This window comes from Lagenorhynchus albirostris, chromosome 3 (genome assembly GCF_949774975.1).
Source record: "Lagenorhynchus albirostris chromosome 3, mLagAlb1.1, whole genome shotgun sequence".
Classification (NCBI taxonomy): Eukaryota; Metazoa; Chordata; class Mammalia; order Artiodactyla; family Delphinidae; genus Lagenorhynchus; species Lagenorhynchus albirostris.
In genome coordinates this window covers 42,133,437-42,277,615 of record NC_083097.1, presented here as the reverse complement: position 1 = coordinate 42,277,615, position 144,179 = coordinate 42,133,437, and the positions used below count along the sequence as shown (strand labels likewise).

Sequence of the window (144,179 nt, the reverse complement as noted above, 5' to 3'; positions counted from 1 at the left end):
TTTTAAAGTACCCTACGTACATTTTCTCACTTGATAACACAAGTACTCGGGACATTTACATTCTTTCTGCCTCAGTAAAATTTTGAGCAGCTTGTTTTTGGCACTCGAAACTCTCCTGGTGTCTGTCACTCTGTCTCATCCCTGTTTAACCCTATTTGATTCTTACTTTTACCTAATTTCTGCTAAGATGTCAATAAATAACACTGAATAATGTGACCCAGCCAAGAAAGTTTCCATGTTAAAAGAGAAATCTTAAAAACCAAAGAAAGCTTGTGGAATCCAAAGGAAAGGCAACTCTACAATAGTATCTTTTTCTTTTGCCATTTCACAGCATTACTGAGGCAGCCTGATCTGCCCACTCCTCAGTAGGGTTCTGATTTTTATTATGATTTAGCATGTATATTGTGCCTATTCTATAGGTAGCTTAAAAGTCCTAAAAAACTAAGAATTTTCTCATAAAAAGCAATTTACACTTCTTTTCTTTAGATTTGTTAGGCCTCATGCTAATAAACCAAGATCTAAAATCTGTTTTAATTCTGAGAATTTTATTACAAATTGAAGTATTTTATTATTTTTCTTGTTACAAAATCAGTGACTGCAAGCGAAAAGAGTAACGTAAAGCACTCATATTTCTCCACTTTGATGGAGACTTCAGACATTTTTGTTACATATATACATACAAATATACACTTAAAAGAACAGGAATCATCCCATTGTACACCTGTTTTTTCTCCTACCTAACAGTAGTGATGATTCTTTTTTGTTTTTAATTTTATTTTTTAATTTTTAAAACATCTTTATTGGAGTATAATTGCTCTACAATGGTGTGTTAGTTTCTGCTTTATAACAAAGTGAATCAGCCATACATGTACATATATCCTCATATGTCCTCCCTCTTGCATCTCCCTCCCACCCTCTCTATCCCACCCTCCCTATCCCACCCCTCTAGGTGGTCACAAAGCACCGAGCTGATCTCCCTGTGCTATGCAGCTGCTTCCCACTAGCTATCTATTTTACATTTGGTAGTGTATATATGTCCATGCCACTCTCTCACTTCGTCCCAGCTTACCCTTCCCCCTCCCCGTGTCTTCAAGTCCATTCTCTACGTCTGCGTCTTTATTCCTGTCCTGTCCCTAAGTTCTTCAGGACCTTTTTTTTTTTTTTAAGATTCCATATATGTGTGTTAGCATATGGTATGTGTTTTTCTCTTTCTGACTTACTTCACTCTGTATGACAGTCTCTAGGTCCATCCACCTCACTACAAATAACTCAATTTCATTTCTTTTTATGGCTAAGTAATATTCCATTGTATAATATGTGCCACATCTTCTTTATCCATTCATCTGTCGATGGACACTTAGGTTGCTTCCATGTCCTGGCTATTGTAAATAGAGCTGCAATGAACATTGTGGTTGTAGTGATGATTCTTTTATGATTTTTATATCTGAAATACTTTAATGACTTCACTTCATTATACAGATGTGGAGTAATTTATTTAACCAACACCCTGTGGCTGGATATTTAACAAATCTGCATGGGATCATGCACATTTCTACAATTATCTCAAAAGCGAACAAAATACTAGGATATTGAGGAAAGTAAGGCATTTCTTCCAAAATTCAGCCTTTCAGGCCTTTATAATGGTGGTACAGTTTTGAGTTCTATAATCGAAGATAAATATTGAAACCTGAGGATTCAGAAGAAGTCAGTAAACAAAGCATTGAGAAATAGGAATTGAAATTATTTAACCTTAAGAAGAGGAAACTTACAGATGACTATATATTTATTTATATAAAAATATATCCCATACCACCTTGTATTTTCCTATGCCACTCTCACAGTCTGTCAATATTAGAATTATTATTGTCCATGTCTCCTCTCTACTTTTAGTCTGAGAGCTTTCAGAGGGCAGAAATGATCTCATTTCTCTGTTTAACCTGTAGTGTGTGCTGTCTATTGAACACGATTTGAACATAATGATGACATCTCATTAGTAAGCACTAGTCCTGCTTACAGTCACTATGTTAATCTTCATAAGCTTCTGAAGGAATTGCCAGCCATGTGACTGTAAATATTGCTAGTATGCTACTGTGTGTTTCTTGTTCCCATGAAGAATAATTTAAGCTTTTCCTTGCTGCCTTACTCTAGTAAATCAGGTCCTTGTGTATAATATTACTGAAATGTAAACACAATTGTGTTGAAATTATGACCCACTTGCTAATTTGAACTGTATGAAATGTTAACTAAATGCTTCTGTATTTACACAGGTATATTTACTTATTGGATAAGCATAGTTGGAAGTGTTTCATTTAAGTGTGATGATCTGACCCTCTTGTGCTGCAGCTGAGGGGCAAGTTTTCCATCATAGTGATACAATTCAAGTTTTCTGGGTATTTTAAAAACGAAATACCTAGGAGATACAGCTGTGAAATCTGAAGAAAAATTAAGAACGGCACACAGCCAATTCATGTCGTCAAACTATGCTCTCCAACTTTGAGGGTGGTTGTAAATTTTACCAGCTTCTTGAGCAGTAAGGTAACTGTAAACGTTTAGGTTGTTTGAATCACAACTTCCTACATTTGATGACAAAATAATTTAGATGGCTTGAACCTTGCTAAAGTAGGTCTGATTCTGGTGTGAGTTGGTTGGTGTTTATTAACAGGAAATAGAAAACATCCTTGATGAGATCTTTGTTTTTGTTTGGTAGCAGGTAACAAAATAAAGGCTCGTATTTAGTCAAGTCTACAGTTAATAAAGGCAAACATCACACCTTGACTCCTTACATGTTGTCCCAGAGAAAAAACAAAAACAAAAAAACCCCAGAGAAACAAGTTTATAAATGCTTCGATTCACTAGCAAAACCAAGTAATTTGGAGTTGTGGGAGTTAAATATTCTTTTAAAATAGCTCCTTTCTTTAGTCCACTGCTGAAGTTTGTAGCACAGTGGCTGAACATAGCATTCAATAAATTCTAGCTATTAGTTTTTTTCAAGAAAACAATGTCTTAATCTAAAAACTTACTCAAAAGTTAATGGGTGCAGCTACAATAGACAATAAATTTGAGGAATCAAAGTGAAAGGAAAATGGCAATTAAGAAATGCAAGGCAGAGACTTCCCTGGTGGCGCAGTGGTTGAGAATCCGCCTGCCAATTCAGGGGACACAGGTTCGAGCCCGGGTCTGGGAAGATCCCACATTCTGTGGAGCAATTAAGCCCGTGCATCACAACTATTGAGCTTGTGCTGTAGAGCCTGCGCGCCACAACTACTTAAGGCCACGCGCCTAGAACCCGTGCTCCGCAACAAAATGAAGCCCACGCAGCACAACGAAGAGTAGCCCCCCTTGCCGCAACTAGAGAAAGCCCGCGCGCAGTAACTAAGACCTAACACAGCTAAAAATAAATACCTACATTAAAAAAAAAAAGAAATCAAAGGCACGAGGATGCATATTACGTTGCCTTTTTTTTTTAACCTAATAAGATAGTCCTGTATTTCCTGAAGAATTTAGTGAATTAATGACTTTTTCTTGTTCACAGTGCCACCTTCAGGAAAGACAAGTTTCGTTTTAATTTAGTGCAAATACATCCTTATTGGATTGAGCTACGTCAAAAACCTGAAGATTAGGCATAATAAAGACAAAGTTTGTTTTAGTTTAATTGATTATCATGAGAATGTTTACTCTGATTTTTTCTGCCTGGCTGTGTTCAATGCAGAAGATCAATCTGTAAGTTTTAAAATTTTGATGTGGGGCATTAAAAAATTGATTAGAAAGGGAATGCATATGGTTTCTAATTTATTTTCTTTCAGGACATCATACTTACATCATAATATATAAAGTATGCAATTTTAATGTTATATACAGGAGACTTAACAGTCTCCCTTGATAGTTTGTTCCTTTAATCAGTCTCATAAGGGAATTTTCCATTATATTGAATGAAACATGAAATTAAGCTATTACCTTTAGTATTTAAAATAGTACCCAATGGATGAATAATTGGTTGAGGAAGCTGGAAATAGTTCACATTAAACAACCTGGGGGGGCTTCCCTGGTGGCGCAGTGGTTGAGAGTCCGCCTGCCAATGCAGGGGACATGGGTTCCTGCACTGGTCTGGGAAGATCCCACATGCCGCGGAGTGGCTGGGCCCGTGAGCCATGGCCGTTGAGCCTGCGCGTCCGGAACCTGTGCTCCGCAACGGGAGAGGCCACAACAGTGAGAGGCCCACATACTGCAAAAAAAAAAAAATAATAATAAACAACCTGGGGGAAAGGGGGAAGAGCTGCAAGACCTCTCCAAGGCTGCATTGTGCAATATGATAGCCACTGGCCACATATGGTTACTGAGCACTTGAAATGCAGATAGTATGAATTGAGCTGTGCTACAAGAGTAGAATACGCACAGGATTTTGAAGGATTAATACAAAAAAAATCTTACAATATTTTATTAATATTTTTATATGGATTACATGTAGAATTTATGTTTTCTTTATATTAGGTAAATAAAATAAATTATTGATTTCACCTATTTATTTTTACTTTTCTTAATGAGAATACTAGAAAGGTTAAAATTATATAGGTGGCTTGTGTTGTATTTTTTTGGGGTAGCACTTCTCTAGAGCCTACATATTATAGTGGCAGTAGCACTCATAACAATGATAGATTTACTGAGCACATACCATGTGCCTGGCCCTGTACTAGGTGCTGATAAGAAACTTTCAAGTAAAGTTCCATGATCACTCATGTTTTCACCTGGAATTGAGAGATTAAATAATTGCTCAAGGTATCACAGCTAGTAAGTAGAAGGGGGGTATTGGAACCAAGTGTGACTCCACAGCCCACTTTCTTAATATCTACATTATAGTACCTCATGGAATAACCTTTACTTGGAATCACAGAAATCAGAGCTATGTAGAAAAGGTAGGGCTTTAATTCAAACTTTCAGTTTTATAGCTGAGAAAAATGAGGCCAAGATCTCCTGGACAAGAGAAGTTAAATGACTTGTCCAAGATCTCCTGTAGCTGAGTCTCATATAGTTTACCACTTCATTTGGGTTGGGATGAATTATGATAAATCCTGAGCAGGAGAAGAAGAGGATTCTATGACATCAAATAATTGGGGGTTGGGATATGGTCTGAAAAGTCAAGAAAGGAAATAATGTTTGAACTGAGCTCTGGAATAAGGGCAGAAGTTCACTAGGTCGAGGAGGATGGGCAGGAGGATATCACAGCAGAATCTCTACAGTTTTCTAGTAAGAGCTTGCTTAAAGGAAGGTGCTCACACGCTTAGCTGAAGACATCTCAGGGTGGTGGGTTCCTGTCCTAGTCTCATACATAGACTTGGGCCATAGGATTTCAAATCCCAGACCTTTCATTATCTCCTCCTTTGGAAATCTTTATCCGTTTTCTCTCATCTTCTGTGTCCCAGGTTTCACTTGTCAGGTTGCAGATGACCCATAAGCTGCTCTGTTCATTTCTTGATATTAGCAGATCAAGACCTCTTAAAACTTAGGTGTGCTTTTTCTAAGAGGGCAACTGAAAGGGATCATTTACAGATTAAGATTCCAAACTATCTGTATGTTTTCAATGGAAATACATCCAACTAGGGAAAGACCATTAAATTCACTGTAATTTTTTTAGTCTTTTTTTCCCATTTACTTTACTCTTGTGACTTTTACCATCTTTTTTTTCCAATTAAAAAAAAGAATTTATGGCATCTTGGACTAAGGTGATGGCTGTGAAGATCTGAGCAAAATTTAGGAGGTAAAATTGACTGGACCTTATGATGGATTGAACAGGGAGAAGGAATGAGATGTCAAGGATGACCCCTAAAATGCTGGTTTATATCACTGGATGGATTATGGCACATTTACTAAGTTGGTGCATATTGGAGGAGGCCAAGATCTGGGGGGAAGGTCATTAGTTCAGACCAGCTAGAAGTTTGAGGTGCCTGTGAAACATATTGATCTGGATTAGGTATGGGTCACTGACACTGTGGACAAGGTTGAGATTACCCATGGATGGTAAGTACAGTGTTAGTGGTGGGCTGGAGCTGGTCTGTACTGCTCCATGAGCCAATTTGCTCTGCATGATGTCATGTTGGTAACTTGAAATGGGCAATGGTGGAAGTATGTACACCACAGAAATTGGCAAAAACTTCAAGTTTTAGGTCTCTCCCTGCCTCCCAGCTGATTATCAGCATGCCACTGATAAAATGTAAACATTTCAAAAGTCTAGTAAGAAGAATGAACCAGTAGTAACTACTGAGAAGGAAGAAAACCAAGAATGTGTAGTGTTGCTGAAAATGGAAAAAATTTCGAGTAGGAGGGAATGATGAGTAATCTCAAATATTGCTCACTTTTATCAAGTAAGATGAAAAGTGAGACCTATGGGCTGTAGCAATGGGGAAGTGATAGTGAGTAGGTTGAGGAGTGAGCTGGAGTTAGGAACCGAGAGTGGGGTATAGACAAATCTTTTGAGAAGCTTAGCTGTGGGGAGGATAGTCTAGAATAATAGCTGGAGATTTATACACATTTCAGTGCTTATTGGATGAATCCAAGGGAAAGATTGCAAACAAGGTAGGACAGGGAGGGCTGGGGAGATACTACTACAGTATGGATCCCGAGATGAGATGATGGTAAAATTCCTAGAGAAATTAACCTTAGGAGAAGGGCTATTTTCTCTACTGCATAGGAGAGAATGAGGAAAATGGTGTCACAGGTTGGGTTTCCCAGGAGGCAGACTTGGATTTATTTTTCTCAGATTTACCTTCTAGTTTATGAATTTTTTCTGACATGATTTTTAGATACTTTAATATACTTGTGAGATTTCTCTGGTTAACGACAATCGATAACCATTGCAAAGTATGATACTCAAAAGTGATATCTGCAGATATGGTCTGCCTCATACAAAGGAAGGAGTAACATTTCTCTCCTGAGGACATTACATTTCTATTTTTTAAAAAAATTTTTATTGGAGTATAGTTGACTTACAATGTTGTGTTAGTTTCAATGTGTACAGCAAAGTGAATCAGTTATACATATACGTATATCCATCTTTTTTTAGATTCTTTTCCCATATAGGCCATTACAGAGTATTGAGTAGAGTTCCCTGTGCTATACAGTAGATTCTTATGAGTTATCTTTTTTATATATAGTAGTGTGTATATGTCAGTCCCAATCTCCCAAATTTTCCCTTCCCCCTTTACCCCTGGTAACCATAAGTTTGTTTTCTACATACGTGACTCTACTTCTGTTTTATAAATAAGTTCACTTGTACCCTTTTTTTAAAAAAGATCCCATGTATAAGGGATATCATATGAAATTTGCCTTTCTCTGACTTACTTAACTCAGTATGACAATCTCTAGGTCCATCCATGTTGCTGCAAATGGCATTATTTCATTCTTATTTATGGCTGAGTAATATTCCATTGTATATATGTACCACATCTTCTTTATCCATTCATCTGTCGATGGACATTTAGGTTGCTCCCATGTCCTGGCTATTGTAAACAGTGCTGCAGTGAACATTGGGGTGCATGTATCTTTTCCAATTATGTTTTTCTCTGGATAAATGCCCAGGAGTGGGATTGCTGGGTCATACAGTAGCTCTATTTTTAGTTTTTTAAGGAACCTCCATACTGTTCTCCATAGTGGTTGTACCTGTTTACATTTCCACCAACAGAGTAGGATGGTTCCCTTTTCTCCACATGCTCTCCAGTATGTATTGTTTGTAGATTTTTTGATGATGGCCATTCTGACCGGTTTGAGGTGTTACCTCATTGTGGTTTTGATTTGCATTTCTCTGATAATTAGTGATGTTGAGCATCTTTTCATGTACTTTTTGGCCATCTGTATGTCTTCTTTGGAGAAATGTCTATTTAGATCTTCTGCCCATTATTTGATTGGACTGTTTGGGTTTTTTTGACATAGAGCTGCATGAGCTGTTTATATATTTTGGAGACTAATCCCTTGTCAGTAGCTTCGTTTGCTAATATTTTCTCCATTTCAACTCATTCTGTTGGTTGTCTTTTCATTTTGTTTATGGTTTTCTTTGCTGTGCAGAAGCTTTTAAGTTTAATTAGGTCCCATTTGTTTTTGTTTTGATTTTCATTACTCTAGGAGGTGTATCAAAAAAGATATTGCTGTGATTTATGTCAAAGAGTGTTCTGCCTATGTTTTCCTCTAAGTTTTATGGTGTCTGGCCTTACATTTAGTCTTTCATCTATTTTGAGTTTCTTTCTGTGTATGGTGTTAGAGAGTGTTCTAATTTCATTCTTTTACGTGTAGCTATCCAGTTTTCCCAGTACCACTTATTGAAAAGACTGTCTTTTCTCCATTGTATATCTTGCCTCCTTTGTCGTAGATTAGTTGACCATGGGTGTGTGAGTTTATTTCTGGACTTTTATCATATTCCATTGATCTATATTTCTGTTTTTGTGCTGACATTACATTTCTATAAATAGAACCTGCATTTTTTTTGGTAGCCACATTGACATCATCCTGCTGACTCATACCAAGTTGTAGTCACTTGGAAGAGTATGGTTTTTGTTTTTGTTTTTTTAGTTTGTGAGTTTTTTTTTTTCCACAACCCCCTTCGTCACCTCTCGCCTACTCCTCCCTCTTCGAAGTTCCGTTTGTGAGCTTTTTTTTTAAGAATAAGTGTAGATTTTATATTTAGCTTGATGAAATATTATTTTGGCACATTGTTGCAGCCTGGAGAGGTAATTTTAGATTTTGATACTACTGAATTAATTCTTCCAGACATGTTGACTCTTTCAACACTTTTTTTTTTTTTTTTTTTGCGGTACGTGGGCCTCTCACTGTTGTGGCCTCTCCCGTTGCGGAGCACAGGCTCCAGACGTGCAGGCTCAGCGGCCATGGCTCACGGGCCCAGCCGCTCCGCGGCATGTGGGATCTTCCCAGACCGGGGCACGAACCCGCGTTCCCTGCATTGGCAGGCGGACTCTCAACCACTGCGCCACCAGGGAAGCCTGACTCTTTCAACTCTTATGAGTATTTTAGATGATTGAACAGTACCTTAAAAGCAAACTATACAACTATACAACCAAAAAATACAACCAAAAATACAAACTATACAACTATACAACCAAAAATTATACAACTATACAACCAAAAAGCCTGACTCTTTCAACTCTTATGAGTATTTTAGATGATTGAACAGTACCTTAAAAGCAAACTATACAACTATACAACCAAAAAATACAAATGATAAGCCATGGGCTAGTGAAGTCTTAAATAGGCAGACCCTCTGTTTATAATATCCTGCCTTTAATTTTTCAAAGGTAAAATTTGGGATGTTAATAATCCCAAGTACCTCACATGATTTCAGATAAGAAGAGGGCTTTTTAGAGTACTTATGTTATTTAGTGCTTTAATAATTCCTACATGGGAACAAAGACATTATGTTGTGCTTCATATAGGCTTAAGTATTTGAATGAACATTTTTAAAAACCAAGTACCATGTGTGGATTTAAGTAAAAAAAAAACTGAGGTGACTTCCCTGGTGGTCTAGTGGTTAAGCCTCTGCACTCCATCCCTTGTCCGGCAACTAAGGTTCCCACATGCCAAAAAAAAGAAAAAAGACCTGAGATTTTTCTCATGTGCAGAATAAATATTTTAAAGGTAAACTTACATTAAAAAAATAATTTCCATTAAAAAATGCAACTGAAAAAATTAAGAAAAATGGCTAATATCCTCATGAAGCAAATCCTCTTATTTAATCAATAAAGCTATTGGTATTTCTGGTTCTCAGTACCAAGAATTGTTCAGACTAAAGGTCAAGTTATAGTGAAAGAAACTAGAAGTGAAACAAGGTGAGAATAAATTAGTGAAGCTCTCACATGTCACTGGAGTTGGATGAGTCTGGATTTCAGAGAATAATGTCTTCCATTACTGAACAAAGACTATGCTTCCCACTTTTAAAGACTCCATATCACCATACTCCATAAATTATTAAAATGATTAAAAGACCAAGCTTTAGTCTTTGGAAATGGTTTGCAAGTATATTTGCTTAATTTGCTAAGTAGAACAATACAGAATTTAAAACAAAAACAAATAAAGTAGAAATGATTTTGTTGAATATGACCTATTTCATTCTTACTAAAATGTTTGTAATGAATAAAACTAAAAATTTAAATCAAAATATAGAGTATAAAGGCCAGTTTGGTCCTTTGAACACATTATTTCAATTAGGATAATAAGAGGATATGATGGCTTACATGGAATTACACTGAAAACTTCAACCATGGAACAAGTTTCATCTATTTAGAATGCAAATTTTTAATGCATTTTATTGGGCTTTTAAAATTCTTATCTGCTACAGTTGAGTTAACTGACTTTTAATGAAGGTATCCAAAAAATTACAGAATTAAAAAAAATAAATTCTGCAGAGATTGAAATAATAATTTTGATCTTGTTAATATTTTACTAACCCTGGGGGTTAACTAAATTTCTCTGACATCTAAATTTCTAGCCAACTGCAGATATCTTGAAATCAAACTATGAAAATGATCCAAAAGAGAAAGCATAAAAAATTCCATGGCTATATGAGACTCAGTTTTCTGCTCTTTTAGTCTCTCATGAAACTTCTCACTTAAGGACATGGGTCTTTGATTTGATTTTATCCTGTTTACAGCCTAATAAATTAGCCTATTACGATTGAATGGGTGCTGGCAAAAGACACAAGACTCCTGTGTCAGAGACAAAGGACTTTTAAACAGAATTAAAAAAAAATTTTTATTGAAGTATAATTGACATGTAATATTATATTAGTTTCAGGTCTAAAACATATTGATTCGAAATTTATATATGTTGGGAAATGATCACCACAGTAAATCTAGTGAACATCTGTGACCATACATAGCTATAATTTTTTTTTCAGATGAGAACAAAGGACTTCATTACTCACACCACAGCAGGAAGCATAAGCATGGGGCTTCCCTGGTGGTGCAGTGGTTAAGAGTGGTGCAGTGGTTGAGAGTCCACCTACTGATGAAGGAGACACGGGTTCGTGCCCCGGTCCGGGAAGATCCCACATGCCGCGGAGCGGCTGGGCCTGTAAGCTGTGGCCGCTGAGCCTGCGTGTCCGGAGCCTGTGCTCTGCAACGGGAGAGGCCACAACAGTGAGAGGCCTGAGTACCACAAAAAAAAAAAAAAAAAAAAGAATCCTCCTGTCAATGCAGGGGAAATGGGTTCGAGCCCTGGTCTGGGAAGATCCCACATGTTGCGGAGCAACTGAGCCGTGCACCACAACTACTAAGCCTGTGCTCTAGAGCCCATGAGCCACAACTACTGAACATGTGAGCCATAACTACTGAAGCCTGCGTGCCTAGAGTCCGAGCTCGCAACAAGAGAAGCCACCGCAATGAGAAGTCCGTGCACCACAATGAAGAGTAGCCTCCACTTGCTGCAGCTAGAGAAAGCCTGAGTGCAACAATGAAGACCCAACGCAGCAAAAAAAAAAAAAAAAAAAGGCATAAGCATCATGTTTTTTTAATTTTTATTTTTTAAACATCTTTATTGTAGTATAATTGCTCTACAATAGTGTGTTAGTTTCTGCTTTATAACAAAGTGAATCAGCCATACATATACATATATTCCCATATCTCCTCCCTCTTGTGTCTCCCTCCCACCCTCCCTATCCCACCCATCAAGGTGGTCACAAAGCATGGAGCTGATCTCCCTGTGTTCTGCGGTTACTTCCTACTAGCTATCTATTTTACATTTGGTAGTGTATATATGTCCATGCCACTCTCTCACTTTGTCCCAGCTTGCCCTTCCCACTCCCCGTGTCCTCAAGTACATTCTCTACGTCTGCGTCTTTATTCCTGACCTATCCCTAGGTTCTTCAGAACCATTATTTCTTTTTTTTTAGAATCCATATATGTGTGTTAACATATGGTATGTTTTTTTCTCTTTCTGAGTTACTTCACTCTGTATGACAGACTCTAGGTCCATCCACCTCACTACAAATAACTCAATTTCATTTCTTTTTATAGCTAAGTAATATTCCATTGTATATATGTGCCACATCTTCTTTATCCATTCATCTGTCGATGGACACTTAGGTTGCTTCCATGTCATGGCTACTGTAAATAGAGCTGCAATGAACATTGTGGTACATGACTCTTTTTGAAATATGGTTTTCTCAGGGTATATGCCCAGTAGCGGGATTGCAGGGTCGTATGGTAGTTCTATTTTTAGTTTTTTAAGGAACCTTCATACTGTTCTCCATAGTGTCTGTATCAATTTACATTCCCACCAACAGTGCAGGAGGGTTCCCTTTTCTCCACACTCTCTCCAGCATTCACTGTATGTAGATTTTTTGATGATGGCCATTCTGACTGGTGTGAGGTGATACCTCATAGTTTTGATTTACATTTCTCTAATGATTAGTGATGTTGAGCATCCTTTCATGTGTTTGTTGGCAATCTGTATATCTTCTTTGGAGAAATGTCTATTTAGGTCTTCTGCCCATTTTTGGACTGGGTTGTTTGTTTTTTTGATATTGAGCTGCATGAGCTGCTTGTAAATTTTGGCGATTAATCCTTTATCACTTGCTTCACTAGCAAACACTTTCTCCCATTCTAAGGGTTGTATTTTAGTCTTGTTTATGGTTTCCATTGCTGGGCAAAAGCTTTTAAGTTTCATTAGGTCCCATTTGTTTATTTTTGTTTTTATTTCTGTGTCTCTAGGAGATGTGTTAAAAAGGATCTTGCTGTGATTTATGTCATAGAGTGTTCTGCCTATGTTTTCCTCTAAGAGTTTTATAGTGTCTGGCCTTACATTTAGGTCTTTAATCCATTTTGAGTTTATTTTTGTGTATGGTGTTTGGAGTGTTCTAACTTCATTCTTTTACATGTAGCTGTCCAGTTTTCCCAGCACCACTTATTGAAGGGGCTGTCTGTTCTCCATTGTATATTCTTGCCTCCTTTATCAAAAATAAGGTGACCGGGTTTCCCTGGTGGCGCAGTGGTTGAGAGTCTGCCTGCTGATGCAGGGGACACAGGTTCGTGTCCCGGTCCGGCAAGATCCCACATGCCACTGAGCGGCTTGGCCCGTGAGCCAAGGCCGCTGAGCCTGCGGGTCCGGAGCCTGTGCTCCACAATGGGAGAGGCCCGCATACCGCAAAAAAAAAAAAAAAAGGTTACCATATGTGCATAAGTTTATCTCTGGGCTTTCTATCCTGTTCCATTGATCTATATTTCTGTTTCTGTGCCAGTACCATACTGTCTTGATTACTGTAGCTTTGTAGTATAGTCTGAAGTCAGGGAGCATGATTCGTCCAGCTCTGTTTTTCTTTCTCAAGATTGCTATGGGTATTTGGGGTCTTTTCTGTTTCCATACAAATTGTGAAATTTTTTGTTCTAGTTCTGTGAAAAATGACATAGATAGTTTGATAGGGATTGCACTGAATCTGTAGATTGCTTTGGATAGTATAGTCATTTTCAAAATGTTGATTCTTCCAATCCAAGAACATGGTATATCTCTCCATCTGTTTGTATCATCTTTAATTTCTTTCATCAGTGTCTTATAGTTTTCTGCATACAGGTATTTTGTCTCCTTAGGTAGGTTTATTCCTAGGTATTTTATTCTTTTTGTTGCAGTGGTAAATGGGAGTGTTTCCTTAATTTCTCTTTCAGATTTTTTGTTGTTGGTGTATTGGAATGCAAGAGATTTCTGTGCATTAATTTTGTTTCCTGCTACTTTACCAAATTCATTGATTAACTCTAGTAGTTTTCTGGTAGCATCTTTAGGATTCTCTATGTATAGTATCATGGCATCTGCAAACAGTGAGTTTTACTTCTTTTCCAGTTTGGATTCCTTTTATTTCTTTTTCTTCTCTGATTGCTGAGGCTGAAACTTCCAAAACTATGTTGAATTATAGTGTTGAGAGTGGACAACTTTGTCTTGTGCCTGATCTTAGAGGAAATGTTTTCAGTTTTTCACCATTGAGAATGATGTTGGCTGTGGGTTTGTCATATATGGCCTTTATTATGTTGAGGTAAGTTCCCTCTATGCCTACTTTCTGGAGGGTTTTTTAGCATAAATGGGTGTTGAATTTTGTCGAAAGCTTTTTCTGCATCTATGGAGATGATCACATGGTTTTTCTCCTTCAGTTTGTTAATACGGTTTATCACATTGAATGATATGCGTATATTAAAGAATGCTTGCATTCCTGGGATAAACCCCACGTGATCATGGTGTATGATCCTTTTAATATGCTGTTGGATTCTGTTTGCTAGTATTTTTTTGAGGATTTTTGCATCTATTTTCATCAGTGATATTGACCTGTAGTTTTCTTTCTTTGTGACATCTTTGTCTGGTTTTGGTATCAAGGTGATGGTGACCACATAGAATGAATTGGGGAGTGTTCCTCCCTCTGCTATATTTTGGAAGAGTTTGAGAAGGATAGGTGTTAGCTCTTCTCTAAATGTTTGCTAGAATTCGCCTGTGAAGCCATCTGGTGCTGGGCTTTTGTTTGTTGGAAGATTTTAAATCACAGTTTCAGGTTCAGTGCTTGTGATTAGTCTTTTGATATTTTCCATTTCTTCCTGGTTCAGTCTCGGACTGTTGTGCTTTTCTAAGAATTTGTCCATTTCTTCCGGGTTGTCCATTTTATTGGCATAGAGTTGCTTGTAGTAATCTCTCATGATCCTTTGTACTTATGCAGTGTCTGTTGTTACTTCTCCTTTTTCATTTCTAATTCTATTGATTTGAGTCTTCTCCCTTTTTTTCTTGATAAGTCTGGTTAATGGTTTATCAATTTTGTTTATCTTCTCAAAGAACCAGCTTTTAGTTTTATTGATCTTTGCTATTGTTTCCTTCATTTCTTTTTCATTTATTTCTGATCTGATCTTTATGATTCCTTTCCTTCTGCTAACTTTGGGGTTTTTGTTCTTTCTCTAATTGCTTTAGGTGTAAGGTTAGCTTGTTTGTTTGAGATGTTTCTTGTTTCTTGAGATAGGATTGTATTGACTCAAAGTCCACACCACCTCAATTTTGGGATGATTCGTTGTCTATTCAGGTATTCCAGAGATGCAGGGTACATCAAGTTGATTGTGGAGTTTTAATCCACTGCTCCTGAGGCTGCTGTGAAAAATTTCCCTTTCTCTTCTTTGTTCGCACAGCTCCCGGGGTTCAGCTTTGGATGTGGCCCCGCCTCTGCATGTAGGTCGCCTGAGGGCGTCTGTTCCCGCTCTGACAGGACGGGGTTAAAGGAGCAGCTGATTCGGGGTTTCTGGCTCACTCTGGCCGGGGGGAGGGAGGGGTTCGGATGCGGGGCGAGCCTGTGGCAGCAGAGGCCAGCGTGACGTTGCAACAGCCTGAGACACGCCGTGCGTTCTCCCCGGGAAGCTGTCCCTCGATCACGGGACCCTGGCAGTGGCGGGCTGCACAGGCTCCCGGGTGGGGCGGTGTGGACAGTGACCTGTGCTAGCACACAGGCTTCTTGGTGGCAGCAAGCTTCTTGGTGGCGGCAAGCTTAGCGTCTCATGCTCGTCTCTGGGGTTCGCGCTGATAGCCGAGGCTCGCGCCGGTCTCTGGACCTCCTTTAAGCGGCGCTCTTAATCCCCTCTCCTCTCGCACCAGGAAACAAAGAGGCAAGAAAAAGTCTCTTGTCTCTTCGGCAGCTCCAGACTTTCTCCCAGACTCCCTCCCGGCTAGCCGTGGCGCACTAAGCCCCTGCAGGCTGTGTTCACGCCGCCAACCCCCGTCCTCTCCCTGCGCTCTGACCGAAGCGGCTCGCAGCCCCGCCCTCCCTGGCGGGGGAGCAGACAAGCCTCTTGGGCTGGTGAGTGCCGGTCGGCCCTGATCCTCTGTGAGGGAATCTCTCCGCTTTGCCCTCCGCACCCCTGTTGCTGTGCTCTCCTCCGTGGCTCCGAAGCTTCCCCCCTCCGCCACCCGCAGTCTCCGCCCACGAAGGGGCTTCTAGTGTGTGGAAACCTTTTCTCCTTCACAGCTCCCTCCCACTGGTGCAGGTCCTGTCCCTCTCCTTTTGTCTCTGTTTTTTCTTTTGCCCTACCCAGGTACATGGGGAGTTTCTTGCCTTTTGGGAGGTCTGAGGTCTTTTGCCAGCGTTAAGTAGGTGTTCTGTAGCAGTTGTTCCACGTGTAGATGTATTTCTGATGTATTTGTGGGGAGGAAGGTGATCTCCACGTCTTACTCCTCCGCCATCTTGAAGGTCTCCTCAGCATCATGTTTACGTCAATTCACCTTGCCCTCAGATCCCACAGGGATGATGTAAAGGGTCCAAATAGATGCCTTCCCCCACAGTGGGTTGCATTAGAGAAGAATGCATAGGTTGGGAAATCTACTGATTTTACAGTAAGCAGAAGAAAGCTTGCTTTTTGTCTCAGATGGAGAGGTTACCCCATCCCTCAAGATTGCTTGTTGCAAATCAATTCTGAGAAATGGTTTAGATAAAGAGTATTCCAGACCCTGCATCCCATCCTTAGCATATTCAACAAGACATGCAGGAATGTGAGAGACCCATGGGAAATAGTAATAATATCTACTTCACATGTTGCTGTAAAGGTCAAATGAAAAAGAAATTGAGGAAAGGTTTGTAAAAGGTAAGAGGCAATCTCCAAAAACTGGAAACAACCCAAATCAACCCAGATGTTCTTCATCTGGTGAATGAATAGGCAAACTGTGCTAAATCCACACAATGGACTCAGCAACACGAAAGAATGACCCACTGATGCAAATAACATCGTGGGTGTATCGCAAATGCATGATGCTAAGTGAAAGAAGCAGACTCAAAAGGCTACAGACCATATGATTCCATTTATGTGACATTCTGCAATAGACAAAACTATAGGAAAAGAAAATAGACCCATGGTGGCCAGAAGCTGAAGATGGGGTGAGGAAATGACTATAAAAGGGGCACTGAGGAATTGTTGGAAGTGATGGGGCTGTTCTACATCTTGATTGTGAGGGTGGTTACAGGACTGTATGAATTTGTCAGCACTCATAGGATTGTCCACTAAAAAAGAGTGAAGGTATTTGAGTTAAGATAGAAGAAAACTGCAAATGAATTGCTATAAGTACACCTGTATGAACTTTGCCATTTACACTTACTTGCTTCAGCCCATAGTCCAGATTTGTGCTGTAAAGCCTCAAGACACACAGGCTATTTGTAGGACTCTACGCAGTTACAGAGCCATTCCCCCAGTGAGTGCATCGGTGGGATGATGTTCCCTCCTTGGTTTCAGAGAATATTCTCCGAGTATTCCTCTCCTTTTACCACCACAACACCCAAATACCTAATTATAGCAAGTCTAATTCAATATACCATGATATAGTTAGTTCCCACCTATATAGCTAGTAGAGGAGAATAGTTTTAAGAATTTAGAAATACAGAAACAATCCTAAAATCTACTTTAAGCAATAGCGTCAGCCATATCATCCTACCATTATTTGTTCTACTTCTCAGATGAAGAAGCTGAGACTCTGGAGGGGAGCGTTAGGTGACTTGGCCGAGTTCACACAGCAATAAATGAAAAAGCTAGGATTCTAAACCCAGGCAGTCTGGCTCCAAAGTCTGGTGTTTTCATAACTCTGTGCTACAAAGGAACAGAAGGACAAGAAGGCACATATTATGCGGCTTCCCTGGTGGCACAGTGGTTGAGAGTTTGCCTGCCGATGTAGGGTACACGGGTTCATGCCCCAGTCCGGGAAGATCCCACATGCCGCGGAGCGGCTGGGCCCGTGAGCCATGGCCGCTGAGCCTGCGCGTCCGGAGCCTGTGCTCCGCAACGGGAGAGGCCACAACAGTGAGAGGCCCGCGTACCGCAAAAACAAAAACAAACAAACAAACAAAAAGGCACATATTTTGTCTCACTCCGAGTTTAAAAAAATAAAATTCAATAAAAATAAAATTGGGGGTAGGAGAAATGAGTGAAGGGAGCCAAAAGGTGAAAATAAAAAAGAATAATGCCCAAAATAAAACATGTGACAATAAAACAATAAAAAAAATTGTAAAGACCTAAATGTAAGACTGGATACTATAAAACTCCTAGAGGAATACATAGGCAGAACACTCTTTGACATAAATCGCAGCAATATTTTTTGGATCCACCTCCTAGAGTAATGGAAAGAAAACCAGAAATAAACAAATGGGACCTAAATAAACTTAAAAGCTTTTGCACAGCAAAGGAAACCATAAACAAAAGGAAAAGACAACCTACGGAATGGGAGAAAATATTTGCAAACAATGCTACCAACAAGGGATTAATTTCCAAAACATACAAATAGCTCATGTAGCTTAATATCGAAAAAACAAACAACCCAATCATAAAATGGGCAGGAGACGTAAATAAACATTTCTCCAAAGAAGCCAACAAGCACATGAAAAGATGCTCAACATCTCTAATTATTAGAGAAATGCAAATCAAAACTACAATGAGATATCACCTCATATCAGTCAGAATGGCCATTATTAAAAAGTCTACAAATAATAAATGCTGGAGAGCATGTGGAGAAAAAGGAGCCCTCCTGCAATGTTGGTGGGAATGTAAATTGGTGCAGCCACTATGGGGAACAGTATGGAAGTTCCTGAAAAACCTTAAAACTAGAGTTATCGTATGATTCTGCAACTCCACTCCTGAGTATTTATCTGGAGAAAACTCTAATTCAAAAAGATACATGTGCCCCAATGTTCATAGGAGCACTATTTATAATAGCCAAGACATGGAAGCAACCTGAGTGTGCATTGATAGATGAATGGATAAAGGAGATGTGGTACATATACACAATGGAATATTACTCAGCCATAAAAATGAATGAAATAATGCCATTTGCAGCACCATGGATGGACCTAGAGATTATCATATTAAGTCAAGTAAGTCAGACAGAGAAAGACAAATATATGATATCCCTTATATGTGGAGTCTAAAAATGATATAAATGAACTTATTTACAAAACAGAAATAGATTCACAGACATAGAAAACAAACTTATTGTTACCAGAAGGAATAGTGGGGTAGGGGAGATAAATTAGGAGTTTGGGACTAACATATACACACTACTTTATATAAAATAGATAAACAACAAGGACCCGCTCTGTAGCACAGGGAACTATATTCAATGTCTTGTAATAACCTATAATGGAAAAGAATCTGGAAAAGAATATATATATGTATAGCTGAATCATTTTGCTATACACCTGATGCTAACACAACCTTGTAAATTAAAGATACATCAATTTAAAATGCTTAGAAAAAATAAATAAATAAAAATAAAATTGATTAGGAGCAGAAACCCTAACATTTGTCTTGAAGACACTCCCACATGGGTCTCTCATGTTCCTGAATGTCTTGCTGAATATGCTAAGGATGGGTTGCAAGGTCTGGATGACTCTATCTAAACCATTTCTCAGAATTGATTTGCAACAGGCAATCTTGAGGGATGGGGTAACCTCTCCATCTGGGGCAAAGAGCAGGCTTTCTTCTGCTTACTGCAAAAGCAGTGGATTCCCCAATCTAATGCAGTCCTCTCTAATACAACCGACTGTGGGGGAAGGCACCTATTTGGGTCCTTCATGCAATCCCTGTGGGATTTGGGGGCAAGGTGAACTGACGCAAACATGGTGCTCATGTTGCTTGCTGTGTTGTGAGTAATAAAATCCTTTGTCTCTGACCCAGGAGTCTTGTGTCTTCTGTCAGCATACATGAAACAGTAATAGGCTAACTTATTAGGTTGTAAATAGGATAAAATCAAATCCCAGACCCCAAAGTTTGTATCTAATTTAGATACAAACTTTAATGTGTTAATGGTTCCTAGAAAACTTGGAAAAATGAAGGTATAAGAGCAAGCAATCATAAAATAGGAAAGAAGGGACAAGTATGAATTTTTTAATTAGCGAACTTTTTGCATGGATTTATCTAAACGGCCTCTCCAACTCTTTACCTTCTGGCTTTGTAAAAAGAAGCCCTGGCTTTAGGGCTAATTGTTCCTTAATGGCACTCTGCTTCTCATGCTAAACTTGAGGAAACTAACTTCTGTGTTGGTGGGAACTGTTCCAGTGGGCATTTGTGTTGCATGGTCAGATATGGTGAAAAGATGACTAGCTGTGACTTAAGGCAGAGAACTACTAAGTTGATAGTACCAACTTCAATTGGTAATTTGTGAACTGTATGATACAGAGGTGGAAAGAATGTTAGAGCTCCTCATTTTATAAGTAATCTGACTTTTGGGAGAGGAGTAACTTGGCCAAAACCACAGTGCAAGTTAATGGCAGAGCAAGAGTATCTGGCTTGGAGTAGAAGTCGGCTGTTCATTTCACCACTCCAGTTCTATTCTACTTCTCCAGAACTATTCCCAATTCATAGCAATTATGGGATACTGATTTACATTAACCAAGCTCAAATCCGGTGGATAAACCACAATTCAATTCATTTCCAGTTGTAGGTGTGTAACTGTCTAGAGTAGGGGCACTTCCCTGTCAGGGGTAAGTCTTCCCAGACTTAAACTTAAGTCTTAAATCAGAAGGTTGCTTGGTGAGCACAGAATTGGAACACATTTAAATGTGTATTCTCTCCGCCTGCCAATGCAGGGGACAGGGGTTCGATCCCTGGTCCAGGAAGATCCTACATGCCACGGAGCAACTAAGCCCATGTGCCACAACTACTGGGCCTGTGCTCTAGAGCCCACGCGCCACAACTACTGAGCCCACGTGCCACAACTACTGAAGCCCGTGCGCCCTGGAGCCCATGCTCCATAACAAGAGAAGCCACTGCAATGAGAAGCACGTGCACTACAACGAAGAGTAGGCCTCTCCCGCTGCACCTAGAGAAAGTCCGCGTGCAGCAGCGAACACCCAGTGCAGCCAAAAAAAGTAATAAACAAATAAATAAATGTGTATTCTAGTGACATAATCATCAAACTAGAGAAGCCATATGGATTGCTCTTGATTTAGTATATTTCTATTTAGACAATGAGATTGGAAGTTTAGAATTTATTCACTCAAATTTATTGACCACCTACTATGTGTCAAGCATCTACTATGTGTAGGATCTGGGCCCAAGGATAGTGTTCTCTGGACAAGTGCTTTATAGAGACATATTTATTATCCAAATAATTTTTAAATTTAGACATCTAAGTACCATTACTTTATCTCAAAGGAAAAATTTATTATTTTAGGGGCTTTCTATGAGTTATCTTAATTTCATCATTAATATGTACAGTAGAAAATAATTATCACATTTTGCAGATGAGGAACCTGAGACTTAAAGGGGCAAAATATCATTTTCAATACCTGTCACACAATTAGCAAGTGGCAGGCCTAGGAAGACCCAGGTCTACCTTGCCCAAGCAGCTTTGCTTTCCACTACACATTTTAACTCACAAATTTCTTAAAATTGATTTTATTACATTCTAAGCATAGCCATATTAAGGTTTTCTTTTGTGACTCTATAATCCTAGTTCCATGATTTAGGAAAGGTACTAAGCTCATCTACAAATCAATTCAACAAACATTTATTGTATTATACAATGATGTACAAAGCTTACTATATACAAGACAGTTAGCCATTCTCTGAAGAGGACACAAATATGAAAAAGACAAGATCTTTGTATTCTTGGAGTTACAACATAGTGGAGCACACACACACATACACACACACACACACAAGCTGGAACTAAGTAGACAAACAGTACAAAAGATATGCTATGGGAACTTAGGGAAGAGAAAAGAATTCCAACTAGGAAGATCTGAGAAGGGTTTTTGGAAATGGGAACTGAAATTTCATGGATAAGATTGCCAGGAGAAGATAGGGAAAAAGAACCCAAAGGTGAGGCAGCCTTAGCAAAGGCCAGAAGGCAGGAGAGTGCTGGGCATTCCCTACATTGTGGGGCACCGGAGATGCTGGTGGGATTGTGAGAGAGGATGCAAGAAAGGTAGAGAGATGTTAAAATAATAGAGGACTTGTATGTGAGCTAGGAAGTTTAGAACTTATTTCTATGTGTAAGAAAGACCCTTTCACAGATTTAGGGCACGGGAGAAATATGATCAGCGCAAGATCGTGCTTATTGCCTTCTATAGTTTTGTCACTGGATCTCCACTACTTTGCCTAGTGCATGGCACTTGCTGGGTGCGAATAAACATGCTAAATGAACGGACTAGAGGAGAATAGACTGGAGGTTGAATTATCAGTTAGGTTCTTGTAATCATTGAAGAAGAGGACAGATGTAATCCATACTACAGAGGTGAAAATGACTGTCTTTGATAGTTGGATTTGGGCACATGGGAAAGAGAGAGTTAAGGCTGGCTTTGACTTTGCTGTACAAGGAAGATAAGTGATACTGGGAACAAGGTGCATGCAGAGGAATAGGTGGTTTGGGGAGAATGGGAATAGGGAAAGATTCCCAATTCTGTTTTGGATTATGTTGTATTTGAAGTGCTGGTAGGATATCTAGTAAAAGGATTATCAGGTCTAGAGCATTTATGAGCCCTCTTTTGAGGAGGGTACCATGTTCATAAGCCCGACTTCATCAGTTGTTTTATACAGATATGTACTCATTTCAGTTTGATAGTTTCCTTACATTCCTTAAAATCATAGGGAGGTAACTTAGTACCCTATGCAAGAGCTATACCACAGAGAAAAAGAGAAGGGGAAAATGCTTGAAGTGGTTGGAGGTGAAGTGATATGATTTTCGTACTTTCAGCTGGGCAGACTTTATTCTCCATCTTCATTAATTGGGGTATGGATGGAGAAGACATTTTATTTTATTTATTTTTTTGAACAAAGTGAGGGCACATTTATTGAGAGACAAAATGAGATCTGCACAAAAGAAAAGTCATCCCATGTTCTCGGATGGGAAGAAATTATGTTACAATATGTAATTATCTCTAAATTAATATATACGTTTAGTACAATTAACCTAATCTCGAATGCTTTCTAAATCTACTTATTGAAAACTTTAGAAGTACTTCATAAGGTAAGAAGGTAATTAGAAAGTGTCAGGACAACAACCTAAAATTGAAAGTTTTATTTTCTAGTTATTATTGAGTTACTTACAAAGTTACCCAGACATTCTCATATCTTGAACTTCTGCTCAGTTCTTGAACTTTCTGGTGACTTTGGTGAGAGTTTTACTGCAATACATCATAAGTTATTTGGCTCACCATATATTATTTTGTATTGGAGAAAGACATTTTAAAGGATAGACTACTTAGAAATCATTCAGTAACGGGACAATATGCGTATACACAAACTACTTATAATTGATAAATAATAAGTCATGTAACCAGAGGTGACGTAGTTTATTGACTGCTCTTCTGACTGAGGCTTTTTTACGTTGCTAAAACCTTCTCAGATTACTTTTTTATTGTCCTACTGAGTCTGAATTATAAGGGATTCACTGATTCCTTCCCCAGCGCTATTTTGAGCTATACATTCTGGGGAGCAGTCCCGCTCAGAGAGTTTATTAGTCCGGGACACGATGGTCTCCTTCCCTTCCTTTCCCCTCACTCCGCAGTGAGGGAAGTCCCCCTTCATCCAGCGTCCCCACCTGTCCCACGCAGGCTGGAGCTGGATACATCCCCATCAGCTGGAGCTTTTCCCACCCACCACCCGGCGGGGCACGTGCCCCGGGGACCGTTGGAGCGAACCCCAACCGTCCCTTTTGTCCAGTAAGGAGCGCGCAGGGAGGGTCGGGCTGGCGCGCGGGAGCTGGGGGCGCGAGCCGGGCTGGCTGGCGCAGGGGAGGTGGGGCCCCCGGGGGAGGTCCGGCCGGGACGCGGGACCAGCCTCCAGTCCGGCGGGAGGAGCAGCGGCCCGAGGGACGCGACAACCGACCGTTGGAGTTGGGGATGAGGGGCTCTCCGGTTTGCATTTCTGGAAAGCAACTGAAATCAGTGAAGTAGAAAAAGCAAGTTGCAAAACCGATAAGTATAGTAAGATCCCATTTATGGAGAAAGATTCACAGCGCCAAATTATCTATGTGTACGTATGTAAATGCACTGGAAGGGAGGGAGCTTACTTTGTACGTTGTACATTTCTGAGCTACTTAACATTATTATTATTTAGCATGAAAATGTGATCATGTAACTGAAAAATAATCTGCATTTGGGAAGCTTGGCTATCTTTTTGCTTCCCGTAGGTAGGGACCTGCTCAGACTCAGAGCACCAGCAAGAGATGAGTCAGGAAAAGCTTCTTCCCACTCGCCCTTCTCTCTGCCTCACTACTCTACCTGTTTCCCCCTCACCTTATTATTCGAAGTCTTTCCAAGTGGCCTTTGCCCTTTGCCGAGGAGTCCTCACAGCCTTTCTCATTATTATAAATCTACCTTCCAAACCCACTCTCAAAGAGGAAACATTTTGAAAACAGGTAATTACTCACAGGCACCTGAACATTTGAACTAGCCATTATTCCTAAAACATATTTGATACAAATTAAGATAAAATGTTTATAGAATATATCTTTTTTCTCCTAAACAGGTGTACCATAGTTTTTCTATTTGTATGACCACATGATGTTAATTTTTTTATTTTAAGTTTTCATTTTGAACTAACTTGACTTAGAAAAAGTTACAAAAATGGTACAAAGAATCCCATTGTATCCTTCACCCAACTTCCCTAAATATTAATACTTAACCATAATAAATGATTATATACAGGAAATTAGCATTACTATTACTCTATTAACTAATCTACAGATATTATTCACATTTCTACAATTATTCAACAAATGTCCTTTTTTTTTTTTTCTGGTCTAGATTTCAATCCAGGATCTCATAATGCATTCAGTTGTCATGTCTACTTAGTTTCTTCTGATCTGTGACAGTTTCTCAGTCTTTCTTCATGACTGACCCTTTCGAAGAGTACTACTGGCCAATTATTTTGTGGATGTCTTCAATTTGGGTTTGTTTAGTATTTTCATTATTCAAGTTACAATTTTTTTTTGGCAAAAATATTACAGAGGTAATATTGTACCCTTCCCAGTACATTATGTCAAGAGGCCCATGATGTCCGTGTGTCATTAATGGTGACCTTAATCGATTACTTTGTTAAGGTGGTGTCTGCCAGGTTTGTCCAATGAAAAGCTGTAATTTTTCTTTTTGTATTTAATCATAGGAGGCAAACATCCTCATCACATGCACACCAATTTTAGCATTCATGGTTCCTGACTGAGACAGTATGTGGTGTTTGCCAAATGGTGATTTTTCTGTTGACATTATTCTGATGTTAAATTTCAGTCTGAATATTTAAATGCACAGTAACTTTTAAAAGGAAGATTTTGACTAATATTTTTCTACTTTACACTAGGGGGGAAAAGGCATTTGGAGGCTGTGTGATATGCCATGGAATTAGTGGCTAAAATAGAATTGTTGAATGTATTACTTATAGATAACTGAATTCTAAATGAATAATTCACTATTCTTAGTACTTGTAAGGAACATGGGATCTGAAATCCCAATTTACATGAATTTACAAGCTCATTAATTGAATTGGTTTTTATTACTCCCATGTTTGTACCTATTCTTATAAATGGGTGAACATAAAATGGTATTTTAAATAGAACTAAGATTAGAAGTTTTTAATTTTATTTCAATGTATTGCTATTTTTAGTTGGTATTGAAAACTAATCCTTTAAATCAACAATACTTCTGACTCTCATCCAACGATATTTCACTTTACTTAGCCTCAATGTTTGCTGAAAGGATTTACTGGAAGTTGGAATGAGTATCCTTTGAATGCACTGCAAGGAAAGTGGAATTCTTGTGGGTGAAACTTAGAGGTCTTTTAATCTGAAGGTTATTTGACTAGCAAGCATTTTGATAAATCTCATTTGAAGATTAAGTTACCCTGTGCAGCATTTCCTCTAACCCTTTATCATGTAAATGGAGAACTGGCCTAAGATTGGATCTTAGCCTTGAGGCCATTTTTATTTCACTATGAAGGAAAGCAGGAGAAATGAGTTTAGATTTTAAAACTCACTGACCATTTTGACTATCTGATATCTATTAACCCTCCCCCTCCCCAAATGCACAAACCCACATGTTGCATTGGAGGGAAAACAATCCAATGTCAATTGTGGGGGGGGGGTGGAGAGGAGGGAGGAGGTAATGAGGGGGGAAAAGCAGACTGCTAGACTGTCAGAGGTTTCCCAGACAGTTTCCCCCCATGCCATACGGCACAGCTCTCCTCTCCTGGCAGCTCAGGTGTGCACAGCCCAACTGGCTTATTTTCCTCCAAACCCCTCCCTCAACCCCGAATATCATCGTCTCCTTTATCACTTAGCCCCCAGTCTGCTCAGCTTTCTTGCTGGGTCTTCACTCCCTATCAGGTCCTCCCCGTCACCGGCCGTTTCACCAACTTTCACTAACCATTGTTAGGAGGGAAAGCTCAGAAGCTGAAGTGAGAGAACATGACCACTGCCAAATGGTTAGAGCAAAGAAGAATTTCTTGAATAAATATGTCAATGATTCCCCCCTTTCTCATTAGCATAGAAATCTTGCCACGTTTTCTTGTCCGTTTGAAGAGGGAGGAAGAGCTGATGACACGTTGAGGGAACACGCCTAGACTCAGTAGCTTAAGCAAAGGGTGATTAGCGTCAAAAGAGAGGAGGCCGGAGAGTTATGCACCCCTCCGATCCCTCAGAGGCAGAGGCAGGATGATGGGGTTGGAGAATGAGAAGTGGGGGCCGAGGAAAAGGGAGCAGGGTTCGTTATTACAGAACATTTTTGTTTCTAAAATGAAAAGAACGTGAATTCCCAGAACCCGCTTCTTCGCCCGCCAACGGCCTTGCCTCCTGCAGCTGTCCAGCCCTCCGCTCCTGGTCCGGCTCAGGCCCGCCACCGCTCGCGGCAAAGCTTGGCGCTCCTGTGCGCGCCTCCGCGGACAAAGAGCTGGAGGCTGCGGGGCGCGGCCGCCGGCCGGGAGGGGGAGGGGGGGGAGGGAGGGAGGGGGAGAGAGAGAGAGAGAGAGAGAGAGAGAGAGAGAGAGAAAACCCAGCCAGGCGGGCGCAGGGGGAAGCCCTCCCGGGCTCTGACGTCACCGAAGCGCCGGCCAATGAGAAGCCGGAGAGGGGGATTCCCGCTCTGGCTGCCGCCCCGCCGGCTTTTTAAACCGTACCCTGGGGAAAGCTCGCTGAGAGCGGTGGGAGGAGTGGGGAAAAATGGGAGGTTAGGGGTTAAATAGGATCGTCCTGGGGGACAAGACTCCAGAGGTTTGATGATTAAGAGTCAAGACTGGCTTAGACCTGGGGGGCAAAACCAAAAGCGGTCGAGGAGAGGCTACTCTCCAGCCAGGTAGGGCAAACTCCTCCAGAGATGGAGTGGAAACTTGAGCGCACCGCCCGGAGGAGGGTCCGGACCGAAGAAGAGATCCTATGGGTGAGTAACGCCCTTTTGTTTCCTCGCCCCAACTCCCTAAAGGGACTTCTTGTCGAAGGCACCGTTTATAATACCTGTTTAGGACCAAGAGGTAGTTCAAAACTCTAAATCCTGATTTTAATTTTGAGTTGTGTAATTTAGTTATATTCTGGCGGTGCCTGTTTTCTTTCAAAGAAAAGTGAATGTAGTTTGACTAAATAAGGATCTAGAAACATTCCACGCCTAATATTATGATTTTCCTAAACAGTTTATATTCATATATGTTGTCTGTATTTTCAAAGGAGGAGGTCATGCGGGTGCTCGCCAAAGACATGAAACAGAAGAGAGCTCAAGATTCTCCCAAGGTGAGTGTCCAGTGCTTACTCCAGTTCTCTGTCTTGAATATGACCTCGAACAAACTAATTCTTGCTAAAGATATTTGCTGGAAGTATGAATTGGTCTGAAAATACGAAAAATTTAAAAAATCTCATACTATCACTAACTACAGTCTATATATTAAAGAGTATATATTAAAACATTTTTGTAAGAAACTGAAGATCTCTGACTGACAAATAATGGTAATCATTTTAATCTGAATGTTACGTTCTAGTTTTTGCCTCTACAGCAAAAGATGAAGCTTGGGTGTGTCAGGTAGGCAGTGCATCTTTAGCTGGCTGTTATAATTTCATTTTAACAGTTGCTAGTTGCACTCCCCTCTGTTGCGTTCATAAGCTTGCCCCCCAAAGAAACGGAAATGGTGCTATCTTGTGGTCAAGAGGAGAAGTGGCATAATCTACGGCCCTTAGGTTAGTAATTTAACAGTTGATCCCATGTAGTACTTTTTCACCTTGAAAGTCCGAACCCAAAGGCCTTTAGCGTCTCTTGTATTCAGTGTAAATCATTATCAGGATTCACCTTGCTTCTCTCTAGGCTAAATAGGTCACATTCCTTTAGTCTTTACTTATAGATTTTAGTTTCAAAACCATCACCAGTTTTATAGATTTTTTTCTAGACCTTCCTTAAATTTTTCTGTATTTAATTGGTGACACAATAAATTGAACACATAACTTTCAGAATGCAATGACTAATAGCCTTTGTAGCCAGAGAAAACAAATGACATTTGACTCCTAAAATTCCCTAAATACTTTAATATTTATTTTTCCCAAACAAAGCTGAAGATTTGTCTTGCCTACCTTTTGTATCACCATGGCTCCTAGATATTTGACTACCTGATACACACAACTGGTCTTTTCATCAGTAAATAGAAGTAATGGGAAAAGCTACAGTTATGTATAACTTTGTTAATTCACTTGTATAGCAGTATCCGAGCCTTTAATTTGTAAAACCTAAGTGGAAGTATTTTGAAAGTTTTCTTTTTAAGTTTTTGAATAGATTAAAGAAAATATTGGTTTTATTACTTATAGTATTTTTGGAGGAACAGGTTTTGCCTGTAAGTTTTCTTTAATGTGACTATTAAGATGAAAGTTCTGCCACTGTTTCATGTTACAAATTTAGCCTCAGTGACTTTATGGGCCATGAAAAGCAGCGGTGACCTGAATCAGGTAGGCAGTGTATTGTTAGCTGGCTGCTTTGGGTCAATTCAGCAGCCACAACTACCCTGCCACTTGCTTCTGGATAAATTCTTCTTGTTAACGAAGTACACTGGTTACCTGTGTGTGATGGGTTGGCAGTGTATTGTTAGCTGGTTGAATATGTGAATGGCATCAGCTAACATGCAACTGCTATCTCATTGCATGTACAATGAACATCAGAGTATAATTAAATCTGTAAGTAATATGTGTGTATGTTTGTGTGTATGTGTACTTTTTGCCATGAACCGGGTCACTCTTTACCATAATGTTTATTACTACTTTTCAGTTATAATACAACAAACAGCTTTATAATGCTGAAGAAACTACTCCAATTAATTATTTTAAAAATTTCAGGTAATATTCTGGAGTCTCTAATACTTGTAGACAGTATTAAAGTATTTGTGAAATTATATATTTATTTTAAATATAAAATTTAGAATATAATGACAATTTGGAACGGAAAACCTAAAATGTTTCCTCAAATTTTCAACTTTCAACTAAGTCTTTAGAATTCTTTCTGGATCATTAGTTTCTTAATTTGACATTAGAGTAGGTTTCAGTTACCAAGGGTGTGTACAGCTAAAGGGAGAACTGAAGTAACTTTCCAGATGAGTCAGTCAACTAAAACATTTTCACTTGAATATCAAGAGAATTGGGGATTTTGGGGGTTAGGGGATGGGGCTAAATTGTTTGGAAGATTTGCCTTGAGTCCTCATTTTCTGTAAAATCACAGACTCATACAGTGTTTGGAAGAGAGCATGATATTTAGCTTGTGAAGGGGGAGAACTGACCGCACAATATAATTTAAAATATTTTCTCATTCCCTTGGAGGCCATTTTGACTCATGGAGCCGTGTCAGGTGTGTGCTGTGTCCCAGACACACTGTGGTTGTATAAACATTTGCAGCAACTTCATGGAACTGACTTTGGTGGTCTGGTCAATTATTTACACCCTAAATGAGAAATGTATCACATTCTCTACTGCATTGGACTATAAGTTATGGGTAAAGTTAAATTCTTACCTTATTTAAATGTAAACATTTCTAGAACCATGGGTTAAAGAGGTAACTATAATTTGATTCTTATGCATATTGCTACTTTCAAATCTCATCCTCTTTTTGTTGTTGCCTAGTATCATTCCATTTTCAGCATCTTTGTGTTTAAGTATTCCTTTAATGTAAATATTGTTTTCATCTTTTTTTAAGGTTAAATTTCAACATGTTATTTTCTATAGAAAATCACTGATCTGTTGATAAAAATAAAACCTACTAAATTTAGAAGGCTTGTCCTTTGTGTTTTACTTAAAAAATTTTTTTTAAAGAGCAAGACATAAAATGCCAACATTTATACTCAATAAAAAGAATACATAGTTCAGTTCCTATTATTGAGATGATGAGAAAGGAAAGAAAGAATCGAGTGTAGTAAAGATAAACAAGGAGGTCAATGGGTAAGGAGGTGATTGAAAGTTTAAATTCAAAAAGAAAACGTTTTCGTAAGAGTGAGAAGGAAAGAGAGGGATCCACACTTGGGATGTCAGAGGAAGAGAAGACGGAAGTGGGTTGGAAAAAAGAGGAGGAGGGAGGCAAAGCTGGTTGGAAGTATCTTCTCTGGGGGCAACCACTGCTGTTCACTGGTGCTGGGGATGTAATTGCTTCCCATCACACCCTCTGGAAAATGTCCGAGTTTCTCAGTGCTCTTTAATGGCTCTCCCCCACCAGCCTCTGCCCCCAAAAGAGAATGCTTCCCTTGGCAAGGTGTGGCCTTAACCGTTCAGAGGGAGGAGGGAACAAGAAGAGTGGGAAGAAGTGTGATGTATTAGTTTCTTGGTGTAACAGTTATTAGGATTTTATTATTCCCTGGGGAACATGAAGTCAAGCTGAGGGATAAATACAGAGCGTCCCCATGTTAGCTGCACCCAAACATGACATTTTTCTTTCAAAGGAACACGTTAGCAGGAATACACATTATTTTGTACAGGGATCACCCAAGACCTTCCCGCTCACATCGGGCAGTCTTGAAACAGTTAATATGTTTAAAGAAAATAAATGTAGAGAACTAGTTTTTGTTTTCCTTCTTAGACTTTGTCTCTCTCTCTCTCTCTCTCTCTCTCTTTTTTTCTTATTTTTTACTGGAGTGTTTTCCTACTTGAAATTACCTGCAGGCAATCCAGTTACGTCGTTCGATTATAGTGTGATTATATAGTTATAATGTTAGCAGCTTTTCATAATTCAGTATAACTGCATATACATCCACATTTATATATAACCTGTCAAAATAATATATTTGTAATAAAAATAAAGAGTATATGTGATATGTTTTTGCTTTAGGTTTTTCTCTGTGGAGATCCTTATTACCGTAAGTCTGATTTTAAAAATTTTGTTGTGCTGGAGCCAGCTTGTCCTGGTCTGTGAGAATTGATTGTTAAATTTTCAGAAATTTTACAAGCCAGTTATCAAACCATTAGTGGATTAAAATTGACCATGTGGGAGCATTCACACCATAGAAATTGCAAATGCTGCAAATTGGGACTCCTCCTCCAGAGATTTGGTTGTTAAACATTTACCAGTCATCACTGTATATATGCTATATATACTATAGTTATTAAGAATCATGTATATGTACATATATACATACTATAGGTATGCTATAATTAGTACACAATTTCAAAAATGAAGTACAATTTTTTGGGAATATTTCAGGCAAATTCATATTTATTCCACTCTCCAACACTCTGTATTTTTACATCTGCCATAAGATGATGATCAGAAGTTAGTAGGAAGTACTCCTCTCCACTTCCCAAATAAACAAAAACAAACTTCGTCAATGAATTATTAACCACAGATAAAAGCATTTGATTTTGTCCCTTTCCTTTGTCAGGATGCTGAATACTCTTTTATGGGATGCCTACTATTTTTGTTATACTTCTCAGTTCAGGCAGCTCGTAGCAGTTTATGTCCCAGACTTTTTTTTTTTTTTTTTTTTAGCGGTACGCGGGCCTCTCACTCTTGTGGCCTCTCCCGTTGCGGAGCACAGGCTCCGGACGCGCAGGCTCAGTGTCCGGACGCGCAGGCTCAGCGGCCATGGCTCCAGGAACCAGCTGCTCTGCGGCACGTGGGATCCTCCCGGACCGGGGCACGAACCCGTGTCCCCTGCATCGGCAGGCGGACTCTCAACCACTGAGCCACCAGGGAAGCCCTGTCCCAGACTTTTTGATGCTGAGATAGAGAAGGTATTGTGCTCAGTTCAAGAAAAATGCATTTTTTTCCTCTGTGTGTTTGCCTGACGGTATTCATATGAGACATTTGAGGTCTGGGTGGCGGCACATCAGCACATGGCTCTCCTCTCTTTCATCACACATAGCCTGGTTGTTACAGAACCCTGAATGGACACCTGTATGACACACTTTCAAATCCCTACCTGCCTTCCCTGCATACTCAGAGGGGCAAGAGGAGAGAATCAAGCCTAACCTAGCAGAGATTATAGGTTGAATAAGGCAACCAAGTTTGGAGATATATAAGTGAAAAACCCACTTTTTATGGCTTTGGAGAGAACTAGTGATTTGGGGCAGGATGGACACCTCAACTGCGTTCTCTGGGACAGTCCTGGTTGTCCCGCAGCTCATTACCGTCTGTCTGGCAGTGGGGTGTCTACGTAACCTCTGTGGTGCTGGCAGATACACTTCTGCTCACACCCTGATTGTGAGCACATAAACACCCCAGCCGTCCTGGAGCACTGATATGAATTCATGGAAGTCGTAAGCGGGGGTAAACAGCAAGAGTGTTCCAGAAGCAACACTTGGAGGGATTATCCTACATAAAATTTTGCTTAGAGGCCCAGAATTCAAATTGCTAACAGGCATTTTTGGGGCAAGCTTGCAAAAGACAGATAGACTAGTGAGGTGGCTTCCATTTCTTCAACAACAATCCAGGTTAGTATTGATTCCTGATCACCTGAAAGCCCTTGGGAACTTGGAAGGGGCTTTTTGTTCACTCTGACCCCACCCCTAATTTATAGGTGAGGAAACTGAAAAGTAGTCGAGCTTGGCCCAAGGACCTGCCGCTGGGGAGAGGTAGAAGCGGGCTTTGCTCACACAGTGACCACCATTCTTTTTTTTTTTTTTTATGTCTTTTTTATTGTGGTAAAAGTCACATAATATAGAACATACTATTTTAACCATATTGACTGCTATTCTTGAGGTGCCTCTGCACATCCTCTTGACCTGAGGGGAACCACACCTCCGCCCCCATCAGAGAGCTTACTAAATACATTCAGAGCTGGGGGTTGGACATCTATGTTGAAGTAGAAGGTATTCCGGGAAATATATTTGATTTTTTTAAGAACTTTAAACACTTTTGCAGAATTACTGAGGTGGCACTACTGATTTCACCATAAAAAAAAAATCTTCACTTTCACTCATCTGGTCAGAATTGGAGAGCCAATTCACAGTTATTTAGATTGGGTCTTCCTTCTTAGCCAAATTCTACATGACTGTTTTTTCACACTGGTTTTTGGCTCCAGTATTCCTGTTTAACTCCTTTATGAAATGAATATATATTTCATGGGGCAATAATTAACCTTCATCAACTTGGCACGTTGCTTTTTTTCCAATAATTAGAAGGCTGACAAAACTTAAAGATCAGGACTTTGGGAGAAAAGGTATGTTGTGACTCTATCAAAAGGCTCAGTGGTTGCTGATGTTTCTAAGACTCATGTAGTTGCAATCACTCCCTTTTCTTCGTTAAGAGTTTTGACTGTTTGCAGTTGATTCTTCTTACTACAGCCATGAGAATGATGCAGCATTGAATTCTTTCCAAATGGCTAATCTAGTCTGACTAGATTAGCAACCAAAATTAACCTGTAAGGAACCTGTAAGGAATTAACCTGTAAAGAATTAACCAAAACCTGTAAGGAATTAACCTGTAACGAATTTATCAAAATTAACTTGAAGGGGAATCAAGCTGAATGATCATATACTAATGGCTTTTTTCTTACACTTGGGATTTTCACTCAAAAATACAGACTGACTCAAGTGTTAATATTCTAATTATGGAATTTGAGTTGCTTCTAGAAAATAATAAATATTGAGAAAGATGAAGGCTTTTTCAAATGTTGTGATAATGTCATTTATGTGACTATTTGGCCAGGTGTAGTAAAACATACCATGAACCTGTACTTAAAAAAAAAAAACCAAAAAACCCAAAATCCTGTACCTGAAACAAATAAAAATACATAAGGATTAGAATCTATATTTCACATTTTCAATGTTTATTTTGTTTTTTATTACATAAAAATAATCATTTATAATTAGTTACTCTGGAAATGTCACATAGTGTCTTGAATTCAAGCAGTGGTCTAGTGTGTTGGCATTTCCATCAAGAACGATACTAGAAAATGTCAAGTCAGACAATAGGATATTGAAGCACATTGGTGACTGTATTCTGAATTATTTAGTGTGGTCAGATGAAGTATTTAATATATTTCATTTAGAGTCTTTGGCTACTCTTCATTTTTGCTTTAGGTAACATCTCTATCGTGGGGACATTCATTACCAGTCACTGCCAAGATAATATAAAAGGAAAGTCATCCTTCAGTGCCACATTTAATTGTCAGAGTATTTAAAATGGGATCAAACCCTCATGGAGACATTTCTGTATTCTGACTATTGCCTTAGAATGATTCAATGGCATTTTCATAGATCCTCTTTCTTTTTTATGATCATTTGTCTAATCAGAGCTGCTATCTCAGGCCTGATGATTTCAATGGGTTCCTCTGGCCTCCAAGATTTCACAACTTGACCTTCAGGGTTGACCAGATACTTCCAGAAATTCCATCTTGGTTCCTTGTTTGACGAATCTAAAATATCAGAATATATTTTCATGAGTAAATTCTTTTTCAAGATTTTCATTTTTGTTAGTATCTGCATAAATTACAACTTTAGAATCAAGTCCTAGTATTGTCATCATTTCAAAAACCAAACTAAACAAAAAGCAAAACACCCAAACAAAACAACTCAAAGTTTGTGTAAACAGATTTATAGCAATACTTGGTGACTTCACTGATGATTCTACTGACCTAGAATCAAGAAATGAAATAAATTAGTTTATTTTAGATTTGTTGATCTCCACCACAAAAAATTTACCCTGTCACTAGGTGAAAACTTTCAGTTTCTTAACATTTTTTTAAAGATAAAGTGATGTTCTAAATGTCTTTGGTAATAGGAATGTATGGATTACTTTTTGTAGTAAATATATATATGTTTTTAATATTGTTGCATATTATATAGTAAGGAATTCTAAATAATTGTAGATATCCTTTGATACATCTTAATTTAGGTAAGAAATGTAGAAGTTTTTTTCTATATCATACAGGATTGGTGTGCATTATTATTGACTAACATGAGAAAAAATATAATTATTATGTGCCTAGTAATGTATGCTCAGTGCTTTAAATGGATCCTCTCCTTTAATCTTTACAGCAACCCTGTAAACATTGGATATTATTATTATCCCCATTTTGCAGATGAGACAAATGGAGGCCTGGACTCACAGTCACATGCTAGTGAGTGGTAGAGCCTGGATTGATATTTAGACCTTCCTATTTGCAGAGCTCGTGCTGTTAAAATAGGGAACATGGCAAAGCAAACAGATTTTAGGAGGAAGATGACAAATTCATTTTTGTACACAAGGAGATTCAGGTTATGTGGGACACCCAATCAGAGGAGGCTTCGGAGCTTAAGAGCAAGGGCTCACCCAGGGAAAGGGGACAGAGTAAGGAGAGCCCATGTGGATGTGGCAGAATCCTGAGGATCAGTAGCGTTAAGGGTGGAGGAAAAGAGGAACCTGCAAGGGAGGAAGAGAAGGGGCCAGAGTAGAAGTCACAGGCAGCGAGACCCACCAGGCTCAGGAGAGTTATGGAGTGAGAGGCCAAACACAGTGATCTAAGAAGGAAGCAGAGACAGGGAAGTGGAGAAAACAAATGTTAACTATCCTTTCAAAAACGTTGCTGATGAGGTAGGTAGAAGGAACACACTGCCTAGAGTTTTTAAAATTGAGGGATACTTTGCTTTATGCTGGGGAAAGAACAAATGCGGGAGCACAGGTTAAAAATAATGAATGAAAAGTAGCCTAATATTTACTTATACGTGTTTTATTCTGTGTACTGTGCCAAGCATTTACACTGGTTATTTCATTTTTAATAGTGTTGCTGATTAGCTCAAACATCAGTGACTTGGTATGAACATCATATTATTAACTAAAGGCTTCTTAAAATCGCTTTGAAAAATAGCCATTTTTATGATGGAAAATGTGTTTTTAAAGATAATGCCCATCAGGGCAGGGCTCTCTCTAGTCAGTGTAACATCTTCGTGTGAATTAGAAAAAGATACCCTTCCAGGTGGGGACAGTCCCTCGACACATACCTTGCACTCGCCTGTGTTTCAGCCCCCGTTTGCCTCCTTACTCCTGTTTAGTGGACAACCTGTACACCTGTACAGAGCCATCTTGTTTGTGAGTGCATGATCAGGTACTGTCCATTGTGGCCAGTTTTCAAAGATCTAATTTTCATTTGGCCGTCAACTCATAATCTTTGTCTCTGGAGCTTCATCTAACTTTAGTGAAACCTTAAATCACTGTTATGTTTTGATCACACAGGGTAAGTGGAGTTTCAGAAGCTTTCTTAGTGACAAAGGGGAAGAACCTAGGAGCTATTGTGCCCAAGTATTTGCCTGCTGTAATTGAGAGATGATTACAGGGCACATGCTCTGGCTTTTTTTTTCCTGTGCACCCTGGAAATAAAAGGAATGAAGACCTCACACTAGTTGCTATTTGTGGCGTTAGGCATTATATTGACTTTCCCTAGAAACTGAATATAATGTTTTTGGATGATTCTGATTTCATACTTAAATGAAATATTATAGGACATCATTAGCTGGTTTGTTTGATTGGAAGCTTGATTGCCTGGATGAGGTCATGGTTTTAGCAAAACTCAAATTACCCACAGTGAAAATGACTGAGGCTGTCATCTATATAAGTTAGATGAGAGGACATGAGCTGAACGTCCTTTAGAATAGTGTCTGCCACAGTGTAAACTGTATGTGAATAAGTACTTTACTTTTATTATTAACACACTTAATCCTCCAGGCAATCTTAGGGGGTAGATACTATTGATAATGTCATTTTACAAACGAGGAAACGGGCACAGAGAAATTATGTGCCTAATGCCACCCAGCAAAAGTAAAGGAGCAGGGGTTTCAACACAGACTGGGGCCAAAGTTTGGCTTTTAGTCACTATACTGCACCACGTTTATGCTGGAAAATCTTTAAATAGGTTTCTGTAGCTAGCTTAATTACAGAGATAGCCTAACACTACCCTTCTTCAAAAAAAATCAAGATACATTGTTTTGAATTTTGCCAAAAACCACCTGGCAAACAGATATTATTCACCCTTGAGGATAATATCTTAGATAAGTAAGGCAACATAAAAATAACCACAAAGATAAGTTCAACTAACAACGCTCAGCAATATTGATGTGGGACGTATAACTTTAATATTGGGGAGGGATATTTGCCCACATGTTAGTTAAATGAGAATTGAAATATTTTGTGAAAATAGCCATGACCACACTTAAAGTAAATTCTTCAGGAAAATGATCATAAAAATAAAATACACTGGAGTAGATTTATTTTGCCATCCAAGAAGTTAAAACATTGATTTCAGGGAAGCATAACTTCTAGAAAGTCACAAAGGATGAGAATCTAGCTCTTTGATAGTTTTATAAAACTTTCCCACTAAAACATTTCAAATGAATGTATTGTCCTGGTATATTTGTTTTAAAAATGAAAAGCAATTAAAAACATTAAATTGGTGAGGCAAGGCAGATATTTACCAACAAGAAATCTAAATGCAGGTTCTGCTTCAGGTCCTAGAATCTTAATCTTGTGGAAGATGGGGAACGTTACTCCGAAGTTATTTCTTGCAAAAGATACTACTTCCTTGCTTGGGCGGGGCTCCGATTCTCCAAACTGATTGCATGGAAAAGCCAAGACGCTGAAGTGGAATGGTCCAAACTCTTTGTGCAGTTCCTGCAGTGCTAAGTAATTTCTGTCTGTGAGTTGGCAGTCACTAGCCACGTTTACAACTAGTGCAACCTCCCGGAAAAAGAAAAAAATCCAACCAGAAAGTGAAGCAAATAAAAGATTAAAAAAAATATTTGCAAGTAGTTAAAATCCTAAACCATTTTGGAGGAATACAACCTTTGATAGATGGTTATCTCATATTTTTAGATATACCCAATTCTGCTGAAAATCATAACATGGATGCATGAGTTAAAACTCTGAAAAATCACGACCATTGAAAAAGCCCTATGTACTCAACTATTAAGTTTTTTTTAAAAAAATAAAAGATAAAATATGATTATTGATAGAGTACTTTTTAATGTTGTTAGATTATGGAATTAATACTTTCATATTCACATTATATGGAATACTCCATATTCACATTACTAACTCTAAGAATTTCCTAAGCAACTTAAAGTATTGATCCATCACTTAAAGCAAACAGTTAACATAATCAGTTATCAATTAGAAGTATATAAACAGAGCTCTGATGGCTAAAGTGATATACTAATAACATTACATTGAAGACTAAATTATAATATGACCGTTTAACAGTGAAAAATGGACTATTAAGAGAATAAGCAGAGAACACGGACAAACAACAGAAATAAAAATCAGAAGATACAACTTACTTTGCCTTTAAACTTTTCCAGAGAAACCGTTCTTCCATTTGCATCTTTCACTTCAAATGTATAAAAGCTGTTGATTTTAGGTTTTAGGAATTTTAGTTGTAGAAGAAATAACATTACTGTACATAGAACCATAGACAGCAAAACTGCAAATACCTTTGCTTTGGGCCCTGAACATCTCAGAGGGTAGGCTGTGAGAGGCTCCATTTTGGATGATTCTAGAGGGAAGTCTCAGCAGGCTGGAATTCAAGGAGGAGCTGAAACTTGAAACCAGCCTAGTGTAACGGAAAGTCAGGAAGGACAGACTAGCTCCTCTCACTGCTGAGGAATAGAAAGACCTTTCTCAGATTGGGAATGGAGTGAAACTCCTGAATGAAGTAAAAAGCTCTAAAGAATATCAATGTATATATGATGTCAGTTGCAATTTTTGCTTGAAAAATCAGGACATTTTTTGGTAGCTCTTTAATATCGGCCCAACAAAGAAAATATTTCACCAGAAGATGGTGCCCTTGTAACTTGAAAGCTGTGAGGTGCTCCCAGCAATTGACTGGATGTAGGGAATTGGGTGTATAATACCCAGGAATAGTTCAGAGTGTCAATTAAATTGGTCTATTAGTATGACACATGATCTATAGGAATTTACTATTATATGTGTATATATAATGCATATGGCTTAAGCATGCTATATGAGTTCAAGGAATTTATAGTGGAAAGGGCAGTGAAATTTCTGAAAAGGCTACTCGCTATGACCTCATCTAGCTAAGGCAATGCCAGGTGAATATAGTAAAAATAAATAGATTAAAAACAATGATGGCTCTAAAAAAACCCTCCTCTACCATAAAGCAAGCTATAGTTCACTGATTTTTCAAATTTTTGATTATGATGCATAGTAAGAAATGCACTTTACAGTATAGCTCAGTACATAGACAGGTGTAACTGAGACATTTCATTAAATGATACTTCCCCTTTGAAGTGCGTTGCACCCTGGTCTACTGCATTTTTAAAACAGCCTGGTTCTGAACCATGAAAATGATTTCAAGGTTCACCAATGGGCTGCAAACTGTAGATAGAAAGATACTGAACTGTATAATAAAGCAGGACTTTAATAATTAAATAAGATATTTCTACACTAAAGGCAAAAACACTCCATCCCCCATCCTACTTGGGTGCATCACCTAGTTGCTTATTATCTTCATTTTTTTCTGTGGCTGTCACTTTCTACAGGAGGCCTAACTTTGTTGAAAACTTTAGGGGCAGATATGGAAAGGGAATTGAGGGCTGCATATCCTGAAATCCATGGTTCCTTTAGCCACCTTAGAAAATGCCCTGTTTAGAGCACAAAGCAAGTTTTTTTTTTTAACATCTTTATTAGAGTATAATTGCTTTACAATGACGCGTTAGTTTCTGCTTTATAACAAAGTGAATCAGCTATACATATACATATATCACCATATCTCCTCCCTCCTGCATCTCCCTGCCACCCCCCCATCCCACCCCTCTGGGTGGTCACAAAACACCAAGCTGATCTCCCTGTGCTATGAGGCTGCTTCCCACTAGCTAATGATTTTACATTTGGTAGTGTTTATATGTCCATGCCACTCTCTCACTTTTTCCCAGCTTACCCTTCCCCCTCCCCATGTCCTCAAGTCCATTCTCTAGTAGGTCTGCATCTTTATTCCTGACCTGCCCCTAGGTTCTTCAGAACCATTTTTTTTTTTTTAGATTCCATATATATGTGTTAGCATACGGTATTTGTTTTTCTCTTTCTGACTTACTTCACTCTGTATGACAGTCTCTAGGTCCATCCACCTCACTACAAATAACTCAATTTCGTTTCTTTTTATGGCTGAGTAATATTCCATTGTATATATGTGCCACATCTTCTTTATCCATTCATCTGTCGATGGACACTTAGGTTGCTTCCATGTCCTGGCTATTGTAAATAGAGCTGCAATGAACATTGTGGTACATGACTCTTTTTGAATTATGGTTTTCTCAGGGTATATGCTCAGTAGTGGGGTTGCTGGGTCATATGGTAGTTCTATTTTTAGTTTTTTAAGGAACCTTCATACTGTTCTCCACAGTGGCTGTATCAATTTACATTCCCACCAACAGTGCAAGAGGGTTCCCTTTTCTCCACACCCTCTCCAGCATTTATTGTTTGTAGATTTTTCGATGATGGCCATTCTGACTGGTGTGAGGTGATACCTCATTGTAGTTTTTTTTTTTTTTTTCGGTACGCGGGCCTCTGACTGTTGTGGCCTCTCCCGTTGCGGAGCACAGACTCTGGATGTGCAGGCTCAGCAGCCATGGCTCACGGGCCTAGCCACTCTGCGGCATGTGGGATCTTCCCGGACTGGGGCACGAACCTGTGTCCTCTGCATCGGCAGGTGGACTCTCAACCACTGTGCCACCAGGGAAGCCCCTCATTGTAGTTTTGATTTGCAGTTCTCTAATTATTAGTGATGTTGAGCATCTTTACATGTGTTTGTTGGCAATCTGTATATCTTTTCTGGAGAAATGTCTATTTAGGTCTTCTGCCCATTTTTGGATTGGGTTGTTTTTTTGATATTGAGCTGCAGGAGCTGCTTGTATATTCTGGAGATTAATCCTTTGTCAGTTGCTTCATTTGCAAATATTTTCTCCCATTCTGAGTGTTGTCTTTTCGTCTTGTTTATGGTTTCCTTTGCTGTGCAAAAGCTTTAAAGTTTCATTAGGTCCCATTTGCTTATTTTTGTTTCCATTTCTCTAGGAGGTGGGTCAGAAATGATCTTACTGTGATTTATGTCATGGAGTGCTCTGCCTATGTTTTCCTCTAAGAGTTTGATAGTGTCTGGCCTTACATTTAGGTCTTTAATCCATTTTGAGTTTATTTTTGTGTATGGTGTTAGGGCGTGTTCTAATTTCACTCTTTTATATGTAGCTGTCCAGTTTTCCCAGCACCACTTATTGAAGAGGCTGTCTGTTCTCCATTGTATATTCTTGCCTCCTTTATCAAATATAAGGTGACCATATGTGTGTGGGTTTATCTCTGGGCTTTCTATCCTGTTCCATTGATCTATATTTCTGTTTTTGTGCCAGTACCATACTGTCTTGATTACTGTAGCTTTGTAGTATAGTCTGAAGTCCAGGCACCTGATTCCTCCAGCTCCATTTTTCTTTCTCAAGATTGCTTTGGCTATTCAGGGTCTTTTGTGTTTCCATACAAATTGTGAAATTTTTTGTTCTAGGACACATAGCAGGTTTTGAATGAAGGTACTTTGTTCCACTAGGACCTGACTGTTGGTGTTGTGGTACGTTTCCAGAAAGTGCTAGAAAAGTGCACAGAATGATCTGAGAAGCTGTGAGAGTCCCTTCCCATCATCGTTAGGTAGTTGGAGCTTTAGAGGACATGCTAAGGAGGCTATCAGCCCTGCTCTGGTCCCTGCTCCTGGGGTATGTGTTTGGAGGTAGCTGAGCAAAGCCCACGGCTTAAGCACATAAGCCTGTCAGAGAACATAAACCACTTCACTCCCACTCTTGGGACCTGATAAGAATGGATACAAAAGAAAACTATTCTCTTGTAAATATAATTTCTAGTAAAAACTAGAAATACAAATACTAATACAAAATGTATTATATCACTTCTTAACTGTGATAACTTTACTTTGGTGCTCTCTAGCTGAGTTGTTGAAAGAGACAAAGTGCCTGTGTTTATATTACCTCCGAACACTGCTACGTAGCTTAAATTCTCTGCCCTTGCTCCTCCAAGTCAGGTCCTTGTCTGCAGCACTGCCATCGCCTGAGTGCTTGTTAGAAACACAGCCTTTCAGGCCCCATCCCAGCCTTTTTTGAATCAAAATCTGCATTTTTACAAGATCCCTTCATGACTCAAATGCACATTTAAGTCTGAGAAATTAGACCTCAATCTTTTTCTGGTTTGCAGAGTAACAAGCTTCTTTGGTTTCCCTTTATCTTCCACAGTAGATGTGTTTCGTGTCTCTGTGTCTACACTAGCTACTTTAACTCCGCAGGCTGTTTAAGCAAATAGCTTTAAAAGTTAATTCATAGAACCTGTTGTAATTTGAACCATGTAAACTCATTCCATTATAACTGTGCTTTGAGGGAGGAGACAGAGGGATAACTCTGGAAGGGATGTTGACTGATCATCTCCCAGGCAGGACTCCATAGGGTGATATTATTTTGATAAAATCATTATGCTAGCTTCTAGTCCATTGTTTTCTATGAATCTCCCATTGAGTGATCCAGAGCTGAAAGGACTTGAGAAGGCCAATATTATGCTGTATGAACTTATGAGAGATTGCTATATAAGCATGCCAGTTTTTACAACCAGAAATAAAACAATTGTGCAGACCTGATGTTTCCTGTTCGTTTGACCAGAAAATTCACTCTATATGAAAACTACTTGGAAAGCTTAAGTAAGTCTCTTGTCAAGGACGAAATCAGATCAGAGCCAGTTTGTTAATTTTATAATTCTTAAGGCTTAGGAGCATGAGATATAAATATAAACATATGTGTATATATATATCTATGATATCTAAATATCCATACAGGCCCATTAACCAAACATTTAAGACAGTAGTTTGGAGAACACCCACCCTAGACAGTGGTGACCACAGATAGATTTTGGACCTTGCTAGAGTCTTTCTCTGTATATATTTGATTTCATCATCTCTCAGCTTTCTGGGGATCATCATCATTGCTTACATGTTCTGTCTATACTAAGACCATCCTCAGATTATAAATAAATCCACATTGCAAATTACTCTGCTTAGGGGATCATATGTTAGAAAACCCACCAGTTCTCTTTCAGAAGCTCTAGGAAGGCTTCCTAAAGGACGGGAAGACATTGATGAGGTAGAAGGTCAAGGTTAAGGGAAGCTACTGGGTCAAAAATGGGATAAAGCAGTGGACTCAGTCAACCAACTAAGGCACTGCAGAAGATACAATAAAGTGTAAGTGATGTAAGCAGCCTCACACAAGTATGAAATCAAGCTTGGAGACAAAACACACATGAAACAAGGGAACAATTATAAGGCAGCAAATAACCAAGTGCTAAAGAAATGACATGTTGGTAAGAGCTTTGTACTACCCATGATTCTAAACAAATAACATGTTTGTAGAAAGCTATTTTTAATATTTAGTATATAAATATGCATATATTTATATTACAGGGGATCGAGTGTAGTATAAAGCTCTTTACAGACATTATGTAACAATTCTTTGAAATATGAAGAAGTTAATAACTCACCCAGGATCACAGAGCTAGTAAGTGGGACAACCAAGACTAGAGTTTAGGACTTTCAACTTTATAACCAAAATTATTTTAATGACATTAAACTATTTCTCTGTGATAGACAAAATATGTTTACTTAGAAGAAAATGTGATATGTGAGATTGCTGTAGTACTCTGGTGAAGGGGTTTTATTCATCACTAGATATTTAGATTTTTTTTAAAGATTTTTTTTAATGTGGTACATTGTTTTTTAAAAGTCTTTATTGAATTTGTTACAATACTGCTTCTGTTTTATGTTTTGATTTTTTTGTTTGAGAGGCATGTGGGATCTTAGCTCCCCCACCAGGGATGGAACCCGCACCCCCTGCACTGGAAGGTGAAGTCTTAACCACTGGACCGCCAAGGAAGTCCCGACATTTAGTTTTATAAGAAATCACTGTAAGGGTCTGAAGAGGGGAGGGAATGGAGAACAACAAACAAAACCTTGGCCATGTGTACTGAAGTTATGTGGAAGGGGTCAGAGCCTGCAGAGCAACAAGTCAAGCTGAGAGATGATAGTGTACTTAACGAAGGCAACCTTGATGAGGGAGATAGAAAGGAAGGGGTAGATGCTAAAGACACTCTGGAGCCCCCAGTGGCAGGTGTTGGCAATGCAGAATAAAGGATATCTGACCTTGATTGTTTTTGCTTGGGTTGTATTGCTCCCTAGGATGAGGGGGCATTGGAGGTTAAAAAATGAGACGGTAGATATTTTGTTCTTCACGATCAATTTTAAATAATATTTAGACCCTGATTTCGAAATGTCCTGTGGACAGAATGCTGCCGTGTTGGGCTGCTGCTGGTGGGGCAGGTGGGAAGGGCAGACATTCAGAGGCTAAGGAAGAGCGGTTGGGGGGATATGCCTGAGAGCTAAGGACCATCTTTGTTACTTTTGTCTCTGCCATAAGGTTCTAGAAAGACCCTGGCATCACCAGCATGTCTTTCCTTGGAATGTCTAGGTTTTTCCCACCCACTGAATGTTTGTGTGTCAGATTATTTATCACTAGATATATATTTGTTTCTGTTTTCCCAGTTGTTTCATTTTGTGACTTCCTGACCTTATTTTTAACCTCTCTAGGTTCCTTTCTATTTATTTTTTGGCCCCGGTGCCCTGAATTCCTCCCGATTTAGTGTCAATATGATGTGAACTCTAAAGGTAAACAAGGCACACTGATGTGCTTGGAGTATCAAGTCATTCATCCCTTTTCCCTTCTTTGTCTTATTTTCCTTATCTCCCTCTTCCTCTCTATTAATAAATACTTGAGTCATTTAAAACTATGCGACAGGCATTTCCTCAGCAGGAGATAGATCCTGGAACAGAAGTTTAAAAACATTGAAGATGAAATACCACAACCTACAGCAGTGTTTCCTAAGCTGTAGTTATTTGCATACTGCCTCAGTGATTTGCCCTGTCTGCATACCATTTGTTAGTTACTTAACTTTTTTCGTCCAAATCGAGTCACTTATTTTACTCAAATTAATTTTTATAAGGGAAAATTTTCTATCAACAATGAAAAATTTAAAACATTAAAAAATGCACGTTAAAATACATAACTATTAAAAAATGTTCATCTGTGCCATTACAGACCATTATGTCCTTAGTGGAGGGGCTGACTGAGAACAATATATTCAAAATGTTACGAACAATTGCGTTCTAACTCTTTGAACGTTCCTTGTGTTGAATACAGACTTGCCTCTTCCCATGCATTGGTCCTAGTTTTGTCATAGGGAGCAACACAAAATAAGTTTTGCTTTTTTGTCATAAATTGCTTCTCTTTAAAGAAGAGAGTTCCTTTTGGGTCTCCTTTCCTCTGGACTAGATACCCCAGGTGCCCTCACTCCATTCACGTGTGGCTCTTTTACTGTGTGTTCCCTGCCCTCCTATCACTGCAGTCTCTTTCCTCCAAATAAAATCAAGTTTTGAATCCTGGCTTGTCCATCTCCTTCCGAAAGAACAGTTCTGAGACTGGCCACGGTTCTCCAGATGAGTTTTGACCGGTGCAGAGATAATCAGATTTTGCTTGCTTTTCTTCTGGACACTGTTTTTCTCTTAACAAGGCCTAGAATTGTACTACTTAAAAAAAAAAGTAATTGCATTATACTGTTGACTCATATTCTGGATGTGGCTGTCTAATACTGCCCATCATTTTCACTTCTTATCAGTTCTTTCCCATGTTAGGCCTGTGCTGTGAAAAAAATCTAAATGGGAAAAATGTTCACATATTCTTATTGAATTGAATTTTGCTGATTTTGGTCTTTGTCCCAGACTTTATTCTGAATCCTACTCTGTCCTTTAATATTTTAACTCTCTTCTCACCTTAGGAAAAACCATTTCGATAAATAAATTTCCATTCAAACTACTGATAACAAACTCAACAGCATTATGCCAGGGACAGAACCCCTTCTGTACATCACAGGCGGATTCATTCAGGCCAACATGGATCCAGTAAGACTCGTGTGATCCAGGCCACTGGTGACAAAAGCTACTTATTTCTAGTTACTTGTTCTTCCTATTGGAAAACCATGGAGAACACTTGTCTATCTAAATTTGGGGGGGGAGGGCATTTTCTCACTTGTCATCATAGATCACTAATCAGTATCCATTCTGGAAGTGTCGTCAGTGTTCTGAGGTTTCATTTATCTGGTTCCAGAGACTTGAACTTATTTAAATTGCCCAGATGAATATCTATTGCTTAATTAAAACTCACTCTCCAGTTTCTGCAGAAATGTTTATTATATCCTGTCCAATTTGAAAATCATTCTTCTTAATGGAAAAGAAAGAAAGAAAATAGCTTATTTCCTTGCCTCTGGATTCTTTCTTAAATCCCTTGTGGTTTTTTAGGATTCGCTGCCTCTGAGGGAAGAGATTCATTCATTTATTCATGAGCTCCTAGATGCCCTAAATGTCTTATAATCTGAGGATAGTAAGAGAAAATACAAAGTCTCTGGTCTTAATGAATTGATAATATAGTAGAAGGACATAAAAATAATCAGAAAAGTGGAATATAAGCCATCTTAGTCTTTGTGGGCTGCTGTAACAAAATACCATAGACTGGGTAGCTTATAAACAACAGAAATTTATTTCTCACAGTTCTGGAGGCTAGAAGTCTGAGGTCAGGGTCCCAGCATGGTCGGTTGAAGGCTGTTTACTGGGCTGCAGACTTCTTGTTGTACCCTCACATGATAGAAGGGGCTTGAGAGCTCTGTGGGGCCTCTTTTATAAGGGCACTAATCCCATTCATTAGGGCTCTGCCCTCATGACCTAATCACTTCCCAAAGGCCCCACCTACTCACACCATTACCTTTAAGGGTTAGGATTTCAACATGATTTTTTTGTGGGGGGAGGAGGGACACAAACATTGAGACTACAGCATGAGCAGAGGTGCTAAAAGCACGGGGACTGAATCACTTCGTGAGTTTAAACCTTGGGTTACCCTGGTTGGTTTTGAGGTTGTGCACTGCATGCTCCAGGGGCTGCCATTCATAAAGGCAATGTTGTGTACAATTGTGTGCAGTGGTCTGAATCCTGGATCCGCTACTTATCAGCGCTATATCTTTTCTCAAGTTATCCTTGTTCAAACCTATTAACCATCACTTTCCGACTCTGGAGAATGGGGGATATAATTGTACCTATCTCATAGGGTTGTGATGAAGTTTAAATAAAAACCCTCTAATACATTTATCTCAGTGCTTGGCACTTATTGAGTGCTTGATAAATGCTGTTATTATTAATAAAATGTGACCAGGCTCTATTGGAAGCACACATAGTGAGCTATAGAAGCACAGGAGTGCTGTGTATTAGCGTCCAATGACTGATGTAACAAATTACCACAAATTTGGAGGCTTAAAACAGGACACATTTATTCTCTTACAGTTATGGAGGTTAGAGGTCCAAAATCAGTTTCCCTGGCATGAGGCAAGAAATCAGCAGGGGAGGCTTTAGGGGAGAAGCCATTCCTTGCCTTTTCCCGTTTCTGGTGAACCAGCATTTCTTGGTTGTGCATTACCCCAGTCTCTGTCTCTGTGGTCACATTTCCTTCTCCTCCTCTGTGTGTAGTCAAATCTCCCTCTGCCTCCTTCTAGAAGGACATGTTATTTCATTTAGGGGTTACCCAGATAATCCAAGATGTTCTCCCCATCTCAAGATTCTTAACTTAAACACATCTGCGAAAGCCCTTTGCCATAGAAAATAACATTCATAGGTTCTAGGGATTAGGATATCAATATCTTACGGGGCCATTATTGTATTAGGATTTCTCTAGAGAAACAGAATGAATAGGATATATAGATATAGACAGAGATATAGTTATAGGTATAGATATAGATGTAGATATAGATAAGAGGCTCATGAGGTTATGGAAGCTAAGTCACACAACCCTGCCATTTGCAAGCCGGAGAACCAGGAAAGCTGGTGGTATGATTCAGTCCAAGTCCAAAGGCCCGAGAACTGGGGGACTGCTGTTGTAAGTTAAGGAGTCTGAAGATCTGTGGACCAGGAGCTCTGATGTCTGAGGCCAGGAAAAGATGGATGTCTCAGTTCACAAAGGGAGAGAATTTGCCCTTCCTTTGCCTTTTTGTTCCATTTGGGGCCCTGGTGGTTTGGATGGTGCCCATCCATATTTGTGAAGGTGGATCTCTTTACTCAGTCTACTGAAGCAAATGCTTCCAGAAACACCCTCACAGACACATCCAGAAATTACATTTTATGAGCTATCTGGGCATCTCTTAGCTCAATCAAGTTGATGCATAATATTAACCATCACAATTATATAGCCCACCACAGGCTGCCCGACCCAGTTTAGAATGGGGAGGAAAGGAATGTCAGAGACACTTTCCTGAAGGAGTTGGTGGCTGACCCCAGCCATGAGGGTGGGCTAGAGAACTGCTGAAGAGCATCCCAGGTGGGGAAACCGTATGGAGAGAGTGACAGTGGACAAGCCAGAGAAACATGGCTCATTGTCAGTTCAGTATGAAATTTTTAAATCATTTTTCTTAGCTGACATATCAAATTCTTTATTTTCCCTCTTTTAAACTCAGGATTATTTTGTTTTTAAATGTATATTTAAATTTGGGACTCCAGGAAAACCTTGATCAAGAGTATCATGTTTGTTGCAAGTTAAATATATCTTCAAATATGGTGGCTGCTCCCTTTCTTGCTGCCTAGAAGGGTGAGGGCTGCTTCGCTGGTGTTTGCAGAGGTTGCAGACCTAGCCCAGCCCACAGCCTGAATGGGGCCCACAGACATGCTTTGCTTAATCCCACGCGTTTTAAAATTTTTGAATCACTTGAAAACTTTGAAAAGTAGGGAAATTGATAGGAAAAGTCTCAATTTATAACTTCTGTTAAAACATGGGACAACGTACCCCTCTGACTATCTTTCTTGCTGAAACACGAGCATTCCGATCAGAGACAGATTCCCACCACCCAGTCTCCTTCTGAGTGGGGCTGAGTCTCTCCAGTCTTTGAGCTGGATCTGTGGTTTCCTTGTCTGAGAGAAACCAAGAAGTAGGAGATGAAAGTCTGAGTGGGCCACATTTCTCCCTCCAGGCCCACTTCTGCCAGCTCCTTCCCTGCTGCTCCCTTGTCTGGGCTTCTGAGGATGAGACGCCAGATTTACGTTTCCAGGGCTCTGTCTTTCCCGCTTTTCAGCTTTTCCTGTTCCTACTCAAAAACAAGAACAAGGGTAGAACAATCGAAAGGCAAAAAAATTGACCCCAAACAACACTGTTCACAACAGCAAAGGCCTCGGGCTCCTGACTTCTCTTTTTCTGGAGAAGGTGCCCTTTTTGGTGCAGTTTCTGGAGGAAAACAGAGCAGCAGTAGTGGAGAGATCTCCACCCACCAGCTGGAGTGGCTGCAGGCGACCAGGTGATCACCTTACACACACTTACTAAAAAACCCAAACAAAACCAATATTCACTGCCTTAATGTTCTGGCATATTTCCTTCCTATCTTTCATTTATAGATAGGAAGTAAGACCACATTGGAATACTCTTTTATGGTGTCCATTTTTCACTTGGTAGTATAGTATAAGCATTTTTGTGTTTTATTGAATTTAATCCTATCTTTAAAGATTTTTAAATTGAGGTGAAATCATAAAAATTAAAAAACATGAAATTAAACATAAAATTAAACATTTTCAAGTGAAAAATTCAATGGCCTTTAGTACATTCACAGTGTTGTACAACCACCACCTCTATCTCATTCCAAAATATTTTCATCATCCCAAAAGAAGACTCAAAAAAAAAAAAAAAAGACTCCGTACCCATTAGGCAATTTCTCCCCATTTCCTCCTTCCCCCAATCCATGGAAACTACTGATCTGTGTTCTGCCTCTATGGAGTTACCTATTCTGGATATTTCATATACATGGAATCATACAATATGTGACTTTTTTTGTGTCTGCTTCTTTCACTTTTCATAATATTTTCAAGGTTTATCCACATTATAGCATTTTATTAGTACTTCATTCCTTTTTATAGCTGAGTAATATTCATATACATATTGTTATACAGGCATATATATACTCCATTGCACACATACATTCCCCCCTCAATTTGTTTATCCATTTCCACCTCTGGCTATTATAAATAATGCTGCTGTGAACATCTGTGTACCTGTAGTTGAGTACCTGTTTTTATTTCTTTGGGGTATATACCTAAGAGTTGAATTGCTGGTCATATGGTAATTCGAGGTTTAAATTTTTTTTTTTTTTTTGCGGTACGCGGGCCTCTCACTGTTGTGGCCTCTCCCTTTGCGGAGCACAGGCTCCGGACGCGCAGGCTCAGCGGCCATGGCTCACGGGCCCAGCTGCTCTGCGGCATGTGGGATCTTCCCAGACCGGGGCACGAACCCGTGTCCCCTGCATCGGCAGGCGGACTCTCAACCACTGTGCCACCAGGGAAGCCCGAGGTTTAAATTTTTGAGGAACTGCCAAACTTTTTCCACAGCAGCTGCACCATTTTGCATTCTCATAAGCAATGTACAGAGGTTCTAATTTCTCCACATCCTCACCAATAGTTGTTATAGATAGGTCGACTGATTGGCTATAGCCATCTTAGTGGGTATGAAGTGGTGCTTCATTGTGGTTTTGATTTCATTTCCCTAACTTCTAATGGCTGCAGAGTATTCCCTTTTATGGATGCCACATAGTTTACCTAGTCAATTCTCCACTGGTAAACACTGAGTCCCTCTCATCTTTTTGCCCTTACATATATACTCCAGTACCCACCCTCACGTTCTCAGTTGAAAGCATGGACTGTGGAGTCAGACAGATGAGTTTAGGGTATAGCATCTCCATTTACTCCTAGTGTGGTCTTAGGCAATTCACTTAACTTCTAAATCTCAGTTTCTTCATTGGTAAAATGGGAATAAATAACAGACCTGCTTCACCAAGTGTTTCAGAGGATTAAATATGAATGTGCATAAAGCCATTCATTAACATATGGGTTTGTATGTGGTATGCAATCAATAGATGCTGGAATCTTTGATTTCTTCCTTAAATTCTTAGAGGTGACATTGCTGGGTCAGTACAGGTTAGGCACATATTTGAGGGCTTTTGACACACATTGCCAAATTGTCCTTTCCAGATACTAATTGACATCCCACCAGCACTGTATGCCAGTGTTTTTTTCTAGAACCTTCAACATTGGGAATTGTCATTTAAAAAATCATTGCTAACATCTCAATATTGTTTTAAATTTGCATTTTTGATTATTAATGAGCTTGAATATATTTGAGGCATTTATATATCTCTTTAATGTATTGTCTTTTTATGTCCCATGCTCACTTTTCTCTTGGGATGATAAACTTGTCTAAATTTCTATAAGAGCCCTTTATACAAAGATATTAACCTAACATGCCTGTCATTTTGTTAAAAAATAATTCATTTTCAGTTTGTCATTTGCATTTTAATTTCACATAACTACATGGCATGGCTCACCACTAAAGGATCTGTAAATACCAAACTCTTGGTGTTTCTCAGAGAGGATGGACAGAAGTTGAGCAAGTTAGGCCTCAGTTTTCCCATCTGAAAAATGGGATTGGACTAGAAAATTGCTATTTATTTCCAGACTTTACGATATTTTATGCTTTTATGAAATTTTATGATTTTATATTATCTTCTATGATCAGTATATAGTGTTATTCAACTTCATATTTTATATTTGTATGTAATAGTAATAAGCATAAACATAATTACTCCTGAAACTGCTTTGGTATGTCTTCAGACCCTTGAGCAGAGGCTCTAAGTGTGGTATATATATACACATACATATATAAAATGTACTAGGTGAGTTGTTTATAATTCTCTTTTAAGGAATTTTAACTTTTGTATCATTGAGGCTACTATAAATCATGTATCTGTTTGTTGTTAAATAGGTATTTGATGCAGTTAATCCAACATACTCTAACTTCAAGAGCAACTTTGCAAAGAGGCTATCGGCTGAAGTTCCTGTTGCCAGTAGCCCAATTACCACAAGATGGCAGCAAAGCCAAACCAGGGATGTGGCAGCCCATTCCTTTGGGGGAGAGCATTCAACAGCTGACCTCCCAGAAACTGTGCTGAAGATAACTCCTGAGAAAGAGACCTTGATTCCAGGTGAGGTAATAAAAATGCCACAGGCCAGTTTTGAAATCTTAAAAAAAAGATGTATTCCTGAGAGAATCTTTGTCTTACAGAAATATCTGATGTCACATTTAGTCAACTGCTTTTCTCTTTTTCTCCCTTTGAATAAGAAATTTCCAGGGGCAGGGGGAAGGGGAGGCCTGAAACAAAACCAGAAGAAAGTATGTTGTATTTTAAGTGTGTCTCTGAGATTTGCATTGGTAGATTATTGCTTTTGTAAAGACTTTAAGTATGTATAAATATGTGTATGTATACATATGTATACACACAAATATGTTTCTCTTATGTTTTGTAAAGTATAGAGTTTTTGATGACTCTGGTAAGATTCCTTGTCTACAACAGTCAGGAAAAAAATGTATTAGTAATGAAATAATTAGGTATGAAATGGAAGAAAAAGATGAAAACAGGAGAGGATGAGTGGAAGAGAAAGAAAAGGAAGGAAGAGGAGAGAGATGGAGAGTAGAGAGGAGACAGAGAGAGAGAGAGGAGGAATAAGAAGAAGAAAGAAGAGAAGAGATGAGGGGAGTGGAGAAGAGAGGGAAAGAGGGAAGAGGGAAGAGAGGGAAAGAGGGAAGAGGGAAGCAAAGAGAAGGAAGAGAGGGAAAGAGGGAAGAGGGAAGCAAAGAGAAGGAAAGATGAGAGTGGGACAGTCTAATGCCTGCCTGGGACAGAGATGGGGAATGGGCAGCAAAGCTGTGATCTGGTGGGCAGGGATCCAGGATTAACCTGTCAAAGCTTTGAAACACAAGCTCTCCTTCTAAAATATGTCTCATTAGCACAACTTTAAAAAAAATTTTCCCAGCTTTATTGAGATGTATTTATTTTGGCTGTGCTGGGTCTTTGTTGTGGCATGGGTTGTGGCATGTGGACTCTTAGTTGTGGCATGCATGCAGGATCTAGTTCCTGGACCAGGGATCAAACCCGGGCCCCCTGCATTGGGAGTGCTGAGTCTCACCCACTGGACCACCAGGGAAGTCCCAGTTGAGAAATAATTGACATATAATACTGTGTGGGTTTAAGGTGTATGACATCATGACACAATGCACTTATGTATTGCAAAATGATTACCATGATAGAGTTAGTTAACATTGCCATCACGTCACATAATTACCATTTTTTTTGTGGTGAGAACATTTAAGATCTATTCTCTTAACAGTTTTCAAGTGTATAATACAGTATTGTTAACAATAATCATCATGTTATACATTAGATCCCCAGAGTTTATTCATTTTCTAATGGGAAATTTGTGCCCTTTGACTGATACCTCCCCATTTCCCCTACCTGCTAGCCCCTGGCAACCACCATTCTACTCTCTCTTTCTCTGAGTACGGCTTTTTTAGACTCCAGGTATAAGTGATATCATACAGTATTTGTCTTTCTCTGTCTGACTATTTCACTTAGCATAATGCCTTCAGGGTCTATCCATGTTGTTGAAAATGGCAGGATTTCCTTCTTTCTCATGGCTGAATAATATTTCATTGTATGTTTATGTACCCCATCTTCTTTGTCCATCCGTTGATGAACACTTAGGTTGTTTCCATATCTTGGCTACTGTAGATATCTCTTCAAGATCCTATTTTCATTTCCTTTGGATACGTACGCAGAAGTGGAATTGCTGGATCATTGCTGATAGTTCTATTTTTACGTTTCTGAGGAACCTCCATACTGTTTTCCATAGTGACTGCATGAATTTACATTCCCACCAATAGGAGCACAACCTTTTTTATTCCCATCCTTCAGAAGCAAAACTTGACACTTAGTGATTTAATTTCTGTTCTTCCTTTTTAAAATCCTAGGCAATGTAATTCATTGTCTTATCAGCATGTTTAAGACAAATGGTACCTTACTGCCACTCTTTTCTCAATGACATTAGACACAGTGAGGCACCATAGTCCTGCAGATGGAAAGGGAGCTCAAATCATTTTTTTTTTTTGATAGGTAAGAAGTGGATTTATTTAGAGAGAAACACACTCCACAGACAGAGTGTGGGCCATCTCAGAGGTGAGAAAGGCCTCAAATCATTTTTAAACCAATGAAATTTTCCTGTAATAGTAAGTATCAACACAGAAAATAGCTGATTGAAACAGTAGGAGATAAAGGGTTGTAAGAAAGGTCATTCTTATGGCTATCTTCTGAAAGATGTTTTAATTGAGGGGTGATTTTAATGCTAATTGTATCAAGGAATTTCTGGCTAAAATTAAGGGCTCCCTTTTCCTTCATAGTTCCTTAATTAATTATTTTCAAATAAAGCGTTGCATGAGAAATTCAGAATTCTAAGAGAAATTATCAGTCAAAATAATTTTACAAGAAAGTGTATTTCATTTTCTATTAAGTTAATACTGCATATTAATCAGAAACATTGGTTTCTCAATGTTTTGCTGGTGGGGTTTCTTTCTTTTTGTTCCAGAAGGGTGAACATTGAAGACCCTCCCATCCTAAAAGGGATGTTTGCAGAGAGGTTCATTTGCAGTCATGCTCTGTGAACAAAACCTGAGAGGTCCTGGATTCCTTAGGCTGGTGGACCTGACCTCTTTGTTGATAACTGGGGTGATTGTCAGTACTAGCATCCAACTGTAACGTTTTATTTCTCATTTGAGGTTCAGAGAGACGGCTTCTTCTCCTCTTTACTTGTCTACAAATAGGACAAAACAAGGATGCATAATTTTGCAAGACAAAGAGTAAGATCTAAAACGTTGCAGAAGGGGCTTCTCTGGTGGCACAGTGGTTGAGAATCCGCCTGCCAATGCAGCGGACACGGGTTCAATCCCTGGTCCGGGAAGATCCCACATGCTGCGGGGCAACTAAGCCTGTGCTCCACAACTACTGAGCCCGCAAGCCACAAGTACTGAGCCTGTGTGCTGCAACTACTGAAGCCCGCCCACCGAGAGCCCGTGCTCCACAGCAAGGGAAGCCACTGCAATGAGAAGTCCGTGCACCACAACGAAGAGTAACCCCCCCTTGCCACAACTAGAGAAAGCCCGCACGCAGCAACGAAGACCCAGCACAGCCAAAAATAAATAAATAAATAAAATACATTAAAATAAAAAAGCCTTTAAAAAAAATAAAACTTTGCAGAACATTTCATGTTTTCATCCCTCTTTCCTCCTTGAAATTAGATTTTGGATTCCTCCTTCCTCTTAGACTTTGGATAGCCCAGAAATTGAGGTGTTGGGCTCTAGGAACATTAGTGACAGTTTATCTAGCACACATTTGTCCAAATGAAGAAGGGATTGTCATATCGCAAAAGGCCAAGTTACTTAATCTAGTGGTCCCTCGGTTCCGCTGATGAACAAGTGATATAGCAGATATTTAGCTTTAGAAGATGACTTGTCAAAGTTTTCAGTGCAGTTAAGTATGGTAAAGGGCTTTCTCAGTTGTGAGAAGAGAATAGAAATGGACAGTAACAATGCAAATAACATTGACTCTTCCATGACTGTAACTTAGGAAGTATTTTACTAAAGTCATCTCAAACTAGCTTTACATCTTTGTGCAATAGGAAGAGGGAGAGGCAAAGTGATTTGCTTATGATCATGTAGTGAACGTCAATGATTGGAAAGCAAGCATCCCATAGTGTTTTCCTGGCAGGATGATCACAGCCTGGGCAAACCAGGTACGCTTCACTCCAACATTTTAAACTATTGAACTGTTTGTATCCATTCTTCAAATCTGCAAATGTGTCCTTTCCAGGCAGACATAAAGCATTTCTGCTGCTGCTGCTGTTGGGGTCAGGTCTTTAATCTTAGCATTTCCTCCCGGGTTTGGAAGCCATTGAGGCACTTTCTTACCCAGTGTTCACTTATGAACCCAGTGCTCTGCATAGGCCCTGTGCCGCCCTCTCCACCCCACCCCACCCAGGATTTTGCAGAGACCAGGGCCTGTATCTTCACATTCTGTTATATGGTACATGCCAAGGGCTGACCTCCAACCAAAGGTTTAAAAGATTATATTGTTTTAAAAACCAAATTCAAAACTAAATGTTTTTCTGGCAGGATCCTACAAAGAGCCACTGAAGACCCCCAACAAAGGAAGTTTTGAAACAAATAGCTCTGCTCTCCATTTTTGCAAGGCACCCCATGCACTGGATGGAGGCAAGAGGAAAACTGTTGCCTCAAAAGGCCAGGTAGGTAAAGAGGGAAAACTGAAGATCCCACATCTTGAGAAGCTCAGACAACTGAGTCCCAAATGTGAGGTAAGAGCTGGCTTAGCTGCTATGACAAATCAATAAGAAAATGATGGGTTCCTAATAGAAAAAAATGAGTCTATGAAGGACATGAAAAGAGGCATTTCCAAAAAGAAATAGAATACCTGGCAAATACACAAAAAAGTGTTTAATTAGCATCAGTCAAAAAAGTGAAAATGAGACTAACCATCAACAAGGTAAAGACTAAAAATAGAATAAAATTATACGTACTATGGTATGTTTCCTCTCAGCCCAAAGGTCTCTTGTACGATCATTTCCCAACTATTTGGAAAGTATGTGGTGACTTGGTCTGCCCTTTGGGGTGTCTCAGGATCAGTTTGACTCTTCGTCTATAAGATGGTCTTTTAAATATTTCCCTTATGTCTTTGTTGTTTTTTAGTTTCTCTACTAAGTTAATTTAATTCTTTTAAGTATCTTATTTATTATGGTTTTAAGATCATAGGAGTCTGCCCTAAATCCTTTGTGCACATTAAATATCAGTAGCATGTTTTTAGGTTTATCAAATTGCATGAAGAGCCTCTGAAGAAATCAATGTTTCATTTAGAAAACTTTGAACTAGGAATGTCATAGATTCTCAGTTTAGGCAAAGCTACTACTCGTTGAGTGTGTGCTTCCTGTGTTTGGCATATATATCTTGCTGGAGGAACAATAAAATATTGTGAATGTAAATTTTAATTATTTGAACTCATATGCAGTTGGAAACAAATGTTATTAGAGCAAGTCTGTTGCTGGGTGCTTATTGTTGGGTAAGGGTTTGGGGTGGGTGGATGGCCAAGGGGTTCTATTGAGGTAACTATGGGTGCTGTTGAGCTCATGCCCAGGCCCGGCTATTAACACACCTGTCCTTTCCACCCTCTAGTGCTGTTTGGAGTTTTTACTGCCCTGGCCATCACGACTTCCCTTTTCCTTCCCCTTGTGCTGTCTGGTAACTCGTGGCAGCAAAGTTGGTGGCTCTGTCTGTGGGGTCACGATGGTGTTGGCAAGTTACTATTGTTATAGCAATTGTTATCCAGCCAGAACATCATCCCAGCATCACTGAAGAACCTGGGCAGGGAATAATGGAAGCCTTTTTACTACTTTATGTAGAGCATAAAGTCTGAAAACATCTTTTTTTTTTGGTGGTACGTGGGCCTCTCACTGTTGTGGCCTCTCCCGTTGCGGAGCACAGGCTACGGATGCGCAGGCTCAGCGGCCATGGCTCACGGGCCCAGCCGCTCCGCGGCACGTGGGATCTTCCCGAACCGGGTCACGAACCCGTGTCCCCTGCATCAGCAGGCGGACTCTTAACCACTGCGCCACCAGGGAAGCCCTGAAGACATTTTTGATTATCACAACCAGGGATAGGTATCTAGTAGACCACAATAATGCATTACCTGCCAATAGTTCTGAAGTTGTGAAGCCCTGCTTTATAATTAATTGTTTTACTTTGAATACCTAAAAATCCATGATTCATTGACTGGCAATGCCTATTATGTGATACAATATCTGGGAAGAAACCCAAAATATCAAAATGATGCTCAGCAGAGAGACTTCTGTCTGAATTATGGTGATCCAGTGATTAAATGTATTGTTGTGAAAGAGATAAAAGAGAATCTTCTCTGTTTTAACTATTGTATTTCTAGAATAAGTACTTTTCTTTCCCTTTTTACTAATTTGCCCATCTGTTTTTGATTGGAGCTGGAAGTAAGAACATCAGGAGTGCTCTTTTTATACTGGCCCAGAGAGATAGCAATCAGAGTTTTGTGCTCATGGAAATTTAGGCAATTTACTTAAGCTGTCTCTGACTTGATAGTCCCAGTTCTCATGGGTAAAGGTGTTAGTGGAAAAGGACCTTTAAGATAATAAGTTTAATCCCAACATATTACAGATGAGGAAAATTGAGGTCCAGAGAAAATCTCAGTAACAGACTGAGAGACCATCTCTGGGTTGGATGCTGAGAGGCACCCCTTGAAATAAATCTTTCTTGGGGAAAGCATTCTTACTAATACTCAACTTTATTGTTTTTTTTTTTTTTTTTTTTTTTGCGGTACGCGGGCCTCTCACTGTTGTGGTCTCTCCCGTTGCGGAGCACAGGCTCCGGACGCGCAGGCTCAGCGGCCATGGCTCACGGGCCCAGCTGCTCTGCGGCACATGGGATCTTCCCGGACCAGGGCACGAACCCGTGTCCCCTGCATCGGCAGGCGGACTCTCAACCACTGCACCACCAGGGAAGCCCTCAACTTTATTGTTTTGAGGAGGTCTTTTAATTTCAGAGAGTACTAGAAATACGACATTTCAGTTCTTGCAGGCTTTGATTATGTCACTGGCATATGGTTGGTTTGTGGGCTAAAAGGATTTTTAGGCCAGAAGAATAAAAGAGGATTTTATTGTAGCTGAGTGATACCCTCCCTCTGGAGTTGCTGGGGAGATAAGAAATAATATAGCAGTAAAAGGTTCAGCACTGTGTTTATTACACAGTGGTTAGCTAATAAATAATGGCAATTATTCTAGTTTTGGTTTCGGTAATGTGTAGACTTTAAACTTTGTAGTGAATTAGCAGCTTTAATTCTATACCATGCAACACATCTGAGATGTACACGTATGTTTCTGAATAAGTAATCTCTTTGTGTCTGTTTTCAGAAATGCTTAAACCAGCTATTATCGACCCAGAAAGTGGCTCAGCAGATTAATGGGAAAATGCAGCTCTGCGAGCAATCCCAATGCATTTGGAAAGGTATGGGCCAAAGATTTTCTGTTTGTCCTTCTTTCCTACCCTCCTCTCTCCCTGCCTCCTTCATTTCTTCCTTATCTTAAAATATTTTATTTTTATATTTATTAGAACAAACTCAACATAATTGTAAAATGTAGATAATTCTCGTGATCCTCTGTCTTAACCATCCCTACCAACACTTCCTATTTCCCAGAGGCAACCACCCTTAGCTCTTCCAGCTATACCCCCTGCTATTTACATCTATGTTCTAAATAATGTTTGTAAACTGCTTTTTTTTTTTTTTACAATTTTAGACTTTATCACAACTTTCTAGCATAGTAAGAACTTAGCTCTCCTCCTGTTTCATTCACCTCCCTCAGTCTATTTATATTACACTTTTAAAGAGTAAAATTAGTATTTAACGTTTACATCATATTACTATAAAACTATTATTTCCTGTCAAGCCAAATAGTGTACTATAACTATGCCTCTTTTCTAGTATAACCTTTTTTTCCTAGACTTAAAAAGTTGCTTTATATTTTCATTTATTAGATACCTGTGAAATTATGACTGTTTTCCCTAAATGCTCCCATGTTTTGTTCCACAGCCATCAATAACATTTTCCACGTACCCACCCACATCAGTTCTTGTTTTCCTTGGTGGCCTCCTACCCAGAGCCTGCTGAACACGCTGCTCTGTTGGCCAGTCCCACAGTTGTGATTCTGGGACTTCTCTTCTATGATGTTAGATCCGCTATTTCCAAGCAGCCATGTTGTGCTCCTTCTGGGTTTGCTGGTCTGAAAGTGTGCTTACTCTACTTTTACACTTGATTCATAGTTTGGCTGGCTACAGATTCTAGTTTCACTCAGAATTTTGTGAATAAAGGTATTGCTTTATTGCTTTCTGGCATCCACTGTTGCTGCTGAGAAGTTATATGATGTTGTGACTTCCTGTCCTTTGTATGCCACCTGCTTTTTCTCTCTGAATGCACATAGAAAAATCTCTTATCATTAGTGTTTGAAAATTTCATGATGATAAAGCTTCGTGCAGAATAAAAAAAAAAAAACCTCATTATAACTGACAAGCCCACCGGTAGATCTTTTCAGTCTTGGAGACCTATGTCTTTTAATTCTTGGAAAGTTTCTTGAAATATTCTTTAGTAATTTCTTCACCTTTGTTTCTTTTTTATTTCTTTCTGAAATGTTGACCATAATTGTTGGTCCTTCTGGATTAGTTCTCTTATTTTTTTCTATCCTATTTTTCATCTCACTTTTTCTTCTACTTTGTAGGTGGTTACCTCATTCTGTCCACTAGCCTTGAGATTAAAGTTTTTATTTTGGCTATCCTAGTTTTAATTTTAAAGTTTCTTAGACACTGTCAGGCCTCTCTTTCTCTCTCTCTCCCCTATACCCCTTCCTCCCTCCCTCCCTCCCTCCCTCCCTCCCTCCCTCCCTCCCTCCCTTCCTTCCTTCCTTCCTTCCTTCCTTCTCTCTTTCTCTCTTTCCAGCATCCTGTTCATGCTTCCTGTATATACTATTTTCTCTTATTTCTCTGAAAAAATTTCACATACAGTTTTGGAAGGATTGCTCTTCTTCCTGAATTGTCTTTCTTTGCTTAGCTCCTCCCACAGTAGTTTTGGTTTCCCTCTTTCAGAGTGAAGAAAGCTTCAGTGAAGCTTCCTGAAATGTGTGGTGTTCTGGAAATAGCACTGAGGTAAAGACCTGTGACCTGCCAAATGCACTATGACAATTTTCACTCTATCTGTTTTTGCTGGTGCTCTTGAGTTAAGAGGCTGTCATTTTTTTGGTTTATTCAGGGAGTAAACATCTGGTTTCTTTTGACATGTGCACATGTGTGTATGTACAGGGTGTTTGTGTGTGTGTGTGTGAACTTGACAGTCTTATAACCAAACTCATCTCATTCTAAACCTTCCCTGTGCCTCTGAGCCCTGACCCCTTGTGGGGTTTCTGCAAGACAAATCAGCTTGCTTCTCTTCACCACGGCCCCTCTATAGGCACTTGAGGGTCATTTCTTACGTTCCTCCTGGTCAGTTATCAAACCTTTATCAATTTGGCAGAAAATTACTGTAATGTCTTTGTACTGCTATTTCACTCCCATACTCTTTGTTCTTATATCTTCACAGCTTAAAAAAGTCATTTGCTGTCATTCTAGTGAGGTTGAAAATAGGAGGCAGAGGAAATACACTTACGTGGCCATTCTTTGGACTTGACTTGCAAGTCTGTTGCTCTGCTTTAGATAGATGACTTTGGTGGCAGCACTGAGGAAGATTTGAAGGGGTGGACTGTTGGAAGCAGAGTCTAATTGAAAGGAATGTTCTATGAAGGGCTCTGTTCTTAATTCTTTTAAGGGGATTTAAAGTGTGAAACAGATTCCACATAAGCCAGGTAACTACTCTTAGGCATGTGGATCACTGGGACAAATTTTATCCAGGTGCTGTGCATATGAAGTATTTCTTCATGCCTCACCCATATTTGCTAAGACTCTGAAACCTCACAGTAGGCACCTCCTGTGCCTTGTAAGTATACCTATCGGGGCCAAAGCTGGTAGAAATCTTTGGGTGGTGATGTCATGTGTGCATCAGGGCGACTCTGCAGCCATGCAGTGGGGAGATATTGCTACTGTGGCAGTTTCTAGAAGGTCCTCCTTCCATGCTGCATTCAGTGCTCCCAAACTCAAATTTACCCTGCACCCCATGTGTTCTCCTTCCTACTTCCTCTTTCCATCTTGGAAGTCTTTGTGTCATTCATGAGATTGTTATCATAGTTGGAAAATAATTGATTAGGAGCCTAGCTCTGTGAGAGAAACTTAAGAGAACTAGTGGTTCAACTCATAAATGCCAAGGAAACTTGCCTGTTAAATTTCCCTCTGGGATAAGATAACTTTGTTCATGTGTATTTTTCATGCCTCTGTTTCCCAGCAGTATAAAAGGGACAAAAACAGAGTTAGATGCATAAAAATAGGCACAAAAAGTTTAAGACCTGCTGAATATTCTTTTGGGAGGTTTGGGAATGTACATTTGGATGAATGAGTGAAACTTATCCTTTACTTCTTTATTTTAGAGTTATAATTTCTTAAAAGCAAAATAAAATATCTGGGGACACGTCTTACCTTAGCTCTCCCATTTCTTCTGATCTGATCAGCAACAAGTTTGTGTTTCTGTAACATGCTGAAGATATGATGTAGAATAGAAATTGTATATTCTATAAAGGCAGAAAGAATGTACCTGTATTATTTTGTTATCCTAGGAAATCTATCTATCTCTATGTATCTATGTATTTATCTATCTGTCTACAATCTATCCATCCATCCATCCTATTTTTAGGAAGTTTTGATTCACAGCAAAATTGAACAGAAAATACAGAGAGTGCTCCTATATCCCTGCCCCAACACATGCACAACTTCCCCCGCTACCAACATCCCACACTAGAATAGTACATTTGTTATCATCAATGAACGTACATTGACACACTGTTATTGCCCAAAGTCCATAGTTTACATTAGCTTTCACTCTTTGTGTTGAGTATTCTGTGGATTTTGACAAATGTGTAATGACACGTAGCCACCGTTATAACAGCACGTAGAGTAGTTTCACTGTTCTAAAAATCCTTTGTACTTCACGTATTCATCGCTCCCTCTTCCTCTAACCCTGGCAAACTTTTCACTGTATCCATAGTTTTGCCTTTCCTAGAATGTCATTTAGTTGGAATCACACAGTGTGTAGCCTTTTCAGATTGGCTTCTTTCATTTAGTAATATGCGTTTAAGTGTCCTCCATGTCTTCTCATGGCTTCATAGCTCATTTCTTTTTAGCGCTAAATGATATTCTATTGTCTGGATGTACCACAGTTTATTTATCCATTCACCTATTCAAAGACATCTTGGTTGCTTCCAAGTTTTGGCAATTACGAATAAAGCTGCTATAAACATCTGTGTGAAGGTTTCTCTGTGGACATAAGCTTTCTACTCACTTGGGTAAATACCAAGGAGTGCGTTTTCTGGATTGTATGATAAGAGCATATTTAGTTTCATATGAAACCTCCAAACTGTCTTCCAAAGTGGCTGTACCATTTTGCATTCCCACCAGCAATGAATGAAAGCTCCTGTTGCTCCACATCCTTGCCAGAATTTGGTGTTTGTCAGTGTTTTGGATTTTGGCCATTCTAACAGATGTGCAGTGGTGTCTCATTATTGTTTTAACTTGCAATTCTCTAATGAAATATGATGTTGAACACATTTTCTTATGCTTATTTGCCATCTTCTTTGGTGAGGTGTCCAGATCTTTTGCCCATTTTTAAATTGAGTTTTTTGTTTTCTTATTGTTGAGGTTTAAGTGTTTCTTTGTATGTTTTGGATAACAGTCCTTTATCACATATGTCTTTTGCAAATATTTTTTCTCAGTCTGTGGTTTATCTTCTCATTCTTTAGATATGTCTTTTGCAGAGCAGAAGTTTCTAATTTTAATGAAGTCCAGCATATCAGTGATTTCTTTCATGGATCATGCTTTTGGTGTTGTATTTAAAAAGTCACTGCCAGGGAATTCCCTGGCGGTCCAGTGAATTAGGACTCAGTGCTTTCACTGCCATGGACCCGGGTTCAATCCCTGGTCGGGGAACTAAGATCCTGTAAGCTGTGTGTTGTGGCCAAAAAAAAAAAAAAAAAAGTCACTGCCAAAACCAAGGACATCTAGATTTTCTCCTGTGTTATTTTCTAGGAGTTTTATAGCTTTGTGTTTTACTTTTAGGTCCACGATCCATTGTGAGTTGATTTTTGAGAAGGGTATAAGGTCTGTGTTTAGATACATTTTTTTAAATTGAAGTATAGTTGATTTACAACATTGTGTTAGTTTCAGGTGTACAGCAAAGTGATTTGATTATTTTTTTTTTCCAGATTGCGTGTGGATGTCCAGTTGTTCCAACACCATTTGTTGAAAAAACTAACTTTTCTCCATTGTATTGCCTTTGCTCCTTTGTCAAAGATCCGTTGACTGTATTTGTGGGGCTCTATTTCTGGGCTCTCTATTCTGTTCCATTGATCTATTTGTCTCTTCTTTTGCCAATACTACACTGTCTTGATTACTGTAGCTTTTTAGTGAGTCTTAAAGTTAGATAGTGTAGGTCCTTCAGCTTGGTTCTTCTCCTTCAATATTGTGTTGACTTTTCTCCATATACGCTTTAAAATCAGCTTGTCAGCGTCCACAAAATACCTTATTGGGATTTTAACTGGTATAGCACTGAATCTATAAATCAAGGTGGAAAGAGCTAACATGTTAATAATACTGAGTCTTTTTATCCATGTACCTGGAATATGTCTTCATTTATTTAGCTTTTCTTTGATTAGAGTTTTGTAGTTTTCCTCGTATAGATCTTGTACATATTTTGTTAGATTTATACCTAAGTTTTTCATTTTTGAGGTACTTATATAAATGGTATTGTGCTTTTAATTTTAAATTCCAATTGCTTATTGCTGGTATATAAGAAAGCAGTTGACTTTTGCATATTAATCTTATATCTTTCTATAATCACTCATTAGTTCCAGGAGTTTTTTGTTGATTCTTTGGGTATTGCTTTTTTTTTTTAATATAGAACATTATGTTAGCTTCAGGTGTGCAATGTAATGATATATTTGTATATATTGCAAAATGATCACCACAATAAGTTTAGTTTACAACTGTCATCAGATATAGTTACAGAATTTTTTTCTTGTGTTGAGAACTTTTAAGATCTACTTTTTAAGCAACTTTCAAAGATGCTGTACATGCTGTACATTAAATTCTCATGACATTTATTTTGTAACTGGAAGTTTGTACTTGATTTTTTTTTGAACCTTTATCAGCAGTGCTTGAGTATGTATTTCTAGTAACCTTGTAGTTCTGCCCACAACTGCAGGTTTTCATAGCTAACGTTGCAACTATGAGTAACAATCTGGCTTCTTGGTATAGCATTGTGAAGCTCTCATTCTTTTATTAGAAACCATGTGGTCCTAGGACCACAAGTTACCTGGGTGGGGCTCATTTCCTGTTGATCATGTCATTCTCAGTTTGATTACAAGCCAAGTGGTTGGAAAGATGAAAAGACAGTGGCTTATGGTTTAGGCTTAGTGGGGTCATTTGATGAGAAGTAAAACTGAGCACAGGATAGAACCTTGAATTCAGATAGTCATGGGTAACACTAGCCAAAAGTAACTCTGTGTGCTCTGGTACAGAAACAGTGAGAGAAAGAGCCAAAATCAATGACTCAACAGTCTTATTGACAAAGACTCAGAGTAGGGCTTAGGTCTATTAGATAATTGTTGATGTTATAGATACATGGATATGTGAACATTACTTTGGTTTTAAAATCTCAAGTGACAGAATAAATATTCAAAGCATGATGTAGTGTCTGTGTGCTCCCCGCAAAATCTGTCATTACATTTAGGCCTGGTATTCATGTGCTTTTTATTAGAAAATGTCAATGAATATTTTTTAAAAAATTGTTTAAATTAATACTGAAGTCTTTTTCTTCCTTTCCTCCCCCTGCAACTTATAATTCAATTTTATCATGATGACCACTTTGTTTTTCACCCACTTATCTCTTAATACCTGCAAGGATAAAGATTTTGTTTTCAGGATTATAGTGTAGAACTGTTCATTTCTTGTAGGCTGCAGTGATGGAGTCAGAGATGAATACTTCCACATTCAAAGGTTCAGTGATATAAACTATTCCATACTCCAACCAGAGGTGAAGATTCATCTTACCGCTCTTCGAAATGACTATTGTAAGTTATTGCTTAGATCATGAATTGAAAAGTTGAAATGACAAAATGTATTCTGTGCTCTGGCATAAACTTGAAATTTTATTCTGGAAGAACCAGATGGCCTTGTGCCTCATGCTTAAATGGTGTACTATCCAAATATGGTTAATATAGTGGTTTTTTCATTGTGGAATTTTCATGTTCAAGAATGGGTATTGTTGGTCTTGGTGAGGCATAAGAACTACACATTATGTTTTACTGTATTAGAATGAAGTGTATACTACCAAACGTAAAATAGATAGCTAGTGGGAAGTAGATGCATAGCACAGGGAGATCAGCTAGGTGGTTTGTGACCACCTAGAGGGGTGGGATAGGGAGGGTGGGAGGGAGGGAGACGCAAGAGGGAAGAGATATGGGAATATATTTATATGTATAACTGATTCACTTTGTTATAAAGCAGAAACTAACAAGCCATTGTAAAGCAACTATACTCCAATAAAGATGTTAAAAAAAAAGAATGAAGTGTATAAATGGTGGCCTGTTCTTATTCTTATATATTATTTATTTATTTATTTACACTCACAACTTTTATTTTTTATTAAAAATTTTTTTTTATTGGAATATAGTTGATTTACAATGTTGTGTTAGTTTCAGGTGTAGAGCAAAGTGAATCTGTTATACATATACATATATCCATTCTTTTTGCTTATATTTTAAACATGGATAAATCTTGTCAAACAACCACATTGGCTCTTTGTCTCTAGCTTCTTCTTATGTCACTAGCTTGTGATCTAGTTGGGAAGATGGGACTAACCCACATTGACCTGCTACCAACATGCCAATGTAGAGTATAAATAATAAATTGTGGGGTTTAAGGAGCTATAAGGACTATAAGTAGTTTGCTGATCTTTGGATTTGTTCAGAAAGGTTTTGTGGAGACATTCAGACTTGAGATGGATCTTAAAAGATGAGTAGGACTTGGAGGAGTGGAAGAGAGAAGATAGAGCATCTTCAGTGGTGTTAGCAGCATGAACAAAGGCAGGATGTTGGTAATTCATGGTAATTAATGGCAATGAAGAGGATACACTGGGGACTAGTGAATAGGAGGTGGATGCAGATTATGGATATATTTCAAATCCTGATGTAGATTTTTAGATTTGTTGTGGGAATTCTCAACTAGGAGAGATATCAAAGGAAAATTCATGGCAGAGTATGCAGAATGCATTTAGCAGGAGAGCTACCAAAAAGTAAGGGACTGTTTTCTCTCCATGAGGAAAACTATATGGGAAGAGGGACAAGTTTAAGATTATTCCACGTTTTGAAGCAGGGGAAGGATGGTGTCACTGAGAAGACAAGTTAGCAGGAGAAGTCATGTGAGGAGGGAAGATTATTCTTGCAATATTACACTTGAAGAGACAGTGAGATATACAAGATTTTCTGGCAGGTTATTAGAAATGAGGTTTGTAGTTGAAAGAGGGGAAAGGCTAGAGTGTAGGTCAGATGAGTATGATTGAAGTTGAGAGCCCTGGTGAGCTCTCCTGGTGAGGGAGAAAGGAGCAGAGGGAAGAGGTCTGCTTCTTGGGAGCATTCACAGAGAGGAATGAGCAGGAAAAAGCAAAATCATTAAAGGGAACAGTTCTCCTACCATTCTCCTCCTATACCTCTAAGAGAATTTATTGCCATGACTAATAAAAATTGAAGAATTCATTTCAATAGATGTTTAAAAAGCACAACACTCATGTTAAAAAAAAGCAAACAAAAACCTTTTGTGCCTACTTCCCCGTCAGGCCATAACCCCTTTTGTCTCCTCCCTTTGACAGCAAAACTTGTCAAAAGATGTCTATATTCACAATTTCTTATTTCTCTCCCCATCGTCTTTGAATCTGCTTTAGTCAGTTCTTAAATCTCACCATTCCATTGAAACTGCCCTTCCAAACATCACCCAAAACTCTTCATTTCTAAATCCAGCAGTCACTTCTTGGAGCTCATTTACTTAACTCTATCAGCCACATTGGAGACAGTTGGTCACTCCCTCCTGCTTGATATTGCACTGTCTTGGTTTGCCTCCTAGCTTTCTGTTCACTCTTTCTTAGTCTTTTTTTTGCTGGTTTCTCTTCCTCTTCTATCTCTCTGCCTCCTAAATTTTGGAATGCACCACGTCTCATTCCTTGGACATCTTTTCTTTTTGACTTCTATTCTATTTTAGTTGATCTATTGGCTTTCTGGCTATATCTCCTTGTATTATGTTTTTAGTTGTAGCTCTAGGGATTGCAATGCAATCTAAACTTTCTCAGTCTACTTAGAATTACTATTGCATATTTCACACAATATGTAAAAATCTTGCAGTCATATGTGTCTCCCCAGCCCCCAACTTTTTTGGGAGAGTTACTTTATTTGTCTATGTTTTAAATCTACATGCATTGAAAACTCCACCATCGTTAAGTTTTACTTTAAAAAGCCATACGTATTTGTGTTTTAAATATTTTAAGAGAGAAAAAATTGTCCTTTATATTTACCCAAATATTTACCAATTACAACATTCTCCTTCATTCCTGAAGATCCAAATTTCCCTCTTATATAATTTCCTTTCAGTCAAAACTTCTGTTAGTATTTCTTGCAGATCAGGTCTGTTGGTAAAGACTTCTCTTACCCTTATCATGATATTTTTGCTTGATGTAGAATTCCGGGTTGTCAGATGTATTTTTTCAGCACTTTAAAGATGTTCCACTGACTTCTGGCCTCTATGGTTTCTGGTGAGAACTCCTTTGAAACCTTGCTCTCTTGCTTCCAAGACCTGACTCCAATTACACATATGTTAGATCTGTGGATATTATCCCACAAATCCCTGAGGTTCTGTCCATTTCTTTAACATTTTTTTCCCTTCATATTCTTTATTTTATTTAATTAATTTATTTTTTAAATGTTTTTATTGGAGTATAACTGCTTTACAATGGTGTGTTAGTTTCTGCTTTATAACAAAGTGAATCAGTTATACATATACATATATCCCCATATTTCTTCCCTCTTGCATCTCCCTCCCTCCCACCCTCCCTATCCCACCCTTCTAGCTGGTCACAAAGCACCGAGCTGATCTCCCTGTGCTATGCGACTGCTTCCCACTAGCTATCTATTTTACATTTCCTCCATGTTCTTTAGATTGGATAATTTGAGCTTTCCCTGCACTTACAAGATTTGGGGTTAGGCTGAGATGTGTGTGGGTTTATACACTCACAATTAGAGGATGCCTTTCTGTGGCTCCCCTCCCATCCCTCCCAGGCTTTCTCCTCACACTTTGGCCATTTCAGCCTCCTTTCTCTGGTTTCTTTGACTAGCGACATGGTGGGCTTTCTGTCAGAGTCTGAGCTGCTGGTGTTACTCCATGATTGGGGCCCACCCTCAGGGTAAAGCTGTGTGAAGAAAAAAATGGAAAACTCACCCCTGGGCAGGTTGCTTCTCCAAGTTTTCACTCCCTTACATGGTTTACCTGCTTTTGCTGATTTTCCAGAGTTCTCAGGTATTTGTTTTTTGAATTTTGTTCAGAGTTTGTAGTTTGCATCAGTGGGAAGGATGAGTTATAGGGGATTAGACTGCTCTAGTGAAACTGGTGTGCTTCATAGTTTTGTACTGATATGTGTCAATCAGGATAGGAGTTTCTGTCTTATAAGAAATAAGATAGGGTACAGTTTAGTATGTGGTCATACAAATATGGTTTCTCTGAGCAATCATATGATTTTTATAGAGTAAGATAGAGAATACTACTAAGAACTTCTAGATATAATAAATAAGCCAGAGATCACCTCTTCTAGATATACTGTAATTGGGTTGCCTTTTGATTAGCAATGATGGTGTCATCTCCCATATGTATATTCTAGGTCTGAGGATGTCTCCATAAGAATTACATGCTTTTAAATTTTAATGATCTGTTAGATGAAATCCATTTATATTTATAATGGTAGATGAAACTGCCAAGTTTTCTAAATGCCTCTAAGTAAGTATATAAGAGCATAAATGGTAAGTGTTATTGCTTATTACACTGTGTATCTTTTTTTTTTTTTTTTTTTGTGGTACACGGGCCTCTCACTGTTGTGGCCTCTCCCGTTGCGGAGCACAGGCTCCGGACACGCAGGCTCAGCGGCCATGGCTCACTGGCCCAGCCGCTCCGCGGCATGTGGGATCTTCCCAGACCGGAGCACGAACCCGTGTCCCCTGCATTGGCAGGCAGACTCTCAACCACTGCGCCACCAGGGAAGCCCTACACTGTGTATCTTGATACAAGATTCTATTCCAACTTTCATTTTTGAACTTCTCATGGTCTACTTGGATCCATGATTCTGTTTTCCAGCCGACCATAGGGAAGTTATCAATCTTTCTCCTCTACCTATAAATAAAGTTATTTGAAAATATTTTTATTTGGCTGTATAATCACCCTAATTTGAAATGCTTTTCTTATAGATCTGAATATCCTAGACTGGAACTTGCATAATCTTGTTGCTATAGCCCTTGGATCTTCTGTATACATCTGGAATGGGGATAATCACAATAGGATTGAAAATATAGACTTAAGTGTCACTTGTAACTATATATCTTCTGTGTCCTGGACAAAAGAGGGAACCTGCCTGGCAGTTGGCACCAGCGAGGGAGAAGTGCAAGTACTGGTCAGCTTTTTCTTTCTCATAATGTGTTCTGTATAGTTGCTAGATAACTGAGATTGACTTTTAATAACAGCTTATTATAAAATAAAGAAACTATAGTAGATGTGGTACTTGAAGCTATGAGGAGTAAGAGGATATACCATTTTGGGTCTTTTCTGAATGGTGTTTAATGAGGATGTAGGGGTACTCTGCTTAGTTTTTTCACACAAGCTTTCTTTCTGTCACATTTCCTTTTTCCCCCTCCGTTCTTTCTCTCGGACTAAAGTTGGACTTAGGAGATCCCCAGTTTTAGGACTTTGGAGAGAAGAAAACAACCTTCCAGTCTTCCTTTCTCACCTTAAGCCATGATCAGGAGTAGAGTTACTTAAAATGAGTGAATTTTTTTTCTAATACGCTCTCTGAAATGGGAGCTTACCAAGTTTCCATCAATCTATCTAATTTCTCATGTACCGTTATTGTTATTGTTGTTTGTTAGCAATAGTGTAAACAGTATCGCTCAGGTGTTCAATGACTTTGGAGGGCCACAGATGGCTCTACTGTTTTCTCATCTCTGTAATGATACTGGATACTATGAGGGTTATGTCATGATTTCTTCTTATGCCAAAGTTCTCATTCCTAATATGGGTCAGAATATCATTGATAGCTGGCAGAAAAGGAGTCTCTTAGCAGGAAATAGAATTCCTGACTTTACAAAGTGTCTAGGCACTCAAATTTTATTTATTGATAACTATAGGTGAATTTCCAGGTTTGGAATTCCCACAGTTTGAAGGAACTAGAAGTGTCATAGTGATTCTCAACCCTTTGCAGCCCATTGACTTCACCTGGAGAACTTTAAAATAAATGCCATATCCCCAGGCTCTTACTCCCACCATTAAATCAGAATGGCTAGCACCCATAGCCTGCTCCCTCAATGATCCTAATATGCAGACAGCATTGAAAACTGCTGACTAGGGTTAGAGGTGCTGAACTTTCACTTAGCATAAGGACTGGCTATATCAACACTAGTTGGCTATCAGGCCTTTGAGAAGACCGTGGGTTGTGAAAATGCTACATAACCATGCTTGTTCATATTTTTCAGTTATGGGATGTGGTCACTAAAAAGCGACAGAGAAATATGCTTGGTCATTTGTCAGTAGTTGGGGCTCTAAGCTGGAATAACTACATCCTTAGCAGGTGAGTAGTGTCTTACTGGAACCAATTATATTTGCATCACCAATTGACTATGGGTGCTGAGTGAACAGAACTGCAATATTTAAAACCAAAACCAAAGTAAAACAAAGCAGACATGATTAGTAACAGTTATGATTCTACCTGTCAGGTATTCAGACCTGGTGCTATAAGCAGTCCAGTGGCCGCGTGTACCATGGTGGCTCTGTGCCTAAAGCATGTACTCATACTGAGATGTGACGTTCAGGATTCATTAGATTGTTCAGATAAAATGTAAAACTCTGTTTAAGCAAAAAGTTTCTCTGTACCAAGTAATACCTACTAGAGGGATATTTTTTTGAAATGGGTATTTATTGATATCAGTATCACTAATTTGGAATATGTTAAGCTTTCTGGGGGGCACATTTCCAATTCACAGACCCACAGAGGTTAGAGCTGGAAGGAACCTCATAGATTAACCAGTTCAGTGATTCTCAGACTTGAGAGTGTGTCAGAATCCCTGGAGGGCTCCTCAAAACCCAGATTGCTGCTCTCACTCTGGGAATTTCTGATTCAGTAGGTCTGAGGTGTGCTGATAATATGCATTTCTAATTTCCCAAGTGATGCTGACACTTTATCACTTTTGAGAACTACTGATTTAGTCATCTAACTGCTTCTTTTTGACCAGGAACGTTAAGCGACTTGTCCCTGTGAGCCTACATAATTGGTCTAAATACGTATTTAATAACAGTCATTCATCTTCATACTGTATTTCTTAAAGTAGATTTAAATTTAAATAAAATTTGAAGCCTTTTACAATTTCTTTAAGTAGCACAGATGTAAATTTGGTATTTTAATACCTTGTGATTATAGGCCAGACTTAAAACTACTTAAGCAAATTGCTCTTATATAGACCTAAATATTTACCCTGTGAAGTTGTTGTACTCTGGTCAATTCTATACTCGAGTTCCTTTTACAATCTATTTACATTGCTTAAGTTTAGTTTCATTATCCATGAGGAACATGAACAAACACTTTCTTATAATCATAGCAGCTAACATTTTAGAATACTCTGTGCCAGGCAATGTGCTAACTCTTTAGGTGTGTAATCACGTTTTAATCCCTGCAATGACATTATAAAGTGGTTTATATCCCCCCACCCTCTTCTTCTGAGGAGTAGACTGAGACACCAGCCTGAGGTCACATGGTTAACGTAAGGGGAAGAGTCAGGCTTCGAACCAGGTGGTCTGGCCACAGAGTCCATACTGTTCATCAAAATGCTATCTGGGCTGTGCCTAAGTTGTTTTTAAAAATCTGATACTGTGCTTTGAGAAACTTCAGAAATAATTGTAGGCAGTTATTTACTTTCTCCTTGGAGAAAACTAGTCCAGAAAGAGTTCATTATCTTTGTGAGACAGGACCCTTATCATCATTTGGATCCGAATCACTGAGAGTGGAGACATTATCCAGTGATTTTGAATCATATTGCAGTTTGCTGTGACATTCAGATAGTTTTATATTCTTTTTAGATATTAGTAGCATGAGCAAACTAATAGTAGATCTGTAGATTAATAGAAAAAGGAAATAATACATTTTTATGTCTAACACATATATCATACACATATGCCATTTCATTAAGATAATATGAAATATTCTGAATTCCAGAAAAGTAATATTTCCTGGGTTCAGTACATAAACTACTATCTGGGAAAATATGATAATCTTCTAAATTTATTTTTTCCATGCCTGCATTAAAGCCATTAAAGTTAAAGCCATTAACTTTAAAGCATCATATTAAAGCCATTAGAGTTATCTTTCAAAATATATCTTTTAAATATCCAGTTTTGAAACTCTGCCAAGCACATCTATTTCACTTGTGGGAAGAATCACCCAGGCAGAATACTCCATCCTTATTAACTCAAGAAATGTCTATGTTTTGAATCTGTCCTAAGGGGTCTTTCAGGAGTTTGAACAATACTTTCTGCATAATGCTTATGCAGCATTAGGGCTCAAGTTTTCTGTCCTAAACCTGCCCCTTTACCTCTGGGCAGTGGGTCGAGACTGGGCCGTGTTTATCATCACGATGTTCGGGTAGCCCAGCACCATGTTGGAATTCTTCACCACAAGCAAGCTGTGTGTGCCCTGAAGTGGTCGCCGGGTGGCAGGCTGCTTTCCAGTGGCTGTAGTGACGGACTGCTGACTATATGGCCCCATGATCCAGGTGTGAATGCACAAGGTCACCCGCTAAACGTCATACCCCAACCTACAGCAGTCAAGGTAATAAATCCAACAGTTTTGAAAGGTGTGCTTGCGCTGGAGGTTAGTTAAGCATGGGGCATCTGGTGTAAAGTTAGTTAACATATAGTTTTGCTGAAGTGACAAGACAAAAGATCTGCAGAGAGCTGTTACCTGGAAAGAGCTGCTTACATTCTTCGATGTCTTATCAGAAATACATTGAATTGAACTAAGAGTTTCTGGAGACCTGGGCAAGCCAAACCTTGTGGCAGCTACTACCTGGGGAATCATAAGAACAGTCACTAGTGTAAATACTTTCACACTCACCACCTACTAGCCAACTAGTATAGCAGGAGCAGCAGCAGACTCAGAGGTTGACGTCTGTGTGATTTCTCTCATGATGGAGATTCTAGTTTTGCCAAAACAGCGTGTTTATAGTAAAAGCTAACTGGAAGTAGGGTATTGAAGAAAATGATTGCTAATAAACACAAAGATACTCTCTAAAAAACATAAAAATATTCTATGATGAAACTGGGATCCATGGGCTCAGGAGAATTTCTCAGCCTTTTCAAATTGTATGCAAAATTTTGTGTTTACTGAAATAGCCCTCTTATCCAGCCCAGTCAGGGGTGTAGCTGAATGGTTATTTAAAAAAGACTACTAAGCTAGGTAACCATAAGATATGATACATATATATTGCAAATATTTTATTTCAACTGAAAATTAAATTGTACATTTATTCACAATACAAGGTCAAGGTCTTTACTTTGAAGGTAGGTTGACTGATTAGAGTTCTTCACTGTCTTTCTTATATGAACTACAACCATATTTCACTGTTTACGTTTTCTATTTATGGTATTTATTCTGGTTATCTATTGTTATGTAACAAATTACCCTAAAACCTAGTGGCTTAACACAACGATTATTTTATTATCTCTTATGGTTTCTGGGGGTCAGACTTTGGGAAGGGCTCTTCTCAGCAGTTCTGGCTCAGGGTCTCTCATGGGGTTGTAGTCAGACAGTGACTGAAGCTAAAAGTGCTGGGAGCTGGCGCAGCTGTTGGCTGGCTAGTCATCCTTCCCTCTTCATGTGGTCTCAGAGCTTCTCCACATTGGGTCACTTTGGGCTTCCTCACAACATGGCAGTCTTAAGAGAGTTGGACTTTGTGGCTCAGGGCAACAGGGCCAGTGCTTCAGAGAACAAGGTGAAAGCGGCATCACCTTTTATAACTAATTCCACAAGTGACGCAGTGACACTGTTGGTGCATTCTGTTGTTTGTAAGCCAATCACAGCCCTCCCAGATTCAAAGGGAGTAGAATGAGATTCCACATATTGATGGAGGATGTTGGTAAAGGGTATGTGGGTTGGGAGATTAATTTTTAACTCCAATTAAGCTTAAACTCAGGATGAGATTAATGTACTCATTTGATGCTGGTGTTATAAAAAGTTACAACTATTTGAAACCTATATCAGCACTTCTGAAGCTTGGAATTTACCTAAAAAAATAATATATGAGAAACAAAAGACATATGCCAGAATGTATTTATTATAGTATTCTTTTTTTAAATTTTTAAATTTTATTTATTTTTTATACAGCAGTTTCTTATTAGTCATCAATTTTATACACATCAGTGTATACATGTCAATCCTAATCTCCCAATTCATGACACCCCCCCACCCCCAATTTCCCCCCTTGGTGTCCTTACGTTTGTTCTCTACATCTGTGTCTCTATTTCTGCCCTGCAAACCAGTTCATCTGTACCATTTTTCTAGGTTCCACATAAATGTGTTAATATATGATATTTGTTTTTCTCTTTCTGACTTACTTCACTCTGTATACAGTCTCTAGATCCATCCACGTCTCCACAAATGACCCAGTTTCGTTCCTTTTTATGGCTGAGTAATATTCCATTCTATATATGTACCACATCTTCTTTATCCATTCCTCTGTTGATGGGCATTTAGGTTGCTTCCATGACCTGGTTATTGTAAATAGTGCTGCAATGAACATTGGGGTGCATGTGTCTTTTAGAATTATGGTTTTCTCTGGGTATATGCCCAGGAGTGGGATTGCTGGGTCATATGGTACTTCTATTTTTAGTTTTTTTAAGGAACGTCCATACTGTTCTCCATAGTGGCTGTATCAATTTACATTTCCACCAACAGTCCAAGAGGGTTCTCTTTCCTCCACACCCTCTCCAGCATTTGTTGTCTGTAGATTTTCTGATGATGGCTATTCTGACTGGTGTGAGGTGATACCTCATCGTAGTTTTGATTTACATTTCTCTAATAATTAGTGATGTTGAGCAGCTTTTCATGTGCTTCTTGGCCATCTGTATGTCTTCTTTGGAGAAATGTCTATTTAGATCTTCTGCCCATTTTGGGATTGGATTGTTTGTTTTTTTAATATTGAGCTGCATGAGCAGTTTATATATTTTGGAGGTTAATCCTTTGTCCATTGATTTGTTTGCAAATATTTTCTCCCATTCTGAGGGCTGTCTTTTCATCTTGTTTGTAGTTTCCTTTGATTTGCAAAAGCTTTTAAGTTTCATTAGGTCCCATTTGTTTATTTTTGTTTTAATTTCCATTACTCTAGGACATGGATCAGAAAAGATCTTTCTGTAATTTATGTCAAAGAGTGTTCTTCCTATGTTTTCCTTTAAGAGTTTTATAGTGTCCGGTCTTACATTTAGGCCTCTAATCCATTTTGATTTTATTTTTGTGTATGGTGTTAGGGAGTGTTCTAATTTCATTCCTTTACATGTGGCTGTCCAGTTTTCCCAGCACCACTTATTGAAGAGGCTGTCTTTTCTCCATTGTATATCCTTGCCAACTTTGTCATAGCTTAGTTGACCATAGGTGCGTGGGTTTATCTCTGGACTTTCTATCCTGTTCCATTTACCTATATATCTGTTTTTGTGTCAGTACCATATTGTCTTCATTACTGTAGCTTTGTAGTATAGTCTGAAGTGAGGGAGTCTGATTCCTCCAGCTCCATTTTTTTCCCTCAAGACTGCTTTGGCAATTCGGGGTCTTTTGTGCCTCAATACAAATTTTTTTTTTTTCCATACAAATTTTAAGATTTTTTTCTTCTAGTTCTGTAAAAAATACCACTGGTAATTTCATAGGGATTGCACTGAATCTGTAGATTGCTTTGGGTAATATAGTCATTTTCACAATATTGATTCTTCCAATCCAAGAACATGGTATATCTCTCCATCTGTTTGTATCATCTTTAATTTCTTTCATCAGTGTCTTATAGTTTTCTGCATACAGGTCTTTTGTCTCCTTATGTACATTTATTCCTAGTTATTTTATTCTTTTTGTTGCAATGGTAAATGGGAGTGTTTCCTTAATTTCTCTTTTAGATATTTCATCATTAGTGTATAGGAATGCAAGAGATTTCTGTGCATTAAGTTTGTATCCTGCTACTTTACCAAATTCATTGATTAGCTGTAGTAGTTTCCTGGTGGCATCTTTAGGATTCTCTATGTATAGTATCATGTCACCTGCAAAGAGTGACAGCTTTACTTCTTCTTTTCTGATTTGTATTCCTTTTATTTCTTTTTCTTCTCTGATTACCATGGCTAGGACTTCCAAAACTACGTTGAATAATAGTGGCAAGAGTGGACAACTTTGTCTTGTTCCTGGTCTTAGAGGAAATGCTTTCAGTTTTTCACCATTGAGAATGATGTTTGTTGTAGGTTTGTTATATATGGCCTTTATTATGTTGAGGTAGGTTCCCTCTGTGCCCGGTTTCTGGAGAGTTTTTTATCATAAATGGGTGTTGAATTTTGTCAAAAGCTTTTTATGCATCTATTGGGATGAGCATATGGTTTTTATTCTTCAATTTGTTAATATGGTGTACCACATTGATTTATTTGTGTGCATTGAAGAATGCTTGTATCCCTGGGATAAATCCCACTTGATCATGGTGTATGATCCTTTTAATGTCTTGTTGGATTCTGTTTGCTTGTATTTTATTGAGGATTTTTGAATCTATATTCATCAGTGATATTGGTCTGTAATTTTCTTTTTTTGTAGTATTTTTGTCTGGTTTTGGTATCAGGGTGATGGTGGCCTCATAGAATGAGTTTGGGAGTGTTCCTTTCTCTGCAATTTTTTGGAAGAGTTTGAGAAGGATGGGTATTAGTTCTTCTCTAAATGTTTGATGGAATTCGCCTGTGAAGCCATCTGGTCCTGGACTTTCGTTTGTTGGAAGATTTTAAATCAATTTCATTACTTGTGATTGGTCTGTTCATATTTTCTGTTTCTTCCTGGTTCAGTCTTGGAGGGATATACCTTTCTAAGAATTTGTCCATTTCTTCCAGGTTGTCCTTTTTATTGGCATAGTGTTGCTTGTAGTAGTCTCTTAGGATGCTCTGTATTTCTGCGGTGTCCATTGTAACTTCTCCTTTTTCATTTCTAATTTTTTTGATTTGAGTCCTCTCCGTCTTTTTCGTGATGAGTCTGGCTAAAGGTTTCTCAATTTTGTTTATCTTCTCAAAGAACCAGCTTTTAGTTTTATTGATCTTTGCTATTGTTTTCTTTCATTTATTTCTGCTCTGATCTTTATGATTTCTTTCCTTCTACTAACTTTGGGTTTTGTTTGTTCTTCTTTCTCTAGTTCCTTTAGGTGTAAGGTTAGATTGTTTATTTGAGATTTTTCTTGTTTCTTGAGGTGTGCTTGTATTGCTATAAACTTCCCTCTTAGAACAGTTTTTGCTGCGTCCCATAGGTTTTGGATTGTTGTATTTTCGTTGTAATTTTTCTCTAGGTATATTTTGATTTCCTCTTTGTTATTCAGTGATCTCTTGCTTATTTAGTAATGTATTGTTTAGCCTCCATGTGTTTGTGTTTTTTATGTTTTTTTCCCTGAATTGATTTCTAATCTCATAGCATTGTGGTTGGAAAAGATGCTTGATATGATTTCAATTTTCTTAAATTTACTGAGGCTTGATTTGTGAACCAAGATGTGATCTATCCTGGAGAATGTTCCATGTGCACTTGAGAAGAAAGTGTAATCTGCTCTTTTTGGATGGAATGTCCTATAAATATCAATTAAATCTATCTGGTCTATTATGTCATTTAAAGCTTGTGTTTCCTTATTAATTTTCTGTGTGGGTAATCTGTCCATTGGTGTAAGTGAGGTGTTAAAGTCCCCCACAATTATTGTGTTACTGTCGATTTCCTCTTTTATAGATGTTAGCAGTTGCCTTATGTATTGAGGTGCACCTCTGTTGGGTGCATATATATTTACAATTGTTATATCTTCTTCTTGGATTGATCCCTTGATCATTATGTAGTGTCCTTCCTTTTCTCTTGTAACATTCTTTATTTTAACGTCTATTTTATCTGATATGAGTATTGCTACTCCAGGTTTCTTTTGATTTCCATTTGCCTGGAATATCTTCTTCCATCCCCTCACTTTCAGTCTGTATGTGTCCCTAGGTCTGAAGTGGGTCTCTTGTAGACAGTATATATATGGGTGTTGTTTTTGTATCCATTCAGCAAGGCTGTGTCTTTTGGTTGGAGCATTTAATCCATTCATGTTTAAGGTAATTATCAATATGTATGTTCCTGTTACAATTTTCTTAATTGTTATGTGTCTGTTTTTGTAGGTCCTTTTCTTCTCTTGTGTTTCCCACTTAGAGAAGTTCCTTTAGCATTTGTTGTCGAGCTGGTTTGGTGTGCTGAATTCTCTTAGCTTTTGCTTGTTCATAAAGCTTCTGATTTCTCCGTTGAATATGAATGAGATCCTTGATGGGTAGAGTAATCTTGGCTGTAGGTTATTCCCTTTCATCACTTTAAATATATTGTGCCATGTGCCACTCCCTTCTGGCTTGTAGAGTTTCTGCTGAGAAATCAGCTGTTAACCTTATGGGAGTTCCCTTGTATGTTATTTGTCGTTTTTCCCTTGTTGCTTTCAATAATTTTTCTTTGTCTTTAATTTTTGTCAGTTTGATTACTCTGTGTCTCAGCATGTTTCCCCTTGGGTTTGTGCTGCCTGGGGCTCTCTGTGCTTCCTGGACTTGGGTGGCTATTTCCTTTCCCATGTTAGGGAATTTTCGACTATAATCTCTTCAAATATTTTCTCGGGTCTTTCTCTCTCTCTTCTCCTTCTTGGACCCCTATAATGCAAATGTTGTTTAATTTTGTCCCAGAGGTCTCTTAAGCTGTCTTCATTTCTTTTCATTCTTTTCTCTGTATCCTGTTCCACAGCAGTGAATTCCACCATTCTGTCTTCCAGGTCACTTATAGGTTCTTCTGTCTCAGTTATTCTGCTATTGATTCCTTGTAGTGTATTTTTCATTTCAGTTATTGTATTGTTCTTCTCTGTTTGTTTGTTCCTTAATTCTTATAGGTGTTTGTTCCTTAATAATTCTGGGTCTTTGTTAAACATTTCTTGAATCTTCTCGATCTTTGCCTCCATTCTTTTTCCAAGGTCCTGGATCATCTTCACTATCATTATTCTGAAAAATTTTTTCTGGTTGCCTATCTCTACTTCATTTTGTTGTTTTTCTGGGGTTTTATCTTGTTCCTTCATCTGGTACATAATCCTCTGCTTTTTCATTTTGTCTATCTTTCTGTGAATTTGGTTTTGTTCCACAGGCTGCAGAATTGTAGCTTTTCTTGCTTCTGCTGTCTGCCCTCTGATGGATGAGGCTATCTAAGAGGCTTGTGCAAGCTTCCTGATGGGAGGGACTGGTGGTGGGTAGAGCTGGGTGTTGCTCTGGTGGGCAGAGCTCAGTAAAACTTTAATCCGCTTGTCTGCTGATGGGTGGGGCTGGGTTCCCTCCCTGATGGTTGTTTGGCCTGAGGCAACCCAACACTGGAGCCTACCTGGCTCTTTGGTGGGGCTAATGGCCAACTCTGGGAGGGCTCATGCCAAGGAGTACTTCCCAGAACTTCTGCTGCCACTGTCCTTGTCCCTGTGGTGAGCCACAGCCACCCCCTGCCTCTACAGGAGACCCTCCAACACTAGCAGGTAGGTCTGGTTCAATCTCCTATGGGGTCACTGCTCCTTCCCCTGGGTCCCGATGCGCACACTACTTAGTGTGTGCCCTCCAAGAGTGGAGTCTCTGTGTCCCCCAGTCCTGTCAAAGTCCTGCAATCAAATCCCACTAGCCTTCAAAGTCTGATTCTCTAGGAATTCCTCCTCCCATTGCCAGACCCGCAGGTTAGGAAGCCTGACCTGGGGCTCAGAACCTTCACTCCAGTGGGTTGACTTCTGTGGTATAAGTGTTCTGCAGTTTGTGAGTCACCCCCCCAGCAGCTATGGGATTTCATTTTACTGTGATTGCGCCCCTTGTACCATCTCATTGTAGTTTCTCCTTTGTCTTTGGATGTGGGGTATCTTTTTGGTGAGTTCCAATGTCTTCCTATCGATGATTGTTCATCAGTTAGTTGTGATTCCAGTGCTCTCACAAGAGGGAGTGAGCGCACATCCTTCTGCTCCACCATCTTGAATCCTATTAAAGTATTCTTTATAAAAACAAACAACAAAAATACAATCCCCCCAAATCCACTTCTTTTCAAAAAACTCAGCCCAAGCCAATGCAAACCAAACCAAAATAAGATAAAAAATCAACCTGAGTCCAGAATTAGAACAAACATTAATTAGAGTATAATAACGTGATGGAATATTGTGGGATTACTAAAAATGATAACTATGAAAAATAAACATGGAAAGCCATATAATAAGTGAAAACAACAGAAAAATAAAATAGTATATACATCATGCTTAGTACTTTATAAAATACTTTTACATATAGAAGATAATATGTAAAAATGAGAATAGTTGCCAGGATGATTGATAAGGATATACAGATAAATATGACTGAAATATTTGTTAAAATGTTTTTTAAAGTTACTGTTATTAGTCATTTCAATTATCAGTATAAATGTATAATATTAAATTCTGTTTTTCAGAATTAACAATAACAATTTATAACTAAAGAAAAGGCAATTTTATTTTCTAAAATGTATTAAGATTTGAAATACATCAGATTTTCTTGTGTTGTGAACAAGCATGTATAGCTCTCCATTCTTTTCTATTCCCTCTCTGACCTAGAACCTAAGGACACAGGTAGACAAACCAGAGGAAGACTGTATTTTATAACCAGATGCTAGGGGCACATGTCAACTCTTCCAGCAGCAGATTTTTGCCCCAGAGGATGTGTTGAATGAAGTTTTTCAAACATATTATTGTGTGGTTTTTCTATGTTTAAAATATTTGCAATTGTTATCTAAATTTGAAGAAGGCACCAATATGTGATTTCTAGTCCCTGAGAAGTAATCTCTGGAGAGTAAAGTAGCTCTTGCCTTTGGATCAGAGGTCCTGGAAATCTGCCACAGGGACAGAGCTCTGGAGCTTCTGCTTATATGCGTGCAGCTCATTCATGATTTCACCTTCTCCAAAGCTGACCTGCCTGTGTAATTATTTGGAACTTTAAAGGCCATGGATTGGTGTCCCTGGCAGTCTGAAATCCTCGCTGTTGGAGGAGGAATGAAGGATGGACACTTACACATCCTGGACATCAATACTGAGCAGAGCATCCAGACCCCAAGCACAAACTCACAGGTAAATGTCTCTCAGGGAGTTTACCTTCATTCTGGTCTTCCAGAATCTTGTGAAAATAACTTATGATAGAGCATAGGACCCAAACACACCTCTCTTTACCTGCTAAGTCTACAGGAATTTCAGTTCTTAAGAGTTTCTTTTTGTAAAACCTTCTTCATCTGTGAGTTGAAAGTTAATTTAACTTGTGTGTCCTTTCTTTTTCATTTCCCTTCTTTCTCAGCACTGCTTTGACTGAGAAACTTGAGAGTAGTCTGACTGTTCCTGGACAGTGATCATAGCCCACTTCAGTTCATAGGTTCATTGTGCCTAAGCCTATTTGTATATTTAGTCTTTTGTTGCCTTGGGATAAACTTTCCTAGAGCTAACATAATTCCTCTAATAACCTAACCCCACGTATGGACTGGAGGATAGATGTGGACAGAGCACACTGCCTAGAATCAGTTTAAAATGCATTCAGTGAATCAGAAATTGCCGTAATTCTATATTTTGGGGGTCATTATTACAGATTTGTTCCCTAGTCTGGCTACCTAAGACAAAGGAGATCGCAACTGGTCAAGGGTCTCCTAAGAATGATGTGACTGTGTGGTCCTGTCCTGCTCTGGCCAGGTCACGTGGGTTTTTTGGTAAGTAAATAGGTAAGTAAAATTCCATGTCCCTATTGCAAAGTGAGCTGCTACTGGTGGAAAAATCCATGAATGGAAGACTTTCTCCTTCTGGTTCTTTGAAGTATATATTTTATCAGAGGAAAAAGCCCTACACCCACCACACCTCTGGTGTGAGTGTTTCTGAATTTGATTGTTCGTCACTTATAACTGTCATGTCTTCTTGCATTCGTGTATGCAGTGATGATTGTGGACAGTTTTCAAAATGTGTTTCCGAACTCTGGAGTTAGCATTATGACTCATCTTACCCTATTTTGCAGAAGAACCAGCAGAGCTGAAATGTGTGGGAGATAAGGAAGTATGAAAAGGGCGAGACATTGTTGTATGTGAGGAGACCATTCCAGACTGTGAGACTCTGGGGAGCCTCTGCCCTTTCAAGGCAGACTGCTGTTCTTTGTCAGCGTAGTTCTGTAAATGTTTACTGGTTACTTCTTGAGAGCAAGACCCCATGATGGAGAACAAGACCCGGGCCTTGTCCTCAAGAACCTTAAATGCTCTTTGGTGCAATCTGAAATGTTAAAGGGGGCTTAGGGAAATAGGGAGACAGAAGTGTTGGCTAATGAAGGAACAGAGCACTGGCATCCAGTCTCTTGTAGACCTCTGATTACATATTCTATCTTCTTCCTCTTGCCACTCAACTTGTCTTCTGGTCATCCCTGGAAGTTATTTATTCAACATTTATTTATTTAGCATCTACTATGTGCCAGGCACTTTTTATGGCACTGGGAATACACAGGTGAACCAGGCAGACAATATCCTTGCCCTCATGGAGCTCACACTTTTGTGGGAGCAGACAGACAAAAACCAAATATATACAATATTAGGTAGTGATAATACCATGACTCTCTTTGGAGAGTCTGAGAATGTTATTGGCCACAACAAAACACCCTTAACAGAAAGACTTCCTGCTTCTGCGGTCAGGCTGGCTGGAGCTCAGGTTAGCCTCAAAATGAGTATATATCCTTCAGCTGTTATACTGTGTGACTAGGTGAATAAAAATACAGGCACACTATGGAGGACAGTATGTAGGTTCCTTAAAAAATTAAAATAGACCTACCATACAACCCAGCAATCCCACTACTGGGCATATACCCTGAGAAAACCATAATTCAAAAAGAGTCATGTACCACAATGTTCATTGCAGCTCTATTTACAATAGCCAGGAGATGGAAGCAACCTAAGTGTCCATTGACAGTTGAATGGATAAAGAAAATGTGGCACATATACACAATGGAGTATTACTCAGCCATAAGAAGAAATGAAATTGAGTTATTTGTAGTGAGGTGGATGGACCTAGAGTCTGTCATACAGAGTGAAGTAAGTCAGAAAGAGAAAAACAAATACCATATGCTAACACATATATATGGAATCTTTAAAAAAAATGGTTCTGAAGAACCTAGGGACAGGTCGGGAATAAAGACGCAGACCTACTAGAGAATGGACTTGAGGACATGGGGAGGGGGAAGGGTAAGCTGGGAAAAAGTGAGAGAGTGGTATGGACATATAAACACTACCAAATGTAAAATAGATAGCTAGTGGGAAGCAGCCGCATAGCACAGGGAGATCAGCTCGGTGCTTTGTGACCACCTAGAGGGGTAGGATAGGGAGGGTGGCAAGGAGATGCAAGAGAGAGGAGATATGGGGATATATGTATATGTATAGCTGATTCACTTTGTTATAAAGCTGAAACTAATGCGTCATTGTAAAGCAATTATACTCCAATAAAGACGTTAAAAAAAAAAATACAGGCAGCTCTTGACAGAGCCACTTCAGTACCAGCAAGAGTGCAGGAGAAGCATGAGTTGGTCCTTTGCATATATTTAATCACAATTCACCAGACCTTTTCAGTTTAGACAAACACTTAAAATCAAGCCTCAAAACCCAGTTCTTTACAAAATTATAATTCCAGCAGCTAGATAGGTCCATCAGCTAGGTGGGAGTACTGATAGATACTTGAACCATTTGCTGATGCTTAGAATAAGGAATGTACTTAGTGCGTTTTTGTTTCTCTGTCCTTAATAAGTTATACTTTTCTAGTTTTAATGACTTGTGAATTTTTTTTCATTGATATTAGAGAGCTATCCAAAGGTACATTTAACCTTTTCTCCTTCCTTTAAAATGCTTTTGGCTGGAGAAGTTGCAGTTAATTTTGAACTTTTAGACACTAATTTTCATCTCTAACTCAGTAGTTTCTACTGTGTACGAGATTTCCCCAAAGTGTTTAGCAGGAAGATTGTTTTACAAACACACATCATGTGGTCAGATAAATTTGGAAATTCTGGGTTAAGCAAGAACAGTTTTTCTTTCCTAAGAATGTCTCAAAGCCTTTGATACGTTATGTGTTTTGGGAATCTCCAAGAGGAGTTACAGCATTCTCTGTTTCCCAGATTCATCTGGGAAATCTTTGTATGGGAGCATCTTGGGGTTCTTGCTTGGTGAACATGCTTCAGGGGGCACTGCCACATGGCATGGGGCTGCTGAGGTCTTCAGCTTCTATGTGTTTTTACTGTCTGTCAATGTTTCCATTGTGGGTCAAGATCAGCACTGAAAAAAAAAAGAAATAGAATGGTATAGAATGGAAAAATGGAAAAGTAGGTATTATTTTGTGAATAACTTTTGTCATAGTTATCAGTACATTTGCATGTCCATGTGTGGGGTCACTGCATAGAATGTAGTTTTGACAATGAGTTGTGGTCATAAAGCTGGAAAAAAGCTGTTCTAGATTGTGGTCATGCCCTTAGTAAGTCTCACCCTGTTACCCACAGTCATAATTCTCTGGGGGAAAATTTTAGTTAAAGAGGTCTCACCCACCTGACTACAGAAGAAAGATACCTTATAATTCCCCCTCCTATCCACCCCCCCGAGAGTTGTAATTTCCAAGGTTTGAAACAGCGGTAGGTAACTTTTTAGTCTATAAGTGAGATCTGGCCTTTGACTGGGTTTCATCAGTCCATTGCACATACGTCAGTATGTGGTTTCATTTATGGATGCAGCTGCATAAAGAAAACCAAACTGAATGCTTTCAGTGACAGTACTCTTGGCACGTGGAGATGGAAATCCTAAAAGAGGACCTTCATCTGAGATAAGGTGGCATTTCCCACTATCTAGTAAACTAAGATTGTCACTAATGTGAAAAATGTATTTCAAGAATGTTTTTGTTTCCATCCAAATGCCATATTCCTAACAAGTTCTAGAAGCAGCTCTCCATTTTTTAAGTCAAGATATTTTTCAAAGCCTGCTCTACAAAACATTTGGGATTTTTTCCCTGTTACTCCTTTTTCCACTTTCTCTTCCTCCTTCCTCTTCATCTTAACACATCATAATAAAGAATGAAAGAGTATTTATCACTGATTATATTTATTGAATAGGTTTAATTTTAAAGCATTGGTATAATGATCTATATTTTCCTAACTAAATTAAGTTGCTTTTCATTTATATGGCTCAAATTAAAAAAATTTTAATTTTTAAAAACTAATGGATACTGGCCTTCATTAGAAAAAGAGATTCTTCTTTGCGTTGGATTTGGAGCGTGGTAAACAGTTAAAGCATTGAATTGGATTCTAGTTCTGGCTCTGCCATTAATCAGCTGTGTGACCTTAAACAAATTGCTCGATATTCTTAAATTTTTTCTTCATCTGTAAAATAAGAAGATGGCATTATATCTATAAATTTAAACATTTTTAATGCACCAACATGCCTAGGGCCAATCCCATGTCTCCTTGGTGGTGTGTCTCTGCACGTGTGTATGTGTATGTGCGTGTGTGTGTGCATGAAGGAGAGCATTGGGAGTTATGTGTTTAGATGGAAAAAGCCCCAAGTATCTAAGAAATGTCTCCTTTGGGAGTGGGATAGTGTATCTGCACTCCTGGCTGTTGAGAATCTTGTGTCAGAGAACAAGATTATTTCTGAAATTCCAGCTCTCAATTGAGTTGTAAGCAGTACTCCTCCTATGAGGGGGTGGCCACCCACCTCATTTGATTTTAGTTGTGCCCCCAAATACCTACCCAGTCAAAAACATATCCAACCTCTTTTTTCCTCTCATCTTCCCAGTCCCAGCTTTTTTTCACGGAGTCAGCTTTGTGGATTTTGGCCTGAAGTTTTTGATCGTGAAAGTTACTGTTGGATTAGGATGGATTTGGAAAGTATTTTCCAAGGAACCCTAGTAGTTTGAGATGTTCAAGTCAAAAGGACTCTGGTGAAATAAGTTTCAGAAATGCTGCCTATTATAGCCTCTTCTTCCAAATATTTCTAATGCATATAGCAGTTTTGAAATAAGGAATCCTGTATAATTTTCTTAACTTGGAGCTTCCAAATTAATGTGAACATTAAAGACTCTTCATTTTTAATACCTATCAACCTCGTATAGAACTATTGTTCCACAGAGTGTTCTTTGAGAAATGATCAGATAGATAATAGAAAGAGGGTATTGTCTTCAGAATTCCATATGAAAGACTCATGTATGTTTTGTGAGACAGATTTTTGGGTCCTTTTCCATTAAGCTGCATCAGTTTATTTGATTAGTTTCTTTTTTTTTTTTTTTGCGGTACGCGGGCCTCTCACCATTGTGGCCTCTCTTGTTGCGGAGCACAGGCTCCGGACCCGCAGGCTCAGCGGCCATGGCTCACGGGCCCAGCCGCTCCGCGCATGTGGAATCCTCCCAGACCGGGGCACGAACCCGCGTCCCCTGCATCGGCAGGCGGACTCTCAACCACTGCGCCACCAGGGAAGCCCTTGATTAGTTTCTTGAAACCAAGATCCCAAAAGGATGACTTTCAGGGAAGGATAAGAAGAGAGATAGAGTGTGTGGTAGGAGCACGGCCATGGTAATCCCTGGGTGTTGGTGGGTTAGAGAAGATAGAACTAATAATGGTATAAGGCATGAGGGGTGTGGTGAGCTAAAAACTGGTCCATGTCAAAGCTATCCACGTCAAATCCCAGAAACCTGTGAGTGTGACTTTATTTGGTGAAAGGGTCTTTGCAGATGTAATTAAGTTGAAGATTTTGAGATGAGATCATTCTGGATTATCAAGATGGGCCCTAAATGTAATGCCAAGTGTCCTTATAAGAGGCACACAGAGGAGAACAGACACACAGAGTCAGAGATGATGTGCCCACAGAAGCAGCGATTAGAGTGATGTGGCTACAATTTGGGGATGGCCAATGACTGCCAGAAAGTAGAAGAGGCGGGGAATAGAATCTCCCCTGCTTGCCAAATCCTTGATTTTGGACTTCTGGTCTGTGAGAGAATAAATTTCCGTTGTCTTTAGCCGTGCAGTTTGTGGTAATTTATTACAGCAGCCTTAGGGAACCAAAACAAGGGGGAAGAGCTCTGAAGGGCAACAGTGAAGCAAAACCTTAGCCACTTTAGGGTGTTACCCAGAGCCCTCCCTGACTGGTGTTTTCCATGGCAAAGGCGCAGTGGGAGCGCCAGCCCTGAATGTGGCAGGGGTTTGGAGAAGCCCTTTATCCTGGATGGGATTCCTGGCCCCAGCTTAGGTTGCTTCCCTGTCCTCAGCAACAGCCCTTGCCATGTGGAACGTGAGCTGCCTGTCCTTCTTCCCACAGGCCACCGAGGCAGAGTGCTGCACCTGGCTTTGAGTCCAGACCAGACCCGGGTTTTTTCTGCCGCAGCTGATGGCACGGCCTGTGTGTGGAGTTGCTGCTAGTCACTCAGCCCCTCTCAGCTTCAGCTTCCTGATTTCTATGTGAGAATAATGATGTTGGCCTTGCCTTCTCCATGGTGTTGTCCTGAGGCTCAAACAAGATGACGTGCTTTTCCTGAGGTGAATGCCTGTTCTCCCGACCTTCCTTCTCAGGTTACTTCACTTGCTCTGCTTCGTTCCATTGCATTTCCCAGACACCGTCTCTGACTCTATGCTTCTCTCTCTGATTTCCCCCTCCTCTTCCCCTTTTCTTCTTCTCTCTCTGTCTTTTCCTCGTTAGAGGTGCATTTTCACTGCTATAGTCACAAGACTATCTACAGCAAAGATTTCTAAACGCTTCTTTGTCACTCGGCTTTTCTCCCAAGCTCCAGCCTCATACTTGTCTGTCTCTGGATATTTCTTTTCTGAGATACTTTTTTTGTCTTTAGCTCAAACTCAATACATTAAAAACACAACTTATTCACTTGAAAAACATTGATTAAAGTGCTACTCTATGTTAAGCATGCGTATTATTTCCTCTCAAAAAGAGGACTTCTGTGGGACTCCCTTTTCTCTTATCATGGTGTCATCTTTATCCTGGTCCTCCCATTACTCAGGGAGCCTCCTGGTTATTCAGTTTACCCCTTGTTCTCTGTTTGTTGTTTTACCCTTGTAATGTCCTGCATACCTGATGACCAGTTTGTAGTAATTGCCTTCTAACTGGCTTCCTGTCTTCATTCTTCATGGGTCTCCACGTTACTGCTAGGTTACATTTCTAAAAGCATCGTGCTGGTCCTCCCGTCCCCTGCTCATAGACTCTCAGTGACTCCCATGACCTAACCCCCCAGGCCTCCACCTCGGAGTCCTGAGCCCAGAACCTGAAGTTGGGGACCTGTACCAGTTATGGCTCCGCCATAAACTTGCTGAGTGACCTTGGGTATGTCACAACATTTGCAAGAATAGGAATTTGGATTTGATAACTGCTAAGGTTTCTTCGAGCTTGATCAGGCCACTGTTCTATCTTTTTTTTGTGTGTGTGGTATGCGGGCCTCTCACTGTTGTGGCCTCTCCCGTTGCGGAGCACAGGCTCCGGACGCTCAGGCTCAGCGGCCATGGCTCGCGGGCCCAGCCGCTCTGCGGCATGTGGGATCTTCCCAGACCGGGGCACGAACCTGTGTCCCCTGCATCGGCAGGCGGACTCTCAACCACTGCGCCACCAGGGAAGCCCCACTGTTCTATCTTTTTAACGTTAATCCTCACTCCTTCCTGTGTTAACCCTGGGCTAAGTCTTGTGATTTCCTGCCTTATGCTTTTGTTAGACCTCTTCTTTCTAGTCTGGAATTCCTGCTCCTCTCTTCTTTTGCTTTGCACCTTCACATAAGTCCTGACCTCTCCAGGAAGTGTTTTGAAATGACGTTACCTGGCTTTAACTCTTCGCATCAGTCTGTATCACCTACTTTGTGTTAATATAACTATTCTAGTTGTTTTAAAAAAACCTTTTGTTACTATGTGAATCTTTGTTTATTTAAGTTTTAACATGCTTATTTCTTCCGGACAATTCGATTGAGGAGTTGAGGGATATTGGCCTTGCCTTCTCCACGGTGTTGTCATGAGGCTCAAACAAGATGACGTGCTTTTTAGTGTCAAGATGTTATATTTTTTAGTGTCCTTTGGAATGTTTTGCATGTGTCAGCTAACATATATTGATTAATTTATTTGCTTTGTCATAAATGGTTTTTACCAATACATACACACTCCCTTAATACCCCTCCTCAAAAAAAAAAAAAAAAACCAAATAAAGGCCTTGATAATTGAAAAGTGGAATAGTAAATACAAGGGGTGTTAGGACTCTCCTGACAAGTTGCCATACATTCTGTTCTTTTCCCTGTTTTTAAACTCAGACAATCTGCTTGGTAGTGCTAGTAATTTTTACCTTATAAAATTTTAGGTCACCAAAAGCTGCAAATATGCTACATTCCCGCAATACACACTCTTCTTCTTTAAGAAAATGGGTTTCATTTGATCTTCTTCTTATTTAGCCAGGTATAAACTATAAGAAAAAGTTTAGCAGGGAGAGGAGCAAAATGGTGAGGCCACTTCCAGTGTCCCCCACCATTCTGACGTGGTTACTTCTATCTTAACAATCTCATGGCACTATGACATGACCAAAGATCACTTCTCTCAATTAATACTGGTGTGTGAACTAGGCTCTCATTTAAGAAAAATAGCAATTTATCTTTTACTACTGTTAGTTTTGGTGGAAGTCTGGAATATGGTTTCAGTAAAGAAAAAAATGAACTTACAGATAATACACAAAACAGAAGCCTCTGCTACAAAAATTTTGTGATATAAAACTTTTATTTATTTATTTTATTTATTTATAAAGCACATAAATCTTAAGTGTACAGCTCAGTGAGTGTTTAATTTATGAATAAGATCAAGATCATATGAATAAATCATCCAGATCAAGATGTGAACATTTCTTTTACCCCCAAAGACTACTTTGTGTCCACTCAGTCAATACCCCTCCATTATTCTGACCTCGGTCACCATGAATTAGTTTTGCCTCATGCCAACCTTCAGATAAATGTAATCATACCGTAAATATTCTTTCTTTCTTTTTTTTTTTTTGGTCTGGTTTCTTTTACTCAACCTTAGATTTGTAAGAGTAATTCATATTGTTGCATTCATGCATGACAGAGGCATGTAGTTTGGTCTTTTTCACTGCTGTGTAATATTCCATTGTATATGCAACAATTGTTTATCCATTTTATTATGAATGGATATTTGAGTTATTTTCAATTTTGACTTTTAAGAATAGAGCTGCTATGGACATCCTCAAACACATATTTGGTGGAAAAAAAGCCCTCATTTCTGTTTGGTATATACCCAGGAGTAGAATTGTTAGGTCATAGCATATGTGTTCATTCAGTTTTAATAGACACTGCCACTTTTCCTAAGAAAAGCTCTACCAATTTACACTTCTACCAGCAATGAACAAGGGTTTCATACAACTCTTTTTAAGTGGACTTCAAAATCTGTAATAAATGTTGCCAGTAGGGAATACGCCATCCATCCTCTTATTGCTATTAAAATCCTAATTAGGGATTATAGCAGGCATCTAAAATATCCTCTTAGAGCATCTCTTTTAGATATCAGCATGAGACTTCACTTTCTAATATAGGGGTTCTCATCCCCAGCTGCATATTAAAATCATTGGGGAGCTTATAAAAAGAATACTTTGTCTTGGTTCTCATCAAGTTAAATAAAAATTTCTAAGGGTGAGACCTGAGCATTGGTCATTTTAAAGAGCCTGGTAAGTCTAATGGGCAGCCATGGTTGAAAACCAAAGGACCAGTATTCTGGTCAGTCTTTAAGCTATGTTCCTTCATTTGTTTTAAGAAGCTGTCTCTTAGTGTTGCTGTATGTTCTTAGTTTGGATATACCGTGTGTGTGTGTATGTATATGTTTATGTATGTATACATGCACACACATATAAGATTTATATTCCAAAGGGAACTGATGGAAATCAGAGGAATCTGTTCACATAATCTCATCTTCAAGTGGCTACTGGGCTGATGACTATCCACTAAGTTCAATACGCTGAATAAGTATCTTGAGTTTTTTCCCAAAGGAAAATTTCAGGCCACGATTCAACACTCACTCCCTAGTATGAGATGGCAGTCACTGTAACCACCATGTTGATTAGACCTACCCAGACTCAATGACAAGGGGAACCAAGAAATCACCTAAATAATCCAAGGCTTAAATTCAAACTACTGAGAAAGGAGGCTGACTTTCCTTGTATCCTTTTTTTGGCTAGCTAAGTGCCTCATTAATATCCCCTAGAATTTTAATTTCTGTTTCTCACCTGCCTTTGGAGAATACTGTAAGGCATTTTCTGTTTCTACTTCTCCCATCGACTCAGGTTCTTACATATAAATCTGAATAGCAGGTGTTGATGTGGAACAATGGCCTTTGAAGGGCAAACATTTCCTTTTAATCCAAACGCTCCAGACTGGCTGTCTCTGTTTCTTGCAGAATTGCTGAGCCCTTCACTGTACTTGTTACTAGACAGACTGACCTTAGTGTCCCTCCTGCTGGGCCCCACTGAATCAGTGAAGTGAATATTTCAAGCCAAGTCACTTGTCACATGGATGACACAGGTGACATTGGTCCCTGATCTCTCCTTTGCATTATCCGCAAGGTCTCTATATTACTCTGGTTCACTTTGCTGGTGGAGATCTGCCTGCTAAAGTTATAGGAGAGCAACAAGTACAGTGATACAAATTGATTTTATTTATGATAAAATTAAGACATGACAGCAGTGGGCATATACCTGGAGAAAACCATAATTCAGAAAGATACATGCACCTCAGTGTTCATTGCAGCATTGCTTACAATAGCCAGGACATGGAAGCAACCTAAATGTCCATCAACAGAGGAATGGAGAAAGAAGATGTGGTACACATATACAGTGGAATATTACTCAGCCATAAAAGGAACAAAATAATGCTTTGCAGCAACATGGATGGACCTAGAGATTGTTGTACTGAGTGAAGTAAGTCAGACACAGAAAGACAAATATCATATGATATTGCTTATATGTGGAATCTTAAAAAAAAAAGAGTACAAATGAACTTATTTACAAAACAGAAGTAGAGTCATGGATAAAGAAAACAAACTTATGGTTACCAGGGGATAAGGGGCAGGAGGGATAAATCGGGAGATTGGGACTGACGTATACATACTACTATATATAAAACAGATAACTAATAAGAATCTGCTGTATAGTACAGGGAACTCTACTCAGTACTCTGTAATGGCCTATATGGGAAAAGAATCTAAAAAAAAGGAGTGAATATATGTATATGAATAACTGATTCACTTTGCTGTATACCTGAAACTAATACATCATTGTAAATCAACTATACTCTAATAAAAATTTAAAAAAAAGAAGTAACAGCAAATGAAATGAAATACGGTTATCTAAACTGCATGTTTCATAGTCTTAGCTATCCAGCTGAGGTGTTTCTTTGAGAGAAGAGTATAGACGCCAGGTCCTCGAGGGTCTCCGCATTTCCCTGGAAGGCCAAAGGCAGTGATGCCTCTGAAAATGCCTTCACATATCAAAGGGCTTCCAGAATCTCCCTGGGGGAAAACAAGAGGAATGATGAAGACCAGCACCAAATATGACCACTAGCAGAATGGAAGAAATTCCATTTAATGTGGAGCCTTTAAGGTGAAGTTAAGACCAACCCTGACTTACTTGACAATTAGTGCTTAAAAAACCCAAATGTTTGGGAATATTCAATAATATGTTCAAATTGGTATTCTCGATTTGTTTATGAAGCAGTGAAAATTGAAATGAAACTTGTATTATTTGTGTAATCCACTAACGTTGAGACAAATTCTCTGCTTTAGAAACTCTCCTGTTTGTCATTTTCTCAGAATGTTTAATAATCGCTCAAGGGATAAAATAGTCAAATGCAGATTGGCCACTGAGGCAAAGAATAAAAGCCATGTTTTCTAGTTCCTCCAGCAGATAATTGTCTCTCCAAAGGAACAAAACCGAAGCAACCTTTTCCTTCCCCTTCTCAAATAGACAGAAATTGCTACCTCGAGTCTCCTTTTTTTTTTAATGAGAAAGAAACATTTAATGAAATAAGTTATACAACAGTATCTCTAAAGAGCGTATTGAATGTGAAAGACTGAAAATAAAATTCAACTCATCAATACAGTAATCACTGAAGAGAAAATTACATTTTAAAACTTGCGTTATTAATCTGCCAGTCTATCACCCTATATAGTATCAATGAACATTAAAATTAGACCTTGGAGGCCAATTCCTTCAAACTCCCACAAACACCATTCTTTTCTAGCAAACATCGTTCATTCAGTCAATACTTATGGAGCATCTACCATGTGCCATGTAGTCTTCTAGACACTAGGACTAAATCAGTGAACAACATAGACAAAAAGAAAAAAAAATAGACAAAAAAGTACTGCTCTCGTGGAATTTACGTTACTCTTTGATTTTCCTCCCGAGTCTCCTTAGAGCATCTGATGCTAGATGGATGCTCCCGGAAGTCAGTGATAACACTTTGGTACTGCCTGGTTCCACTACGAGGGAGCCTTCAGTTAGCTGTAAATCATGCTTTATTCTTGTGCGTGAGCCACCCAATATGCGACCTTGTATTCTCTCAAGGAACTTTAGAATCAGCATATTTAAATGTATTTAAGGTCTAGAGACCAGCTTGGCTGTTTCGGCTTTAGGGAGGATGGGTGGTGCCAGATGAAGGGCTGTTGAGGCTTGTACACAGAGTTCTGCAAATGCAAGGCTCTGAGGGCTCAGCTCCATCCCAGTGAAGTGAGAAGTGACAAACCAGTGCTCAGAGCTTAAACCTTTGTCAAGGGTTCTTCTACTCCTATCTTTAAGCGGAGCCCAGTCCCAGCCCTTCTCAGGGCATATGGTAGGCAGGCTTGTGTGTACTTTGGAATGGATCATGCTTGGAAGTTGTTTCCAGGGGTTGAGCTCAGCTCTAGGAAGCTATGGGGTTTACCCCGGAGATCTTGAGTCTGTCTTGGGAATGCAGGCATTTCAGACTTACCTGGTTAAATGGCAGAGGAATTTTTGGGGGGTGATCAGATGGGGAAAACGTACTGAAGGCCCTAGAGGAACCCTGACTTCAGCTCTCCTCAGTGTTATATATTTTTCAGTTTAGATCTATATATGTTAATATGAAAAATGAGAAAAAATAGCTTCTTAGTGGTTTTCGATATAAAATCAAGAAGATGTAGTAGTTTAACCCAGGCACTAGCGTGGTTTATGATGAACAACTCACCTGAGCTGAGAACATTAATTAATTTGACTGGAGCTTTATCAAACTTCTTTTTTTTTTTTTTCTTTTTCTTTTCTTTTCTTTTTTTTTTTTGCGGTACGCGGGCCTCTCACTGTTGTGGCCTCTCCCGTTGCGGAGCACAGGCTCCGGACGCGCAGGCTCAGCGGCCATGGCTCACGGGCCCAGCCGCTCCGCGGCACGTGGGATCTTCCTGGACCGGGGCACAAACCCGTGTCCCCTGCATCGGCAGGCGGACTCTCAACCACTGCGCCACCAGGGAAGCCCTATCAAACTTCTTTTTAAAAGCACTAGGACGCTGTAGAAGCCAGTGTCATGACAAGGCAAAGAGTGACTTCACGTTCTCTACATCTGCATGAGTTAACCCAACAGCTAGAGTTTGGGATCTTATTTTACTTACACTGCAGGAATCTCTTCCACCTTTGAGGCTTCCAGCACAAATCATATTCAGTCCAATCACAGGGTTATAATTATAGTGGCTTTGATCGTTGCAGATTTTTCTGTCTATGACGGTGACATTGACCTCTCTCAAAATATCAGACCGAGGTGAATTATTGTGAAACCTACCCCACCCTGCAACTCGACACATAGTTCCAGGTTTCACATCATCCCCCAATTTAGGGAGAGTAAGGATAGCCACGTTTTTATTAATTGTTGCTTTTTTGTTCAGCTGTTGGAAGACAAGCAAAAAGTTAACAGAATGAGATAATTAAGAATTTCATCCAATAAAAATGAATTAAAAAAAATAAAAATTGCACATTTTTATTTAAATTCTAGCTGAACCCTCAGGGACCCCCACCCCCCACCCCCTTACGCAGCTACAGTCTGTAGTTATCGGGGCACTGAGAAAGGTTTCCATGTAGGTGGCCAGACTGTAGGAGCTTCTATACTTTCAATCAAAAGTATAATCAAAGGTTCGTACCTGTAGAAGTTTAAGATCACCCTCATGCGTGTCCTGGTCATAGCATGGATAGGGAAACACTTTCTTAACAAACATGATCTGTTTTTCAGGCTCTTTCTTGGTTATTGAGTGAGCCCCAAGAACGATCTGGGATCTTCTGTTCCTGAAAACAGACCCAACACCGTTAATTTGATTTACTCTTTAAATCAGAAGCTGAGCATATTATGTGCTGATCAGTTTCATTGTCCCATTTGTAAATACGCTTGCTGTGAAAATACTTGTTCGTGGCTCAGAAAAAAATGTGTACTTTAAAGAATAAAAAGTGAATTGTTTATGAATTTATCATTACCATTATCATCATGATCACCTGCAGCTTATTTATAACAAGCTAAACTAGTTTCACTGAAAAACAAATGATAAGAGAATTCCATGGCAGCTAAGCCAAGTCTTGGGATCTTTGCTGGGGTTTTACTGCCATCCCCTCAACCTTCCTTTAGTTGTCATAGAGAATCAGGTTGCAGATGACTGGAAAACAGAGATCTCAGTAGTCTAGAGACAAAAGCAAAAGACACTCGATAGTTGTAGACTAATGCACTGAAGAAATCTTTGTAAGAGAACAGCAGACTTAAATGGGAAAACTTTCAGAGATAGATCGCTTAGTGGAAGACCCTATTTGCATGGCATTGAGTGTGTGTTTGAGGGGATGGTGGTCTGCAGGAGGGTCCCAGTATTCTTTCCTTTTATTACTCCATGCTAAAGGTTCATTTTGGTTAATAAAATCAAGATCCTCTCTGATGCATTAATGATGAAGGCCATTATCACTCACATCTTAGTGTATAAACTACACCAACCATATATTCACATCGCTGTTTTTCCATTACACAGCTGATATTAGTCTCACTTACGACATTAGAACAGTGCTTTCAATAGACTATACTTTGATGACGAAATGTTCTATAAATCTGCACTGTCCAATATGGAGCCCCGTGTAGGCTACTGAGGACTTGAAATGTGGCCAGTGAGACCGAGGACCTAAATTTGTAATTTGATTTAACTTTAATTAATGTAAATGTATATAGCCATAGGTAATTACATAGCCAACATGATAGTGGCTATCATAATAGACAGCCCAGGTTTAGAAGCTTGATTTAGGGAGCGGAGAAAAGACCAGCCCTGGAAGAGGTTTGAAGGCAGTGGTTGACGGTGGTTAAGAGATGGCTGAAGGCGTGAGAAGTTCATAAGAAAAACAGGAAGGCATTCAAAAGAAGCTTTCTCTGATTGACAGTGGTGCTCAGGCCCCTGAGGGGACACTGAAATTTTCACCCTTCCGCACCATCATGAAGTCAAGATCAGAAGCATCTAGGGAAGCTCTAGGGGAGATCTTCCGGAAGAGCTCTGGTTGCTGCTTCCTCATTGGTCGGATTCTTTGGGGCCGAGCCTGGGCTCAACTCCCTTTTGGGGTAAAGCAATTTGTCAAAGATGTAAGCGATGTAAAGATCCTGTGGCTTTAGTGGTATTTACTGTCTTCATTAATATTCCCCCAAGTTAGAATATCTCCACAAATGTTTTTTAAACCCAAGCACTTACACGTTACAGTGAGCTGCAGTCAATACCCAGTCTCTTGCAATCAAAGCCCCGGCACAGATACTTTTGTCTTGAAGTAGCACCATGTAGGGTCTTGAATGAGGAGTCACTTCATTTCCTCCAATAATTTTTACACAGAGATCTGTTAAAAAGAAAAAGACAAGTCATATCAGTGACCCCTCCAAAGAGTTCTACCTAAAGCCATGTTTCTAAGACTAGACATGCATTTCCCACTTAGAGAGGAGGGGAGATGAGGGCATCCTCCCCATCTTCATGTGGATTTCAGATATCTGAATGTAAATTCCATTCCTGTTGGACTTTCTGAGAAGGTCCTGCTCTTTCATCCACAGAAACCATGCCTTTGGTCGTTCCAGGGATTATCAGGCTGGAAATCTGTCACAACCGCTGACCTCAGGCCTCAGGGCTTGCAAAGGCAGACAACTGTGCATGGGTTTATACCAGTAACACAAGGAGCCGCTGGTGATGATGACAACCTTGAGTGCTCTCCCACACCTCTCCCTTTCTGGCTAAGTATTAATTTGGGGAAGCAGAGTGGCTTTTAGAAGCTTGAAAACCACCCTTTTTGCCCCAAGCCCTTGCAAAACCCCACAGCTTACAAACTGATATTAGTACCTTTTAGCTGTGACCCTACCCTTGAGTTCTTTGGTCATTGTGAGACTTTTGCTTATTGAAATTTGCACTTTTCTCATTCATAAATTGAGAGAATAATATCTTTTGCAACTGAAGCTCCCCTTCAATCTCCAGACTGAACCACATGGTTTAATTTAAGCCCTTTTCCAATGAAGAGAGGAGAGAAGATGCTATAGGGAGAGAATTCTGCCTTAGTAAAATTTCTTTGGTGATAGAACAAGAGTAGAGATTCACTATTAGCGAACAGTGAGACCAAAGCACGAGGCAAACCATACATGTTGGTTGAGAGGATCTTGTGCCCGTGTGATATACTCTCAGCATCACCTTCCTACACCAGATGTTCTTGGGTTCTCCCCAGACATTTCTCCTGACCATTGGCTGGGACTCAGGTTTGCTTCAATAGGGCACAGTGCCTGTTACTCCATTATTAAAGCTAACTCATTGCCAGATTTACAATGAGGTGTAAATGATGAGAGTGGGGGAAGGGGAAGTGGGTTTCCAGAAGGGAGTTGGGAAGGAGAAGTCCTAGACTCTGGAAGTAAAAAGATAAGGAACTTAGAGAAACCAAGAGAACTTCACCTACATCTCAATTTTCCTGGGGTGTATCACAAATAGATGGATTTCAAAGATGCATCTTTGGACCGTCTGGGCTGCAGAAATCATAAACTCAGTATAATAGTTCATTTTGCAGAGTCCTGTGTTTGGTGAGCACAAATACCACCTCAGAAAAAGTCCCCATATCCCACAACCTAGGATTCGGGAATAGGATTTAGAGCAGGTGAGAAGCTTTTAAAACTAGCAATTCTTGGTGACCACCCAGAATCACAATAAATTAAAATCACTGGGGCTGGGATATCAGCATTGTTTCAAACCCTCCAGAGGATTCTAACGTGTAGAAGGATTGAGACCTCCCATCCAGAGCATCAAGTCTTGCTTTGCTGTGTCTGTTCCTCTTAGGGACCCACATTGCTCTCTCTGCCCACAGGAAACAAAGAGTAAGTTGCTTTTGTTGTTTCCTTTGAAGAAAAGATAAGATTGGATTTTTAAAATCTGCTCTGTTTTCACTGTTGTGGAGGGTTTGACATGCCTGAACATAGTCGTACTATGTCATACTTATAGTACTCTGCCCACCCTTTTGTTTCTAATGCCCTGTAACCTTATTATTTCTAAAACTTTTAGGTGCAAGATAAACTAGAGAACTTCCTTGGGAATTTTTGGTAAGATAGGTTGTTGCATCAGCATCTGCCCACTACTTCCATCTCCAAAAGCTGCCAGGAGGTGGGGAAAACCCATGGCTGCTCCACATTTGTCCAGCACAGTTCAGCCTAGCCCCAGAGTGTTTTCACTGCCTAGAAAGCTTTTAAGGAACACCTAGAGCTACCCCGGGGCTATTACCCTTCTAGTGATAATCCCATGACTTTTGCAGCATTTCAAACTGATGCATGTGCAACTCACACAAAACCAGGCAAGTTGGCTACTACTTAGTACATCAAAGAATAAGCTTAATACAAAATACTATAGCACTTCCAAAGAGTCAATGCGGGGATGCTCCCAATGTCCTAATGTATTCCCAAGGACACACTAACCTAGAGAAATAATGATAAATATTCGAATCATTCCTGATTCTTGGGGTGTGCCTAGGTCAGGTTTAAAAAAAAATATATTTATTTATTTATTATTGAAGTATAGTCGGTTTTGTCATTAAAGCTATCTATGCATTTTCTGCAGCAAGAAAGGCTGAGGCATCACTATTCCTTCCCTGAAAAGTCCTATTTGTTTTCCTAACTTAAGAACTTTTTGTTTGTTTGTTTACTTGTTTTTACAGTGTCCTTTTTGGCAGTTTTCAAGCCCCAAGTTGGCAGCACTGGTGGTTCTATTATCTTTTGTAAAGGAATTGTAAAGAGGAAAGAAGGTTGTTTTTCTTTCTAAAATAAAGATATATGTAGAATCCAAGAAAGAATGTTAAGGCTTGCGAGAAAAAAATCTCCTCTTAGTACACTTAGCTAATACTGCCAAAGAGTCTGCTCCATTTTGCTTAACTGCTATAATGGAAATGACAAGAATCAGTCTTACCTTCAGGAATTAGAAGGAGGAAAATGACCATTGAGAGAGTGGCTGCCAGAAAGGTAGAGGAGTTCCTCATTGTGGCTGGTGTCCCCACGTCAATCAATGTGAAAATCTGTTTTCAGTTCTTGATTGGCTCTTATTTATATATCGAGAGTACAAAGGATGTGGTTTCCTTTCTTTTCTTTCTTTCCAATTTCAAAGTTGAGTATCAGGAAAGAGAAAAAACAAGCCACAAGTGAGAACAGTGAGTAATCACTCATCTGCGGGCATGCTTTCCTTGGCTAGGATTGCCGAGGGGAGAGGGTTGTAATACTACAGAGTGGGTGGGGACAACGGGCCCTCGTTGCCATCAGAACATAGTATACAAGAAGAGACTCCAAATGTTTCAGCTGAGATTTCGTGGATTCTGGTTTTCATCAGCAGCAACATTATCTTTTCTATCCACAAATGAAAGCTCTTTAAAGACTTAAATCAGAGATTTAAAATTGGTAACCTAAAAGTTGGTCACCAACCAAGTGTCTTTCTAGTCATCTCCTTGGATTTTGTAAGGATTAATCAGCTAAGGGCACGTGGAAATATAGGATGGAGGCTTATTTATTCATAAGCTCCTGCTTGGATTTTCCTTCCCCACTTTGTGGAGGGTAACTTGTTGTGTCCCTGTCTGGAGTTTGGCAGGTGGGGACAGAGGCTGGTGCGGTAGGGAGGGTTAGCTCTCTCCAGTCCCCTGATCGGGCTTCCCCTGATCATTTGAGTTTACAACTTTAGACATATGGAAGTATCTCTGAGTTGCTCCTTCCTTCCTCCCTTCCTGTCTCTCCCTCCTATCCTTCCTTTCTTCCTTCCTTCCTTCTTTCTGGATTTAGCTAAGAAAGGAAAATGGGTGTCAGACATGGCTACTTTGTTTCAGTAAGGAAAATATCTCACTCTAAGAAGGATCATCCTCAGTCCCTGAACGAACAGTATTCAGTGTGCTTTCTTTTAGAAATGTCTTTAGCTCTTTTTCTGAGCTGAGGATGTGGTCTTTATTATATGACATGTGTATGTTCATAGGTTTGATCAGGGTGTTTGGTGTTAACCAGCCATCCCCAGAATTAACACCCTGATGACTTCAGACTCAGAAGTTGCTTTTTCAGAAATCACATGACCTTGGAAGGAAGCCCTACTGAGATACCTGTGTTTCCTTTTCCCAGATATTACTAGGGTATCAAAGATGAATCATTTTCAGTAAAGCAGTGGGATACCCTGCTTCTGTTTTTGGTGAATAATTTTAGTGCAGACTTTAAAAAAAATCAAATTTTAATTGACTACGGCTACTGAAAATTTCCTAAAGGAAACATGGATAATTCTGTTTCTTTTTATGTGACTATGGTTACCTTTCCTAGACGCATGTTGACTTTTAACAGCTTTCCGAGATATAATTTACATACCATCAAGTTCACTCGTTTGAAGTGTATAATTCAATGGCTTTTAGTGTATTTCTAGAGTTGTGTAACCATCACCATAATCTGATTCTAGTACATTTTTATCATTCCCCGAAGAAGGCTCATAGTCATTAGCAGTCACTCAGCATTACCCTCCTTCCCCCACTCCCCTGCCCTAGACAACCTCTAATCCACTTTCTGTCTCCTTAGACTTGCCTACTTTGGACATTTCATATAAATGGCATCGTAGAATATGTGTCTTTTGTGACTGATTTCTTTCACTTAGCATAATGCTTTTGAGGTTCATCCATATTATAGCATGTATGAGTGTTTTATTCCTTTTTATTGCCAAATAATATTCCATCATATGGAAATATCACATTTTATTTACCATTTCAGCAGGTGATATACATTTGGGTTGTTTCTACTTTTTACCTATTATGAATAATGCTGCTATGAACATTTATGTACGAATTTTTGGGTGGACATACGTTTTCATTTGGGGTGTGGGCATAAACCTAGGAGCAGGATTACTGGGTCATATTGGAGCTACGTTTAACATCTTGAGGAACTTCTAAACTATTTTCCAAAGTGGCTGCATCATTTTACATTCCCATCAACAATGAAGGTTCCAGGTTTCTAAATTATTGCCAGTGCTTGCTATTAGTATTTTTTATAATTGCTATTCTAGTGGGTGTGAAGCAGTTTCTTATTGTGGTTTTGATTTGCACTTCTGTAATGACTAATGACTAATGTTGAGTTTCTTTTTATGGGCTTCCTAGCTATTGTATATCTTATTTGGAGAAATGGCTATTCAAAAATGTTGCTTGTTTTTTGACTGACTTATTTGTCTTTTTATTATTGAGTTGTAAGTGCTCTTTATATGTTCTGGATATGAGCCCCTTATAAAATAAATGATTTCCAAATATTTTCTCCCAGTCTGTGGGTTGTCTTTTATTTCTCTTGATGGTATCTTTTGGAAGCACAAAAGTTTTAAATTTTGATGAAGTCCAACTTATCCATCTCTTTTATCACTTGTGCCTTTAGTTTCACATCTGAAAAATCACTGACTAATCCAAGATCACAGAGATTTACTCTTAGATTTTCTTCTAAGAGTGTTACAGTTTTAGTACTTACATTTAGGTCACCTTTTTAATTAAAATTTTGTCTGGTTCAAATTAATTTTTGTGTGTGGTTTGAGGTAGGGGTCCAACTTCATTCTCTTGCATGTGGATATTCATTTGTCCCAGAATGATTTCTTAAAAAGACTATTCTTTCCCAAGGAATTGTCTTGATCCCTTTGTCAAAAATCAGTTTGCCATAAACGTTAGAGTTTATTTCTGGACTCTCAATTTATAACATTATCTGTCTTTATGTCAGTACCGTATTGGCGTATGTCCTTATGCCAGTGCCATACTATCTTAATTACTGAGGCTTTGTAGAAAGTTTTGAAATTGAAAGGTGTGTGTCCACTAACTTTCCCACTAACTTTGTTCATTCTAACAATCTTTTTCAAGATGTTTTGACTGTAAAGTGTAAATTCTAAGAATTGTGTATTAAGGCTGTTTATTTACGTTCTTGGGAAAAATTTTAATTTATTCCAGCTGTGAGTGAGCCATTGCACTATTGTAAGCCAGTAGTTCTCAAAGTGTGGTTGGTGAACCCCTAGGGGTTCCTGAAACCTTTTCAGGGGTGTGCAAGATTAAAATTATTTTCATAATAATACTAAGGTGTTGGTTTTTCATCTGTGTTGACATTTTCACTGATGTCACAAAGGGAAGGACAGATAAAACTGCTGGTGCCTTAGCACAAGTCAGTGCAGTAGCACCAAACTGTACTTGTAGTCACTGTATTCTTCATTGTCAGACACTCTCAGAAGAGAAAACCAGTTTCAACTAAGAATTTCTTTGACAGCTAATGGGAACATACTGTGTAGCTTCGGGAAGGCTACCTAATGCACTGTGGTAACATAAATGGGAGGGAACTCCAAAAGGGAAGGGATATCTGCATGTGTATGGCTGATTCACTTTGTTGTGCAGTGGAGGCTAACACAACATTGTAAAGCAACCATACTGCAATAAAAATTAAAAAAAAAAAGAATGCCTTTGATGAGACAGTAGAAACAGGAAAATTAAAAAAAAATGTAACACATCTTTACCCTGTAGTAAATGTCTCTTTAATATTCTCTGTGATGTGGGAACTGTGCAAAATATGCATGAAACACGTTGGTTACACATGAAAGTACCATGGTTGTTTGGGGAAAGGCACTGGTGCAATTGGTTGAGTTGTAAACTTATCTGTCTCTTTCATGGAATACTATTTTTATTTGAAAGAATGCTAACAGACAAAATATGATTATTCAGACTTGGGTATTTGACAGACATTTTCTCAAACATGAATGAAGTGAGCCTGTTGCTTTAGAGAAAACAACTGACAATGTGTTGCTAATGATAAAATTAGAGCTTTCAAGTGAAAATTAGAATTTTGGGAACACTTGTGTCTGCTATCACGAGCTTGACATCTTCCAAACACTTAAGGACTTTCCCAATGAGATGGTAGTGACATTAACAAATGTATTTTAAAACATACTGTGCAATGAATGTGTCAACATTTGGAAAATCTACATAACTCAATGAATTGATATTTTTCAAGAAAGCAATGCATGCTGTTACATGCACTTGTATTTGAATTTGCTGTCCTCTTTCCATGGTCATAGAGGAGTGAATCAGCTATTGGGGAAAAGGCCTGGAATCAGACAGATTGATACATTACATAAATATTTATTGAATGCCTCTCAGGTGCCAGACACAGTGTAAATGCTGGGGATAAGAAGCAAAGGTGAATAAAACACATTTAATCTTTGCCATTATGGAGCATAGAGTCTACTAAGGAAGACATGTGAAATGATTTTAAATTGTTGTAAGTAACATAAAGGAAAAAAATTGGGTGCCGAAATGGAGAATACTAAGGGATGGTCTGTCTCAGAGAAGATGAGCAGCTGACGTTAAAGCCCAGAACTGCCGGATGAAAGGGTGCCAACCTGAGAAAACCTAGTTTATGGGGAGTGAGTGTGTGTGCAGGTGTGAATGTGAGTACCTGTGGGGATGGGGACGTATGTGAGAGTGTATGTGTGAGGGCAGGTGGGTGGTCACAAAGTGCATGTGTGTGTGTGTGTATGTGTGGAACTGAGAGAAGAATATTGGCACAGCCAGAGTAGAGTGAGTGAGGCAGAGACTCCAGCTCGAGCAGGGCCTTGTACACCATGGGAAGTTCAGATCTGTTCTCAATGTCTGTGAAAAGGCCTCTGTTAGAGGACATTCTATTTACACACTTTTGGAACAGGGTGATGTTCTTGTCCTCTCCGCTCATGACAGATTGAGGAAACCAAGGCCCAGAGAGCTTGAATGATTTCTTCAGAGTCCTGGGGTGTGTCAGAGGCAGAGTGAGATCAGGAGCTCTGTCCCAGGTTCACTGCTCTTCTTACTCTGCCAGTCAGGGCTGCAGACAAATCGCTTCTGTAGCTGGGTTTCTGCTTAGAGAAGGTACAGTTCTTTTTGTACAAGTTGTCTCAGTGTTCTCAGTGGGGGAGATTGCTCAGGGCTGAGTGCCTTGTAGGTAACAAGCATTCAATATTAGGAATTGTCTCATTGGATACACAGAAATGTCTATTTCTACATATTTTAAAGAAGAGGTAATTTAGACTTGGAGAGGGAAGGAGCAGGAAAACTGACATTTCGGAAAGTATTTTCTTGTAAGTCAGGCTTCTGAACTGCTCCAGGCTTCAGCATCCTTCTCTACATAGTGAGGGAGAGAGTTGGACTAAGTGCTCTTTGGAGCCCTTCTAGACTTAACAGTCAGTGACTATACAAGGCCAGGGTGTGGGTTTCTGAAACCACTGTTTTGATCACTTGGGGTTCTTTCAGCATGGGCTTTATGCACGCTGGGTTTCAGTGAGTGGAGGTTGCTGGGTGTGCCTTCCAGGCACTGTACTTTGAACAACATGGGTTTAAATTTCGAGCGTCCACTTATCCATAGATTTTTTTTCCCACTAAATAAGCACTACAGTGCTACTTGATCCTAGGTTGGTTCAATCCGCAGGTTCGGAACCATGGATATGGAGGGCCAACTATAAAGTTATACATGGATTTTTCGGCTGTCCAGAGGGTCAGTGCCCCTAACCCCTGCTGTTGTTCAAGGGTCAACTATATAAATAAAGGTCAGGGTGAGGGGGGAGGGAGCATGAATTGGATGTGTGTGCAATGCGATTTTAAGCAGGGAAATTTAGGAAGGTGTGTTGAGAAGGTGACACTTTAGCAAAGATTTGGAGGATGGTAGGGTGCTAGTCATGAAGATATTGGGGGGAACTTTCCAGGAACAGGGGAAAAGCCCTAAGTGGGTTCCTGGTGAGTATGAGGAAGGGCAGGAGGGCCAGCATGGCTCGAGAGAGGAGATTGAGGTGAGCACAGAAGGAAATGAAGTCAGGGGAATGCTGGAGACAAAACTGTGAGGGCCTCATGGGACCTTGACCCCAACAGAAACAGGAGCCATTGCTGGGCTTTGAGCAGGGGACAGACATGAGCTGAAGTGTCTGAACAGGATCACTTTGGCTGCCGTTCAGGGAGCAGACCGAATGCGGGCACGGGAGGAAGCGGGGAGGTTAGGAGGTGATTGCAGTGATTTAGGACGGAGAGGATGGTGGGCTGGACCCAGCAGGTAGCAGCAGAGGTCATAAGATATAGTCTGATTCTGGATATATTTTGAAGGTAGGGCAGGTAATATTCCCTTGCAGAATGGATGTGCAGTGAAAGAAAAAGAGAAGAGTCCAAAAGACTGCAGAATTTTTGGTCTGAGCAACGGGGAGGTTGGAGGATGGAGCTGCCATGAAATAATGGGGAAGTCTAGAGTTGACGCAGGTTTGGAAGGGAAGATATGAGGTCTGCTCCAGACAGGTTGCGTTTCAGATGTCTGCTAGACACCCAAGTGGAGCTTCAGAGTAAGGCAGCTGGCTCTAGCAGCCTGAAGTTAGGGAGATGTCTGCGCTAAAGACAAATGAGGAATTATCAGCGTGTAGATGGCGCACCATCTCCAGAGTCATAGAACCTAAATGCCATGGGAGAGGGAGTGAGGATGGAGCAGAAAAGTCCCGGGATTTAGCTGTGGGTCACCCCAACATGAAGAGGTAGAAGAGAAGAGGAGGTCCAGCAACGGGGCCTGAGGAGGAGGGACCTGTGAAGTAGGAGGAGGGCCAGGAGAAGGTGGCGTGCTGGAAACCAAGTGAAGACAGCGCTTCAAAGAGGAGGAAGAGGGTTTCCCTGGTGGCGCAGTGGTTGAGAGTCCGCCTGCCGATGCAGGGGACACGGGTTCGTGCCCCGGTCTGGGAAGATCCCACATGCCGCAGAGCGGCTGGGCCCGTGAGCCATGACCGCTGAGCCTGCGCGTCCGGAGCCTGTGCTCCGCAGCGGGAAAGGCCGCAGCAGTGAGAGGCCCGCCTACCGAAAAAAAGAGGAGGAAGAGCTCCACTGTGTCAAATACTGCTGGGAAGGCAAGTGAAAGGGGACTGAAAACTGACCATTGGGTTTAACAAAATGAAGCCCTCGACGAGCCATTTCTGTAAAGTGTGGGGCAAAAGCCATATTGCAGTTTCAGAGAGAATGGAAGGAGAGAAATTGGAGTATAGACATCTCATTTGAGGAGTTTTGACATAGAGCAAAACAGAGAAATGGGGGAAATGCCTGGAGAAGGAGTCTTGTTTTCTTTTTTTAAGCTGGGGAGGGTAGAAGCATGTTTATATGCTTATGGGAATAGAAAAAATTGGGGATGAGGTGGCGGGCTGGGGAGGGATGCAGAATTGCTGGAGCTGATGTCTTTGAGTTGGTGAGAGGCACTCCTTAAAATCCATGTTGCAGTTTGCTCTTTGCTGAAGCTCTGGAGGCCTAACCCTCGTACCCAAACTTGGAGGAGAGTAATGTTTAAAATGGAGAGCAGATTTAGCACACTATCGTGTGACAGAAGAATGGCATTTTTCACTTGCTCTGGGCACGTCTTCTCTCCTCGCAAGGCACATCAGCTTGAAGGCAGAAGATTGCTTGGTTAGATAGGATTTTATAACTCCCCTAACTCCTACCCCGAATCTGAAATCACATTTCCTTCCAGTAAGACTTTCGCCTTGCTGATCTAGTGCTGTCTCTCTCAAAGGAGCTGACATCAGGCCTCCAGAATCAGCATACCGTAATTCTGCAACAATAAGCACTGACAAATGATTCATCGTTATCTCTCCTTTTTCAGAAAGTGGTCTGTCTCTCCTGTCTCTTTTCCTCAGACATACTGGTGATAACAGAGAGGATTAGATTACAACAGAATAGCTTTCTTCAGCTATTTCTCAATCTCTAGGATGCCCTTTGGAGATACTGTCTGATTTGTTCTTCTCAAGTCTATTTAGCGGGCTCTTGACAACTCCCTCCCTTTGGGTGGGATGCTTGGGTAACCCCTGTGCACCCGTTGAAAGTTGCTGCTTCTAGTTTCATTCTTAGAAGACAGACATCTCTTTTTATTTTTAAATTGAGATATAATTCACATAGCATAAACCTGGCCATTTTAAAGTGTACAATTCAATGGTTTTTCGTATGTGCACAGGGTTGTGCACCCATAACCACAATCTAATTCCCAAAGATTTTCATCGCTCCAAAAAAGGAAACCTCATAACCATTAGCAGCCACTCCCCAACCCCCACTTCCTTCTACCCCTTGGCAAATACCCATTTACTTTCTGTCAATAAATTTGCTTACTCTGGACGTTTCCTTTAAATGGAATCATACATGTGGCCTTTTCTATCTGACTTCTTTCACTTAGAATAGTGTTTTCAAGCTTTAGCTGTGTTCAGCCATGTTCATACATGATACCATGTATCAGTACTTCATTTCCTTTTATGGCTGAATGATATTCCATTGTATAGACATACTACATTTTGTTTATCTGTTCATTAGTTGTAGACTTTGGGTTGTTTCTACTTTTTGGTTATTATGAACAATGTTGCTATAAACATTCATATACAAGCTTTTGTGAGGACACGGATTTTTGCATGTGCCCAGGAGTGGGATTGCTGTGTCATATGTTAACACAATGTCTAACCTTTTGAGGAACAGCCAAACTTTTCCACAGTGTCTGTGCCATTTCACATTCCCATCAGTGTTGTATGAGGGTTTCTCTACATCCTCGCCAACACTTGTTATTGTCTGTTTTTTGATGACAGCCATCCTAGGGGGTGTGAGCTAGGAGGACGGGACCACTCAACTTCAGATTTTTGGGGCACCTCCCATTAGACCCTTTTATGTTACTGTTTACAGATGTGAAAATGGAAGCATAGACTAATTCCCTGCTCAAGGTCTTATACTGTCCAGTGATGGAATTGGTGTCTGACTTGTGGACCATTGATTCTTTCCACCAGGCTGTTGTGATGTCTGTGGCATTCTAGTCAGGAATCTGAAATTTTTATTGGTCTGTCTAAATACAGGGAAGATCTCAGCAGGAAGGCTCTGAGGGCTAATTGTGAGGTCTGCTGGGAGTGTGAAATATTATTTATCTTTTCCCCCATCACCTTCCCAACACAGTAGACAGCCTTACTCTGTTATGTGTTCTTCAGAACCTGAAGCAGATGTCCTCTTATTTATGGATTTCTCCTAGTTTTCTATTAGACTTCAAATATTTTGAGGGCAGTGGTCATGTCTCAGTATTTATAAATCTGGACGTAATGCCTGGTACATGGTGGGCCCTCAGGAAATGTTTGAGGAATTAAATTGGATAAATCACCCAGGATTATTAGAGAATGAGTTTATTATAAATCAACTCTTTGGAGAAAAACACAACAAAAAGATGAGATACAAATGGTAGGTGATAAAAAAGCCACTTTCCTTTATTACATATCACAATCTATTAAGAATAACAGAACTAGACGCAGACGTAGAGAACGGACATGTGGACATAGTGGGGAAGGGTAAGCTGGGACAAAGTGAGAGAGTGGCATGGACATATATACCCTGCCATGTGTAAATAGATAGCTAGTGGGAAGCAGCCTCATAGCACAGGGAGCTCAGCTTGGCGCTCCGTGATGACCGAGAGGGGTGGGATGCGGGTGGTGGGAGGGAGGCTCAAGAAGGAGGGGATATATGTATACATACAGCTGATTCACTTTGTTGTACAGCAGAAACTAACACAACATTGTAAAGCAATTATACTCCCCCCAAAAAAGAATAACATAGAATGAAGCTTAGTGCTTGCATGTATAAATTGATTAGCTAAGGCAAAATACATATCAAGATACTGGCTGGACTGTGGCCTATTGGTCTATGAAATTTTAGTCTACTTATAATTAATAAATGATGCAATTGTCCTGAACTATCTCTAACCTCAAATTCCAAATTTTCCAACTATCTAAAACACACATTGCATCTTTCCCACTGTATTTATAATTAGAATTTTTGTAAAAAGTTAAACTATACAGAAGCATAGAGTAGGAAGTGAAAAATCCCTCTTTATCTCTGTCCTTATTCCAACATGGAATAGAATATCAGGCTCTAAATTCCTAAGGCCACAAATATTTTGCAGTTTCATTTGGAAGAAAGAAGAATATTCTAAATTTCCCTGAGACTGACTTCCTTTTACGGATGAACACAAAAGTGACAATCCTCAAATTCTGAATAAAACAGAGAATCACTGAACTGGGGAACTTTTTCTCAAGGGACATCTCTTGCCATGGATAGAGAACATGTGATGAATCAGTCTTCACTAGTCGTGGAAGAGTGAAGGCAGGAGGTTATTTCTTTCATTGCTAATTTTATTTCAGACAGACTGTCATTTGTACACAAGGTTAAGAGGGTTGTGAGGTGTTTCTTCAGATAGGTCAAGTTAAAACACCCTTTACTTGGTTACCTCAATTTTCTACTTTGAAGAAGAAATGTTATATTGCTCCTGCAATGGTTTTCTTTATCCAGTTGAGGTATTTTTTGGTAAGGAGAATGTAGATGCCAGGTTTCTGGGAGTTACCACACTTCCCAAAGGAAGTGACACCTCTGAAAACGTTATCACATATCAGAGGACTTCCAGAATCCCCCTGGAAAAGAAAGTCATATGTTTTAAACAAGAGTGCTTTCCAAAGATATTTACTTACCTTTTTAGTCATTCATTTATTCACTCATTCGCTCACACATTGTTTCTCTCTTTCCTTTTTAAAGGCTAATTTTATATCTCTTTTTATTAATTGTCTGCCCTCAGCATCAATTAACACAGATTTGTTTATATTTTCCGATCATTTTCATTTTGCAAAAGGCAATTCTGGAGAAGATGTACAAACTCATTTTCATCAGTAAAACAAAGAAAGAATAACAAAGGAAGCCTTTAAAATAATTGTGAAAATAATTGTCTCCTTCAGTTGACCTGTATCCCCTTTTCTTGGTCAGTAGATGTTAGCGGAAAAAACTGAATGTAGGCGCTGCCTGAAGGCATGAGATGGGATCTGAGCTACTCCCTGCTCTGAAGGAGGACATGGGTTAAGCCGTCTCAGACCAAGGAGTACTTGTGATAGTTCAAACAATTTTTAGGGATCTTTTCCAGTTTTCATCAGCCCTCATTTCATATTCTCTCTGACCTTGCAAACCACTTCTGGATCATGAGTTCCAAATAGGGCCAAACCGTAGTCAAGCACATGGAGAGGCAGAACACGCAGGAGTTGGGAATCAGATGGCCCCAGTCTAAGTCCAGGTCCTCCCCACTGACAGTCGAATTATCTAACTTGGGGAAGTAACTTTCTAAGCCTTAATTTCCCTACCTGTAAAATAGAGTTGGTAATAATAGTGTCTATCCCATGGGGCTATTTGAGGATCAAGTGGCATAGAGTATAGGACTTGATATAGTTCCTGCCATCTGATAAATGCCCGCTGATGTGATCAGTTCTGAGAGGGCTGAAAAGCATCCATAAGCGGTGGTTAAATGGGATCCTGATTATTAGGAACGAGAGAAGTTTCCCTGGGCAGGATGTTTCACTTGAGACAAAGGAGCACACACCAGCCCAGTGTCAAGCTGACGTTCTTGCAGGCCTCACACATAAAAAGTAATAATGACAGTCCGCCGTCTTGTTCCTAGGCACTCTATTTAACCTGATTTCCTATAGCCCCCAAACGGTTAAAATTTTTAATTTACTTACTTCACATGAATCATCTTCACCTCTTCTACCACCAGCGCAGATCATACTGAGATCAATAACTGGATTAAAATTATAGTGCTGGGCATCATTGCATATTTTCCTATCTATCACAGTAATGTTGGCTTCTCTCAAGGCACTTGAAATTTTGCACGTGTCTTTTCTGGTGCTTCCCCATCCTGCCACATGACACTTGGTGTGGGGTTTGACATCGTCTCCTGTTTTCGGTAGCCGAAGTATTCCTACAGCTTTGGTCATAGTTGCTTTACCATCCAGCTAGAAAAGAGACAGGAGATGCAGTTTTAGGGAAGGACAACAGTAACCAAACCCAGAAAACAGTGCTGACTGAAATAGATATCTTGCTTATTTAGCATGTTCTTACGAAGGACGTGGCCGAAGTCCTGTTCCAACCTAATTGACCATCAGTTACTGATTTTTTAAAAGTCACGGCACACCTTTTCATGCATGTTTTGCTAGGCTAGTCTAGCTAAACTTCAGTCCAGTTGACCTGTCAGTGATGAAATTATGTTGGTGGTGGCTGACAGCTCTGTGGTTGAAAAGCTGTATTGGAGAGTGCCATCATTATTTTATTCAGGTGGTCTTAGGTTTGTGAACTGACTGGTACTGAGACCAATGGAAGGAAGCCAGGGCTCCAGGTGCAGTGGGGCGGGGTGGGAAAGGGGCCAGTGTCCTCATTTTCCACGTGGAAATGTGGCTTCCCTGCTTCTGAGCAGGTGCTAACCAGCCTAACTGCCTTTGGGGGCTCACCCACGCTCTGCCCTTTTCTTTGATTCACTAAAGCTCTCCTCTTGGCTCACCACCTTGCTTTCTCTCTTTCTGAAAAGTCAAGGCAAGGAGAGCAGGGAGTGTGATCAAGGTTGAGTAGAGGGTAGAGGAAGATAATTCTACTTCTTTCTTTTCTTCTTGCCTCAAGCTGTAGGGAGTCCTGGTGTTACAGACCTTCTAAAAACATAAGAGCACAGCAACAAAGGCCACTGTCACATTCCTATCATTGCATTGCTTTCAGGCTCCACTTCCTGACATTAGACAGTCCCCACTTCCTCAGCGCCCACTCTGAGTTGCTGGTGTGCCCAACCCTTACCCTGCTAGCATTTAGAAAGTGAGATGGCCATAGTCTAAAATCTCTCCATAGAACATGACTTCAAATGCCTACATGCAACGTCTCTCCTTCTCTCCTACTCATGGTTTCTCACAGCCTTCATGCTTGTTATCTGGTTGGATGGACAAGGAGACAGGAGAACTCCCAGAAAGGACTTCAGGTCTGAATGAATGGATCAGAATTGGATTCGGGATGCATATGTTTGTAAGTAGCTCTCCTGGGGTCAGGCACACACAGCAGTGATGAGCACATCGGTAGGTTTTAACCGTGGAAAGTTGACTGCAGGGAGGTCCTGATGCCCTCTTCATGAGTTCTCTAGCAACATCACCCCACTGGCCACAGTGTCAGAGGTGAGAGGGAGTTTCCTGACTTTACTTCAAGACCAAGAACACCTCGCACCCCCTACTCACCCCACACTATTGTAAAGGTAAGATTTTTAGTTCCTGAAGGAGACTTGACAACTGCTACCACTTTCTTGAAAGCTGAGCGCAGAATCTCTTCTCTTGATGACCTTTGCCACTGTCTGGCTTAATTCCATCCCTTATCCAAAATTATTCAGGAAATATTTATGGAGGGCATACTATGTACTAGGAACTATACTACCTGGTACAGGGCATACAAATAAAAAGACAAAAATATCTGTTCTTTGAAGCTTACATTCCAGCGAGGGGGACAGACAAACAAACTAAGGTACATCAGAAGTGCGTGCTGTCCATCATCGGATGCATGGATAAAGAAGATGTGGCACATATATACAATGGAATATTACTCAGCCATAAAAAGAAATGAAATTGAGTTATTTGTAGTGAGGTGGATGGACCTAGAGTCTGTCATAGAGTGAAGTAAGTCAGAAAGAGAAAGACAAATACCGTATGCTAACACATATATATGGAATTTAAGAAAAAAAAAAGTCATGAAGAACATAGGGGTAAGACGGGAATAAAGACACAGACCTACTAGAGAATGGACTTGAGAATATGGGAAGGGGGAAGTGTAAGCTGTGACAAAGTGAGAGAGAGGCATGGACATATATACACTACCAAACGTAAGGTAGATAGCTAGTGGGAAGCAGCCACATAGCACAGGGTGATCAGCTTTGTGCTTTGTGCTTTGTGACGGCCTGGAGGGGTGGGATAGGGAGGGTGGGAGGGAGATGCAGGAGGGAAGAGATGTGGGAACATATGTATATGTATAACTGATTCACTTTGTTATAAAGCAGAAACTAACACACCATTGTAAAGCAATTATACTCCAATAAAGATGTTAAAAAAAAAAAAAAAGAAGCGCGTGCTGTGGAGAAACACCGCAGGAGGGAAGTAGGCCAAGGAGTGCCCTCTACTGGACAGGGGAGGGAATTGCCTTTCCCTGCCCAGGGAGCGGGACTGGAGGGAATTAGAGTATGGGTGAGGAGGATTGACCCGAGAGAGAGGCCCAGCCTGAGAGTCTCAAGGCAGATAGTATGGGGGTCACTGATAAGTACTGGGGAGCAGGGAATGTGGGGAGTTTGCCAGAAACACATGGCACTCTAGGACCCTGTCTTTACTCCTACTGATGAGGGTGTGTGGATCCCCTGAGCATCCTCTTGACTCCTGCTAGGGAAGCTCCTCATCAAGCCCCTTTGGACAAGCGTGAACCTCAGCTCACACTCTGCCTTCCAGTTCTGCCTTTTCTGTTATGCTTTCTGCACAGCAGCCAGATAATCCTTCTAAAACCAAGTCTGATCATGTCACTGCCCAGCTTAAAACACTTTCCCATTTCCTTCCCCATAAAGTTCAAACTTCTTCCCATGGTTCACAATATGTGGGTCCCCGCTTTCTCAAATCTCATGATAACTTCCCTTTCTTCCCTTCTTCCAAATGCATTTTCCAGAAAGACTCCTCTTATACACACTGCTCTTCCTGCCTGAAAGGCCCTTTCCTCCTTCTTTCCTACTAACCCCTGCACCTTCTCTAAGAAAGCTTCCCTGACCGCCTGGACACACCACGTGCTCCCGTAGAGTCCCCGTCTTAGTCATCTCCATCACCGATGAGTCACATACCACCAGATCAGAGCTGTTGATATATTTGTCTGTCTCTCCCACTAGACTGTGAACACTTTGAGAACAGAATCTATTTATCTTATGAGGAAGAGAAAAGCTTACTGGCACTCATAGCTGGGCCACGATTTTTCCTGTTGATCATGAACACTTGTCATAGAGCACCAATGTCAGACAGGGTGAGCCTCAAGAAGGGAGCAAAACCCAGGCTGCTCTGCAGTCACGTTTGAGTACAGGCAAAAGCAAGGTCATTGTGCCCACCACAAAAATGACCAAGCGCCCCCTATTGGCTAAAATGAGTGATTGCTGCTTCTTATCAGTCACAGATTTAGCCTCCTAGATAAGTAAGATTCACTGAGATAGTCATAGAATTACCCCACTTCCTGACAACAGTCAGTTCAGAGCAAACTCCTACTTCCTAGAACCCTCCCCCTCATCTGACAAATCCTAGGATAAGCGCCATCTAACACTCTCTTACTGAGCCACCCTATGGTTCCTCGTGGTGTACAGTCTCCTTTGCTGAGCAAGAATCAATAAATGCAATGTGGTTTGTCTGCAGTTGAGTTGCTGGTGGCATTACCACTTTGGATTGACAGGTCTTACCACAGTAGGACTTCTGTCAATATCTGTTAAATTGAACTGAATTCCAAGAGGGTGAACATCTGTACAATTGCGCTGGGTCCCAGCTGTACTTCTTACTCTTACATCCTGGCATTAGCCAACCACTGGCTATGATGAGGCCAGTGTGTAAAAACTAGTTTCAAGTTAAACTGATCAAATTTCAAAATTCTGCAATTTCAAAATAGTTATTGAAAAAAAACGCCATATTTACCTGAAGGAGTTGAAGATCCCCTTCAAATGTCTGTGGATTGAAGCATGGATGGGGAATTGCCTTTTTAATGGAAAATACTTGGTCATATTTCTCTTTATGGGAGGTAGAGTGGGCCCCAAGAATAACTCGAGGATTGCCTTTCCTGGAAAAAAACAAGGATGATGTATCATTTATGTGAGAGAATAGATGAAATTAAGCATGAACTTAATTTATTAAATCTGACCGGTTATTTCAGATGGTTTCCTATTTATAAACAAGCACAGCAAGGCAGGGGGGAATTTATGAGGTTTTTTTCTTTTGGTGTTTTAGTTACTTTTTATTTGTTTATTTATTTATTTTGCGGTACGCGGGCCTCTCACTGTTGTGGCCTCTCCCGTTGCGGAGCACAAGCTCCGGACGCGCGGGCTCAGCGGCCATGGCTCACGGGCCCAGCCGCTCCACGGCATGTGGGATCTTCCTGGACGGAGGCACGAACCCGTGTCCCCTGCATCGGCAGGCGGACTCTCAACCACTGCGCCACCAGGGAAACCCTGTTTTAGTTATTTTTACCTAAAACTCCCAAGACGTGTTATTTTAGGTGCTTCAGCTTCACATCTTTTCAAGGAAGAAGCAACAGGAGAGAAATCCCAGGTCTTCTGGCAGAGGCAAGAGCGTTGGTTGGCAAGGCCTGGAGAGGTATGCTTGGGTGCTGACCAAAGAGGACTGCTGCAGGAAGAGGAGCTGCCAGTGTCTCCATCTGCCTTGGATTTGTGGAATCAACACCTAATGGAAGAGACTCAACCCAAGACCTAGAGACTAAACCTAAGAGTGAGAGCAGAGGTAGTGGGTTTGCTTTTCTGTGTTTCAGGGAGACCGTGTACCTTGCTTAAGTCTTCAAAGATGACAAAGATGGGGCTTCCCTGGTGGCGCAGTGGTTGAGAGTCCACCTGCTGATGCAGGGGGCACGGGCTCGTGACCCGGTCCGGGAAGATCCCACATGCCGCGGAGCGGCTGGGCCCGTGAGCCATGGCTGCTGAGCCTGCGCGTCCGGACCCTGTGCTCCGCAACGGGAGAGGCCGCAACAGTGAGAGGCCCGCGTACCAGAAAAAAAAAAAAAAAAGATGACAAAGATGGAAAAGAGTCAGGCTTTTAATAGGTAAGACTGAAGAAATGAATCAACTTTATAGTGAAATTTTAAAGCTGAATCTAAACACACACACACACAGGAGCAAATAAACTGCTAGCCGCCAAGTCTAGTTTGTGAACCTAATGATAGCTAATCTGGGAGAGGTGGGTGCAAGCATTTCTTGATTTGCCGGACAGACTTTGCACCAAGTGGGTCTGTTAATCAAAAGTGCCAGTGGTGATCTTCACAGTGTACATTGTGCTGAATTTCCTACTTGATAAATTCTCATTTGATACAACAACGTAATGCAGATCTCTTTTGATCTTCTTTGTGGGAAGCTAGTTTTTAAGTCTCTTCTTTTATTCATGCAATTTATGCAAAAGTGAGCAGGGAAATAGTAGGTACCAACAACAGGTACTGTTAAAGAAAACAGCAGCATATCCTTGTGATAAACGTTATTTTGACTTTCAAATCACAATTAGGAAAAACATTAGTTTGAACCATAGGAAATGGCTATTTTGTAAAGTCAAACAGTTAAATATCAGTAATTTCTTATGGTTCAATCTAATATGTAGCAACATGGGACAAAACTAATTATATAATAGTAAATAAATCGCTTGTAATCATAGAGAACACTTAACTTGCTCAACTGTGTAAAATATACTTATGGAAAAAGCCTGCAACAAAATATAGCAAAATATTAACAGTGATTGTGTGAAGTTGATAAGATTATGAGTGCTATTTCTCACCATTTTTTTCAAAATGTTGATAATATTGGTATTTATAGCGAAAAATATTTTTAAATAATATGAGAAAATGGTCATGTATTTCAATTTTATTCTATAGGATCTGGCCTTTGCTTATAGAGATAAACTTAATAATAGTACATATCAGTGAATGTGCTTGTGTACTTTCTTCTCCATCCCTACCTAATTTTGGTTTTGGACTTCATTTTCACAGCCCCTGTCCCCCCCACCCCACCCCGCAAACTACCTGAGAATGAGAGGAGCTCAGAATTACTTACAGGTCACAGTGAGCAGCTGTTAACACCCAGTTTTCTTTGATCAAAGCCCCTGCACAGACTTTCAGCCCTTTGATTAGAGCCAAGTAGCGTCTTGTGTGAGGTGGTACTTCTTTTCCTCTTATAATTCCCTCACAGGATACTGGAAAAACTAAAAGAGTGATCCAGAGTGAAATCCTATCTTACCAAGTCATGCTTCCCTCTGAAAAGTTCTGATATAATGAATAGATCGAGATCGAGTACATAGATGTGCACTCTGCGTCAGGGAGAGAAGATCAAAGCAGTCCAGGTGGCACAGAGTTTTTAAAATTTTCCATGACAGCTCTGTATAATAGCATCTTGAACTTAAACAATCTTCTCTTCCTCAAGAATGCAAAACACCTTTAACATAATGTCTGTCTCCTTCCTATCCCTAGGAGGTAGAAAATGTCAGACACTAGAGTCTCTTTTCTTAAAGCTCAAAAAGCAAAAAGATTAAAGACTTAACATCACACAGTAAAAGCAGATTGGGGAGAAACCCCATTCTCCTGTTTCTGCCTTTACTAGTCTGTTCACTTCCTATTACAGGCTGCATTTTCTCAGTCTTGGGTGGGACACTGTGTTATTGACCTTAAAAATCTCACAGTGTTCCATGGTGAGATTATTATTTGGAATGATGGTTTGGTAAGTTATATTAAATTCAAAGAAAAAAATCAACAACTATAGTAGCAATAATAATGAAAGCATCTATGATTTACCAGGCACCGGTTAGTTTCAGACACTGGTTCTGCTGTTTGCTACAATGCAAGGTGGGTGTTATTATTCCCATGTAGAGATAAGGAACATGAAGTTTAGACAGGGCAATCACCTCGCCCAAGTTTGCACAACTAATAAATAGCAAAGCAGTCTTCTAATACAGTTCCGCATCATGAAAAATCATATCCTTTCCATTGTGATGTACTGTTTGCCTAAAGTAGTGGCTCTGTACCTTTGTTAGTTTTGAAATATAGAGCCATTTGAGAATCTGATATAGTACAGACACACAGATGCATGTAAATATTTGCATACAGTTTTGGGAGAGTCACAGACTTCTTGATGCCCATCCATGGCCTTGAAGGAGCTCATGGATCCCACATTAAGAATCCCAGCTCTGAAGGTATCATTGAGCTATAAGATATCATAGTGTGTGATTAAGAACCTGAACTCTGGGTTCAAATCCCAGCCCTACTACTTACTAGTTGATGACTTTAGTAAATGGACTTAACCTCTCTGTGCCTTGGTTTCCTCATATATAAAATGGGCTGATAACAATGATACTTAAGAAGAGTATAAGTAAACCACATAGAATACTGCTATACTTCATTGTAAGTTTTATGCAGTGTTGGTGCGCACACACGCGCGCGCGCGCGCACACACACACACACACACACACTTCATTAGAGTATTTTACATTGATGTTATTGCTTTCTTCACCACCCCCACTGCTGGAAATAGGCACTCACAAATACCTTCTGAAAACCAAAGTTTTAAGATTTATCTGAGAGCTATGACTACTCAGTTGTATCTGTATGACTGAGCCCTCCAGTTAATAAGTAATCTATCCATCCCCAATTTAATGGCTTTGTTGGTTTTTCACTTGAAGGTTGAGCTCTGTAGATCTGGCCTGAATTTATGATAACCTCCAGATATAGTTAATGCTTTCATATTTTTGCTGTAGACACAATAGAGTATGTTTTCATCTTAAAAAGCCAATATACCATTTAGATAGCAAAGAAAAAACGTAACATGAAAAATTATTGGAAATTAAGTTGTGATTTCTTTTTCCCTTTTACACAATATTAAACAAAAATTAAAGCAATATAAAATTCTATTTTCTTATAAGCAAAACTAAAAAGCATATGGAAATATGTCTTACCTCCAGGAATTAGAAGGAGACACATGCCAGTGGGAAAAGAGAAAAGGAAAGGAATTTTCATGGCTTCTGTTACTCACATATGGAGACTATTTAGTTTCAGGTACTGACTTAGTAATATATAATGAAACACAAAGGATGTGGGTTCTTTCTTTTTATCTTTCTCTGCTATGTGGCTAAAGAGTTTGGTATTTTATTACTGGAAAACATAGCTTTATTTTAGAGATGGTGTGGTTACTTATTTGTTTCACATTTCCTTCAGGGTTAGACCTTTCCTACCTTAAAGGGTAAATGTGAAGCCATGGGGACGGTTTCATTTTTATTTATTATTATTATTTTTAATACATCTTTATTGGAGCATAATTGCCTCACAATAATGTGTTAGTTTCTGTTGCACAACAAAGCAAATCAGCCATGGGGACTATTTTATATTAAGAACATTAAATAGAAAATTGCTCTTCTTTGGCAACTTTTTCACTTTCAAATATGAGTTTATCTTAAAAATCTGAGAATTCAAGTCTGTATAAGAAATTATTTTGAAATAGCATCTTTAAACCTATTCTAGTGGCGGAAAGGACAGATATTTGATGCATTCATTGTTGAGATTGCTGGGTAATCTTCAAGGGAAAACTGAAGTTAGATTCTTAAAGCACACTATTCAACTATAAAAGCACTAACCGAAGATACAGATATTCACACACATGTAGAAATGAGAAAGGGACTTTGAGATATGACATCAAAGGCAGAATTTGTAAGAGATTGATAGATTCAATGATGTAAAATTGAAGTTTCTGTACCTTAACACAGCAAACACAAAGTCAAATTGCAAACATTTTCAATCTATGTGACACAAATGGATATTTTTATAAAGCAATAAGAAAATATGAACACCTGAAAAGAAAAATGGTCAGAGAATTTGAACAAGTAATTTACAAAAGAAGAAATAAAAATGGCTCCTATCTTCCTAACCTATGGAGGAATGCATAATCACATAGCACAAGTTATCTGTAATAAAAATGCAATTTAAAACATTTAGGTACTATTTTTGCCTGTCAAATTACTAAAAATTAAAAAACACACAAAAAATACTCTCTGTTGTTGGAAATTCTCATGTGTTGATGGTATTTCAAACTGCTGCTATATTTTTGGAAGGCAATACATATGAAAGGGTTGTTAAATTTTGCATGATCTTTGACTCAACAAGTCATGTTTATGATTCATAATTTTAAAAATTGTGAAATTTAGCAATAAGGAGTTCCATTGCATTATTGTTCCTAATGAGAAAAAGTTGAAAATAATCTAAATGCCCCCAAGTAAGGAATTAGGTAAGCCTATTAGTTTCCCATTGCTGCTGTAACAAATTACTGCAAACTTAGTGGCTTAGAACAACACAAATTTATTATTTTACAGTTCTGTAGGTCAAAAGTCTGATGTGGGTCTCCCTGGGCTAAAACCAAGGTATTAGCAGGGCTGCATTCATTTCTGCAGGTTCTAAGGGAAAATCCATTTCCTTGCCTTTTCCAGCTTCTAAAGGCTGCCAGCATTCCTTGGCTTTTGGCCCCCTTCCAGCTTCAAAGGCATCAATGGCTGGTGGAGTCTTTCTCATTCTGACACGGACTTTCCTTCTGCCTGCTACTTCCACATTTAAGGACTCCTGTGATTACACTGCGCTCACTCTGATAATCTCCCTATTTTAATGTGAGCTGATTAGCAACCTTAGTTTCATCTACAACCCATTTCCTCTTTGCCAAGTAAACTAAGATTCATAGACTCTAGAGATTAAGATGTGGGCAGCTTTGGGTGGGTGGGAACATTATTCTGCATATCACAGTAAGTAAATTATAATTCATTAGTACAACCATTCTGTGCAACCACTAAATAGCATGAAAAGTGATCACAAAAATGTTGCTGTATCAGACACCTCTTTTGTGTCACCACAGATCCCCTTGGCCTCATGTAATCCATGGACCTTGGGACTTCCCTGGTGGTCCAGTGGCTAAGACTCCATGTTCCAATGCAGGGGGCCCAGGTTTGATCCCTGGTCAAAACTAGATCCCTCATGCATGCTGCAACTAAAGATCCTGCATGCCGCAACTGAAGATCCTGCGTGACGCAACTAAGACCTGGTGCAGCCAAATAAATAGATAAATAAATAAATATTTTAAAAAATCCATGGACCTTGGCCACTTGTTCTTCTCCACCTACTCTGTGGAGACCAATTCTGCATGGCCTTGTACCATATTGGGCACCACCTGACAGCACCTTGCCTCATGCCTGCATGATACAGCTTTTGCCTCCACCACTGGACTCCACTGCTGCTGCTGAGATCTAGGGTATGATGCAGAAATGTAGGGGAATTCAAGCCTTTTAGGGAAATCTATTGATTAGTAGGAGATGGAATCTAGTTGATAAATAAGCTATTCTTTGAAGCACTAATTCTTAGAGTTCTTGGAAGATAGTCTGAGCAATAAGTTGTGCCTGATGCCAAGAGGTTTCCTGTTCAGCCATGCACCTTTGTATTGTGCTTCTCCTCAACACTCCTCTTTTCTCCCTTCACACCACCTGCTACCCCCTTCTCAAGTATTTTGATCTCTAAGACAGTGGTAGAACATAACTTCTCCCCTCCGGGAGCTCACGCTGACAGCTGGGAGTGGCACTAGGAGTTGGGAGTGACCTTGTAAATTAGACCCACAAAGTAGGATTTGGAGTTGAATGACTCACTGAACTGAAACACTGGGGACTCCATTGGTGGTGGTAAGTGGTGAGAGTGGAGGGGCAGTGGGCTTTTTTGCTTCTCCTGCCCTGTGATGTGGGATCTGGGTAGCTCTGTCCCCTGCCTTCCAGTGAAGAAGGACATGTGTGGGAATGGGATTTCCCTGAAGTAGGGCAGGTGGCAAAGTGGTAATTGTAACTTTTTTGATTTTCTGAGCTTTGGACTTAGAGTGAACTTTGAGGGAACTCTAAGAGTGAGAAGAGACCTTTATGAGGTTCCCACCAAATCTTTCTGGTTATAGTTCGGTCATTTAGATGTGGTCTAGGGTCAGAGGTTTCTATGTGGTGAGTTTTCTAGGTAACGAAGCGACAAACTATTTTCCTCCCCCATTCCACAACCCCCAGCTTTGCATCTCATGTCACCCCACTAGATCACTCACCACCTCACTGTTGCTGCATCTACTGCGACCACTGGGACAGTCCCCTTCGTTTCATTTTTTTTAAACCACTTTATTGAGATATAATTTATATATCATGCAATTCACCCATTTAAAATGTACAATTCAATGGTTCTTGATATGTAGCTATTAATTCTTAAAATTGTGGTTTTATATATATATATATATCATAAAATTTGCCATTTAACCATTTAAAATATACAATTCAGTGGCATTAATTATATTCACAATGTTGTGCACCTATTACCACTGTCTATTTTCAAAACTTTTTAGCCATCTTAAACAGAAACTTTGTAATCATTAAGCAATAACTCCCCATCTCCCTTTCCTTCCAGCCTCCAGCAGCTTCTAATCTACCCTCTGTCTCTATGAAATTGCTTATTCTCAATACTTCATGTAAGTGAAGTCTTATAATATTTGTCCTTTTGCTTGTGTTATTTCAATTAGCATAATGTCTTCAAGGTTATTTCAGTTGTAGCAAGTATCAGAATTTCATTCCTTGCTATGGCTGAAAAATATTTCATTGTACTTATATGCCACATTTTGTTTATCCATTCATTGGCTGATTGACTTTTGGGTTGTCTCCACCTTTTGGCTATTGTGCCTAATGCTGCAATGAACATTGGTGTAAAAATATCTGTTTGAATCCCTGCTTTTTGGTTATATACCTAGGAGTAGAACTGCTCGGTCATATGATAATCTATGTTAAGCTTTTTGAGGAATCCCTTTATTTGACAACTTTAGATCCTAGCTTCCTGTTACTTTCTCTACTCCTACTTATGTCTTAATTCTTGGGACTTTCAGTATACAAGTAGTTGATCCTTGCAGCACTCTAGCTGCAGACTTCTGGTTTCTGTTTAGGATGTAGAAAGTTGGAAAGAGTGCTAATTCTACATTTATAACAAAGAAAAATCTGGATAATCTACAAAATCATAATTTTTCTTTAACTTCTCAGACTTGAGGCTGCAGGTCAAACAAGTAGGCTGAAATCTAAGGGAAGACAGGTATCTCCAGGGAGGACCTGCTTACCTGGAGAAAGGCATGATCGGAAGAGGTGCTGGACATCATAGAAGCTGATCGGAAGAGTTCAGGTAAGTTTTAAAATGAATCCCTAAGGGTTGAGTGTGGCTTAGCATAAAAATATAGCACCCCTGGGAGCTACAGACATAAGGAGAATTGACACTAGCTGGCAGGCTTTTCTCCATGGACCTCACCAGGAGAAAGCTGGGGGCAAGGCAGTGACTGGAACGAGCCTCCCCTTTGGTGCAGGGGACAAGAGCAGCCACCTCTGCAGGCAGGGCACAAAGCTCTGCCAGGATGCTTTACCCCTACCTTCTTCACAGAGCAAAAGCCCTATGTTTCTGAGGAAAGGGCAGCAAATACTCTCACCCTCAGGGTCGAGGTGAAGACACATTGTAGCTAGAAGAAGGGAAGAGAAAAAACCAACCCTCTGTTTCTGAGGGAGAGTCAGGAAAAGAGCCTCTGCCACTAGGGCAGAGATAGGATCACTGAGATGGTCCCACACCTGAGACTAAGGCACACAATGCCTGCCTAGGACTGGGCCTGAATATGGACAACAGAAAATGTCTCCCCACTTCCCACTCCAAGGATAGCAAGAACTGAGTAACAAATAACAATAGTCTACTACTAGGTGGAGGCAAAAATGAGGGGAGAAAATATCTTTGAGGTTTCGGGACATAGGCAAAGCCCAAGGCTGAAGTGGAACAGAACATTGAGAAATGCTCTCTGGAAACCGAAACCCAGCCAGAAGTATGAAGTAACGCCAGAGGCATTTCTAGCCTGAGGTGTCCTGAGGGTACCTGTAGCAACAATAAATGCAAACCCAGATCAACTCCTCACTAGACTGACTCAATTCCTCACAGTACAGGCCTAGAAAAAGAAGAGTTATTCACATATCCAGACATGAAACTGTTTACCTCAGTGTTAGTAAACACTGCAAATTATGAGACCCACAAAGAAGCAAAGAAAACAGCACACAGTCAAGAGACAAAGCAATCAACAGAATCAGACTCAGATATGACTTGGAGGTTAGAGTTATCAGAAAGAGAGCTGAAATAATTATAACTATTATGTTAAAGTCTCTAGTGGAAAAGATGGGCAACTGTATGACCATAGGAAGGCTATCAGCAGAGAGATGGAAACTAAGAAGGGACCAAATAGAAATGATGGAAATGAAAAATATGATGAAAGACTAATCACTTCGATGGGCTCACTGGGAGACTTTACTCAGCTGAGAAAATAGGGAACTTAAAGATAAGTCCATCAAAATTGTCTAAACTGAAGCACAAAGAGAAAAATGAAAAAAAGAAACAAATTAACCCAGAGCAGGCCATGCAAGACCTGTGGGACCATATCAAACTAACAGTCATGTAATTGGAATCCAAATAAGAAGAGAGGCAAGGCGGCAGAAGAAATACTTGAAGAGGTAATTAATAGGATAAGACTTAACCCTGGTGAAGGCATGAAAGTCTTTGCACTTTTCTTTGTTAGTCTGAGCCTACATTTGCAATCTGATTCTTTGTTTCACTGATCTGGACTATGTGGACCCACTTAACCCTGAAATATCCATTCACTTATTCATTCAATTTAAGTTACGTATAAAGTACCTACCATGAACTAGATCCGGGAGTTACTGTCTGAATGGATCTTATGGCCTAAATAGAGACTTAGAAATACTAATGTCCGGTGCTGTGGTCAGTGAGAAGAGCAGGATTTTGGAAATGAGAGAGTCCTGCCTCTAAACCCTGGCCCTGTCATTTAACATCCACATCCTTTCTGAGCACAATGGTACCTAGCTTATTGGGCTGTTGAAAGGACTGCTGTAAAGTAATGGTTCTCGCTCTGAGATACTTAGTCTGGGGTGATCCCAGGCATTTCTCCCAAAGTTTCCCAGGTGATTATAAAGCAGTAGTCAGCGTGGAGAAGTGCTGGGGTAAAGTGTTACCTGGCACATAGACGGCACTCAGCAATGTTGGTGCACCTCCTGGACTAACCTGGAATCACCTGCAGTTCACATTCCTGGCCAGCTGCAGCCTCGAGGGCAAGGCTGATTTCTTCTTTGTTGTGACTGGGGTGGGGAATGGATGGAGTCAGAAGGAAGAAAGTCTGCTGCCAGTGAGTCAGAGACTGACTAGGCTGTAGCTGCCTGAGACTTGTTTCCCAGGAACATAGGGGGTTAGAACTTTATAATCCTTCCTCCCCAGCCTCTCTCAGCACCTAGAGACCAAGGACTTTAGTTCAAGGCAACACACTTCTGCAGTTTACTCTCGGCCAGAGCATAGGTAGCGCCTTCCTCTTGTTTCTCCGAAATTTAATCCAGTCTTTCCTCTCACTCAAAACAACCAGGTGCCTGTTTTATTTTTTGTAAAAACACATACTTTAGATGATGGTATAAATCTACCTTTCATTATGAATCTGCCTGCCAATGCAGGGGACCTGGGTTCGAGCCCTGGTCCGGGAAGATCCCACCTGCCGCGGAGCAACTAAACCCGTGCACCACAACTACTGAGCCTGAGCTCTAGAGCCAGTGAGCCACAACTACTGGAGCCAGCATGCCTAGAGACGTGCTCTACAACAAGAGAAGCCACTGCAGTGAGATGCCCGTGCACCGCAATGAAGAGTAGGCTCTGCTCGCCGCAACTAGAGAAAACCCGAGTGCAGCAATGAAGCTGCATAGCCAAAAAAAAAAAAAAAAAAATCTAATCCTTTAAAAAAAAAATCTTCCTTTCAAAAGTCTTTGAATTGGCAAAATTTGATAATTAACTGGTGATGGGGGCTGGGTGATAGATATATAGGGATTAATATATATTATTCTTTATACTTTTGGACATTACAAAATAAAGTCCTTGTTGGCTTTCCTGTGCTTTCTGTATTATTTGACAGAAGAAGAGTGACCTTTTAGTATATTCTTGCCATTCATAGGGAGAGGTATTGTTGAACTTGGCCAGTTTACCAAATATCCCGTATCAACAGTCCAGAAGAATTTGGCTAATTATGAGTTATAATGTAAAAAAACTTTAAACTCCTTTTTAGTGTATTTTAAATGTTTATTCTGTTTTTATTTGGATATTTTGAGTTTTTTATTGATAATCTGTGAGATAACTGATCTTTTATTTTTGGTCTGGGTGAATTTGAAGAGATGTATAGTATATTTGACTTTTTATAGCTTCATAGAGAGCAATATAGACACAGTTATGTGGCCAGAAACTGAACCATAACTTGAAAGCACAGCTGTTGGGCAGGGAGTGGTAGCTCCCTAGCTGTTTGAGTTAGACACACCCCATCCTACTAGAGTAAATGTTCAGAGGATGAAAACCACATTGATTTTGGAGGAGAATAGAGCTAGTTATTGGGCGCTCCTGTGGGCACTAAGTAATTTGAGTTATTGTTTTTGCTTTGTCCACCAGGCCACTTTATTAGATCAGATTAAATTATCTCTCAAGAAGGTGTTTGAGGGTAAATGGAGAATGAGATCTCTTTATCTTCTTAATTGACATCTGGAAAGGGATGGGATTGGGGTCCCAGGGTGCCCTGGGGCAGTGGGATGTGGGGTGAGGTGTAGGGGGATGGTGTGGAGTGAAAGTGTGTGTATATGTATGTGTGTGCTGTAAGCTGACCAATTATCAAAACAAAGGCTTCATTAGGATGTGTTTAGTTGAAATGAAGAATTTCAACTAAACTGAGAAAATAATAAAAGAGGTAGTTTTACTAAGATGTTAAATAGGAATATCTCCAGAGTGGCACCATTTGTTGTTGTTGTGAAAGAGGAATTGTTTATTCTTAATCTAAGATGAGGAAACTGAAGTTCAGGTGGGTAAATAACTTGACCAAAGTTGCACCACTAATAGCTGATAAATCAGAATTTGAGCCCAGTACTGCCTGACCCAAAAACTGACCAATGCCCTTAAAGTTTGGTGAGTCGTTGGATCAGAGACTTGATAAGACACTTGCCCATCTAAGGTTGTGTTCCTAATACTGTGCCTTTTGTCCATCTATATCCCTTTTGTAAAGGATCTTACTGTTTTTGAAACCTCCAAATGAGAGGGACTTTTGGCCCCTTTGCTAGCCTGTGTCGTCCAGAAGACCACTCAGGTACGAGCTAAATTTCCTGCCTATGTACTCGCAGGACTTGTCCAGCTGACCTGGAGCAAGGTGACTCCCCCAGTCTTCCACTCTTCTCAGACCGTACGAGGAACATGGGTGGAAGGAGAGGCTCCAGGCTCTGCAGATCCACCCCAGACTTTGCAGTGACTCCTGAAGGATTTAGTCACAGACTCTCTTCAGGCCAGACGCTCTCCCCAGAAGGAAGGCCAGCTTCATCTCTAATTTGGTGGCAACATTTTTAAAGAGTAAGATGGAGCAACAGTTATCATATAGCCAAGCTACAAGAAAGAACTAATCTTCTTTAATAATAACTAACATACAAGTAGAAGACAGCCACTGTGATTATCTCTTGCAGTTTTGTCAACTATCCACTTTATACATGGGGAAACTGATGAGTAGGGAGGTTAAGTAACACAGCTCACTGACTGTGCACCTAGAATGCAAATCCAGGCTGTCTCCAGAGCCCATTCCGTTAATCACTGTGTAGTAGCAATGTCTGTGTAACAGTGATGTCTGAAACTAGCTCCTTAAAATGAGGGAGCTGGTCAACCCAAGTCAGCCTGGGTTTACCAAGGGTGGGAAGCTGCAGAGAATCTGGACCTTTGCCCTGACTCAGTGCCCTGTGGATTGCCCCCACTCTAATCCATTTATTTACTTGGCAGCTACAATTTCTGTCTCTTTCGTGGGAGGATAGTTGGACATGAAGTCCTGGCACTGCCTCAGAGACTAGGTGAATGACTTGCAAAAATTTGTTTGCAGAATGTCATCTTGGACAAATACATACCAAGCTACAATTTCTTTGTCACCATTTTCCACAAAGTGTGGGAATCTATGAGGAAGTGTGGAGGGGACCTTGGGGCTCAGGGGAGTAGGGAGAACCTCTGGTGGTGAATGGCTGGACAACTGCCCAGGGGCCTGCGAGTAGCCTGACTTTCTGCTTCTTGGGGTAACTCCCCAACAGTTTGACATATAGGAGAGTTTCCATAGAGCGACTTGATTCCTGGGCCTAGTTATAGCTGAGTGACAACACACTGGGGAGGACAACAGCTGTTTTATTTATTTATTTTTTAACATCTTTATTGCAGGATAATTGCTTTACATTGTTGTGTTAGTTGCTGCTGTATAACAAAGTTAATCAGCTATACATATACATATATCCCCATATCCCCTGCCTCTTACGTCTCCCTCCCACCCTCCCTATCCCACCCCTCTAGGTAGTCAGAAATCACTGAGCTGATCTCCCTGTGCTATGCAGCTGCTTCCCACTAGCTATCTATTTTACATTTGGTAGTGTATATATGTCCATGCCACTCTCTCACTTTGTCTCAGCTTACACTTCCCACTTCCCATGCCCTCAAGTCCATTCTCTATGTCTGTGTCTTTATTCCTGTCCTGCCCCTAGGTTCTTCAGAACCATTTTTTCTTTTTTTTCTTTTAGATTCCATATATATGTGTTAGCATACGGTATTTGTTTTCTCTTTCTGACTTACTTCACTCTGCATGAAAGACTCTAGGTCCATCCACGTCACTACAAATAACTCAATTTCATTTCTTTTTATGGCTGAGTAATATTCCATTGTATATATGTGCCACATCTTCTTTATCCATTCATCTGTTGATGGACACTTCCATGTCCTGGCTATTGTAAATAGAGCTGCAATGAACATTGTGGTACATGACTCTGTTTGAATTATGGTTTTCTCAGGGTATATGCCCAGTAGTGGGATTGCTGGGTCATATGGTAGTTCTTTTTTTAGTTTTTTAAGGAACCTCCATACTGTTCTCCATAGTGGCTGTATCAATTTACACTCCCACCAACAGTGCAAGAGGGTTCCCTTTCTCCACACCCTCTCCAGCATTTATTGTTTGCAGATTTTTTGATGATGGCCATTCTGCCTGGTGTGAGGTGATACCTCGTTGTAGTTTTGATTTGCATTTCTCTAATGATTAGTGATGTTGAGCATCCTTTCATGTGTTTGTTGGCAATCTGTATATCATCTATGGAGAAATGTCTATTTAGGTCTTCTGCCCATTTTTGGATTGGGTTGTTTATTTTTTTTGATATTGAGCTGCATGAGCTGCTTGTAAATTTTGGACGTTAATTCTTTGTCAGTTGCTTCATTTGCAAATATTTTCTCCCATTCTGAGGGTTGTCTTTTCGTCTTGTTTATGGTTTCATTAGCTATACAAAAGCTTTTAAGTTTCATTAGGTCCCATTTATTTATTTTTGTTTTTATTTCAATTTCTTTAGGAGACGGGTCAAAAACGATATTGCTGTGATTTATGTCATAGAGTGTTCTGCCTATGTTTTCCTCTAAGAGTTTTATAGTGTCTGACCTTACATTTAGGTCTTTAATCCACTTTGAGTTTGTTTCTGTGTATGGTGTTAGGGAGTGTTCTAATTTCATTCTTTCACATGTAGCTGTCCAGTTTTCCCAGCACCACTTATCAAACAGGTTGTCTTTTCTTCATTGTATATTCTTGCCTCCTTTATCAAAGATAAGGTGACCATATGTGTGTGGGTTTATCTCTGGGCTTTCTATCCTGTTCCTTTGATCTATATTTCTGTTTTTGTGCCAGTACCTTACTGTCTTGGTTACTGTAGTTTTGTAGTATAGTCTGAAGTCAGGGAGTCTGATTCCTCCAGCTCCGTTTTCTTTCTCAAGATTGCTTTGGCTTTTTGGGGTCTTTTGTGTTTCCATACAAATTGTGAAACTTTCTGTTCTAGTTCTGTGAAAAATGCAATTGGTAGTTTGATAGAGATTGCATTGAATCTGTAGATTGCTTTGGGTAGTAGAGTCATTTTCACAATGTTGATTCTTCCAATACAAGAACATGGTATATCTCTTATCTGTTCGTATCATCTTTAATTTCTTTCATCAGTGTCTTATAGTTTTCTGCATACAGGTCTTTTGTCTCCTTAGGTAGGTTTATTCCTAGGTATTTTATTCTTTTTGTTGCAATGGTAAATGGGAGTGTTTCCTTAATTTCTCTTTCAGATATTTCATCATTAGTCAATTCCATCATTAGGAATTCCAGAGATTTCTGTGCATTAATTTTGTATCCTGCTACTGTACCAAATTCATTGATTAGCTCTAGCAGTTTTCTGGTGGCATCTATAGGACTTTTAATGTATAGTATCATGTCATCTGGAAACTGTGACAGTTTTACTTCTTCTTTTCCAATCTGTATTCCTTTTATTTCTTTTTTGTCTTTGATTGCTGTGGCTTAAACTTCCAAAACAATGTTGAATAATAGTAGTGAGAGTGGGCAACCTTGTCTTGTTCCTGATCTTAGTGGAAATGGTTTCAGTTTTTCACCATTGAGAATGGGTTTGTCATATTTGGCCTTTATTATGTTGAGGTAAGTTCCCTATATGCCTACTTTCTGGAGAGTTTTTATCATAAATGGATGTTGAATTTTGTCAAAAGCTTTCTCTGCCTCTATTGAGATTATGATATGGTTTTTATCCTTCAATTTGTTAATATGGTGTATCACATTGATTGACTTGTATATATTGAAGAATCCTCAAATTCCTGGGATAAACCCCACTTGATCATGGTGTATGATCCTTTTAATGTGCTGCTGGATTCTGTTTGCTAGTGTTTTGTTGAGGATTTTTGCATCTATGTTCATCAGTGCTATTGGTCTGTAGTTTTATTTTTTTGTGACATCTTTGTCTAGTTTTGGTATCAGGGTGATGGTGGCCTCGTAGAATGAGTTGGGGAGTGTTCCTCCCTCTGCTATATTTTGGAAGACTTTGAGAAGGATAGGTGTTATCTCTTCTCTAAATGTTTGCTAGAATTCGCCTGTGAAGCCATCTGGTGCTGGGTTTTTGTTTGTTGGAAGATTTTAAATCACAGTTTCAATTTCAATGTTTGTGATTGGTCTGTTCATATTTTGTATTTCTTCCTGATTCAGTCTCAGAAGGTTGTGCATTTCTAAGAATTTGTCCATTTCTTCCAGGTTGTCCATTTTACTGTCCATTTTACATAGAGTTGCTTGTAGTAATCTCTCATGATCTTTTGTATTTCTGCAGTGTCAGTTGTTACTTCTCCTTTTTCATTTCTAATTCTGTTGATTTGAGTTTTCTCCCTTTTATTCTTGATGAGTCTGGCTAATGGTTTATCAGTTTTGTTTATCTTCTCAAAGCACAAGCTTCTATTTTATTGATCTTTGCTATTGTTTCCTTTATTTCTTTTTAATTTATTTCTGATCTGATCTTCATGATTCCTTTCCTTCTGCTAACTTTGGGGTTTTTTTGTTCTTCTTTCTTTAATTGCTTTAGGTATAAGGTTAGGTTGTTTATTTGAGATTTTTCTTGTTTCTTGAGGTAGGATTGTGTTGCTATAAGCTTCCCTCTTAGAACTGCTTGTGCTGCATCCCATAGGTTTTGGTTCATTGTGTTTGTATTGTCATTTGTTTCTTGGTATTTTTTGATTTCCTCTATGATTTCTTCAGTGATCTCTTGGTTATTTAGTAGTGTATTGTTTAGCCTCCATGTGTTTGTATTTTTTACAGATTTTTTTCCTGTAATTGATTTCTAGTCTTATAGTGTTATGGTCAGAAAAGATACTTGATACAATTTCAATTTTCTTAAATTTATCAAGGCTTGATTTGTGACCCAGGATATGATCTATCCTGGAGAATGTTCCATGAGCACTTCAGAACAAAGTGTATTCTGTTGATTTTGGATGGAATGTCCTATAAATATCAATTAAGTCCATCTTGTTAAATGTATCATTTAAAGCTTGTGTTTCCTTATTTATTTTCATTTTGGATGATCTGTCTATTGGTGAAAGTGGCATGTTAAAGTCCCCTCCTATGATTGTGTTACTCTCGATTTCTCCTTTTATGGCTGTTAGCATTTGCCTTATGTATTGTGGTGCTCCTATGTTGGGTGCATAAATATTTACAATTGTTATATCTTCTTCTTGGATGGATCCCTTGATCATTATGTAGTGTCCTTCTTTGTCTCTTGTAATAGTCTTTATCTTAAAGCCTATTTTGTCTGATGTGAGAATTGCTACCCCAGCTTTCTTTTGATTTCCATTTGCATGGAATATCTTCTTCTGTCCCCTCACTTTCAGTCTGTATGTGTCCCTAGGTCTGAAGTGGGTATCTTGTAGACAGCATATATATGGGTCTTGTTTTTGTATGCATTCAGCCAGTCTATGTCTTTTGGTTGGAGCATTTAATCCATTTACATTTAAGGTAATTATCGATATGAATGTTCCTATTACCATTTTCTTAATTGTTTTGGGTTTATTATTGTAGGTCTTTTCCTTCTCTTTTGTTTCCTGCCTAGAGAAGTTCCTTTAGCATTTGTTGTCAAGCTGGTTTGGTGGTGCTGAATTCTCTTAGCTTTTGCTTGTCTGTAAAAGTTTTAATTTCTCTGTCATATCTGAATGAGACCCTTGCTGGGTAGAGTAATGTTGTTTGTAGGTTTCTCCCTTTCATCACTTTAAATACGTCCTGCCACTCCCTTCTGGCTAGCAGAGTTTCTGCTGAAAGATCAGCTGTTAACCTTATGGGGATTCCATTGTATGTTATTTGTTGCTTTTCCTTGCTGCTTTTTTTCTTTGTATTTAATTTTTGATAGTTTGATTAATATGTGTCTTGGCGTGTTTCTCCTTGGATTTATTCTGTATGGGACTCTCTGCGCTTCCTGGACTTGATTGACTATTTCCTTTCCCATATTAGGGAAGTTTTCAACTATAATCTCTTCAAATATTTTCTCAGCCCATTTCTTTTTCTCTTCTTCTTCTGGGACCCCTAAAATTCGAATGTTGGTGCATTTAATGTTGTCCCAGAGGTCTCTGAGACTGTTCTCAATTCTTTTCATTCTTTTTCTTTATTCTGCTGTGCGGTAGTTATTTCCACTATTTTATCTTCCAGGTCACTTATCTGTTCTTCTGCCTAAGTTATTCTGCTATTAATTCCTTCTAGAGAATTTTAAATTTCATTTATTGTGTTGTTCATCATTGTTTGTTTGCATTTTAGTTCTTCTAGGTCCTTGTTAAACGTTTCTTGTATTTTCTCCATCCTGTTTCCAAGATTTTGGATCATCTTTACTATCATTCCTCTGAATTCTTTTTCAGGCAGACTGCCTATTTCCTCTTCATTTATTGGTCTCGTGGGTTTTTACCTTGCTCCTTCATCTGCTACGTATTTCTCTGTCTTCTAATTATGCTTAACTTACTGTGTTTGGGTTTCCTTTTCACAGCCTGCAGGTTCAAAGCCTGCAGCCCCCAGGCTACGAACCTGCAGCTACCCATTGTTTTTGGTGTCTGCCCCCAGTGGGTAAGGTTGGTTCAGTGGGTTGTGTCGGCTTCCTGGTGGAGGGGACTGGTGCCTGTGTCCTGGTGGATGAGGCTGGATCTTGTCTTTCTGGTGGGCAGGACTGTGTCTGGTGGTGTGTTCTGGGGTGTCTGTGAACTTATTATGATTTCAGGCAGCCTCTCTGCTAATGGGTGGGGTTGTGTTCCTGTCTTGCTAGTTGTTTGGCATGGGGTGTCCAGGACTGGAGCTTGCTGGTCGTTCTGTGGAGCTGGGTCTTAGCGTTGAAATGGAGATCTCTGGGAGAGCTCTTGCTGATTGATATTACGTGGGGTCAGGAGGTCTCTGGTGGTCCAATGTCCTGAACTCGGCTCTCCCCCTTCAGAGACTCAGGCCTGACACCGGGCTGGAGCACCAAAACCCTGTCAGACACATGGTTGGAGAAGAATCATGGAGTCCCTCCAATCTGGTTTTCCTTTCTCCTTCTGTCTTATGGTGCTCTGGGTAGTTTGCCCATCTAAGATCCCTGCGTCTTACGACTGCTTTAATCACCGAAGCTTCTGAGGTAATTGCAGCAGTGGATGTTTCAGGGTAAGGGAGACACCTACTGTTCATTTTGAGGAAGACAGCTAACTTTAGTCCTTTGAATCCAATGTCGTGTGTGTGTGTGTGTGTGTGTGTGTGTGTGTGTGTGTGTGTTCGTGTGTGTGTGTGTGTGTGTGTGTGTGTGTGTTTGTTAGTGGGAGGGATTTGTAATCACAATGCCTGGTGTGGGAGTAGTGAGGTGGCGGCAGGGTTATTTAGAGAGTTCTAGAATGTCAGAGCTGAAAGAGTTCTTGGAGATCATGTTCTAGAGCTGTGCTGTCCAATATGGCAGCCATTACCACATATAGCTGTTTAAATTTAAATTAAATTGATTAAAATTTAAAATCCAGTTTCTTGGTCTCAGTAGCCACATTTTAGATGTTCACTATTCACATATGGTTGGTGGTTACCATATTGGGTAGCACAGATATAGAACATTCCATCCTCTTAGAAAGTTCTGTTGGACAGTGGTGTTCTAGAATCTTCTAGACAAATCCCTTGGTTTTTATTTTGTTTTGTTTTTGAACAAGAAATAAACTTATTGTGTCATCAACAAGGTTTGAGATCATTTGTTACTGCAGCATGACTTAGCCTAAGCTGGCTAAAACAGTTGAAAATTTTAATAATGAAATAAAAATAGATGTATATAAAAGTACAAGTAAATTCTTCTTTTCTCAAACACTTCAAAGTACAGCTCAATGTCTTAATATAAAAAAATATATATATATATTTTCTAACGCGCAGCCTCGAGCCGCTGCCGTGCCTGCACTTGGCACTTTGGAGTCACACTGTCGAGCTGGAGCCCGCACTTGCGCATAAATGGGGCCACCTGGCCCCACGGCATGGGCCCTTTTAACTAGGAGCTGGCATCGCCGGGCTGCCAGTGGGTGAGGCACTGCAGTGACTCAGACATCAGCCCTTAAAGCCAAGGCTGAGATTTCTTTGGGATATGTCGGGGATCCTGCAGTCTCTGTTACTTAGTGTCCTGCATATCCTGTGCCTTTGCTGTAAGTTTGAGTGTCCTCTCTTTGTGCCCTCCCCTTGTTTTGAAAATGAGGAAACTGAAGCTCAGAGAAGGGGCTCACCCAACTGGTTCCTACTAGAGCTGGGACCAGGACTCGGGTTATTGGCACTTCTCGCCTGGTGCCACCAAGGTGTTTCCTACTTAATTTTATGGCACTGTGCCAGGTATGGGGGTAATGAACGGTACAATTCTGACCTCTTGCCCTCCTAGAGATCATAGTCCCAGTACATGGGCTACACCAGTGTTTTTCAGATATCTTATTTTTTAGCAGGGAAGCCTCTATTCTCCATGAAATCTTCTGTGGAAAACTACAATATAAAATAGATGAAAACCAGAGCTGCTCTTGCTGAAGCACAATGTGAGTATATGTGTATGTGTGTGGCTCCCAAGGCCTTGCCGTCCCAGTCTCCTCCTCGTGGCCCCTTCACCTTCTTGGAACTATAGGGCTCCAGGGAAGAGCTGGAAAATTGTGATCTATATTCAGGCTCCTTAACTGGAGGAATCTGGGCTCTCAGATTTGCAGTGACTGTAAGGCATGGGGATGGGGGTGTGCAGAGAGGGCCATGGGAATTATTGCTTGCCTCGTGCTTCAGAGGCTCAAGGGGGTAGAGACAGAGGTTTGACGATGATGACATGTCTTCCCATTATAGCTTGTATTTCTTGCAGAGGTGTGGAGGGGCAAGGCATGGCCAGAAACATGGGCATTTGAAAAAGAAGTGGTTAGTGGCACAGCTTTTCCCAGACTCGTTGGGCTTTTCTTGTAGGATTTCATGCTTGCATTCATTCATTGGTTTACTCATTCATTTGTGAGATATTTACTGACTTCCTATTATGGGAAACATGCTGACCTAATGTTCTGTGTGGAATGGGTACTAAGGTAAATCAGATAGAGACCTTGTCTTAAAGCAAGTTAGAGTCTAGTAAGGGAGATAAGATAGAAATATCAATATCTAAAATACAAGGTAGAGGGCTTCCCTGGTGGCGCAGTGGTTGAGAGTCCGCCTGCCGATGCAGGGGACACGGGTTCGTGCCCCGGTCTGGGAAGATCCCACATGCTGCGGAGCGGCTGGGCCCGTGAGCCATGGCCGCTGAGCCTGCGCGTCCAGAGCCTGTGCTCCGCAACGGGAGAGGCCACAACAGTGAGAGGCCCGCGTACCGCAAAAAAAATAAAAAAAAAATAATAATAAAAAATAAAATACAAGGTAGAAAATGCCAAATGCAAAAACCTGAGAACTGCTAAAGCATTATGGAATTCTGGAAGAGGAAGAAATTACCTCTAATTAGCCATTGGGCAAGGAATTGTGGAGGAGAGGATTGGATTTGGATGTACAGAGGTTGGGGAGAGAGGGCAGAAGTGTCTCTTTCCTCTGAAGGGAGGCTCGTGCACACATGCAGGGATGTGGGAAAGTGTTTGGGGCACAGCAAGCAATTCAGTTTGGTGGGAGCATGAGGTTACTTAAAGCGATTTGGAGGCTTTTGTCTCATCCACCACCCACACCTTGAAGAACACACTATCATATGGAAGACAGTACCAGGCCCAAATCTTGCCTCCATTAGTGCTAAAGAGAAAGGAGTTAGGGACAAAAGCTACCTCCATCCTGGAGTCTTTAGGATCCTGCCGAGGAGAAAAGCCTGCCAAAAGACTAACTTGAAAACTGCCTTCCTTGACGGCTTCCTAAGCAGATTCTGACAACCATTCTAAAGGGGACGGGCAAATCAGGTCTCCACACAGACACCGCTGGTAGTTCCCTGCTGCCAACTCTTCCTGAGTATTGAAAGCTCCTGGTTTCATGAGTTGGCTCCTTTACACAAACCCTAGAAACACACAACTGTAAGTGAACTGTATCTTGGAGAAAGAGCTGAAGTGAAAGCATTCCATTTTTTGGATCTAGCACTGCCTTTATTCTGGCATGAGGAAGACCTTTGGTGTGTACACATTTAGAGTAAGGATGGGAAGAACATCAGAGGGCCCTGGAGTGGCTTTTGCTAAAATATTTTCACAGGCTCTAGATGTTAATTTCCAGAAACTAAGTATATACAGCTTGGAAGATGTTGAGAAAATTAATGAACATCTTTGAAAAATTCATCCATATTACTGCATAGAATAGTAGTTCACTTTTTCATTTTAAAAAATTTAAAAATTTTGCAGGATTTAAAATAATTGTGGTAAAATATGCATAAAATAACATTTACCATTATAACCATTTTTAAGTGTTCAGTTCAGTGGTATTAAGTATGTTCACATTGTTCTGCAACCTTCAGTAACATCCATCTTCAGAACTTTCTCCATCTTCCCAGACTGAAACGCTGTGCCCATTAAATAGTAACTCCCCATTCCTCCCTCCCCCGGTCTCTGGAAACCACTGGTCTACTTTCTGCCTCTATGAATGTGACTACTCTAGGTACCCCATATAAGTTGAACCAGACAGAATTTATTCTTTTGTGACTCGCTTATTTCACTTCACATAATGTTTTCAAGGTTTTTCCATGTTGTAGCTTGTGTCAGAATTTCCTTCCTTTATAAGGCTGGATAATATTCCTTTATATGTATATACCACATTTTGTTTCCCTATTCATCCATTGATGGACACTTGGGCTGTTGTGAACATGGGTGTATAAATATCTGTTTGAGGCCCTGCTTTCAATTATTTTGGGTATATACCCAGAAGTGGAATTGCTGGATCATATGGATAATTCTATTTTTAATTTTTTGAGGAACTGCTATACTGTTTTCCATAGCAACTGCTTTTTACATTCCCACCAGCAATGCACAAGTGTTCCAATTTCTTCATATCCTTATCAACACTTGTTATTTTCTGTTTTTTTATGTTAGCTACCATAATGGAGGTGAAGTGAATGAATGCCTTTTGAATAATAATAATTTACTTAGCTTTCCACAACATTGATTACAAAACAATTTAATGCATCTCTTTCACCAGGTACCTATTCTAAGTTTCACATGGATGTTACACTGACTGACTTCCTTCTGAAACTTGGACAATTAAATTTGTATTTCTCAAAGCAAATAGAAAAACAATGCCATAGAAATGTGATGAGATATCACATAGTTACTGTGTCTGACGCTCTTGGGCCCTGCAGGACTTCCTATTCATGTTCTCTAACCGAAAACCTCCAACCACAGGCATCTACAGATCTTTGCCTGTGAGGTTTCTCTAGCTGTTGGCACCCTCTCAGCCTATGAATAGGGCAGCCTGGAGGTGTTGGGGAATTAACACCCCCTGGAAACTGTTCTCAACCCATGACTGATGGCGGTTGGTGTAGAAATATCCCAACTGCTTGCCTCCTTGGTTGGGCTAACTCTGAGGCTTGTTCCACACTGTCTTCCAAAGGTCCCCAGTGCGTATTGAGCCCTGGTTGCCCACAGTGATAGCCTGCTCATTGGCATTCTTCCCTGTCTCACTTCCTTGGTTTTCTGAGTGCTTCTTGGAATCACCTCCTAAAGAAGCTATTTGCATTCACATCTGTCTCAGCGTCTGCTTCTGGAGGAACCCAGCCTACGACAGTCATTACAATGATGGATGACCAGGTGGACTTTGTTGTTACATGATAAACAGTTTATAAAATAGTGATACATGAAAAGACTATAACTAGATTAAAATTATGCTTGTGTGAAAATAAACTTCAGAACTGGTTATACATTTATATAAACAGGGGGTTTTTTTTGGTGGACGTATTCTATGTGTGTTTTCCTTGTGAAGTTATTTACATATGTAATAAAAAAATTTCCTTGAACATTTCAAGGTTTTGATCATTCTGCTATATACAAGATTTGAAAATGTCTTGTCTCTATTATCCTTAGAATACAACCTGTGTCTTTCACAGATGTCTTAGGTTATCTTTAATGGTTCAGATTCCTCCAATGTCCTACCTTGGAAAGATGGCTTCATGCTTGTTCCTGGGTATATTATTGTTTCCAGCTATTCTTAATCTTAAAAGGTGAGTGGAACTTGAAGTTCTATTTTCCTTGCTTTACATATGTAGAGAAATATTTATTGCCTTTTCTTTTTGTGCTGAGAGTCTCATTTGTGAAATTTCACCCCATCAAGTCTAATGGGAAATATTTAACATTTTGTTTGATCGGCCATTCTTTGAATTCCCTATTTCCAAATATTACTTTCATGAGTGTCAAGAAGGAAGATGATTTAAAGATTCCTGGGCAAATTACTTCTAGTTAAGTGAGAACATGATTTGCCATAAGTTGCATACTCTGTATGTCTTAAGTGAGGATTTATGTGGAACATGAAAAGTATGTGGTCAAGGAGTTGTTTTTAATTTTTTGAGTGCTACTGGCAGTCTAACTGTTTCACCACAGACTCACTAAAATTTTTTTATTTCAGATGAAATTTATAGCCAGGAGCTCAAGGAAGGGGATCCTGTCCAGGGGAAAAAGGCAGACTCTGAGGAGGTAACTTCTGATGAGAAATACAATTTCCCCTAAAGCTTTGGGGCCAGATGAAGGTTAGATTTAGTTGGTGGTCAAGAATCCTACAAACCAATCTGAAGATTTTCTCAGAGAAGGTGAACCCATCATAAGTGAGGCCATTAACAATTTAAGGAGAAACTGACCTTAGTGTGGTATTTGGTTGTTACAAAACAGGTGGTAGTAAATTGATTTTCCTTAATAATTGATGGAAGATTGGAGGTGAGGTCTACAATTTATAAACTCCTGTAACTCTTCCAGCAATATAAATATTCCTAAGAAGCCCTTCCTTAGAACTCTGGACAATGCAGCAAGGCACTGAATTCCCATAGGGTATGTTCATATTGCTTGGCAATTCCTTCTTTAGATAGGTCTCTCTGCATCGGAGCACTGAGCTTGCTTCTGAAGGATGGGAGAACCAACGGCCAGTGAATGAGCACCAGATACCATTGTGTATCTGCTTGGTACTGTGTTGGACACTGGGGACACATCCCTGAACAAAAATCCTCAAGGGCAGGGATTATCCATATCTTTGATCTTTAATTGCTCCAGCGCATCCTGCTGATTTCTACATGTGTCCGACTGCCTCTGTGATCTTGGGAGCAGCATTAAATTTAATATAGAGTTTGTTGGCAGTGAAGTGGTGTTAAACCACCAGTTTATCTTCTTTAACTACCGTCTTCCCCCATGCATCTCCTGTCCCCCATTCATGTTGTCTTTGAGACACAGATAAAACTGTAAAGATGGCGCCTATTATATTTTATTATAATGGAAGCATATGGAAGACTGGGTTAGGCCTTTGATATATTCCGTAGAGGGCTCAGTAGAGGAGAGAAATCACAATCTGACAAAGCATTAAGTAAAACGATATAACAAACCTATTCTGACATAGCATAAGTAAAAAACAAAAACAAAAACAAATACTTACCTCCTTGGATATTTTATCTCTTTGTAAAATGCCCATCCTTTTACGATTTCACCTTTCAGTCAATATTTGTCCATAAAAGAAAACACTGGCTCAAAAGGATACTGGTTCTGGCTTATACCAGCTCACAAGAGCCAATTGTTAAATTATCAGGAAAGTTGCAAGCCAGTTGTTAAACACAGGCAACATTAAAAATTAAATTAGATAAACTTGCAATTAAATAAATTATATAAAATAAAGATAATACTCTAAACTCATCACTTAATCATTTTACGGTGTTCTATTAATATCTGTGCTTTTGAGATATTTTATTTCAGTCATATCTGTGCTATATAAGGATGGATTACTGTGCCTCTCTTCCCAACTCCATGTTCAGTGATGTCACATTGGTTGTTTGAAATCAGCTATGGTGGATTATTTATACCACAGAAATTGGCAAACACTATAAATTAGGGCTTTTCCCCTTAAGGGCCATCCTGTTGCTAATCATTTACCAGTACACCACTGACTCAGTGCTTTCAAGGGCATTGCACTTACATCACACTTTCAGTGAGACCTGGGGGTCATCTCAAAGACTGAAGCATCACCCCAGCATTTGGTAGGGTCTCTCTCCTCCTCTGCAGGCAGACCAGCACACTGAGACACACAGGAAGTGGTGTATCCGGGACGCTGGCACAGTGTAACTGGCACTGACTGACTCAAAGGAGGTTTCTCTCTACATTGAAGATGTGGCCCATGGCCAGTTTTAGGTTAGGCTGAGAGACATGGCCATCAAAACTCTTGTGGGTTCACTTGCCAAGCAGCAATCTTGCTGGACACTGTGCTTTTTACTTTCTCAGTTTTTCCTCTAGAATTGTGAACTTTGAGTGCATTCAGTGGATGCTGTGTAATGGACTATCATCATTTTTGAAGCAACATGTGTGACTGCCCATGTTTAGTGATCACATGACTTAGCTCTGTCTTGGTCACTTGGCCAGTCACTCCCTGGCAAAAGATACTTCTGCCTCTTCCCAATTCTCTGGGTCTCCACTTGCAGGCTTCTTAACAGGTAGCACCATTGGAGTGTTCAGTTTCTAAAGTTTCCTCTCATACTATTCATGGTGTCTGACTAAATCTGCCTAGTCCTCCACACATTTTTTTCAGAATCCTCCCCTTCCCCTTTAGTAAACATAGTATAGATTTTGAGGTCAGTCCAACATGGTGCAAATGCCAGCTCTGTTATTTACTGGCTATTACTATTGGCTGTTATTGCTGTCATCACCCCTAAGTCTAAGTTTACTCAACTATACAATGGGTGTGGACCAAATAACTCTTTGGTCTCACTTGTTTGAGTATATAAAGGAGATTATATTAAATCTGCTACTGGGTGAATGTTCCCACTTGGTGAGAGCAGGACCTCCACTTCTTTTCAAGGTTCTGGGGGATTGGCTGGCAGGTGTCGCCTCATCAGGTCCCACTACATCTGTGTCTTTGCAGTCACCTGGGGGAAAACTGCCTCTTTGCTAAGCCTCTAGCCACTGTGCTTGTAGTTCTGGATGCCCCTCCCCAGCTCCTCCTATTGCTGCCCTTTTATTTCTCTGGGCCACAAGTAAACATATCCTTTCCCTTAATTCCTCATAGAACTGCTTGGCCAGGCTGTATCTTTTAAAAGATATTATTGATGACTCAAGGGTAAGAAAAAGGAATTATAACATGAAGAGTGATTATCAACTAGCTACTGGGTGTGGCTTCCCTTGGGACCCACAGGCCCAGGATCTTCTGCCTTGGTCTCCACTTAGACCCCAGCCTGATGCCCTGGAGAAGGGGCTAGTGTACCCCTCCCCACGTCTG

General features: G+C 39.8%; 4 protein-coding genes and 1 non-coding gene across 7 annotated transcripts; 2 read left to right on the top strand and 3 right to left on the bottom strand.

The window, feature by feature from the left end:
* Positions 1-27,286: 27,286 nt before the first annotated feature.
* On the top strand, positions 27,287-89,145 carry CDC20B (cell division cycle 20B). Its single transcript, XM_060146075.1, has 12 exons — positions 27,287-27,349; positions 27,631-27,693; positions 52,315-52,534; positions 56,551-56,681; positions 59,382-59,475; positions 66,108-66,224; positions 70,653-70,849; positions 71,931-72,025; positions 74,050-74,275; positions 82,692-82,817; positions 83,323-83,440; positions 89,045-89,145. The coding sequence occupies exons 1-12, from the start codon at positions 27,287-27,289 to the stop codon at positions 89,143-89,145; spliced, it is 1,551 nt and encodes a 516-aa protein (XP_060002058.1).
* GPX8 (glutathione peroxidase 8 (putative)) lies at positions 34,164-38,868 on the bottom strand. 3 transcript variants are annotated; one of them, XM_060146072.1, is made up of 3 exons: positions 38,665-38,868; positions 37,804-38,065; positions 34,164-34,772 (listed from the first exon to the last, which is right to left on the bottom strand). In XM_060146072.1, exons 1-3 carry the CDS (start codon positions 38,866-38,868, stop codon positions 34,609-34,611), a joined length of 630 nt encoding a protein of 209 aa, XP_060002055.1. In that variant the 3' UTR covers positions 34,164-34,608. The 3 variants fall into 3 exon arrangements, with proteins under 3 accessions (XP_060002055.1, XP_060002056.1, XP_060002057.1); XM_060146073.1 differs by having other exon boundaries at positions 37,804-38,068; positions 38,665-38,811; XM_060146074.1 differs by lacking the exon at positions 37,804-38,065.
* A 4,965-nt stretch (positions 89,146-94,110) lies between the features above and the next one.
* LOC132518058 (granzyme A-like) lies at positions 94,111-101,262 on the bottom strand. Its single transcript, XM_060146070.1, has 5 exons — positions 101,191-101,262; positions 98,470-98,608; positions 96,904-97,045; positions 96,382-96,651; positions 94,111-94,272 (listed from the first exon to the last, which is right to left on the bottom strand). Exons 1-5 carry the CDS (start codon positions 101,258-101,260, stop codon positions 94,111-94,113), a joined length of 783 nt encoding a protein of 260 aa, XP_060002053.1. The 5' UTR covers positions 101,261-101,262.
* A 10,296-nt stretch (positions 101,263-111,558) lies between these two features.
* On the bottom strand, positions 111,559-120,865 carry LOC132518057 (granzyme A). The gene is made up of 5 exons (XM_060146069.1): positions 120,805-120,865; positions 118,914-119,061; positions 116,785-116,926; positions 112,801-113,073; positions 111,559-111,711 (listed from the first exon to the last, which is right to left on the bottom strand). The coding sequence occupies exons 1-5, from the start codon at positions 120,863-120,865 to the stop codon at positions 111,559-111,561; spliced, it is 777 nt and encodes a 258-aa protein (XP_060002052.1).
* Positions 120,866-136,697: 15,832 nt separating this feature from the next.
* Positions 136,698-136,831, top strand: LOC132518950 (small nucleolar RNA SNORA76). Its single transcript, XR_009540063.1, has one exon. It is a non-coding gene; the product is annotated as a small nucleolar RNA SNORA76 (small nucleolar RNA).
* The last annotated feature ends 7,348 nt before the right edge of the window (positions 136,832-144,179 follow it).

Excerpts from the sequence above, each read along its gene's own strand:
- GPX8 (XM_060146072.1), bottom strand. The coding sequence starts at position 38,868 with ATGGAGCCTCTCACAGCCTACCCTCTGAGATGTTCAGGGCCCAAAGCA. Across the intron at positions 38,066-38,664 it reads TGGAAAAGTTTAAAGGCAAA|GTTGCACTAGTTGTAAACGT; the intron begins GTAAGTTGTATC and ends TTTTTCCGGGAG. Across the intron at positions 34,773-37,803 it reads TGCATTTAGATTTCTTGTTG|ATTCGTCAAACAAGGAACCA; the intron begins GTAAATATCTGC and ends CTGATATTTTAG.
- LOC132518057 (XM_060146069.1), bottom strand. The coding sequence starts at position 120,865 with ATGAAAATTCCTTTCCTTTTCTCTTTTCCCACTGGCATGTGTCTCCTT. Across the intron at positions 119,062-120,804 it reads TCTCCTTCTAATTCCTGGAG|TTTTTCCAGTATCCTGTGAG; the intron begins GTAAGACATATT and ends TCACTCTTTTAG. Across the intron at positions 113,074-116,784 it reads GGGATCTTCAACTCCTTCAG|CTGGATGGTAAAGCAACTAT; the intron begins GTAAATATGGCG and ends TCTCTTTTCTAG.
- LOC132518058 (XM_060146070.1), bottom strand. The coding sequence starts at position 101,260 with ATGAGGAACTCCTCTACCTTTCTGGCAGCCACTCTCTCAATGGTCATT. Across the intron at positions 98,609-101,190 it reads CCTCCTTCTAATTCCTGAAG|ATCTCTGTGTAAAAATTATT; the intron begins GTAAGACTGATT and ends TCTTTTTAACAG. Across the intron at positions 94,273-96,381 it reads GTGGAAGAGATTCCTGCAGT|GGAGATTCTGGAAGCCCTTT; the intron begins GTAAGTAAAATA and ends GTTTTCCCCCAG.
- CDC20B (XM_060146075.1), top strand. The coding sequence starts at position 27,287 with ATGGAGTGGAAACTTGAGCGCACCGCCCGGAGGAGGGTCCGGACCGAA. Across the intron at positions 70,850-71,930 it reads CCAGCGAGGGAGAAGTGCAA|TTATGGGATGTGGTCACTAA; the intron begins GTACTGGTCAGC and ends CATATTTTTCAG. Across the intron at positions 72,026-74,049 it reads AATAACTACATCCTTAGCAG|TGGGTCGAGACTGGGCCGTG; the intron begins GTGAGTAGTGTC and ends ACCTCTGGGCAG.